We start from the raw sequence: 121,896 nt of genomic DNA, 5'->3' as shown, positions 1-121,896 counted from the left end.
CACACCAAAGCTTACTACTCTGGCTCTCCTTGCTCTTCGTATTCACAAAAGTATGTCAGCAGCTGCTTGGTGCTGCAGTCTGCTTCTCTAAACCACAAGCTGTGGGGCTGGAAAGCCTGGGTAGAGTCCCAGGCAGGAGCTGTCCTGCTAGAACATTTGCTAGTGGCATGGCCAGTCACAACTTTCCCTAGGAAGACACTTCCATAGGCTAAGCCACATTGCCAGGAAAACGTAGCTGGTAATCAGGGAGATTTGCAAGGATACTCCAGAGCTGGCTGGCACGGGGCTGCAGCGAGGTCCTTTGAGGGATATTATGCAAAAGGTCCAGAATAAAACAGGACTGGACTCACAGAAGGAAAGGAAACCACAGTGTGGATGCGTATCAGATGCTACTATCCAACGCGCTGGTTCAACCAAAGCAAAGCCACTAACGTTGAAGGCCCCTTAGAGCCAGAAAATGGGAAACTGGCTTGGTCTTCTCAGGTACAGAGTGGACCGAATTGGGAAGGGTGGGTGGTTTCTTCTTGTTACTTCAGGAAACGCTCTAGGAGGGGCAGGACGTGAGCCTGCTTCCTTATAGGTCCAGTCCTGGCCCCCTGAAAAGACATTCACTGCTCTTTGGGGGAGGGGGGAATATGGCCTATATCTGGCGGGAGGCAAAGGAACTGGACTGGGTTCATCAGCCAGCAGGCCTTGTGGTAAGCAGCAGATACTTTGGCCTTTGGGGCACCTTTGGTCCTTGTTTGGAATGGGTTCAGTCTCTCTTAGCCGACGTGCTTCCCCTCTTAGCTGTGTATGATGCTGGAAGGGGGTGAGAGAGCACCCTCCCCACCACCTGGGCCAGCTACTCACCCACCCCATGGGCACCAGTGACTGAGATTATCTCAAGGGGTTTCATGGCAAAGCCAGACACACAGTGTTTGAGCTGGCTCTCACCCTGGCTATGCTCCTGACTAGTATTTACCAGGCTTCCTGTTAGCCCACAAAGCCCAGCTGCCCCAGCCTTTATAGCAACTCTGGGCCCCGAGACCATCCCAACTGCCCTTCTTCCTCTTCCAGCCCAACGCTTAGTTAACACTATGACGTGGAACAGCTTCAACAGGGCAGAGAGTGGGTGCCAGAGCCTCAAGGCCTGGCTTCCCCCGGGGTTAGGCTCAGCCCCTGGAGAGTGGGAGAGCCAAGTTTGAGGCTGACTCAGATTTGATGGCAGCCGTTGCTGGAGCGGCCCAGCCTCTGGGCTGTGTTGGCGGGGTGGTGCTGCCTGCTGTGGAAAGTCTCGTTTGTGCCAGGAAGCAAAGCCCTGCAGGCACACGCCCCCACGTGAGGGTACTGCCTAGCGCAGGCCGTCCAGACAATAGCTAGATAGGGGCTTAAACCTGACACTCCTACAGCCCAGCTGAGGGCCACTACTAGTGGGCGAGAAAGTCACTGCTTGGGCTGGGTCTCTGGCCCAGCTACAGCGTCAAGGGGGGAGATTGGGGGGCAATTCCCTCTGGCCCAGAGGTTAAGGCCCAAGCTGGGGTGTGGGAGAGCCTGGTTCCAGTGCCCTATGCCCTTGTCAGGGCCACAAAGGTGGGGCTCTGGCTGCATTAGCTACTGGTGGAGTTCCCCGCTGGCAGAGTTTATAACCACAACATTTCGCTGAGGCCACGGTATTTTGGGCGGAAACTCACAGCCTCACCATGCCTGGCACGTCCCCTAACCACTGGGCTAGTGAGGGACTGACACACAGCTCCCTTCTTTCCCTGTGTAGCCCAGTACCTACTGAATTAATTGTAACCCTAAAGTGGAACAACTTCACCCGGGGAGATTGAGACCTTTCTGCTGTGAGTTCCCCTGTAGCCCTGTGGTTATGCTCTGCGGCTGGGGTGTAGGCAATCCAGGTTTGAGGCTTAATTCTGATTCAGAGGGGGTCTGGTTTTACTTAAATATTAATTGGCCCACATCCCAGGGACTGACCCCCATCCCAGGAAGACAATGGCTCCTGCAAAGGAGATGGGATTTAAACAAGGACTGCCCTCCTACCTCAGTCACCTGGGAGGGAGGAAATCCCTGTCCAAACCCCTTCTTAGGGGGCACAGGGGAGACTGGCACTAGGCTCACTCACAACACAGGCAAGTACACTAACCACTGGACTACAGAGCGATCTTAACCCTTGGGTGGGCCCAACCAATACTTAATGGAAGCAGCCAAGCTTCCACAGGCAAGAACAAGGATAAGAGCACTTAATCGACTCTTCCTCTCAGCAAGCAGAGGCAGGAATTAAATCAGCATGTCCAACATCTCAGGGGCTGGCCCAGACCACCTAGCTGTAGACAGCTTCTGACGCTGCTGGGGCCCAAGTAACAGTTAATTAAAGTGGAACAGCCTCAACAGGAAGGCTGGAGCGAGCACTCTGGTCACACAGCAGCTCCAGCACCGCATTCGAGCCGCTCACTGAGTAACTCGGGAGCACTGGGTCACAGGCGGCCACACTGGCAGAAACAGCGGGAGGGATTTGCACCTGCCTCACTAACACCCCAGCTCCACCCTCTCGCCTTGAGTTCTGAAGACCTTGTGCCTTAAACCCTCCCCTGGGACGCATCTGGCTCTGTACACTTTTAGGTTGTGCATCTTCAGAAGATGTACAGTAGTGCAAGGCATGATGGGACATGTATGCAAATCACCCCAGAGCTGCTTTCATTTAAGATGTCATTTAAGCACCAAAGATGGCTTTAATCAGCCATTTTGGCAAATCAACCTTGGGTTGGGTGGGCCCCTCTCAAGTCCAGCTGCTACTGTAAGCCTGCCTTGCAATGGTCATTTGCATAAACATCCCATGATGCCGTTTTTCAAAACCAAGACTCTTTTGTGCTCTGTCCTGCACTGAGATTGAACGTTCAGTTATCAAAGACATGCACCCGCCGTGTAACAGCTCCCCTTCTCTGGCAATCACATGGGGGGGGCTGCAAGGTTCAATACCCTACCTAGGTGCCACGGGTGGCAATAGCCCAGGGTCTGTATGCCCAGCAATGCACCTGTCGCACCAGAAAAAACGAAATCTTAAGATGTTCGATGGAGCCTTGGATGTTCCAGTCCCAACGCGACTGCCCTCTCACTTCTCTGGGTGGCTGATGGGAGTCAAAGCAGTCGCCGAGCTGCTCATCACAGTTCTTCTCCACCGACCTGCCTAGTCCAGCTGTATGTATCCCCAAAGCAAGCACAGTGTATCTGGTCAACTCAGATGTTCAGGCTCAGTTGTCACCTTCGCACAATGTTTGAAGGTCCCAGTGTAAAACCGAAGAGAAAGGAAGACGATGCCCTGCCACGGCCTGGCACCTCTGGGACCCACGGCAGAAGCTGGCTTTACGCTTTCAAAGAACAGCACGTAGAAACGATGAGACATGCAGCGGAAGGAAGCGACTTTGCAGAATGAAAAGAACCATCCCTGTCTTTAACCATTTCCCCTGACAGTGCTCAGGACTGTCTGGAAACCCTTCCACAGCAACCAAAGGGTATTGCAGCTTAAAAGAAAACGGAAGCAAAAACCAAAGGTTACATAACTGAGGTATCGATAGCTCTGGGTCGCTTAGAATGTCCGTAGGTTATGCTGGGCTATGGAGCTTCCTATTTGTTCTTCCCAAGCGATGCGTCCACCTCTTCTTCCGGCTTCAGGGAGTGCCACTGGGCGATGGGCCGCCGGGGGTTAGCCAGCATGTCGGACCAGTGCCGCAGCTCCGTGCCACTGGCGTTGGAGCCAACAAATACTTTGCCGATGGCTTCGTTCTTCCCCAGTTTGTCGTAATCCAGGACGGTGATCACCACCTGCACTTTCTGGGGCACACAGAAACGCTGTGTTATTACCAGCATCACAGCTGCAAAATGGCCCGATGCCACTGAGAACCGAGTGGGAATCTATTGGAGCCAAGATTCCCCTGCAGCTGGGAGATGGGTACTAACATGTCCAATAATGCCTGATGGATCTGAGTACCTGTTCCCATGGGAATCATGTTCCCAACTCCCCCAGGCAGCTAGGCAAAGCTCACCCTGTATCTTCAGACAGCTCTCCCTTCTCATTTTAGGGGCAATGGATATTAAAGGGGCAGGTCTGTCCTGAAAAGGGGCTATGTAATACTGGTGGAACACCTGCTCCCCATGTCCGAGTTTAGCTTCTGAAGCAAGTTGGTCCTTTTCCTCTAGCTAGGCAGAGCCAATGCAGCTAAGGGCTTATTCCCCACCCGAATGCTGCACCATTTTAATTCCACTGGTCCAGTTAAAGTGGTACAAACTCCCTAGCATGGATGCAGTGATACGAGTATAAAGCATCGCTAAACCTGTTGCTGCGTGAAGGCACCTTCATGCCGGAATAACTGCACCCCTACTAGGCCTTGTGCTGGGATAACTATTTCAGTAGAAAAAAAATGCCCCCCCCCAGCAGCGTTATACCAGGCGTCAAGCTGGTGGAGAGCAGGCCTGAGTCCCATTGGTTACATTCTGCACACCATTAAAGGTAACATGGCTGCAGCAGGGAAGGGTGTCACCAAGGTCAGAGTATGATGGGGCCAGGGCTATGCAGGGGTCACTAGTGAAGAGCCTGGTGCCATGATGGGGTTCACCAAGGCCAGAGGGCGAAGGGGCCAGAACCGCATGGGGGCTGCCGAGGGCAGTGGATGAAAACACTGGGGCCATGTGGGGGTCACTGAGGGCAGTGGGGATGGGGGGGTCATTCATGAGCCTTTCATTACAGGCGATGAAGCAAGAGGCGAAAAGGACTCAGCCTGACTTGCTTAGGGCCCTAAATATGCATTTAGGTGCTTAGCTTTAGGTCCCTCCTTTGAGACATTTGGCCTCAGATCCCCGGCTCGGGGGTTTGCAAGGCTGGCAGGCCAGGGGAAAACCCAAGTTTCTGCTTGGAACCTGGCAGGTTGGCCCTGGAGCAGCTGAGAGACCATAGCACAGGGTCACTCCTCTAGCCCTGCTTTGACCGGCACCCGTGTCTTTGTCTCACTAGCTCTGCCCCTCCGCCCGCTGGCTGCCGTTAGCATTGGTTATTGCTGAAGTTGGGGCTGGACCTTACTGGTGGGAGTGACCCTCGCTGCAGGGGGCTAAGGATGAGTGGTTGTAATTTGCAACAAGGCGGTTCATTTGCAGAGATATGGAGCAGCCACAGCTTCGGCCGAGGCCAATGGGAGCCTCAGGCCCCCTGTGACTCTGACATTCAGGCCCCTGTGATATTGGTAGCATTTGCCCAGCGTAAACTCTGGCTTTCTGTACTGCCTCTTGCGTTCTAAGCAGCCACCCTCATTACACAGCAGGGACATGTCAGTCTGGAGGAGCTCAGCTCCTGCTCAGCACTAGCGTGCATGAAACACCGGCCCAATGCCGGCTCCCATCTCTCCATATCCTCCGCTGCTCAGGGGGTGGGTGTGTCTAGATCATCTGAAGGCCTGGGTGGTCACCTTATATGGGTGAATGTCATGGGGGAAGGGTCTGATCCCTCCAATCAGAGGCTCCCAACTCAGTCATGTGAGCTGTCACTCACTCATCTCTATGCCCCACCCCAAACCTCCCAAGACGAGAGTCTCGGCATGGGAACCTGTATCTGCTCAAAGGGGATCTCGAAGCTGAAGGACTCATTGAAGTAGGGGTTCAGGGTCTTCTTCTTCACAGTGGTCTTCTTCTTCTTCAGCCTCTTGCCATTCTGCATTAGGTGGATCTTCACATATGGATCTGCAGGGAGAACCCAAAGCAGGAAAGGTCAGAGCCAGCCCTCCTTGTGGGCATGTAGGCGCGGAGGGACCGTAGAGGACAGGGTAGCCAGGCTGGGTTTATCTGTGACTGGGGGGTATGAGCAGGCAGAATGCATCATGCAATGTAGTGGCCTGCTGTCAAATCAAGAGTGGGCAGGAACAATAAGCAGACGCCATTTATCTGTCTACTGCTAAGTACCTACATGGTGGGAAGATACCTGCGAGCACAGGGCTCTTCAATCTAGCAGACAGCTCGGGTCCAGACAGGAAGACAGGCAGCCGTGATGGAAGCTGTACGTCACCGCTGCTCCTGTATGACCATCTGGGCTTGATTCCTGTGTCTCAGGGACTCCTTGACCCCAGAGCGAGCCATGTCCACATTCCTTTGCACTGGGGTCAGTGCGTACACAGGCAATGGGGAGCCCAGCCCCACAGAAAGTCAAAGGGCACACTGGAAGCAAGACCCGCTCCCTGCCTTGGGGCTGGGGGGCAGCCACCCGCAGAGGTGATGGCCTCAGGACAACAAGATGAAAGCCACTGGAGCACTGTTTTGCAGAAGGAGCTCTCGGACCCTCTGTTCCTAAAGCTCATGCTTCAAGCCAGTTGCCTGCAGGCATCAATGTATGAGGGGGAGTGGTCTCCATCCTTTGAAGCAGCAAGGATGGCCATGGCTGGAGACGGGACATTGGGTGGGGTGAGCCAGGGCTCTCAGCTGGCATCGATCATTCTCTCTCTCAGATGCTTGACTGCACCGCATGGGTCACTTGCCAGGATTATCTGGGTCTCCCTCAAATAATCAGTTCCCTGCCATTGCAGGGGCCTCGCGCACTGGTGCACGTCAGTCCCCCCTGTTCTCTGTTGGTGGCACACAACAGTCCAGTCCCCTCTCGGCTGGAAGACTCGGAGCTAATTTAGGTTGTTTGGTTTAGGGTGCGGGTGCTGGGTGGCTCAGACTAGATGATCTGTGTGGTCCCTTCTGGCCTTAAGCTCTATGACTCCATAACCCCACCAGACACAGCACTCAGGATCCGGGTTTCTGATTTAAAGGTGCTGAGCCCTGGGCAGGAATTCTGCCTGGGGAGTGTTAGTCAGCAGCGGGATTGGGCTGGCTCAGGAGCGCCATCAGGTGCTGGAAGGTGGCTCTGCTCTTACCTGAGAGACCCCCCACGTCCATCTTTTTCAGGTTCTTGGCTTCCAGGATACAAACGGTGAGTTTCCCGGCGGTGGGCACGTACCGTAGCGAGATGCAGATATCTCCCAGCTTCTCTGGCTGTGGAGCAAGGGGAAAAGCAGAGGTCAGTGCCTTTCCATGCCCTGGTATCCTGGGATACTTGCACTGAGAATCAATCCTTCAGGAAACCACGGGAGGAGACCCAAGAACCCCTTCACCCATCGAGCTAACCCCTGCATCAGACACGGTGCTGCATCGCTGGTGCAGGCTGGCAGGAGGTCTGCAGTAGTGCCAGTCCCCAGCTGGTGGCAGAAGCCAGACCAGCTCTAGCAGTTTTTACCAGATTTAAGACAGGGCTTCTGCACAAGAAAGACACCTTGCAGTGGGCAGCGGGACCTGAGTTAAGTGCAGGTCTCAGGGCACAGCCAAAGCCCGTGTTAAATCGGAGTGTCTCCCCATAACAGAGCTCCCCAGCTCCACATGGACTGACACACAGTGTCGTATTTACCAGCTCTACTGTCAGACCACTGTACCAACAGTGCTGAGTTCGGCCTCGCAAACCTTCCTGTGAGGTGCGTACTATCATTAATCCCACTGTGCAACTGGGGAAACCAAGGCACAGAGGGGCAGTGACACGGCAAAGTCAGACCTAAAACCCCATTCTGCTGACTGCCAGCCACATGACCCCACCACTTCTTTCTTAATCAATGGAGCCTCCCATTTCCTGGGAGCTCCATAAGCACTATATTGACTTAGCAAGGCTAAGTGACTTCCCAAGGTCACACACCATGGCGATGGAGGACCTGGAATTGAACCCAGGAGTCCTAACATGTAGTCCCCTTCTCTAGCTGCGAGACCCTACTCCTTTGCCAGAGCTGGGAATAGACCCCAGAACTCTTTGTCCCTTGCTCCCGCCACTAAGCCACTCTCCTGCAGGTTATCAATCTCTCATTGCAGGATGGATCCTCTTTCTCCCCCTCTCACCAATACTCAACTGCAAAGACAACACTTATAAGGAGCCCCCCTCCTGGGGTGACCTTGAAAGCACAGCAGCTGCCTGATGATCCCAATTCCTGACCCTTTGAGCACATTTTCTGAAGCCACCTCCTGCTGGCCAGATGCCCCCGCTCCTTGAACTCCCATCTCACCTCCTCTTTCTCACCGCCCTGCAGGTCTCTCCACTCCTCAATGGGTTGGCCCAGGTCCACTGTGTTCATGGGCACCTTGACCTCCCCAATGATGTCGTGCTTGGAGAAGCGATCAAAGTCGTAGATGGCCATCACCAAGGTTTTCCCACCCAGCTCTTGGTAGGGAACCTGTTATGAAGAAGGACCCTTGCAAACCATTGCCATAGCGACATGGGGTCTGGCTGACGAAGGATCCGACAAATGATCATGCACCGCAGTGACTAGGCTGGGACCCCTTCACTGGTTCTTGCAGTGAGTGGCCAGAATTGCTGTGTCAGTTCAAAAGCACTGCTCAGCCACACAGCTGCACGTCGTGCGGGCCATGGGTCTGGGCAACTGCCTTGGTTCTCGTTCAACATGCTGGCAAATTATTTACTAGGGGCAGCCCCTCCACCAGGGGAGGTGCAGATCCTCCTGCAGTTCCTGACTGGGGCATGGTGGGGACAGGGACAGAAGGCTGGGACACATCCCTGGCTGGAAGACAGACAGGAGTTCTGCCCTTCCGACAGTATTAGACTGACTTAACGGCAAGGCTAAGGGGCTCCTCATGGTCACACACCATGGCAATGGCAGACCCAGGAATAGAACCCAGGACAAGTGTCCCCTGCAGGACAGAGTGGGGTCTAGCAATTGGGGCTGGGGACCACTGTGCTGAGTGAACTAGGAAGGGTCTCACCTTGAAGACGAAAGTCTCATTGAAGGCCGGGTTGAGGGTCTTCTTCTGCACTTTGGTCTCGTATTTCTTCTTCTTGTCCGGAAGCAGGAAGACTTTGACATACGGGTCCGAGGTGCCACCCATATCCAGTGCCGGGAGCTCGGCCGCTTGGAGAATGCCCACCGTCAGCTGGAGGGAGAAGAGGGATGTTTCCTCAGTGAGATGGCTCAGCAAGACGCCGCTCCCACTCCCCACTGCATGGAAAAGATCCCCAGTGGATCTTCCAGCTCCACGTTCCCTCTGCCCCTGGCCAGTCAGGGACGCGCTTGGTCACCCTCCCCGACACCCTGCTGCAGCTGCGGCCAGGAGATCGCTTGCTGAGCTGTGTCATTCCACAGACGGTGCTCTCTCTGTGCTGATAGTGGGCCTGCCAGGTCTGGGCTCAGGGCCCTGTGGAGAGGCACGTTCCATCCATCTTCCCCTTCCTCACATCCCAGGGTGCTTGGGAAGTGCTAGAGGGGACCCCTTCAAAGGGCATGTGGGACAGTCATGGTGGGGATAAATTCCCTCCCCACATCTCTGCCCTTTTCAGGCACCTGTGCCACTCAGAGGCTGGCATTCCCCCACACTCTTCGGCTGGAGTTTCCAAGGCTGAGTCCTTCACTTGACCCTCTCCTCACAACCCTCCCGCACTGCCCTGGCCTCCTTCCCCAACCTCCCCATGTCCCAGCCCCTTTCCTGCCTATGTCACCTGGTTAGCCTGGAAATCATAGTCCAGCGAGAACTGCAGCTTGCCCAGGTTCTCTGGCTCCTTCTCCTCCTCCTCGCCTTCTCCCTCCGTCAGGCCCATCTCCGCGTCGTCATCGTCCTGTTTGTTCTGCAGAGGACACAGAGCCTGCCTGCTCAGCTACGAGGCTTCAGACACGGCCGGCCGATCACACACACACAGCTCTTCCCCGGCTCGGTGCCTCGGGGATTCCCAGCCTTAGAATTCATGCACGAGTGTCACCGACTGAGAGGAGGCAGGAGGCTGAACTGGGGTTCCGTTCAGCAGACTCCCCAGAGACACGACTGCCCTCTACTGGAGGGACAGCAAGACCCTGCTCTAATGGGTAACCAGAGCCTGAACAAAAGTGAGCTTTGGGAGCAGAAGGACCTGAGATCTAGCTGCCCTGATGGCTGTGCAGCCCTGGCAGCATAGCAACGGCTGGGAAGTAATGGATCTGTTACAGATAACAGCACTGACTGGGAAGCAGGCCTGGGAGAAGCCACTGCAAAGCAGGAGGCCCCCGGGTGGTCAGCACTGGCCAGACATAAAGGGGAGGGAGAGGTTACTTACTTCCTACCATAACTGGAGTTCTTTGAGATGTCTTGTCCCGGGGGGTGCTCCATGGGAGGATGTGCGTGCACTCAGGCACTCCTGACCAAAGATCTTTTCATTCGCAGTGTCTGCGGGTCTGCGCCTACGCCATACACCTCCTCATGCTCAGTATGAGGGCGTATAGGGAGGAGTGGACCCTCGCCACACCAGTTCCTTCACAACCTCACAGGACCCGGAAGCAGAGGGAAAGGAGGGCAGTTGGTGGAGCAACCACAGGGACAAAACATTCTGAAGAACTCCAGTTACTGTCCGAGGAAAGTAACCTCCCCTTCTTCTTGGAGTTATTGTCCCCATGGGTGCTCCATGAAAGGAGACTCCAGAGCAGTACCTCAGTGAGGAGGCTGGTGCTGAGGAGGCGGATTCAGTGCAGAGTTTAAAACAGCTTCACCAATGTCTGGAGGCACATACCAAGGCATAGCGGTGGGAGAACCAGTCCTTGAGGAGACCTTTCTCAGGGGGGCTGTGGGCATGGATTGAGCCCTAGTGGAATGAGCACTGACTTTAGGAGGGGATGCCCTCATAGCATGCCAGAATACACCCCAAAACCCAGTTAGATAGTCTCTGGGTAGAAACTGAGGGACCTCTCATCCTCTCGGCGAAGAAGATGAAGAGCTTGGGGGAAACCCTGAAAGGTACAATCCTGTGTAGGTAGAAGGCCAGAGCTCTTCTTATGTCCAGAGTATGGAGACTGGCCTCTTGTCTTGAAGACTGAGGCCTAGGATAAAAGATCAGTAGTTGAATGTCCTGACCAATATGGAACGCCGATGAAACTTTAGAGAGGAAACCAGGATGGGGACACAGGGTAACTCTCAGGACAGAACACTGAGTATGGTGGCCCCTAATTCACCTACCCTCCTGGCCGTGAGGAATGGTCTTGAAGAGCAGATAGAGGAACGGACGGGTTCCCACTAAATTGAAGTCCCAGGGTGGAGCATCCTCCTGCACTGAAGGAAACAAATTAAGGAGGCCCTTAGAAGTGTTGCAGTTGTAGGATGTGTGAAGATCAAGAATCCTTCAACTGACTTGTGAAATGCTGTGAGAGCAGCTAGGTGAACTTTCACCGAACTCAGGGAGAGGCCCAGCAATTTCAGGTTTAACAGGCAGTGAAGTGAAGACTTGGCAGGGGACATGGAGCAACGAGAGCACCAAATCCAGAAACGCTTCCACTTCTGCACGGAAGTCTTTATTGTGGTGGGCTTCCTGCTATTCACCAGAACTGTCTGGACTGCAGGAGGATACTCCTTCTCTAAGCCCAGAAGCCATCGAGGAGCCAGGCCTTGAGGTGTAGTGATGAGAGGTTGGGGTGGGTTGTACAGCCCAACTCCTGTGTCAGGATGTCCATCAACAGAGGGAGGTGAAGAGGCAGACACAGCGAAAGACGAGTCAGGGTCAGGAACCATAGTTGTCTTGGCCATGCCTGGGCTCTGAGACTAATCACTGCTCTTGTTTCAACTTTTTCAGAACTCTGCAGCAGGAGAATGGGGGGATAGGTGTATAGCAGACATCGAAGCTAAGGGGCACAGAGAGCATCTACCTTCTTGAGTAGAAATATCAGCACTTCGTGCTGAAAGGCATCATAAAACAGTCTACCTGCGGAAGACCCCAGGTAAGGCAGATCTTACAAAAGACTGAATCATTCAGTTCCCTCTCATGGTCTTGATGGAAGAATCTGCTCAATGAATGTACAATGATGTTCTGCAGTGCTGGCAGACAAACTGCTGAAATATCTATTTGAAGGGCTCCGCACCAGTTCCACAGCTTTACCAAGTCTTTGCTTAAGGATTGGAATTTGCTCCTCATTGGTGGTTTATGTCTGCTCAGTTGCCTAATATCACTCTGAGCAAATGGCATAATGGACTGCTTGGAGTGTGAAGATGTCGCTGTGAAGTAACAACTCCCGAGGAGAACCACCTGCCTTGAGCTGTATTATCCTAGAGATGAGTGCCTCAGCCCAGGAGTGGGGTGTCCATGGTAATGACGTGAGCAGAAGGTGGGCGTGAGAAGGGGGTTCCCACACAGTCTTTGAGGATTTTTCCACCAAGCGAGGGACTCGAGTCCCATCAGAGGCACTGATAACCTTCTGGACACATTGTGTGTGTTGGGAGGATAGGCTGTCTTGAGCCCGGCTTGAAGGGACCAGAAGCGGTGTCTTGCATGGGAGTTACAAAAGTACAGGCTGCCACGTGTCCGGCAGTTGAAGGCAAGCCCTCACTGCAGTTTGTGAGCTCTGTTGCAGCCTGGAGATTTGGCTGGACATCGTGGCAAACCTGTCTGCACGTAGATACGATCTGGCTGCCACAGAGTCTAGGGCGGCGCTGATAAAGCCTATGTGTTACACAAGTATCCAAGGCGATTGATCTATACGGGGTGAAGGCCCAGGGAGTGGGAATGGGCTAGGGCCTGCTTGGTAGCGGACTGCACCTTGTGCAAAGAACGACCCTTGAGGAGCCAGTCCCCAATGGGGGGGATGATTTCCCCCAGCTGCCAAAGGTGGTCGGCTACGATGGAGAGGACCTTCTTAAAGTTCTCAGGGCAATTGACACGGTACCGGTGGTGTTTGGTGCCCACTACAAATCTGAGGAAGTGCCAGTGCTCTGAGTGTATGGTGACGTCGACGACGAACCAGCCCCCGGGATCTAATGATGGAATAACTCCTGCAAGGGTGAGTGTCCTGAATGCTGCACATGAATACGGAGTATTTAGAATCCAGAGGTCCAGAATCAGTCCCCACCCTACTTTTCTCTTGGGACCAGGAATAGAATCCCGTTCTGACAAAGTCCAAGGGAACAGGTTCTAATCACCCCCAGTTGCAGGATGGATTTCACCTCCTGCTTTAGGAGCCCCTCATGAGAAGCATCCCTGAATTGGCAGGGGGAGGAGGAGCGGAGGGGGACATGGAGCTGAAATGGATGGAGTAGCCCATCAAAATCACCTCCAGTACCCATTTGTCTGAGGTGACGTGCTCCCAGAAAGGGAGAAAATGGGCAAACTGTCCCCATAGGGTGGGTGGATGGAGGGTTGATGCAGCTGAAGATCCGATCGGGAGAGCTTTTGGTCCTTGACTAACGGGTCAAAATGGTTGTTTGGATGAGGTAGCCAACTGAGAGGTGATGGTGGAAGATGGGCCTTTCTTATGCAGTCTGGGCCTCTTTCTAGGCAGCTCAACGAATCTTTGGGGGCCTGAGAGTACACAGGACATGAACATTGCGTTGTCTGAGGTTTGCTGTATCTTCTCTTTGTAGATGGTGCATGTGTGCCAAGAGATCACAATGCTGCCTTAAGTCTATGGCATCAATAAAAAGTTTAGGTCCTTTGAAGGGCTGGTTTTCGTGTTTTGTACCTCCCTGGTCAGGCTGGAGGACTGGAGCCAGGAGGCACAGGGCATGACTACAGCAGTAGCCATAGAGCACCAGGCTGTATGTGCCACATTAAGGGAAGCCTGCAGCAACATCTTTGTGATTGTCTGACCCTCTGTAATAAGAGCTGGAAACGGCTCTCTCTCGTCCTGAGGCGACAAATCAGTCCAATGGGAACATTTAGAACAATTTGTAAAGTCATCTTTCACCATCAGGGCTTGATAGTTGGTGACTCTGAATTGAAGGGAGGCCTTTGAGTAGCTGATACAACCTAGAAGGTCCAGACATTTAAGCTCCTTATCAGTTGGTGTTGATGTGAAGCAACACTGACTACTTCTCTCATCGGCAGTGTTGACGACCAGAGAGTTAGGGGTGGGATAGGAGAACAGGTGCTCCAAACCTTTGGCCCTCTTGGAGATGGGTGGGATGGCAGCTGGAGTCTGCCACACTGCACAAGCTGGTGACAGTAGGGCCTGGTTGACAGGTTAGGTCACCCTGCCCTAAAGGGAGGCATGCAGATGTTCACCGCCGAGTGCGGCTGATCCTGGACTTCCTCCAGATGAATCTGTAAAGCCTCCTCTACGTGCTTCAGAGGGTCCTCAAAGGCCTTGAATCATTCATGTAGGATGGTGGAGGGGGCATAGCTGCCTCATCTGGGGAGGAAGAGGATGGTGGTGTCTCCTCCTCTGTTTTCAATGGTGGGTCTTCTTGAGGAGGGTCCTGAGGATATTGTTGGCCAAGAATCTTGGTGGATCCTCTTGTGCGAAGACACCCAGTAGACTTGGTCCCCACGAGGGGCCCAATGGTTCAAAAAAGCCCTCTTGGGAGGGGCATAAGGAAAAGGAATAGGGCCCCAGAACTGTTCCTGCCAGTGCTGATGGGTCATGCATTGGCTGGTTCCTGGCATCTCATCCTCAGGGAATGTCAAGGGAGGGAGGGTGAAATGGGTAGGTGGGGGAGCCTTGAATGGATACCTCTGAATCAAAGAAAGTGTCCTCTCCCAAGTTCGGTGGTGGAGCTAGTGGAGCTAGTACCAGGCTTGGATTGGTACTGGGGGCCAAACCGGCAATTGTGATGGTACCAGTGGGTGAGCATTTATATGATGCTGTGGCAGATGTGTTGGTCCCAGCTGGCATGCAGGTGCGGGTGGGGAAGTCCTCCCAGTATCCTCAGCACAGGGGACTTGTTTCCTCCAAGACCTGAAGGTCCTTGTGAACGAGGAACCGGGAAAGCACCAGTGAGCCTGGGGATGACTCCTCTGGGTGAAACACCTCTAGTGGTACTGGAGACAGTGGACCCACTTGCTCTGGAGAGGCCCGGCTGAAGGTAGATGGTATTAGGTGATATGGTTTCTTCAAAGAGTCCTTCCGCTTCAAGGAGTCCTTCTGTTTGGAAGAGTCCATTTCTGGTACCAACGGGTCTATCGTTTGCTGCTTGGTGGTGGGCTTTTCAGTGTGCGGCTTCGCAGAAGAAGCCTTCCTTGGAGGCGTCAGTGCCTTGGTACCGTGATTGATAGGAGCTTCAACAGGAGATGTGGTCTCCTTGCTCCCAGGTTAAAGCAGGTAAAAATGTATGTACAGGTGAGTCACAGTCTATAATGTCAAAAGGCAGCAGAGATGTAGTGTTCTGCCAGTTTCCCAAAAGTCTTTCAGGGCTACCTAGGATAACTCTGGGGATCTCCACCTCCTTCTTCAGTTTTCTGCTCTGTTAGAATCAAAACAGCCAAGAGATGAAGAATTTTTCCTTGTACCCATATTTATTGCTTCTTCTCACAGAAGCCAAGCTGCCCGTAACAGCTCCCACGCACGTCCCTTCTTCACTGAGGTGGCGGGGAAGGAATGCACTTAACAAAGGCTTTGATTTTTGATCTCACACACAGTGCCCATTTGCTTTCCATGCACGGGAATTAGCACTCTCCAGTTCAAGTTTTTCATTTGCATTACACAAGGCTTCCTTCTTGTTTGATGGGTTACTTAGTTACAGGGATACATACAACGCAGACATTTGCCATCACATTATACCAGGGCACAGATAAGTGACAACAATGCATGCAACATCCCACCAGTTTTCCATGAAGTTTAAACACATTCTTATACATTTTAACATCTACTTTGAACAATACTAACAGACATGTGAGCTGTGAGTTTGTCAGTTCTTAGCTGATGCCTAGGCCTTGGCCAGAGCTGGCACTTGGCTTACCAGCGTCACACCCATCATGGGGCTGACAAGACTTGAATTCTAGGGTCTTGGGCATAAGCCACCAGGAAAGCCACTGGTTGAGAGGGCCTGAGGCGCGAAAAGGGGAGAAGGGGGAACCCCCTCTCCCTAAGCTAAGAAATCATGCTAAGAAAATGAAAAACAACACAAGTAAAGCAGCAAGGTAGCAGACACTACAGAATTCTGTCTCGAGCCACGGGTGGTGGAGAAGGAGCTGGAGGGGCACGGGACCACTCCTCCTAGACGCCCTTGTACTGGAGCACAAGAAGGCGTACGGCATAGGCACAGACCCGCAGACACTGCTAACAAAAATACCTCCAGTTGAGCGCACCCGCGCATCCTCAGGCAGAGAGGCTAACGGGACAAGATCTTCAAGAACAGAGGGAGCGGCCCTGGGCGGATGGAGGGCATGACCTCCCTGCAGACGGGCCAGGAAGGGGAATGGAGATAGGCCCTTGAGGTAAAGGACTAGAGTAAGAGCCCCAAGCCTTTCCAGCATGGAAGGCTACAGACACCCGCCTACCTGCAGGGGAACGTAGGGCCAACATTGTGTAGAGGAGCAGGAAATTAAACCCCAGGCTGGTGCCCAAACCGCTGGCCCATCCCTCCTGTTATAAATTATCTGCTACATATTAATCTATTCAGGAGGTGTCTAGGAGCGATGTGGCAATGATCTGTTAGACGTGAATAAGGGATGGGATCAGAGCCATAGCTCAGCTGGGGAGTTCCCCTCTGACCTCCCAGATCTTAGCCTCAGACACAACTTGTAGCCTGTGTTTTGCAAAATGGGGCTTTGTATCATTTTCCTGTTTAGCAGTGGATGTATTGGAGCCCCAACTGCCCACTCTCCCTGGAGAACTCTTCAACATGCATTGGGCCTGCCGGGCATAAGCTTTGGAGCTAATTGGTGCATTGGACAAATCCCCATATCCCCCGCCCCTTTGCATGGCTGACAGAGAAGCAACATTCACTTTGCCACCTACCATGAGTTGCCATCCAGGTTAGTCAGAGAACATGGAGACAGAACAACACAGAAGAAGGACAACGAGAGCACAGAGAAGGAAGAGAAGGACATTATAGAGACAACCACCACCACAGATAATCAACAACACCCAATGCGCGTGAGAAACAACAGACTCCACCCTCTTAAAGGCACACCGTACCCAAGCTGAGTGTGCACGCTGGAGTGGGCTCTACTTTCAAGCAGTGAATTTGGAAAGTTTTGTCAGCACCAACATTGATTTTGTACATAATCAGCCAATCTCTAAAAGGGGGGTGCCCATTTATGCACTTTGCCCTCATTACATATATCTGAAACAAGCCAATTTCAACTTTCCCTTTAATGGAAAAGTGCCCAGCAAAGCCACTGTAGTTGCTACCAGTCCAGTGTTTCTCTGGAAACCAAATGCACAGGAAGCACAGAGAGAGAGAGAGAGAGAGAGAACATGATTTTCCTCACAAAGATAACACATTTACCGGGACAGCACAATACCCTGCTATATAACCCTGGACGGAGGGGGGTGGAGAAAGGAAACTGACATGAAAAGGACGAGAAAATGAAGTCACTGTGACATCCTGGCTAAGTGTGCATGCTTGTGTCTCCCCTGGCTGACGGATACAAGCCCAGCTACTAGTGCTGTCCCCAGCAGAGATTCTCCTTTAGCTCAGGTGGCCGAGATCTGTCTTTTCAGAGCAGCCCGGCCTGCTTTCTGCTCCATGGAGTGCATAATGACGATGAGCAGCTGTTTATTCAGCCCTTTTGGATTCCCCATCCCAGCTGTGGGCCATCCTGAGGAGCTGTGCTCTGGCTGAGATCAGGCCCGTGCCATCATGGCTGCTGAGTGCCTGGCAATAGCTTTTTCCCCTGTTCCTTCGTATATGCATCAGCCTGTCGCTGTCGCTGCAAGCCCTGGGTTTGCACTGACTCTCAGCCTTTGCCTCATACCAAGCAGCCTCCTGCCTGGTGCTAGGACCGTCGCTCCAGGCACTGCACCTCCCTTTAGTGCTCTGGAGCTAGGCTGTGTCACTAAGGCTCCGGCCTGCCGTGGGGTGATGGGAAGCCGCGTCAGCCAAGGGGTAACTCCAGGAGAAACAATCCCTTTCAGAACTCTAAGCAGGCCCATTGCACCCACTCACCCCTGGGATGCAACATGTGTTACCCTCAGCTCCCCTCTGCATCCTATGGGGGCAGCACAGATTCCTAGGGGTACTAGCAGATGATGCACAAGGGGCACAAATTGGCATGGTGGGGCAGGCATCTTGCTCCATTCCCTACTGCACACCTGCCAGGCTGGCCCTACAAGTGTCTTCCTAGATACATGGGGGGTGGTGATCACCTCCTAGGTTTCATCCTCTGCTTGTCTAGGTAGCAGGGACAGTGACGTGGGTTGGGGGATGCCACTGGTAACAGGGCAGGTAAATGCACAGAGCTTGAAGAAGCAGTTCACTGAGGCATTCAGTCAGCAATGATCAAGTCCTGATAAGACTCGCCAACCCCAGAGGAGTGAGCCCTGGGCTGCACCTCACTAAAATGCCTCCTGCAAATGCAAAGATGCCAGCAGTATGGGCTATAAAATGCTCAGGTCCCAGCCCGCTGCCCTGCATGTCGGGCTGGGCACCTCCAAAGGACCTGGTTGGAAGGGGGGTGGGGATTTGGAGCCTCTCCCGTGACCCAGGCTCCACATGGCTGACCTGCTGGATTGCTACAAGGATCCGCTGCCACAGTGGATTGATTAAAACAAAAACAACGAGGAGTCCAGTGGCACCTTGAAGACTAACAGATCTGTTAGTCTTTAAGGTACCACTGGACTCCTCGTTGGTTTTGTGGATACAGACTAACACGGCTACCCCTCTGATACTTGGTGGACTGATTGCCACCAGCAAGGCCAACGGCATAGCTCCAAGCTGCAGATGCCAGCTGAAAGGGGAATGACTGATTGACTGGAAAGCTCTAGCCCAGGTCTGAGAGGCATGTGGTGCAGACCAATCTGTAAATAGGGTTTGCCATAAAACAGGCCTTTGGGATCCCATCTGCCCTCCAGTTTCTCTACAGCCTCCAACTTCCCATCTGAATAGGGTCAGCCAGTCCTGTTGGGGCCTGATTCACATCAGCTGGCAGAACTCAGGCTGTGGGCCCTGCTGCTGCGGGCAACTCCTGCTGCGCTGGGGCTTCGCTGCTGGCTGGCACTGCTGAGGAGGGGGCAGGGAGGAAGGCAAGGCCAGGGCATGCCAGTCTGGGACCATGGGGCTCCCATGGAACTTGCTTCACCATTTCCCTAAGTGAAAAGGAAAAGGACACATGGGCTGGTGGGGGGTGATTCCACCCTGGAAGAATCATAGAATATCAGGATTGGAAGGGACCTCAGGAGGTCATCTAGTCCAACCCCCTGCTCAAAGCAGGACCAATCCCCAATTTTTGCCCCAGATCCCTAAATGGCCCCCTCAAGGGTTGAACTCACAAACCTGGGTTTAACAGGCCAATGCTCAAACCACTGAGCTATCCCTCCCCCCCAAGAAACTCATGGGTTCTCATGAAAACTCACTGGGCACTTTATTTTCATAAGGGAAAGTACACAAAATGGGGGTGGGGTGGAGGGATGATTCTGCAGCAGCTGTAGTCAGCAGATGATCCACCAGCACCTGCGGGCGTTGTTTATGGGGTGCCACAGACCAAGTGAGCATCTGGTGTTCCTCTTATTCTAGCCACAAATGTTCTCCCGGAAGGGCCGATGAAGCGGTTTGGAGACAAGATATGACCCTGTTCTTCAACTTTTGCCAGCTCCTAGAACCAAACTTTACCCATATCTGTTGGAAGCCTGTTGGAGTCTATGTTCCCCCTGGAACTTTTGAGTCTCATGCACCTCACTCTGCTCTTCTGGTTAGCAGCTAAGACCATTATCTGAAGCACTAAAATGCCTCAAGAAATGCTGCTCTCCCTGGCTTTCCAGCCCAAATCTCATGAGACACCCTGTTTTTGTGATATTCCCAGTCATGCTTTATATACTTGAGTGGTCTGCAGTTTGATCATGTTGCTGGGTGATCACTGATCCTGAACTTTGACTCTTAAGGAGGCTCCTCATCCCAGCATCTCCCCTGAAGGGGCTGATCCTTAAAATGTGAGAATAACTAAAAGCAAAGACGAAATGGGAGGAAATAGGGGGGAAAGAAATACTTAAATGGCCTGAAACTTATGAATGGTGATTCTGATAATGCAATCTGCTGCTTTATACCAGTCAGATTCTCCGATGTCTTTAAGCTTTAGAAGCAGTCAGCGATCCTGTGGGGAACGTGAGACAGTTGTTGTGGCAAATAATAAAGAACAGGAGAAGCATTTCCATTCCTTGACAACAGAGACGCAAACTCTGCTGAGATCAAGAGCTTATTTATATGAAGAGCAAAGAGCCCTGTGTAACTTCCTGATTCATGTGGCTATCTCCCGTGTGTTCTCTAGGTTTGGGGGAAACAGTGCTATTGACAGGGGTGGGTCTAAATTAAAACGTGTGATTCAAGACATGACTATAAAGAAGACTGCACAAATGTAAAATGGTAGGTCATGTAAAGCACGCCATCTGCTGGCATGTTTCATGGCTAGCTTTGTTCATGAGTTGGTAGGTTCAATAAAGTTGTTGTTCTGCAGCACATGACTCCCTCTGTCTGAAACCCTGCGTGTATGGGGAAGGTCAAAAAAACCTGGATCCAAATTCTGCACCCGAGGCCCATTTCTAATTAGGAAAGCAACCCAACCCCCCCTCCCTACCGCCATCCGTACTGCAGAGGGGAAGACCCTATGCCTCTCCCATCCAGTGTCTACAACTAACTCCTCCCGCTGGATAAACCCTTCCCAAGTGCCTTATGGGAACGTAACCCACCCTAGGACAGCTGGGGAGCATTGTCTCCCTCTGGTGATACCAATCTGCTACGGCATCAGTTTGATGCCATTACTGCTTTCGCCCTAGCTCATGCTCGTAGCGGCAGAGGTCCCTGGAGTTCAAATCCTGCTCTAGGTGAAAGCTGAGAAGGTTACCTTCACTCCCTGTATCTGAGGAACTGCACACTTCTGCTGCTGCTTTAGGAATAAATGACTGTGTTTGTTGTTTCCTTGGTCAAAATGACAAGCAGGCGCTTTCTAACACTCTGCTCAAGGGACCCGACTGAGCCTTTACCAAGGGGCGTTTTACCTGGTTCCCCGATTTCATGTCTTTCATGTTCATGGCGTTCTTCATCCCTTTGCCCTTCTCCTTCTTGTTCTTCTTCTTCTTGCAGCAGCATTTCTTGCAGATGCAGAAGCAGCAGGTGAGGAGGAGCAGGCCGCCTACCACAGCGATGGCAATCAGGGCCCAGGGAGGCACTGTGCACAAAACAACGCCAGCCACACGATCACCCTTGTGCCACAGCCACACCCCCAGCAGCCAGCACCCGCCCGGCGCAAGGCCTCAGAAATGCCCCTGGGTTATACAGGGCGTTTGTCACTGCAGGGCCTGAGCACGCTCATTGACAGGGACACACACAACTACCGTGCTCTGCAGGCCAAGGCAAGTTGGGAACTCTGCCATTCGCCCGGTGATGTGAAATTACCCTGCAACAGCCCCTCCCCTGGCCGTTAAATGGCATTTATTCTGGAACTGAGCACTCTGACTCCCCACTACCCCAGTCCCTCTAAGGTAACTTCCCTTCCTCCCACCTGCCCCCTAGGGTTACCACCTTTGAAATGCAAAAAACCCAGCACCCCCCTCACAAGGCAAGCCTGCTGCAAGCCCAGCTCCCAACCACAAGGCAACTCTGCAGCTCTCCCCCATTTCAATAGCCCCTTACAGTATCTAGAGAGAGAACAGCTACAGATAGGACTGATAACATCACTTTCTTACTTACACTGTGGGAGTGGGAACACGGCAACATCTTTAGCTGGACACCGAAACTTTTAACATTAGATATCCCAGTGCATTGTGATAATCATGCAAACCTTTCAACCCATGTAAAAAAACATGGCAGACTACATTATTTTTCAGGCAACTAGCAAAGCCACAAAAAAACTGGCCAGGCTGGTCCGCTACCAGCCACATGGTAACCCTTCCGCCCTGCCCCGCCCCAGACACCACATGTAAACACCCCCCACCATCAGTCACTCCATGAGAACTCCCCACTTAACTCCCCCACCCCCCGAGTCACTCCATGGTAACTCCCCCCAGTCACTCCATGGTAACTCCAAACTGACCTCCCCAAGTCACTCCATGGTAAGTCCCCACCGACTCCCCCACCCCCCGCAGTCACTCCATGGTAACTCCCACTGACTCCCCCACCCGTCACTCTATGGTAACTTCCCCCCACAATCACTCCATGGTAACTCCCCACTGACTCCCCCCACCCCCCCAGTCACTCCATGGTAACTCCCCACTGACTCCCCCACCCGTCACTCCATGGTAACTCCCCCCCGCAGTCACTCCATGGTAACTCCCCACTGACTCCCCCACCCGTCACTCCATGGTAACTCCCCCCCCGCAGTCACTCCATGGTAACTTCCCACTGATTCCCCCCGCCAGTCACTCCATGGTAACTCCCCACTGATTGCCCCCCCATCACTCCATGGTAACTCCCCCCCACAGTCACTCCATGTAACTCCCCACCTACTGCCTCCCCCTGTCACTCCATGGTAACTCCCCACTGACACCCCACACACAGTCACTCCACGGTAACTCCCCATGGACCCCCCCCGCCCCGAGTCACTCCAAGGTAACTCCCCGCCAGTCACTCCATGGTAACTCCCCACTGACTGCCCCCCGCATCACTCCATGGTAACTCCCCCCCACAGTTACTCCATGTAACTCCCCAATGACTCCCCCTCCTCAGTCACTCCATGATAACTCCCCACTGGCTCCCCCCCATCACTCCATGGTAACTCCCCACTGACTCTCCCCACGCCCCGCAGTCACTCCGTGATAACTCCTCACTGACTCCCCCCCATCACTCCATGGTAACGTCTCACTGACTGCCCCCTGCATCACTCCATGGTAACTCCCCCCCACAGTTACTCCATGTAACTCCCCAATGACTCCCCCTCCTCAGTCACTCCATGATAACTCCCCACTGGCTCCCACCCGTCACTCCATGGTAACTCCCCATTGACTCTCCCCACGCCCCGCAGTCACTCCATGATAACTCCCCACTGACTCCCCCCCGTCACTCCATGGTAACTCCCCACTGACTCTCCCCACGCCCCGCAGTCACTCCATGATAACTCCCCACTGACTCCCCCGCGTCATTCCATGGTAACTCCCCACTGACTCCCCCCCGTCACTCCATGGTAACTCCCCATTGACTCTCCCCACGCCCCACAGTCACTCCATGATAACTCCCCACTGACTCCCCCCCGTCACTCCATGGTAACTCCCCACTGACTCTCCCCACGCCCCGCAGTCACTCCATGATAACTCCCCACTGACTCCCCCGCGTCATTCCATGGTAACTCCCCACTGACTCCCCCCCGTCCCTCCATGGTAACTCCCCATTGACTCTCCCCACGCCCCGCAGTCACTCCATGATAACTCCCCACTGACTCCCCCCCCCGTCACTCCATGGTAACTCCCCACTGACTCTCCCCACGCCCCGCAGTCACTCCATGGTAACTCCCCACTGACTCCCCCTCCCCAATCCCTCCATGGTAACTCCCCACGGGCTCCCCCCTAGGGATTCAGTGACCAGTAACTGATGCCGAGGTCCCGTCCATCTCGCCCGTGTCTGCGAGGGCTGCCCGGCCGTGCTCTCGCTACACTGGGCTGAGCAGATGCAGTGGCCCATCCCCTCCGAGCTCTGTCTGGGCTGTCCAGAAAGGGATGCTGGAGGCGGGGCCGGTCGCCAGCTACTCACGGGGAATCTTGTTCAGTTCGTTCATGAACTTGGCCTTCAGCTTGGCAAATATGTCCTCCTTGCTGTCACTCAGGCTCGTGGTGTTGGTCACGTTCTCCATGGAGCCCACAGGCATCGCGGTGCTGACCGGCTGCGGAGCCACCACGGCCTCTGGGTTTTTCTTGGAGCCAGTCCCCATCATGGTTAGTTAGGGGCTTCCTGAAAGACACAGTAATGTCGCCAATGACACGCTAGGCCCAGCCGGTGTTCCACTCTCCAGAGTCACCCGGGCAGTGTTTCCAGAGGTGATGCCTGTACCCAGTGCTTCATAAGCCTGAAATCTCTGGGGCTGTCTTTGGAATGCTTCAATAAAGGCCAGTTTGTTTCTCCCCGACTGGAGGGACACAGGGTCTAACAGAGCGAGGGGTGGCATGGGAGTCAGGACGCCCGGGCGCTCTTCCCCCCTTCCTGTGAACGCTCCGAACAGCCAGTGTGGGGTGGCTGCTGTGATTCCACAGGGACATGTGACCAGGTCACCTGGTGCTGGACCCCATCTTGGGATGTCAGTATTTTTCCAAGCTTTGAAACAAAGGGTTCCCGCCATATGCAAAAGCTATACAAGGCAGGAGAGTGACATCATCACGGTCCTTCACTGACTCCCCACCCAAGAAGACTGCCGGAAACACCTGAGGAACAAAGACTGAACTAGGGGACGTGCTGGACCCAGGCTGAAGGGATATGTAGCCTGTGAATGGAACACCTGGGGATTGCAAGCTGTAAGACAGTGCAGCTGGCCCCTTAAGAATCTGCAGCCTGCTTGTATCATCTCTTAGGGTGAGAATCTGCTATTCATATCCAATCTCTCTAGTATATTAAGCTTAGCTTCAGTGTTTTGTTTATTTGCTAGGTAATCTGCTTTGATCTGTTTGCTATGCCTTATAATCACTTAAAATCTATCTTCTGTAGTTAATAAACTTGTTTTCGCTTTATCTAAAACCAGTGTGTGTGAATCATAACTCAGTGGCAAAAGGCTGTCGCATATGCCTCTCCACATTGCAGCGCAAGAGGGTATAATTCTGGGTTTACACTCCAGAGGGGAATGTGTGCCTTAGGAACCGGGAGGTGCCCTAGCTGAAGCCTTAACATTCAGGGGGCTGGTTAGTGAGCCTGTCTGCATATAACTGCAGCTGGGTGCGTCCCTACCTGTATGTATGCTGGTGAAAATGCAGGCTAAAGAGGACTTTACAGCTTGTCACTGCAGTACAGTGTAAAAGGGAGCCCAAGCTGGTGGGTCAGGGAGGCTCAGTAGTACCCCAGTTCCAGGTGGCACTCTAGGTGGAACCCGTCACACCCATATCCCAGTTCCCTGCTCTAACCACTCCCTTAAGTAGACAGACGCCTCAGGAGAGGTGCCATTAAGCTGCTGGACTGTACATGACAGGGCACTCTCCTGCTTTTCATCATCCCACGCAGGAGCCGGTTGTCAGTGCGGGGGTGGCACTGTATGGAAGGACTCAGTAAGCCGCTGTGGGGCTGTCACTGCTAATGGATGAGAGGTGGCCCTGACGACCCTGGGAAAAGGATAGGATTGTTCTCAGAGGCAGTTCAGCAGAGGAAGACCTAGGGACCATGGCATCATCTCTGGCTGTCAGGGCACTGACAGCTGCCAATCAGTGTGATAAGTAAAGCAGGAGAGAGAGGACCCAGAAGGTCAGCAGAGATACAAACCCTACGGAGAATGGAAACCATTGGCCACAGCAAACTCTTCCTGAGCAGGGTCAGCAGGAGCCTCTGCAGAGATCCAGCCTCCAAACTGCTCAGTCTCCCGGGGCTCCTTTGCAAACAGCCTCCTGAGCTCTGCTACGCTCCTGCATCTCTGGCCATCACACCATGGATTCCCCCAGCCCCTTCCCCTGAGCCTCCTATGGTGTCAGGTCCTCACCCTTGAAGCAGCTTCAAGGAAGCAGCAAGGGTCAGTTGTTTAAACAGGGCACTGCGAGTCTGGGTTTCTAAGATACATACCCAGCTTGATTATCATACACATTGTAAGGAGAGTGATCGCTTTAGATAAGCTATTACCAGCAGGAGAGTGGGGTGGGGGGGAGAGAAAACCTTTTGTAGTGATAAACACCCATTTTTTTCATGCTTTGTGTGTATAAAAAGATCTTCTATACTTTCCACAGTATGCATCCAATGAAGTGAGCTGTAGCTCACGAAAGCTTATGCTCAAATAAATTGGTTAGTTTCTAAGGTGCCACAAGTACTCCTTTTCAGCTTGCTACAGACTCCCCACGTGACCTTGAATAAGTCACTTAACCTATCAGTGCCTCAGTTTCCCCATCGGTACAATGGGAGCAATAACTCAAAGAGCAGAGAAATCTGTGGAGTAAGCAGGTTATGGTGTGTTATTGCACATGACTGTTAAATATAAATGAAACTAACAAATCTGCATTGAAAGCCGAGACTGGAATTAATTGCTGGGTGTTTGTATGTTACAGACGGTAAACTCCCTGGGCCAGCACAGGTGAGAGTGCTTTGAAGGAACTGTGCTCAGAGGAGGGAATCTTTCTTAATGTAGATGAGGCCTGAGGAGGAAGGAACCAAGCTTGACTCTCAGATCCCAGGCTGAGTCTGCAGGGCTGACAGCCAGAGAAACCCTTTCATGCGAGTGTCCTTGATTTGGATGCACTAAACAAGGAGCCCCAAGATGTCAATTCTACATTAATATGATCACTGATTATCAGTAGGGCCCTATCAAATTCACAGCCTTGAAAAACGCGTCCCGGACTGTGAAACCTGGTCCTTTGTGTGCTTTTACCCTATACTATATAGATTTCACAGGAGAGACCAGCATTTCTCAAATTGGGGGTCCTGACCCAAAAGAGAATTACAGGGGGAGGGGCACGGGGGGTGTTACAAGCTTATGTTGGGGGGTTACAGTATGGCCACCCTTACTTCTGAGCTGCCTGCAGAGCTGGGCGGCCGAAGAGCGGCGGCTGCTGGCCGGGCACCCAGCTTTGAAGGCAGCCCCCTGCCAGCAGCGGTGCAGACGTACGGGTGGCCATGCCGTACCGTGCCATGCCATCCTTACAGCTGTGTTGCTGCCGGCGGTGGCTCTGCCTTCAAAGGCTGGATCCCGGCCAGCAGCCACCGCTCTCCAGCTGCCCAGCTCTGAAGGCAGCACCACCGCCACGAGCAGCAGCACAGAAGTAAGGGTAGCAGTCCCACAACCCCCGCTACAATAACCCTGCGATTCCCCCCCCCCCCCCGCCCACACACACACACACAAACTCCTATTTGGACCCCTGCAATTACAACACTGTGAAATTTCAGGTTTAAATAGCTGAAATCATGAAATTTATAATTCTTAAAATCCCATGGCCGTGAAATTGATCAAAATGTACCATGAATTTGGTAGGGCCCTAATGATCAGTATTACTGTAGCATCTAGGGCCCGAGTCATGGGCCAGGCCCCCATCACGCTGCATGCTGTATAAACACAGAACAAAAAGACAGATTACAAGATCTTTGGGGCACGGGCTAACAGCCACTTTTCAGACTAGAGCCACATCTCCAGGCACCTTGGGGAGACAACTAATACTTCATGGTAGAGGCCCAATCTTCAGAGGACTCAGCTCCCAGAATTGGCACCAGAAGAGCTTGGCACGTTGGGTGCCGAGCTCTTGTAAAAATCCAGCCCCAACTGTGGGTACTGGGTGCTTGCCAGTCTGGCCTTGAACTCTCCTGGGCTTGCAATGAGAGATGGTGCCCAGCTGCCCTTCGAGTTTGCAGCTTTTTTTCCCCACTGCTCTTTTTAAAAGACATACCCACCCGGCCCAGCCAAGGGTTACACCACCAGCGGTTATGTCTGGTCTATATCTGATTGTTCTGGCCTGGGGAAAGTACCAGCTAGTTCTGCCAAAGGAGGAGAACCTTGTCTCACTCCCCTTACAAAGAGGCAGAGAACAGACAGGAGGTAGGAGCACCCATGGGCTCAGAGGGGCTGAAGCCAGGAACCAGGCCAAAGAAAATCCAATGGGTGCTGCTGGGGACACGGAAGGTGAACGATCTAAAAGTACAAGGCACCATCACAGGGTCAGAGCTCACATGCTGGCCTCATCAGCGAATGGCCAATCATCCCATCTGGTACCAATGTCAGAGTGGAGGACAGGTGGGGGTCTGCAAAGCTGAATGCTGGCCCCAGCCTGATTCCTGGACAAGGTTCTTTCAGCATGGCATGTGCTGCCATAAGCCAGTCTAGACCCTCAGGCTGTGTCTACACTGCATTGTAAACTTGGATCTGTGGGACCTGGGCTCGTGGACTCAGAGTTTCCAAGCCCACATTTGATCGTCCACACTGCCCTGTAAACTTGGGCTTACAATTGCTGGAGCCAGGATCTCCCACCCATGCTAACACGTCCATGCTGCACTGCGCAGACGTTCTGACGCGAGTCTGTGGCTTGAGCTGCATCCGCACTGCAAAATGCCAGGGCTTGGACCCGAGTCACAATGGGACTCGGGCTGACCCACCCCCTTGGCAGGGTCCAAAGCCCAGATCCTGAATGCTTGCTGACCCGAATCAGACTGATTTGTGTGTGGACAGAAAGGGGATGTGGGGTCAAACCTGAGTCACATTCTGGGTTTACTGTGCAGTGCAGACATACCCCCAGTGAAATGAGCGCTCCCGCTGCTGTGCGTCAAGCCCCAGCACATGTACCACCTGGGACTATGCCTCTGAAACGCAGCCTGGCAGCACAGTGGCAGATAAGTCAGCACATGGTGGGAGGGAGCTGAGTCTGACCACAGAGCTACCATGGTGTCATAAATATAAAGGGAAGGGTAATCACCTTTCTGTATACAGTGCTATAAAATCCCTCCTGGCCGCAGGCAAAACCCTTTCACCTGCAAAGGGTTAAGAAGATCAGATAACCTCGCTGGCACCTGACCAAAATGACCAATGAGGGGACAAGACACTTTCAAATCTGGAGGCGGGGGGGAGGGAACAAAGGGTTTGTCTGTCTGTGTGATGCTTTTGCTGGGAACCTTTCAGGAATGCAGCCTTACTACTCCTGTTAAGTTAGTAAGTAATCTATCTAGACAGGCGTTAGATTTCCTTTTGTTTAATGGCTGGTAAAATAAGCTGTGCTGGATGGAATGTATATTCCTGTTTTTGTGTCTTTTTGTAACTTACGGTTTTGCCGAGAGGGATTCTCTATGTTTTGAATCTGATTACCCTGTAAGGTATTTACCATCCTGATTTTACAGAGGTGATTCTTTTACCTTTTCTTTAATTAAAATTCTTCTTTTAAGAACCTGATTGATTTTTCATTGTTCTTAAGATCCAAGGGTTTGGGTCTGTGTTCACCTGTACAAATTGGTGAGGATTCTTAACAAGCCTTCCCCACGAAAGGGGGTGTAGGGCTTGAGGGTATATTTTGAGGGAAGATGTCTCCAAGTGGGCTTTTTCCCTGTTCTTTGTTTAAAATGCTCAATAGTGGCAGCATACGGTTCAAGGACAAGGCAAAGTTTGTACCTTGGGGAAGTTTTTAACCTAAGCTGGTAAGAATAAGCTTAGGGGGTCTTTCATGCAGGACCCCACATCTGTACCCTAGAGTTCAGAGTGGGGAAGGAACCTTGACACGTGGTGACAGAGGGAGCTCAGTGCAGGGCTGTGAGACCAAAGGTGGAAGGAGGCTCGCAGTTTGACAGGAGGGGAGGTGGAATGGTGTATGTGTGTAGCACCCAGCATAGGGGCACCCTGACCTTGGGTGGGGCCCCAGGTGCTACCTACTTATACATAATAATAGTGGGGTGCCCCATCAGAGCACAAGCTGCTCTCAGCAGGCTGAGCCAGGAGAGGAGAGAAGGGCATGACGCTCTAATCCAGATTTGAACTCCCCACTATGCTGTTCTGCACTGCCGGGGGTGGGGTGTCTCACCAGGCTCCTCTAAGCTCCAGAGAGGGAGCTGTGAATTTTCTCCCAGTCCCTCCCCACTATCTAGGTCCTGGATCTAATCCTTTAACTGGGTCTGGCCAGCCACAAAAGGCCCTGCTTGTGGGAGCCCATGATGAGAAGAAGCAGAAGAGAACTCTGCTAACAACCACATGCAGCCGCACAGAGGCCCAGAGCACAGTGGGGTGGCGCTGGGGCTGGAAACCACCCGGCGATTCCCAGCCACCCGAGAACGGAGCTCTGTGCATGGACCAGGCACTGCCGTCTCCCAGCCGAAGCTCAAGGCCCAGAGCTCAGTCCAAGCAGCCAAGCAGATCCAGTAGGAGGCCGGAAGTGAGATTCGATGGAAGTTCTGCTTTCAATATTGATTACGATGAAGGAGAAGCAGACAGACAGCGGGGGGAGGTTCTCAGACAGACAGGCCGGGCCCTGGCGGCCAGACTGGAAAGGAAGCTAGAGTCATGCTAGGAATATTTCATGTGAGTGAGTAAAGAACAAAAAAAGTCCAACCCAACCCCCTCCCCTATTGGCCCTGCCTGCAGAGCAGAACGGCCGGGCCATGACCGGCGAGGGAAGCTGGACTGGCAGGTAGAGAGACTTCGCCCCTGCCACTTCAGAGCCGCTCCAAGGGCTCCTGCGGAAAGAAATGATTCAATGACACCTGCTCTATGCTGCTGTAACCCCCACAACTCCAAGGGGAGCATGCTCAGCACCTCGGAGAATCAGGCCCCCTTAGCTAGGTCCCTAACTAGGCAGGTCGGTGCCTCGCTCTGGACCCCCAAGTTTGGAAATTTGCACCTAAATGTTTTCCCAAGGTCACCCAGCAAGTCAGTGGTAGAGTGGGCTGGTGTTCTCTCTCTCTCACACACAAACACACACACACCCCAAAGTGCAAATGCACACACGCACACACACAGAGCAGAGTGCAAATGCACACACACACACACACAGTGGAGTGCAAATGCATACACATGTACACACAAACACACACGCAGACTGGGACATGCAAACCCAGCACATCCGAGGCATTTCAACCCGCACACTGCACTCCTTTATGGAAAAGACCTCAGCCCCAGGTGTGTCTGTCGGTCCATCCAGCCAATCTAGTCCGTTTATCTCCTGCGGAGAGCGCTGTGGGTGGAAGGGCTGGAGACAACTGTTACTAAGAAACCCATCGCTCCGGATTCTGTGCTGTACCGCGCACTGCAGTGGGCGGGTGAACATGCTTTCGGTGGCGCCCGGGGAGTCTGTGCTCTTAACAATTTCTTCTGAGTTACAGCACAATGCAGCAGCTTCTGCTGGAGCTCCTGAAGGACACAGTTCTCATGTCCCCAGCCTTTAAACTCTTTGCTCCAGGAGCCTGGGAGACGGAGGAGCCTGACAATTCAATTCCGGCCGTAACGCGTCATCTATGGTGTATGTGTGTAGCACCCAGCATAGGGGCACCCGGACCTTGGGTGGGGCCCCAGGTGCTACCGACTTATACATAATAATAGTGAGGTGCCCCATCAGAGCTCAGATGTGGCGCGCGAATCATTCATGCGCCCAGAGCTCAGGAAAGCAGGGCTCACCCAACGTCTCAGTGCTTTAGGCTGGCCCTTTGAGTGCTTGTTTCTGCTGGGCGCAGATCGGGGGGGTGCAGCCTGTGACACCCAAGGACACATGGGCATGTCACCAGCACCCCCCCGAGGCTGCTGCTGGTATGATGCTGTGCTTGGCCCTGGGGTTATAGTCTGGGCATTCCTGGCTTGAAAGTGCAATGACCCCACTGCCAGAATGACTGCCCTGCCAGCGTGAAGCACTAGCCAAGCTGAAGGACACGAGACTAGGCCAGGAGCTGAGGAGACCTCCAGGAAACTGGCCCTGATGCTAGATCTGCCCTGTTGCCCTACTACACCCATGCCCTAGGGCTGTGGGAAAGCCAACCATCCAATTCTGTTGCCCACCCATGGGCTCAGTCCAGCAGTCAGGACAATACCCCACACCCAAGAGTGTAGTCAGGTCTATGTGTCTGCCACAGTGTGTTCCCAGGGCAAGATCTCCAGGGATGTCACCTCCTTCATCAACCCCGTTCTCAGCACTCACTGTTAACCACCCTGCTGCCTTAATGATCATGCTGATCCAAATCCTGGCCACCTTTACTCAGGTTCTGAATTCACTTCCACTTTGAAATTAGAGACAGGGCTGAATCAAAACCCTGGCTCCAGCCCACTCGCCCTGCAAACTTGAGGGAGATTGGAAATCCCGAGCCAGATCTCTATTCAAAGTCAGTGTCTGGTCCTTCTCTCCAGAATGGATCACACCAAAGCCTCAGATCCAAACACGCCTGAGTGTTGGGAGGTTTCAAATCTGGAACCAAATCCGAAATCAGTGGCACACGCCTCTCTCTGAAATGCAAGGCTCTTTCAGCAGCCGTGACAACACAGAGATGTGAAATAAGTTCCTGGAGGGTCTTTATATTCACAGAAAGCTCTGTTAATGTGCCAAGAAAAAGCCTGCTCCCCAGTACTGGGGACATGAGGGTCCCCTCCAGGAACACCCAGCTCAGATGGCCTTAAACACAACACAACATGCATTAGTGACAGAGAAAGGAAGCAGTCCTCTGCTTATCCCCAGAACAGATTGCATCAATGCAGACCTCTCCATGGTGCCTGGCCTATGCAATGCAGCAGGGAACCTGTAGGGCAAGCTCGGCCTCCATGGACCAAATGGTCTTTCCCCTCTCCCGGAGCAACTTATGATGTGATATGGACACACGTCCCGCATTGGGCTGAGATTTATTATTAATTATTATTTGTATTACTGTCGTGCCTCAGAGCCAGAGACACAGGCCAGGAACCCATTGTGCCAGGAGCTGTACAAACCCAGAACAAAAAAGACAGTCTGTGACCACAGGGGCTTACAGCCTAAGACAAGAAACAACAGATGGTGCGAACAGACCCAGAGGGGAGCACAGGTAGACAATATTGGTGAGCATGACGGGCAGTGGTCTCAGCATTTTTGTAGGCATCCTGGCAAAGGATGGGATTTGAAGGACAATGGCATGGCTTTGCGGGTGTTCCAGGGAAGTGCCTTCTGAGCATGCGGGGCGGCCTGGGAGACAGCATGGAGCCGTCTGAAAATTAAACAAGTGGGCGATGGAGGGTGGTACCATGGGCCAGTTGAAGGTGAGCTCTGACAGCTCAGCAGCAAATGAGACGCCCACCAACTCTTCGCACCTGGGGCCATTTAACCACCAAACAGATGGTGACAACTGTCAGTCACCACCAACCTTGTCTGGATTTGAGCCAGCAAGTCAGAGGTTAAAGGCTTGGAGAGCCCACCAGCTGGCCAGTGCCCTCTACATATTCATGACTTCATATCAATGCTTCCTGCCCATAAATTCTCCCTCTCAACAATAAGAAAGGCAGCGAGGCTCATTTGGCTCTTTCAGGACTAACTGGCAGCCTGGAGGCTGCTATGTAAGTGCCTCCATAGACCAAGAATAACAGATTCTCCCCCCATCCCCCAACACACCCACCCTGTCCCCATAATAATTTCCTGTTTGAGAACTGGAGCGAAGGGGGAAATGACAGAGAGAATCCTGCACAAACCAATCTGGTTGTGGGGCGGCTAATGACTCGATACGTCTTTGCTGTTTCCTTTCTATTATAACCAAAAGCGCTCAAGTAAATGGCACGTCTCCATCAATCAGGAGCCGGGGCTAGTCAACAACTATGCTGCAGTTGAGATGACAGCACGTTACGGCCATAAAAGAAAAATATAAGGGGGCGGGAGGGGAGGAAAGGTGAGCCTCTATCAATCAAGGCCCAATCTGTTGGTGGAAAAACAATACACGCCAGCAGATGCTCATCAGTCACTAACAGGCTCCGTTTGGGGGAAATCAATGACACCAGGCAACTTACTATTTTTAGTGCCATTTACCATTTTGCTGTTTAGGCAAAACGAAGTGGAGGGGTGGGGAGGCTGCGCTGAGCGGAATCTAATGGGATCCCAAAAAACAAACGCCCCATATGTTGTCTGTTCTATTGGTTTAGTCGAGAGGGCGAGAGATTGCCATTTATCAGCTTAAGATGTTCCATTAAATGACCCAAATTTTTCTTTTAATTTTTCATTAAATGACCTTCACATTTTTCTAATGTCCTTTGGAACAACAGGCTGGACCCGGCAGTCCTTTCACTCAGGTGAGTAGTCCGTACCCCCCAGTAACAGTCCGTACCCCCCAGGAACAGTCCCACAGGTGACAAGGAATAATAAGGGCCATTGCTGCCTGCAGATCACAACGGACATTACTCTGGAGGGTGAAAATTCCTACGCCTGTTTTGCACAGGGTTAAAGCTCATTAGAATTAAAGCTAGAGTTACGCCTCCCTCCCACATCCATATTGATGCACCCGAAGGAGGAGCCTGGTTTTCAAAGGCTTTGGAAGTTCTGCAAATCAGGGCACTTATGTATCTAGCCGACGTACCCATACAGATCTATACGGTCTATCTAAGGTTACGTCTACGCTGGAAAGGCAAGCACGCGGCAGGAAATCTCAGAGCCTGGGTCAACTGACTTGGACTCATGGGGCTTGGGCTGGGGGCTAAAAATAGCCATGTGGATGTTCAGGCCAGGGACTCAGAGCCCACGCTCCAGCCTGAGCATCCACACAGCTATTTTTAGCCCGTAGCGTGAGCCCCACGAGCCTGGGGCAGTTGACCCAGACTTTGAGACTCCCTGCTGCAGCTTTGGTTTTTTTTTTTTTTTGCAGTGCAGACGTACCTACAAAGCCTCACCACCTTTAATGTGTTTGTCCTCACAACAGGCCTGTGCTATTAGTCCCATTTCACAGATGAGGAACTGTGGCTAAAGGTCACACAGGAAGTCTTTAGCAGAGCAAGAATCTGAACCCATCTGTCCTTGTCCTAAACCCTAGGCTCACACCCTAACCACTAAGCTCCCCTTCCTCATTAGACATCTACATTTGAAAGCTTCGACCATAGTGGATTACCCAAGATCATACTGTGATGGGTTGGACCCCCTGGGAAGTCACCTGAGGTGCTGAGATACCACTGAGTCTACCTGTTCGGCCAGCATGGGCCCCCTTTAACCTGTCTTACTGAGCCAGGCTCTGAAAACCGCCTCGAACACACACACAGGTAGGGCCACACCCAGCTGCAGATCAACTCTGGGAAGACTCAGCTTAAGGGACTTGCTCCAGCACTCAGATGTCCACCTCCCTTGGAGTGCAGACCCAAAGGTATATTATATTCGCCTCTTCCCCCAGTGTGGAAGAGGGTATGAACAATTTCTCGCCCTCCCCCAGTTAGAAATCACAGAAACTGGGTTGTATTATAAACCAGTGTGACAGACCCAGACCAGGGGGATACAGGAGTCTAGTAGAAGGCAAATATACTGGCCACTGGATGAAGAGTTTTCTGTTCCCTGAGTGACCAAAGCAGGGGCTGCCCTAGAACAATCAGGAACCTGCCAGAACCAATTAAGACAGGCAAGCTAATCAAGACACCTGGAGCCAATTAAGAACTTTCTAGATTCAATTATGGCAGGTAGGCTAATCAGGACACCTGGTTTAAAAAGGACCTCCCATCAGTTAATAGGAGGGCGTGCCAGGAGTGGGCAGAGAGAAGGTGTGCTGCTGGAGGGGTGAAGAGTTCAAGCATGATCAGGCTTCAGGAGGAAGTTCCTGTAGCGAGGATACAGAAGGTGTTGGGGGGAAGGCCATGGGGAAGTAGCCCAGGGAGTTGTAGCTGTCACACAGCTGATACAGGGAACATTGTGGACAGCTGCAGTCCACAGGGCCCTGGGCTGGAACCCGGTGAACTCCCCCATCCCCTGATCGGACACAGGAGGAGTTGACCTGGTCTGTGAGAAATACCAGAAGGGAAGGTCTAAATTGGAAAAGGATCTGCCCTGTCCCTGACCCACTAGGTGGGACACAGAGACTGCGGGGATTGTTCTCCATTTCCCCCATGCTGGCCAGTGATGAGGTTAGCTGAGTGGACGGCAGGTTTGAGCCACTAGCAAGAATGGCCAAACGGAGCGCTGTCGTGAATCTCTGAGGTGAGCAAATCCGCCAATAAGGGCAGGACCCACCAAGGCAGAGGAGGAGCTTTGTCACACCAGAAATAAATGTATTAACTATAACAGGTGTATTTTAAGTAGTTAAGGAGGTAGCAGACAGAACAAGGTAGATTACTAAGAAAATAAAACAGAGCACGCAAACGAAGCTTAACACACTAAAGATAGTGGTTACATGTGAGTTCTCACCCTAAATGTGGTTCTAATAATCTTCACAGGCAAGACACCCTTCCAGCCTGAGCCCAGTTCTTTCCCCCTGATCAGTCTTGGGGCTTGTCTACACTGGCACGTTACAGCACTGCACCTTTCTTCCTCAGGGGTGTGAAAAAACACACCCCTGAGCGCTGCAAGTTGCAGCGCTGTAACATGCCAGTGTAGACGGTGCACCAGCGCTGGGAGCTACGCCCCTCGTGGAGGTGGTTTTTTAGAGCCGGGGTAGCGCTTTAACGTTGCCAGTGTAGACAAGCCCTTAGTTGTTTCCAGCAGTCCTCTTGGGTGGGGCAGCAAGGGAGAACTGATGACCTCAGATTACCTCACTCCCCACCCTTAAATAGGATTTACATAAGGCGGGAGTCCTTTGTTTCCTAGTTTGAGCACCCTTCCCTTACAGTGGAAAGTTACAAGAAGTCCCAGGTAATGTTTTAGTATCAGGTGACAAGACCACCGGACTCTGCAGGGCCCCTGTAGCCATTCTTCACATGGTCACAGGAAGACTAAGCTATTTAATGTCCATTGTCCTTGTTGATGGGCCATGAGCCCGCTCTGGCTTTTCCATGGTTGTACCTGAAGTGTTGGCAGTGGGCGTCACCCCAAGTAGCAAAGTTGAAATACAGATACATAGTCAATATTCCTAGCTTCAGATACAGAAATGATACAGGCATACAGACTGTATAATCGCATTCAGTAAATCACACCCTTTCCAATGATATCTCACATGAGCCATCTGGCATAAAGTACATCTCCGTTATGTCATATTTATATCATAAGCGTATTTTCATAAAGAATACGGGATGACACGTCACACAGACCAGAGCTGGAAAGAGAACCAATGGCTTCTGAGTGCCAGTCCGCTCTCCTGGACCATGCTGCCTGCTTGCCATGGGGGCTGCTCCTTGTAATGATGGGTCCTGGCTACCACAGTACAGTAATCTGAGAACCCCCACAAAGCTACAGGTGAGTCTAGTACAGGAGTGCTGGAGCTCTGCTAATCAGAGAACTACCCTGTCTGCATGCAGCTGCATTTACTTCCCAAGAAACTGCACTCATGGGAGCACGAGTCTGTGACATCAGACCCCAGAACTGAAAATAGTGATTAGCACCCAGGCACCAGGAAAGGCTGGCAGACTTTTAAGAAGTAATTGATCCTGGGACTTTTAAGAATGAAATCTGGTTTAAAGGTCACAGAATAAAAACATCCCAGTGCCTGAAATGTCTGGACTCAGTAACATATGCAGCAGTGGTGTGTGTTTCTCTACACACACGTGTGGGTTTCTTTACAGTACAGAAGCTTGTGACTAATTTGAAGCACACTTTTTTCAGCTGGATGCAAACCTGAGGCCCTGACATTTGTGGGCAAGAAAGTTTCCCTGGCATTTGCTGCAACAGTTGGAGTGTTGTGTTCCGGTCGGATGCTGATATTAGTGAGATTGAGGGAGGCAGAATTGTAGTTTAGAATAGATAGTTGGTATTCTTTTTCATTTCTTACGCCAAATGGTTGTGCACCATGTACGCTGTTAATCAGCTGCCAGCTTCCAGCCCAGTAGGGTCTGCATTTCAGTGGTGGGCCATTGATTCCTGTGCATAGTTTGTATGTTGATTTGGATCCTTTGGGATGAATGTGGATATTATTAGCAGTAAGTACCTGTAATGAACGAGAGGTTATGAAGGAATCAACTTGCCTTGCTCGTTTTCCTGCTATGTCCCAAGTCCATTCCTCGACCCTTTCTGATTTTAGCTTAGCTTCTTGTACACAAGCCACCCACATGCTGACATCAATACGCTTTACAATATCTGCATTGATCTAATCTCTCAAATGTTGCCCATATGCTCAGGGTTCACCTGATCGCCATATTTGGGGTCGGGAAGGAATTTTCCTCCAGGGCAGATTGGAAGAGGTCCTGGGGGGTTTTCGCCCTCCTCTGTAGCATGGGTCACTTGCTGGAGGATTCTCTGCACCGTGAAGTCTTTACACCATGATTTGAGGACTTCAATAGCTCAGACACAGGTGAGAGGTTCATCGGAGGAGTGGGTGGGTGAGATTCTGTGGCCTGCGTTGTGCAGGAGGTCAGACTAGATGACCATAATGGTCCCTTCTGACCTTGGTATCTATGAATTACATGTAGCCACCTGGGTCGTCCTACAGCTCATTCCCCCCGCACCCCATTTATTCTACCTAGAAATGAGCCGATTCCTGAAAGGACTCTTCAACAATCAGAGGGGAGAAAAGAAATTTTGCTCAAAATGGCACCAATGTAGGGCACTGGAGAGGAACTTGCAGAGTCAGTTACAAGCTTGCGAGGACAGATAAGAGCAGCCAAGCCAAGCTGTGCCAGCGGGTTAAGGAGAAAGAGAAGGGCTTTTAGAGATACACGGGGGGGAATAAAGAGAAAAGCAGCAGCATTAATAAGCGAGGAAGAAGATGAAACTGACGATTTAAAAACTGCTGAGCTACTGAACTGGCTTTTTCCAAATCGGTCTCCGCTGAGAAAAGAATAAAAGTTTGGATGAGTAGGAAATAATGAAGATCTTGTGTAGATCTACGGGTTTGTCTACACTAGAAAGTGCCATTGCTTTAACTATACCGGGATAATTAAACAGCAAAATACTAGGCATTGGACTGGTATATCAGTAAACAATTGCTAAAACTTCTGCACCCCCACCCCCTCTCATACCAGTAAAACTTTTCTAGTGTAGAGCAAGGCTAACTGCGGATACCTGGAGTAAATTAATGTACACATATCAGCATCCAGATTATCTTGTTTGAATGGAATTAGCTCATGGTCATGGATTTAAGGAATTATTGACTATATTTTTCCTAATGTCACAGAGAATTAAATATGGAAGTCCTGAAAATGTGTCACCGGTTTTCAAAAAAGCAAAGCAGGTCGATCCTGACAATTCCTGCTTGCTATAATTAGTTTCACTGCCAGATAAAAGTAATGCAGCAAATTACTGAGAGAATGATCAGAACCCTCAAGAGGACTTCAGAAGCCGGAGCAATAAACGGTACAGATTTATAAACAAACCAACCATGCCGGACGTGCTTGATTCCTTTGTAAGCAAATTACAGATTCAGAGGATGAGCGGCATGCAGTTGATGGGCTTTAGTAAAGCATTTGACACAGTGCCTTGCAAAACCATACTTGAAAATGTAATGCGTGCAGCTTTGGAAATGAGCATTTGCACAGCTGACAGAACTGACCTGGAAAGTAATGTCTTTGGGAAGATGCAATGCAAATTCTGATTGCTTTTCTCCGCCAAAACGGTCGCGAATGTTCATGAACTTTTTATACCTGTACATGAATAGAGCACAGAAGCCTCTCTCAGTTTCTGTTCTCCACACACAAATCCTTCCCTATCTTATTATTTATTATTTCTACTACAGTAATGCTCAGAGACCCCAACTGGGATCGGTGCCCAACTGCACTAGGCACTGCACATTCACACAGAGACAGTCCCTACTCTGGACAGTTTAGGGTAGGCTGAAAGAAGACAGTCTTATTTTCCAAAGGTGGCCAACTTGAAGTTTCTGAAACTGACTAGTTAAAATACTGTTTGCAGTGTTGTTACAGCTCTGCTGATCCCAGGATATGAGAGAGTCTAGGTGGGTAAGATAATATCTGTTATTGGACCAACCTCTGTTGGTGAAAGAGAGAAGCTTTCAAGCTACACCAAGCTCTTCTTCAGGTCTGGGAAGGGTACTCAGAGTTTCACAGCTAAATAAAGGTGGAACAGATTATTATGAAGCATAAGAAGTTAATACACGTTGCAAGAGACCATTCTTGCAAGACACACATTGCAAGAAGTTGGCAGTTATCTCCTCTGCAGCCGTAGGACACAGGAGAGATAGTGCATTACAGATAGCAATTAAAATACTTCAACTTCCAGAGCCCTAACTTTAAAAAAAATCCTTTAAAAAACAAAATTATGGCTGAGGTTTTCAGCACTGCCCAATGGATTTGTTTCATGTAAAATTAAATCCCCTAGATGGTTTTGCAAATCCCTCTCTATAAGGACGTGCCCTTCCTCTCCAATATTGATGTTTAGAAGGGTCTATCACCACTAAACATTCCTGTCTTCTCTCTGGCCGCTGAAACCCACTCTCCTGCCCCTTCAGTTTAAGGGTGTGTCTATATTACAAGCCTATAGCAACGCTATATCTACAGAGACGGAAAGGGCTTTTCCTTTGCTGTGGGGAACCCACCCCCTCAAGAGCCGGCAGCTAGATTGACAGAAGAATTCTTCCATCAGCCTAGTAGTGTCTACACAGGGGCTTAGGTCGTCTTAACTACGGCTCTCGGGAGTGAATTTTTAACACTCCTGAGCAATGTAGCTATGTTTTAGGCATGGGCCAGACCTAAGTTTCAGCTCAGCTGTTACTTTTACTGAGGTTTGAGGCTGATCTACACTAGAAAGTTAGGTCGAACTCACTACATTGCTCAGGGCTGGTCTACACTACGGCGGGGCGGGGGAGAAATCGATCTAAGTTACGCAACTTCAGCTATGTTATTCACGTAGCTGTAGTTGGCGTACTTAGACTTACTTATCGCGGTGTCTTCACTGCGGTGTGTCAATGGGAGAGTGTAGATTCCCCTTGCACTTCTTGTTGAGGCAGAGTACTGGAATCAACGCTAGAGCGACTGGTGGTCGATTTATCATGTCTATACTAGACTAGACACGATAAATCAACCCCTGCTGGATTGATCGCTGCCCGTTGATCCGGCCGGTAATCTAGACAAGCCCTCAGAGATGTAAAAATTCACACTCCTGAGAGGTAGTTAAGCCAGCCAAAGTCCCAGTGTAGACAGCACTAGGTCAAGGGAAGAATGTTTCCCTCAACCTAGCTACCGCCTCTCAGGGAAGTGGATTTACTACAATGACAGAAGAACCCCTCCTGTCGCTAGTAGCTTTTCTGGTGTACACACAGCCTTGGTTTACACTTAAAACGTAAGCTGGCTAAGCTCTGTTGGTCAAAGGTGTGAAAAAAGGTGTGACCTGAAACAGTTATGCTGGCAAAACCCCAGTGAAGACGTATGTCAGCACAGAAAAAAGTAATTCACTCCCCGATGATCTTCCTACACCGGCAGAGCTCCTTCTGTGAGCATACACTAGGTCTACACTAGGGAGTCATCCAACATAGTTATGGTGACATAGGTTCTGTACTGTAGACATAGATTGCAACACAGCCCCCTTGCAGAGCCCCTCACAAGGATGCGCCTCCATCACCAGAGAGTGAAACGGACTCTAAAGAAAGCGCTGTCAAATGCACAAGAAAAGCAATCTGAAAAACGAATGCTCTTCTCCTGATCTCCTTCCATTTTAGTCAGCTCTGGAGTCACTTCTAACTACGGCAGGTACAATCGTTTCAAATGGAAATGCAATCTCCCCGTAAATTAAATTATAGTTCTCTTTGAAGAGGGACACTATAAGCTCTAATATCATCCCTTTGTCCCAATAAGATTCTTGTTCACCTGTGTGGAAACAAACCAAGTCTCATGGCTTGTCTACACTATAGACGCTACAGTGGCACAATTACAGTGTGGGGGTTTCAATCGCTGTAATTAAGTCACACCCTGATAGGTTGCAGGTAGGTTAACAGAAGAATTCTTCCATCGACCTAACAGTGCCGACACCAGGGCTTAGGTTGGCTTAACTACAGCACTCAGGGGTGTGAATTTTTCATATCCCTGAGCAACATGACTAAGTCAACCTAAAGTTTAGTTGTAGACCGGGCCTCAGGTAAGAGACACAGATACATGGTGGTTTCAATTGGCTGTACTTTGTTTCTTAATTAAATAGCTGAAAAATATGCTTTTTGCCCATCTGCTGCGGAAATTTTAGAAACAACATAATTAACGTAATGAAGCATGAACACGAGCCCTTCTTGGTGTCCTGCCAAAGCTGGTATCTTATCTGTTACAGAATTGGATGATCACCCTTAAATATATGTTTCGGAGAGACTCTCATTTCTGCATAAGGCTGCAGCCATCTAAATTAATACAACTGTTTTTGACCACCTCCCAACTCAGCCAAAACTAAACCAATCTGCCTGAAATCATTCACAGACATGGTGTTACTCGTGGGTAGAAATTTTCTGGAAAGTTTGAGAAAAAGAGGACAAGAGGCTGGGGAGATACCAGGATTCAAACAAATGAGGTGGTTAGTGTTGATTTTCAGTAAGCCTCGCTGAGCACAGGGGAAGATCCAGGAGACTGGAAGAAAGCTAATGTGCCAATATTTAGAAAAGGTGAACAGGATGATCTGGGTAATTATAGGCATGTCAGACCGACATCAATCCCGGGTAAGGTAACAGAACGGCTGATACGAGACTTGATTAATAAAGAATTAAAGGAGGGTAATGTAATTAATGCCAGTCAACATGGGTTTGTGGAAAATAGATCCTGTCAAACTAACTTGATAGCTTTTTCTGATGAGATTACAAGTCTGGGTGATAAAGGTGATAGCGTTGGTGTAATATATTTAGAATTCTGTATGGCCTTTGACTTTGTTCTGCATGACATTTTGATTAAAAAACTAGAATGATATAAAATTAATGGCAAACATTAAATGGATTAAAAACTGGCTAACTTCCAGGTCTCAAAATGCTAGTGTCATTATTGAGGATATGCACTTCTAGTGGGGTCCCACAGGGACTGGTTCTTGCCCTCACGTTATTTAACATTTTATCTATGCCGATAAAGTTTGCAAAAGACACAAAGAATGAAGAGAACAGGTCACTGATCCAGGATCATTTGTTAAACTGGGTGCAAGTGGACAATATGCATTTTAATATAGCCAAATGTAAATATATACATCCAGGAACAAAGAATGTAGGCTATACTTATAGGATGGGGGTCTCCATGCTGGGAAGCAGTGACTCTGAAAAAGACTTGGGGTCATGGTGGATAATCAGCTGAACATGAGCTGCCATGTAATGTTGCAGGCTAATGTGAACCTTTGATGTATAAACAGGGGAACCCCAAGTAGAAGTAGGGAGGTTATATTACCTCTGTATTTAGCACTGGTGTGACCACCACTGGAATACTGTGTCCAGTTCTGGTGTCCGTAGTTCCAGAAGGATGTTGTTAAACCGGAGTCAGAGAGGGTTCAGAGAAGAGCTGCGAGAAGGATTAAAGGATTGGAAAACATGCCTTGTAGTGAGAGAAGCACGGAGCTCAATCTATCTATCTTAACAAAGAGAAACTTAAGGGGTGACTTGATTACCATCTATGAGTGCCTACTTGGGGAACAAATATTTGATAATGGGCTCTTCAATCTAGCAGAGGAAGGTCTAACACAATCCAATGGCTGGAAGTTGAAGCTAGACAAATTCAGACTGGAAATAAGGCATAACATTTTAACAGTGAGAGTAATTAACCATTGCCACAACTTACCAAGGGTTGTGGTGGAGTCACCATTGCTGGTCATTTTTAAAACAAGACGCAATGTTTTTCTAAAAGATCTGCTCAAGTTCTAACAGAAGTTAATTCAGGGAAGTCCTATGGTATGCAGGGGGGTCAAGACTGGATGATCACAGTGGTCCCTTCTGGCCTTAGAATCTATGCGTCTATTTAAAAAAGGTCTTGAAAATTCTTCTAACTTTTTGTTTCTTCGTACCATAACACCTTACTACTCGGCCTAGGGATGCCACATTTGGCATGTTCTTTCAGCCTTGGAGACAATACTGGTGATTTTGACTCATCTCACGGGTTAATCTTGCAGTTATTAACACCAACACTGCTTGCCCATCCTCTCTCAGGGCCCATGACACAGGGTTTCAGGCTGGTGTCGGAATATGTAATTTACAGTGGGCACTGGTGACACACCGAATTGCACTTCCAAAGCAAACGTGCTGCCTAGAACGTATTTATTAGTGAGGTTCAATGATCAAGTGCTTTTCTCAGCTCATCCCTCGAGAAAACAGACAGGAAAATACAAATAGGCAAAGTAGGAAGCCTATTGCCCATTGATTTCCATGCCAGTAACAGGAATGCTTTTCAGCAAACTGTTTTTTGTTACAAGAGTGCTCTATTGTGTATATAGGTAAACAGTTCATAGACAAGGAGCCAGTAGATGGCACTCCAGAAGATAAAGCATAGTTCCTGGGTTTTGGAGGGCCTCATAAAACTTTTGGTGAGCTACCAATGGCTTCCTCTGTGCAGCTTCCGACATCAGCTCCTCACAGTTTTGTGGAGGCACTGAGGTCTGAGCTTGGGAAGCTGAAAAGGGCTTGGGAATTGCTTGTGTGTGCTCTGCTCAAGATGGAGCCCTGCATATTGGGGGCTAGCCTGTGATGGGTAACCCCTCTTCTCTGAACAGCTGGGAGCACAGCAATGGGGACTTGCAATCTCCTCTTTGCCCCATTTTGTTTGTTTAATCATTCGAATTGCGTTCCCGCTGGACCAATATATAGATAGTCTCTAATTGAGGTGAGTGTATCAGTCTCTATTTCCAGAAGACAGACCACTCCACGCCCTCCGCTCCACCTCCCATCAACAAGACCGACCCAGTTCTTGACCCACATCAACAGAAAGCCGTATTCAACACATGTGTCCTAGGGGTGGACAGGTCCTGATGGATGGCAAAGGGGAACAGATCTTAGAGCTGAGGGCCCTCCGCTGAGTATGGAATGCAACTGCCCAGGCATCCAGCCCTGGGGAAGAGATTGTTCTGAGCAACCCCTCCTGGTAGGATAAGAGGGTCCCACTTGGGGCTGTAAGAATATGCACCACCTTGAATTGCAAGCAGAGGGGAAAGCGGAGCCAGTGCATGGGGGTTATGCTCTCTCACCAATCTAACACACCTGAAAGGTAGGCAGCCTGTTGTGCCCCTTTGTGGAAGCTCAAAGCACAGCCCATTGCAGTAGATGGTGGTGACGTCTACACCAGACAGGAATGCTTGCAGCCCCTGGGCTGATGAAACTCAGTGGTGCCGCATGGGGCTCCGTTGGCCAATCAGCTACATTTTGACTTTCCCAGCCACTTAATCCCTCTTAATAAAAGTCACCTGCTGCCCCCCAGTCTCATCTCCTCCAGAGGCAAGAAGGAGCACGGTGCCCTCTGTGAAGAAGCTAGCAGTAATTTGGGCTCAGCTTGTGCGTAATCGATGCCGCAGACACATCTCAAAGGGCCTCTGGATAGTGGCTGAAAGCAGCAGGAGAATGCCAATTAATGGTGTGTGCAGTGGGTTGCACAGAGACACTTGATGAGGTTGCAGATACTGTAACTATTTTAAAAACTGTCTCAGAAGATTCTTCTCTGGGGCCTTTTTTATTTCTGCTGCTGCTGCATTTATTCTGCAGAAGTTCCAATCAATACACCAGCATGGGACACAAGCTGAAATCAAATAATAGGGAAGAAAGGGAAAGCGAAGAGGGGTTTTATCATTCAGGGTTTCAGGCCAAGCTAATTCTCCACTGTGAAAGGAGCTCTTCCAAACCGTGCAATATCAACATACCGCTGCACAAGAGTAGAGCAGATTAGAAAAGAACTAAATGAGTCAGTGCTGAGAATAGAGGGGGGAAAAAATCTCCATTTCAGAGACCCGACAGAGAATTCTCGGTCAGAGGTCTCGGTTTTGCATCTACTTCTGAGTTCAAACAGGGCGCTAGGGTGTTGTTAGGGAATTTCTGCTGAAGGAAGCATGCTGGACTGACGGCCTCGCTGCCTGAACGGGCCTGATCCTGCCGTCCTCACATGACTGATCCTGGCTGCTGCAAGTGGTTCCTCTGCCTGCCCATGTGCAGAGACAAGACACGTGAGTACAGGGCTGTAGGGTCATGTCTAATTGCAGCACATCCTCTGCTGCAGGGGGGGGGCTTCCCTCGGCTACCCCGTCCGGGCCTGAGGCCAGGCAGAGATGGGGAGGCCAGACTCACTCCTTGACTTCCATTATAAGCCCCTGCTTTGAATAACTCATCACGTTCCCAGGTTCTTCCAAGCTTGCAGACCCTGTGGGCAGGTCTGCACTTACAATCCGGCATTGGCACAGCTGTGCCGCTTTAGCACTTACACGCAGACGCGCCGATGTCGCCGGCAGCGAGCTCTCCTGGCGGGGCCGCTGATCTGCCTCTCGCCGCTACGTCAACAGAAGCAGCCCGGCCGCTGACATAGCGCTGTCTGCACCAGGAGTCCGGTCTGCGGCGCTCAGGGGTGTGGATTTTCTACGCTCCTGAGCAATGTAGTTAGTCCGACATCGTCCGGAGCAGGGCTCAGGACGGGGCTAGGGGGCACCTGAAGTGAGCCTATCGTGAGTCTTCTGGGAGCTCTGTGTTTGGACTGAAATTGGCACAGCAAGTGACTCTGCCTGGGGAAGGGGGCACAGCAGAGGAATATGCGTGGAAAATGCAACTGCAGTGTAGACGGACCCTGAGACGCTTTGGAATTAAACCGAAAGAGCTGGCTGGTCCCTAAGCCCAATGCCCTCTCGAGTGGTGAGGCATTTCAGCACCAGCATGCAATATCCCTTCAGTATTGCCCTTGACTAAGCCCAGCTCCCCTAGGGCAGTGACTGGCCGTCTGGGCTGCTTCATGGCCTACCGCTGCTCTTCCTGCACGTCATTCTGAGAAACGCGTGGCAAGCAAGTCATCTGCTTGCGGCTGGGCCCAGTCCTGAGCACCTCTCCCCACACCCTCCCAAGACTTTCAAGGGCGCTCAGCCCTGTGCAGGAGGAGTTCACAAGATCAGGCCCATAGCTCACTGCTGCTCTTAGCCTCGTTTCTCATCACTCCACAGCTGGGTTATTTTGTGCTTGGATATTTTTGCCCAGAATGCACGTAGATATGTCTCTGGGGAGCTGCAAAGCTTTGTCTAGCTGCTAACTACCAAACGCTGCTGGCCAATGGGCTCTGTACCACTGCAGCAAAAAATCTTCCTCCCTCAATAAAAGAGTTAATAAATAAATGCATAAAAACAGGCAAGGCTAAACGGCCAAACTCTCCCACCTCTGCTCATCCCCATAAAGCAACGCACAAGTCATTGGGCAAAAACGTAGCGTGGAAGGAATGATTCAAAGGGAGCGGATCGACAGAAGAGTGCCATCTCCCTGCGGCCCTCTGGGCCTTCTCTGAGAGCGACAACACCAGGCAGCTCCCCAGCTTGCCTCTGGGATTGATTATTGCTACAGCACTGGCAGGTTCAGCTTTATCCGCACAGAAAAAAGATACGGCCTGCTCCATAACACTGGGTGTCCGCTGCTGTAACTCATACGGTCTAGGCACATTTCTCTGCACTGGTGAGTTCTGGGGCCACTAAAAGAGAAGCATGTTTCTGGCTAAGTGGCGGCATGACTGTCTGGTTAATGATGCATTTTAAGCACTGGAGTGTGTTTGGGATCCATGCCGGTTGGGCACAGGGTATCAAGATCGCTTTGTAAAAGGGGTTGCTGATAAAATCCAAAGCTGCATCAGGTAGGTGCGGATTCCTTGAACCACCTGGGAAGATGGATTTCTGGGCAAGTGTCATAGAAACAGGAAGTGACACTAACTAGAAATCAAAAGTGAAAGGAGACGCAGGCAAACACTGAACTATCAAGAGTCTATTACACATTCAGGACATATTTGAAGGGAGGTCTCTTCAGCTGTGTCTGGGGGTATGGCATCTGCAGTCTGCATTTTGCACGTACAACCACCAGTATTGCCAAGCGTTCCACAGTCATGTGTCAGGATCCCAAAATCATGAGGTTTGCTTAAAAATTGTGAGATTTTAAAAATCAGAAATGTTAAGTTTCTCTTTTTTTATTAAAACACAAATCTCAGAGGTGTAATTAGAGAGGCCCAATAGAAATGTGGTCCTTAAGATGTCTCACATATTATTATTTGTATGGCTGTAGTGCCTAGGACCAGGTGCCTTCGCAAGCTAGATGAGCTTTCCTGTTGTCTTGTATTTGCTCCATGCCATTCACAAGCATCGGCATCTTTCACAACATTGAAACTAACTAAACCATATTGAAACTTTGCACTAGAACCTTAGAGGACAAGTTACAGTCCAAAGTCTACCCCTGCATTGTGACCCCCGGCTTTAGGAGTCACCTGTAAATCTCTTCCTTAAAATCTGATGTAGAGACCCAGCAAGACTTTAAGCCACTCTGGGTCTGTCTACACTGCAATTAGACACCAGTGGCTAGTCCATGCCAGCAGGCTCAGGTTTGGGCCAAGGGGCTGTTTAATTAAGGTGCAGACACACTCTTAGTGTACATCTACACTGGAATTAAAAACCCACAGCATGGCTATGGCTTGCCTGGGTCAGGTGACTTGGGCTTGCAAAGCTAAAAATTGCTATACAGACATTCAGGCTCAGGCTGGAGCCTGGGCTCTGGGACCCCCCCACAGCTCCAGCCTGCGCTCTGGGAACATCTAAAGCCTCTTCCAACAAGTCTGGAATTTGAGTACAGAGCATTTGTATGGAGTGAGCGAAGGGTAACTAGACAAGGAATGCACCTAGGCGCAAGGTCTGGCAATGGTTAAAGCTGCAATTTCATTGCTACCAGCTCGTGTGATTTTATTGCCAGTTCTGTGATTGGCAGGAGGGGTATTTTAAAGCCCCAACCCCTGGAGTCAGAGGATTATGGGAGGAGCTCATCTTTCATTTAAAAAATAAAATAATAATTTCCTAGCCTGCCTGGTTATGAAAAAATCTGGAAAACGTGACCCCTAAAAGCTCTGATCCCAGTAGACAAGAAAAGACAAACCCCAAATGTATTGTTTCAGAGTAACAGCCGTGTTAGTCTGTATTCGCAAAAAGAAAAGGAGTCCTTGTGGCACCTTAGAGACTAACCAATTTATTTGAGCATGAGCTTTCGTGAGCTACAGCTCACTTCATCAGATGCATCTTCATCTGATGATGTGAGCTGTAGCTCACGAAAGCTCATGCTCAAATAAATTGGTTAGTCTCTAAGGTGCCACAAGGACTCCTTTTCTTTTTCCCAAATGTATTATATTTTAAATCTCATAATACTTTTAATTAATCTGTAGTGATTTTGGGGGGCATGACATGATTTGTGACCACTTGTGATTGCTAAACTGCAGTTTGCCCAGGACATGGGGCTAATAAGCTATTACAGAAAATGCTCTTTCTTAGTTCCCAATTCCCCCAGAGCAAGGCAATTCCTGCCTCGTGCCAGGGGTGCAAGAGGCATAACAAAAAGATAAAGCCCACATCAGACATGCGGGAGCTAATCCTGTGCAAAAGTCCCACCAGCATTTGCCTCAAAAACCAGAGGAGTGTGACGCCCCAGTACTCCTGGACTGAATTCAGATTGTGAGGGGCAGAGATGTGGTAGATTCTTGGCAGAGCAGTTTCACGCTCCTTGGGTGCATAGAATCATAGAATCATAGAATATCAGGGTTGGAAGGGACCCCTGAAGGTCATCTAGTCCAACCCCCTGCTCGAAGCAGGACCAATTCCCAGTTAAATCATCCCAGCCAGGGCTTTGTCAAGCCTGACCTTAAAAACTTCCAAGGAAGGAGATTCCACCACCTCCCTAGGCAACGCATTCCAGTGTTTCACCACCCTCTTAGTGAAAAAGTTTTTCCTAATATCCAATCTAAACCTCCCCCACTGCAACTTGAGACCATTACTCCTCGTTCTGTCATCTGCTACCATTGAGAACAGTCTAGAGCCATCCTCTTTGGAACCCCCTTTCAGGTAGTTGAAAGCAGCTATCAAATCCCCCCTAATTCTTCTCTTCTGCAGGCTAAACAATCCCAGCTCCCTCAGCCTCTCCTCATAAGTCATGTGTTCTAGACCCCTAATCATTTTTGTTGCCCTTCGCTGGACTCTCTCCAATTTATCCACATCCTTCTTGTAGTGTGGGGCCCAAAACTGGACACAGTACTCCAGATGAGGCCTCACCAATGTCGAATAGAGGGGGACGATCACGTCCCTCGATCTGCTCGCTATGCCCCTACTTATACATCCCAAAATGCCATTGGCCTTCTTGGCAACAAGGGCACACTGCTGACTCATATCCAGCTTCTCGTCCACTGTCACCCCTAGGTCCTTTTCCGCAGAACTGCTGCCTAGCCATTCGGTCCCTAGTCTGTAGCGGTGCATTGGATTCTTCCGTCCTAAGTGCAGGACCCTGCACTTATCCTTATTGAACCTCATCAGATTTCTTTTGGCCCAATCCTCCAATTTGTCTAGGTCCTTCTGTATCCTATCCCTCCCCTCCAGCGTATCTACCACTCCTCCCAGTTTAGTATCGTCCGCAAATTTGCTGAGAGTGCAATCCACACCATCCTCCAGATCATTTATGAAGATATTGAACAAAACCGGCCCCAGGACCGACCCCTGGGGCACTCCACTTGACACCGGCTGCCAACTAGACATGGAGCCATTGATCACTACCCTTTTCACCTTTTTACCCATGATTTCACTGAAACAAGAGAGAAGGCGGCTCATCATGCACAGAGGACTTTTGCGTGTCCCCTTCTTGGCCACGCCATCCATCCTTATTCCTTATCCTGAGAACCTCTGCCAGCTTTATGTCCTCGGGAACCGGCTCAGTGCAAAGAGAGTTATAAAATCCTCTTTGAGGCCCAAAGAGACTGAGACCTAGGCTACACTTAGAAATTTTGCTGCTTTAACCAGGGCACTGTAGTTAAAGTGGGATGACTCCTCTTAGTGCGGATGCAGCTATACTTGCATAAAGAAGTGTCCGTACTGGTACAAAGCACCTCCTGCTAGTATCACTGTATCCATGCTAGGGCTTGTACTGTCATAACTCCGTCAGAAAAAAAAATCAGACCTCTAACCAAAAGAGTGATCCTGGTACAGCTTTTTAAGGGCAGACCAGGCCTAAGTGACCTTCTCAAGGTCACACAGAGAGGCTGGTGCACAGCAGCGTTGAACACAGCAGCACCAGAGTCTCAGGCTAGCCGTCTTTCCTGCTGCTGGGAGCGGTTAGGCCACTGCCAAATGCTTTTGCAACTCCCGCTCCCAGACGTTCTTACAGACCCTAGAGCCTCTCCAGCCCTGAGAAGCACGGCTCTCTGGCAGGGAAGGAGATGCCTGAGGTACGATGGCATCGCTGCCTTGGTGCTTCACAGCTGAATGACACACTTGTGCAGACCCCACGCAGCCACAGGACAAGACCGTGCCTGCGGAGAAGCCCTGGGGGCTCTCAGGGGACAGGGGAGTCTCTGGTGTCAACTTCTGCCTCCCAGACCATTGGGAACTGGGTTCCTCAGGCCGTGCCCCGATGGCCACCCTCGTGATGGGTCCAAGTGTCGCCCACCACTGGCAGGCCAAGGACTGCATCCACTCAGCCCCCCGTCGCCTGCACAGCCAGTCCTGCCAGAGCCGTGGGGGAGCCTGTCCTGCTGGAACCGCTGGCTACATTGGAGCGGCAACCACCTTCAAGGCTGGTGGCCAGCACTGAATTCACTAGAGAACGTGATATGGAAATGGGCCTGGCTGAGGAGACCCGCTGGCCCTCTGGGACCCTGGATCCTCGGGCTAGCAGGGGCCAGCCCAGCCTTTTCTGAGTCAGCCATGGCTCTAGACTGTTGCTGACGTGTCTCATAGACTTGAAGGCCACAAGGGACCATCAGGATCATCTAGTCTGATCTCCTGCACATCGCAGGCCACAGAACCTCACCTACCCGCTTCTGTAATAGACCCCCTAGCCTCTGGCTGAGTAAGTGAAGTCCTCAAATCATGATTTAAAGACTACGTTACAGAGAATCCACCATTGACACTAGTTTAAACCTGCAAACGACCCGTGCTGCAGAAGAAAGAGAACACCCCCCACCCCGCCCAGGGTCTCTCTAACCTTGCCTTGAGCTCCCCTGGTGATTCATCCTTCTGGTGACTCACCCTTCCTTCACTGGAGCACAGAGACTTCCCTTAGCACGAACTCCGCCACGGCCAGAGGCTTTCATGTTACCACCTCACTGCTCTGCTGATACCTGCCTGGCATGGTGTCTTGGAGTGACAGCATCCCATTGCAGGTTTGGAGTTATGATCCATCCCTCCAAATGCCCCCTACCCCTGGCTGGGACCCCCCACCCTAGCTCTCCCCTCCTCAGCCAGCTGCCAGACTTTCTTCCTTGAAATCTATGCCACTTTCATCCTCTCAAAGCAGTATGATCTCAAGAACAGCGCCAGCCTAGTCCGCATTGCCAGCAGGGGAAGCCCACCCCCCACTTCTCCCATTCCCAGCCCCGTGCCTAACCACTAGACAACACTGCCTCTGATGGAACTTTGATTGCACTCAACACTCTCAATGCTGTGTGCTCTTCCATTGTTTGGGAACCCAAGTTGGGGCCCAAACTTTCAGAGGTGCTGAGCACCTACAGCTCCCACTGACATCCACTGTAGTCATGGGCGCTCAGCACTTCCGCAGATCAGGGCCCCCGGGGTTTGAAGTCGGACACCCAGAAACCGCCTGCCAAAATCAAACGCCGGTTTGCAAACAGAAACAAATCATGTTCCCGATTCCTCACAGCCTTAGGTCTAACCCCCTAGCCGTTGGGTCAAAGCCTGCAGAGAGGATTGAAAGCATCTTCATGGTGAATGTGTCTCAGAGAGACCCCACCCTCAGCTCGCGAGGGGCGGAGCTGGGGGGGCTCCCAGTGCTTGGTCACCGCTCCTCCAGGAAGAGGCGCTGGGACAGCGTAAGTGCTGGTGTGAGACACAAGATCTTAGTCCCAGCTTGCCAAGCTGCATTAACTTCTCCACCGAGCCCCGCTGAGATCCAGAGGGCAGCAGAACCCCAGAGCACCGGGGAGGTGCACAGCCTCCAGTGATGGGGAATCCCTGGGGATCTATCAAGTTTGCGGGGCTGGACTCTCCACCCCTCCCTGTCCTGGCCACACTCCAAACCTGACTGAGATCCCATCCCTGGTGAGAGGGGACATTGAGGTCCTGCATGGCTGTGGCCACGATCTCGCCCAACAGGCCCCTAGTCTGGCTGTTAACAGGCAGCCCTCCTGGCCCCATGGTCTGGGACAGCACCCAGCAGTGTGGTTCGGCATGCATCACAATGTTCTTTGAAGCTTGTCATGAGAATCAAAGCTCTTTGATTGCACCAGGGCCTCCGGGACCAACGTAGCAGAGGCGGGTGCAGGGTGGCCTGCCAAACCCCAGCATGAAGCGGCAGGTAGCTCATAAACCCAGGTGAGGATCCCTCTCTTCCTTCTCCCTTCGTGTCCTTGACTCTGCTCTCCTCCTGCAGTCCGGCACTGAAAGAGACACGGTCCCACCCCTCCAAGCTGGTAACAGTCTCTCTGCGGGAGAGGAGCCAGGAATGCTGCTCTGCCCTGGAAGGAAAAAGGGGCCTTGGGGGAAGGCACTTCCATCTTCTCGGCTGCTTTGTTCCACCATCACGTCGTAAGCTCCAGCCCCCTGAGCTCCCCATCCCAAAGGGGGAGTGGGCCTGTTGCTACTTGACTTAAGGGGATGCAAATGAGTGCCCCCTTTCAGGACAGATCCATGGCCCTTCATTCGCCACCATTCCCACTATCATTAGCCAGGAGCCGCGTGCTCTGGGAGGCACAGGGGCTGTAGTGGTGGTTGGTGCAAGGACTGGAGCTGCCGGATCCTTCCACTCTCCCCACTGGGGGGTCAGGGTCGGAGGAGCAGTCCAGTTTGGCCCTCAGCTCCATGCGATTTATCCTGCTGTTTAATTGTCTTCCCCAGCTGGTCCTGGGTTCAGTCCCCTCCCCTGCAGCGCCACATAAAGTGATGCATGTTACTGATCGGGTGGACAGGTCTCTGTGTTAGCACCCTGCACCGCAGCTCCCTCGTGCAGCATCTAGTGAAGAGCGTGCGAAACGTGCCAGGCTTTAAATCAGGAGCGGGTGTCTTTTTGTAACAGCTACGCTCCAGCTCAGCCAGGAGTGACGGCTGGATGCTGGAGTCTGGATAAAGCTCTTGGGGCCCACGGAGCAGGTCGGGACAGTCCCTTCTGGCCTTAAAAGCTATGAATCGGGAAGTGCTTTGCGAGGCCGTGAATGGGGCTGCAGCTTCCTTGATGATTTGTTCTGTTCGCTCCCTCTGGGGCACCTGGCATCGGCCACTGTCGGAACACAGGACACTGGGCTAGACGGACCTTTGGTCTGACCCAGCAGGGCCGTTCTTATGTTCCTCCTCTGTCCATGCCGAGTCGCAACAAGAGTCTGTGCTTTGCTCAGAGACAGACGTTTTCCAGGACAGATGGTGTCCGCAAAGGCTCAGAACGGGTCCAGAGGGGATCCAAACCCTGGCCTCCATTAACTGGCCTCGCTCTCAGGGCCCAGCCTGTGGAGCCGAATGTCCAGGGCTGGTTTGAACTTTGCCAATTAGGCTTTTTTTTTTTTTAAAGGATTTTATTTGATATCTTCTCCCCCCCCCCACACAAAAAGAATCCAATGTCCCCACCACCCGAAACAACCCCAGACATTGGTTCTCACTCTGTCAGCTGGTCCCACTGCCTCAGCGTCCCCATCCCTGTTCCCGGAGCGGGGCTGAGTTCCCATTGCAGGAACCAGGAGCGGAGATTCCCAGATGTTTAGCACAAAAGCCGCAGGAAGAGACAAACAGGCCCCAGCTTCCCAGAGCACGCTGCAAACGGAGTTCGAAAGAAAAGAGCCAACAGCCTGTGTCAATGACGCAGGAGGGGTCTGTGAATCAATGAGTTTCTCCTCCGGTCCCAGACACTTCCACTGGTTCCTCATGCAGTCCAGGACCCAGTTAAAATAAATCATCCTCCAGGTCTGCAAAGCCTTGTTCCAGGTGACTCCATGGACCCTCTGTGCCACCATCCCTTGTCATTCCTTCGTCCTTTCTGGCTGCAAAAGGTGCAAGAGTCTTCTCCTCTGCAACTGACTCTGCTTCACCCACCCTTTCAATCCCTCATTTCAAGTCTCCTCTGAAAAGGCACCTTTCCTCTGCTGCCTCTGGATCCTGCTCTCCCCCTGCTCTTATTACTTGACTCTGGGAAGCATTTGGCGAGACAGTTTGTAGGAAAAAGGTCCCACAGACAGAGGTCACAGAGCTAGATTCAGGGTAGTTGCACTGTACTAGACTGGGAGAGGGGGGAAGAGAGGGTCTGCTGGCCTTTGGGTGTACAAAGTGCAAGACAAGCTGTTGCAACGGAGCATGGTCACAGAACTGAGGCCTGCATGCACTTCAGAGTAAAAAATCACTCTGTTCACTTCAAAATTCCCCCTGAGACCAAATGCATATGTAGATAAGTGCATTCCAGCAGCACCCTGAGGTGCTGCATAAACACAAAGGAAGACGTGGCCCCTGCCCTGAAAAGATTAAATGGAAACAAGAATAATTAGAACCCTTTAAAAAACTGAAGGAAAGGCAGAGAATAGAAAGAGAAATGTGGAAAACAACTAGCGGTGACTGATTTTATAGAAAGCTTGCTTTAAATATCACTCCAGGTTGAATCTATAGCTGTGGGCAGAGCACTGGACTGGAACCCAGGAGACCCACATTCTATGCCTGGCTCTTTCACTGACTGGCTGGGCAAGTCACTTCCCTGCTTCATGCCTCTGTTTCCCCATCTTACAATGAGGATAATGACACCGACCCACTTTTGAGTTCCATGGAAAAGTAACTCCAATTTCAAACCCTGCATTTCCCAGCACTGCCCCCTGGGGATGCTGGCAGTCCCCCTCCTTTGCTGGCTGAAGGCCGGCAAGGCGGCCCACGAGCTGTGTGCACAGGGCGAGCGGAGAGTTAATACTGCGGCGGAGCCGGAGAGGAAAGACGCACAAGAAAAGTGCTGAGTCACTAAGCCAGCTCTCACGGCAGCACTTCCATCCTGCCAGGTTCCTGGAGCAGCCCTCGAGCAAGAGCGGCTGAGCCAGTCCTCTCTGACTCGGGTCGCCAGAGCCAGTGCCATTCCCATGACGGAGCGGACGCAGGAGCAGCGGGAGAGATGCCGGCAGATGCAGCAATCCCCACCCGCTCGGCGGGACTCCTGGCTAGGTTGCCCAGGTGGAAATCGCCAGCAGTCAGCGGTGCCTGGGAGGTTACAGCTGGCCCAAGAACCATCGTGGGCCCATGCTCAGGAAGGAAACTGCCGTCCTGATCGAGCTGACTGAAGCCGCTTCCAAAATCTCAACAGACATTTTTCATTGAAAGAAAAAGATGCAAGTTCCCAACTCCTCCTTTGCCTCAGTAATAATTCCTTCCACTTTCCACCCAGGAATCTCGCCAAAGATGATTTTTTTAAGGTTCACATTCTGGCCCATTTCCCTGTTGGGGAAACTGAGGTATAAGACTTGCCAAAGGCAGGAACAGAACTCAAGTCTCCTGTCTCTCCTTAGCATGCATTAGCCATACACACCCTTCTTGCTGTGAGTGGAGAATGTGCCCTTCCTCCCCAGCTCATCCTGACAGCATGTTTCTTTCTTTGCTCAGTAGAACAGCCTGTGCCATCAAAGCTGGGAGTCCAAATACATCCTAACAGAAGTCAAGTCTCTAATGGCTGAGTCTGTGGTTCATGCATGTCAGTGAGTGGGCTGGCTGGGTGGGTTATTAAGCTGCCACATCTGTACATAACTGTTCTGGTTTTGTTATCCTGCAATATGATATGCTGGGATCAATAATCTAGGGGCTAGGTTGTGGTTATTCCTCATGTCACAGTGGATTTAGAGGGGACGTAAATAAGAGTGGCCAAGTATGTAAAATAACAAATGGTCTAACAAAGCTAAATGGAGGGGCTTCTATTTACCCTTATAAGACAACAGCCATGAGACCGCCAATGAAACTGAAAGGCAATTTATATACAACCGATAAAAGGAAATATTTTCATGTACAGCATATCAGCCTGCGGGACTCATTGCCACAATATACCAGTGATGGCAGAAGAGGATGAGTATGGGTAAAGAGAATATAGAACACCCCCAATGACATAAGAAAGGGTCTAGCAATGTTTTTATAAGGGAGTAGAAGCCAATCACTGACAGATGGGGTTAGGAAGAAACTTTCCCCATGGGCATATTATTCCATAACTGTCCACAAAGGGTTTCTGTAGCAACTGGTCCTGGCCATGTGAGAGCCAGGATACTGGGCTAGATGGGTCCCTGCCATCCCGGGTGTGATTCAGGCTGGTAAATCCTGGGTCTCCCCCAAATGGGAACATGATAAGATTCCTGTTAGACCTGGACTTGCAAACTCACCATGCTCGAGGGAGCCTGGGATGAGGTGACAGGAGTCTGACTGACCCTAGGAGGCTCTAACTGGGCATGGCAAAACAGAATGGAGGGACAACCCCAGATCTGTATTTGGGGATGCAGATGTCTTTGCTAGGGGGGCCCCAGCCCACTGTACTGGGGGAAAGTTTCAGTGCATTCTCTCACCTGGCCTCCATGGAGTTAACAAGTGCCCATTTCCCCAGTTCCCCACCCCACAGTCCAGGGCCTATTGGTTGGAGCAGGGGACCCACAGGTTTCCAGTTCAGAACTCTTCATAGGAATTCAGAGTGAAGACACCCCTTAGGCCCTATCTAGAGCATCCTCCCCCTGCGCAGAGCTCTGTGCAGGGTCGTCCCGGACACTTGATCCCTCATGGCTTGTCTGGTCCCAAGTAATGGGGCTCCCAGCCCTCCCTTAGGGAGACTCTCCCACACTCCCGCAGAGCTCCATGCTATAATCCATTTAGGAGCCAATTCCTCCTCTCACTGACAGCTGTACAACCCCAGTGACTTCCAAAGGGTGCACAGGCAGAGCGGAGCCAGGTTTAGCCAAGATACGTCCTTTCCCTAACTCTCACCCAGGGCCTATGAGATCTGTAGTGCGATTGGCTCTTCTGCTAGAACGTCCCAGTGACTTTCTCTACCTCCAGGTCTCTCTTACCATTCTTATCCCAGTAGTATCTCACTGAGATCAGAGCCCCATTGTGCCAGGCACAGACACAGACAGTCCCTCACCCCAACGAACATACAGACAAGAGAAGAGGAGGCACTAGTATCACCCCCTTTGATAGTGGGGAAATGGAGGCACAGAATAAGTGTGTCGCCAAGATCACACAGTGAGCCCGGAATTGAACCAAGGAACTCATGAGCCCCAGGTCAGAGTCTTAACCATAAGGCCAAGACTTCCTCACATCTCCTAGGACTTCCAAAACCTCACACCTAGGACAGCAGTCCTGCAATCTCCCCCTTAGCATATGGTTGGGAGCTGGATGCTAAAGGTCAGTGCCAAGGGCTCCTGTCTCCAAAGGGTTCATAGAATCATAGACTATTAGGGTTGGAAGGGACCTCAAAAGGTTATCTAGTCCAACCCCCTGCTCAAAGCAGGGCCAATCCCCAATTTTTGCCCCAGATCCCAAATGGCCCCCTCAAGGATTGAACTCTCAACCCTGGGTTTAGCAGGCTAATGCTCAAACCACTGAGCTATCCCTCCCCCTGAAGGCAGGGGGATGGAATTGAGGGGGGACACTATTCTGAGCTGCACTGTCTCTCTCTTTGTTCCCAGCTGTAGCAAATTGGCTGATGTTTGTTTATTTGGTCACTTTGGAGCCATCAAAAGGAGCTAACTGGCTTGCCAGCCATGAAAGGGATAATTCATTGCGCTGGGCGGGCATATTAGCATTTACAGTAAGGGGATAAAATTGCACATGGCAATGAGCGTTCATCATCCGTCTGGCCCAGTTGTCAGCACGCACGATCGGAGTGGAGAACTAAGCTGTGTGTCAAGTCAGCAGCTCCACCGCAGGAAGATCAATGGAGTCCTCCCTGGCACTGCTTCCCCGGGCACGCTGGAGGGGGAGAGAGAATGCCATTTCCCGCAGTGTTATGCTTGAGCAAGGTAATTACTTCTCAGCTTTAGAAACGCTGCCAAGGATTCATTCGTCTCCTCTGGAGACGAGCTGGGATTTCAAGGGAAGGAGAGACTGGATGGAGCTCGGGGGTCAGGCAGTTCAGGGGGTGATGAAGGTGTGACGTTGCATTCTAGATGATTTTATGAATATATGCTAATGAGTATGAATATAATAAAAAGAAAAGGAATACTTGTGGCACCTTAGAGACTAACCAATTTATTTGAGCATGAGCTTTCGTGAGCTACAGCTCACTTCTGTAGCTCACGAAAGCTCATGCTCAAATAAATTGGTTAGTCTCTAAGGTGCCACAAGTATTCCTTTTCTTTTTGCGAATACAGACTAACACGGCTGTTACTCTGAAACCTATGAATATAATGTAACTGGAATATGCTTCATGCAAACGGGCTCCTGTAAGGTATCATTACAAAGCTTATAATCTACTGAGTGTGGTCATCCTATTTGTATAAATGTATCACTCTTGTATCTGAAACTAGAAATATAAAATATAACTCTGAGGGCCTATTGTAATTATGCAAAGTGTGGGCCATTAATGGTGGCTGGGAATCTTGATGGCTCCCATCAGCCAGGACAATTGACTGTGGATGGCTCTGTTTGCAGGCAGGCCTTCCTGTGAGCCAGGCTGAGAGGAATGAAGGCTTGGGGTCTCACAGGACATGTGACCATGTCACCTGGTACTGGAATACATCTTAAACCTGGTTTCAGAGTAACAGCCGTGTTAGTCTGTATTCGCAAAAAGAAAAGGAGTACTTGTGGCACCTTAGAGACTAACCAATTTATTTGACCATGAGCTTTCGTGAGCTATAGCTCACTTCATCGGATGCATACCGTGGAAACTGCAGCAGACTTAAACCTGGTGTTTTTCCATTGAGAAGCAGGGGTGGGGACCCAGAGAGACAAAAGATTCCCGCCTTGTACCAAAGCCATACAAGGGGGTGGAACAGAACAAAGGAGGCTGCAGTTATGAGAAATCCCTTCGCTACCACCTCAGCTGGAACAAGGGCTGTACCAAGGGAAAGGACTGTGCCCAGACTAGGAAGGTGTCCAGTCTGTGAAAGAAACTTATTGAAACATCTCTGAGGGTGAGATTTTATCTGTATTCAGTTTTATTACTGTATTAGGCTTAGACTTGAGTGTTTTATTTTATTTTAATTCACTTTGTTCTGTCTGTTACTACTTGGAACCACTTAAATCCTCCTTTCTGTATTTAATAAAATCACTTTTTACTTATTATTTAACCCAGAGTATGTATTAGTACCTGGGGAGGGGAGGGAGGGCAAACAGCTGTGCGTATCTCTCTATCAGTGTTATAGAGGGTGAACAATTTATGAGTTTACCCTTTATAAGCTTTATACGGGGTAAAACGGATTTATTTGGGGTTTGGACCCCATTGGGAGTTGGGCATCTGAGTGTTAAAGACATGAACCCTTCTTAAGCTGCTTTCAATTAAGCCTGCAGTTTGTGGGATGTGGTTCAGACTGGGGTCTGTGTTTGTGGCCGGCAAGTGTGTCTGGCACAGCCAGGCAGGGTTCTGGAGTCCCAAGCTGACAGGGAAAGCAGGGGCAGAAGTATTCTTGCACATCAGTTGGCAGCCCCAACAGGGTTTCTGTGATCCAACCCGTCATAGAAGGGTCCACAGAATGGTGGGTGTTGCGGTTGATGGTTTATTGTTCAAGGCAGGGACATAACAACCCCAGCAAGGAACGAAAAGCACAAGTCAGTACCCACTTGAGCTAAAGAAGGGGCTCCCAAGGGGTAGGCCGACGCTGCAGTCGAGAGGTGGGATTGCAGCACAGGTCGAGATCCCTAGGTAACTTTAACCATGCTAGCTCCGGTCCCGGAGCAGCATAGGAGTAGCTGCCATCACCCCTCCAAATGCAGTGCAGACATACCCTTAGGCACGCAGAAGCGGCAGGGTCAGCCACACACTAAAGAGCCGCAGGAGCACACGGACGCATAACCCCTGTGCTACCCAGACATCACCTCACTAACTGCCTTAGACACATGCTATACCCGGAGAGACCTTTGGTCCCAAGAGTACATACTCCCCTAGCACTAGCTGCAGTAGAAGCAATGCGCCGAGCCTCTGGGAGCCAGCCGCAAAACCTGGAGGCTCCATTTTAGAACCCATAAGGAGCTGAGACAGCATGGTGATGAGCTTGAGATAGAGGGGTGGAGCCCTCGGGAGACAGAGGACTATAGCACAATGTGCTCATCATGGTAGCCATTCCATCACAAACACCCCTATATCAATAGCTGGAATACACAGTTGTCTCTATGGGCACCTTGACTTACTTCTCTGCAGCAGTTATAACAGGCAGTGGCAAACCAGATCAGACTAGGGGCCCATCGAGCCTGATATCTTGGCTGTGAGAGTGCCCAGCACCAACTGCTTTAGAGGAAGGTGCAAGACCCCCCCCTGGCCCAGGGGACAAGGATGGAGAAACCAGCCCAGGGCAGGACTTACTTCCTGACTGTCAGAGTTTGGCTCGTGCCCTGACACAGGAGAGTTTATACCTTTCATACATTTTATCCTTTCCATTCTTACCTCCTTGGATGTTCCCATTATCCATACAAAGATCTACTTTTCCCCAAATATTTCTAAGCTCTTAACTCCAATATCTTGTACCAATGAGTTCCACAAGCTAATTATGTGAGGTGCAATTCAGTTAGACCTTAAGTGTTTATTTTCAAACCTAGAATATTAAAATCATAGAAATTTAGGGCTAGAAGGTACCATGAGAGGTCATCTAGACCATTCCCCACCCTCACACTGAAGTAGTACCAAGTAAGCCTAGACCATTCCTGACAGGTGTTTAGCCAACCTGTTCTTAAAAACCTCTAGTGAGCAGGGGTTCCACAACCTTCCTCAGAAGCCTGTTGCAGAGCTTAACTATCCTTAGAGTTAGAAAGTTTTTCCTAATATCTTACCTCAATCTCCCTTGCTGCAGATTAAGCCCATTATTTCGTGTCCTACCTTCTTCAGTGGACATGGAGAACAATTGATCTCCATCCTCTTTATAACAGCCCTTAACATATTGGAAGACTTACCAGGTTCCCCCTCAGTCATCTTTCATCAGTACTAAAGTTCCCAGGTTTTTTTAACCTTTCATCATAGATCATGTGTTTTGGCAGGCCCTGATGACTTGAATATATCTAAAGTTATCTAGATATTCTTAAACTTGTTCTTTCTCTATTCTGGCTTCTGTTTCCTCCCCTTTGTTGTTAATATTGTGTTGAGTATCAGGTCCCATTCACCTATAAAATGAAGACTGCAGCAAAATATGCATGAAATACCTCCACCTTCTTCGTGACATCCATTATTAGCTCTCCTTCCCTGCTATGTAGTGAGCTACGCTGCTCTTTGTCTTTCGATCTTAATGTATTTACAGAACCTCTTCTGACTGCATTTTACGTCCCTTGCTAGGTGTAATTTGTGCCTTGGCCTTTCTGATTTTGTCCTCCCCTGTTTATGCTATTCTTCTGTATTCATTAGGGCTGTCGATTAATCACAGTTAACTCATGTGATTAACTCAAAAAAATTAATTGCGATTAAAAAAAATAATCGTGATTAATCATACTGTTAAACAATAGAATACCAATTGAAATTAAATATTTTTGCACGTTTTTCTACATTTTCAAATATATTGATTTCTATTACAACACAAAATACGAAGTGTGCAGTGCTCACTTTATATTATTTTTATTACAAATATTTGCACTGTAAACACGATAAAAAGCTAGTATTTTTCAATTCATCTCATACAAGGACTGTAGAGCAATCTCTTTATTGTGAAAGTGTAACTTAAAAATTTAGATTTTTTTTTGGTTACATAACGGCCCTCAAAAATAAAACAATGTAAAACTTTAGAGCTTACAAGTCCACTCAGTCCTACTTCTTGTTCAGCCACTCGCTAAGACAAATAAGGTTATTTACATTTACTGGAGATAATGCTGCCCTCTTCTTATTTACAATGTCACCAGAAAGTGAGAATAGGCTTTCTCATGGCTCTTTTGTAGCCAGTGTTGCAGGGTATTTACATGCCAGATATGCTAAACATTCGTATGCCCCTTCATGCTTCGGCCACCATTCCAGAGGCCATGCTTCCATGCTGATGATGCTCATTAAAAAAATAATGCGTTCATTAAATTTGTGACTGAACTCCTTGGGGGAGAATAGTAGGTCTCCTGCTCTGTTTTACCTGCATTCTGCCAGATAGCTCATGTTCTAGCAGTCTCGGATGATGACCCAGCACATGTTCATTTTAAGAACACTTTCACTGCAGATTTGACAAAACGCAAAGAAGGTACCAATGTGAGATTTCTAAAAATAGCTACATCACTTGACCCAAGGTTTAAGAATCTGAAGTGCCTTCCAAAACCTGAGAGGGACGAGGTGTGGAGCATGATTACAGAAGTCTTAAAAGAGCAACACTCCAATGCGGAAACTACAGAACCAGAACCACCAAAAAAGAAAATCAACCTTCTGCTGGTGGCATCTGACCAGATGACGAAAATGAACATGTGTCGGTCCGCTCTGCTTTGGATCGTTATCGAGCAGAACCCGCCATCAGCATGGAAGCACGTCCTCTGGAATGGTGGTTGAAGCATGAAGGGACATATGAATATAAATATCTTGCGGCGCCGGCTATGACAATGCCATGTGAACGCCTGTTCTCACTTTCAGGTGACACTGTAAACAAGAAGCGGGCAGCATTATTTCCCGTAAATGTACACAAACTTGTTTGTCTGAGCAATTGGCTGAACAAGAAGTAGGACTGAGTGGACTTGTAGGCTCTAAAGTTTTACTTTATTTTATTTTTGAATGCAGGTTTTTTTGTACATAATTCTACATTTGTAAGTTCAACTTTCATGATAAAGCAATTGCACTACAGTACTTGTATGAGGTGAACTGAAAAATACGATTTATTTTGTTTATGACAGTACAAATATTTGTAATCAAAAATAAATACAAAGTGAGCACCATACTCTTTGTAGTCTGTGTTGTAATTGAAATCAATATTTGAAAAATGTAGAAAACATCCAAAAATATTTAAATACATGGTATTCTTATTGTTTAACAGCGCAATTAATCGTGTGATTAATCGTGATTCATTTTTTTAATTGCTTGACAACCCTAGTATTCATCCTTAGTAATCGGTCCATGTTTCCACTTTTTGTAGGATTTTGGAGACCTCCTGATGCTGTCATAGTGGCTCTTACTATGCTTCCTAGCTTTCCTACATGTCAGGATAGTTTGCTGTTGTGCCTTTAACACTGACCGGGAGTAACCAGGCATCACATGGACCAGGGAAGCCTGTTGCCCCACTTGCCCAAGTCCTGTAATCACATTGCATCTTTTGGTAACGATGAGCGATGTTCAAAAGGATCACATTAAGGTTCGGTTTCAATGAACCCCTGCAGACACTCCTTAAAGGGCTGGAATAGCCAGGGGCTGCAGGTCAGGACTGTGGGGCACCAGCGGAGCTACGTGTAGGGAACCCAGCCCCAGAATAGCAGGGGGATGGTGAGTCAGGCTTGAAGGGCATTGGCAAAGCTGAGTGCAAGGACCCCAGGGCTGGGATAGCAGTGGGGAGCAAGGGCCATTGGAGAGTTGTCTGAGGGAAGATTTCACAGCACCGGCTGCACAATCCCTCACCCATGCTACCATGTGCGGACTGTCACTTTCATTAACTCTAAATATGCTCCTTTAATTAAAGGGTGAGCCAGTGGAATTCTTGTGGAATTACATATTGTCTCCCAGCGAAGAGCAGTTGAGCTCATCCCGACTCGGGCCATTACACTGCATACCGCAGGAATTCACCTTACTCACATCCCGTAGCCTTGCCAGGCACTCATTCCACCTCTCTAGATAAAAGGGTCATTGTCAAACGGCCAACATCAGGCAGAGTCAAGATGGGCCGGAACCAACACCTGGATCACTATCAGAGAAAGCTTTGACCTAGATCTGACTTTGTGGCTCAGACCCAGCTCTCATGGAAATAAACAGGCAAAAAAAAAAAACAATCACTGGTAACACTCTAATGCTCTGCCCGGAAGCACAAGCACGTGTGCTGTGAGAGCAGCTGTCAGCCTGGGATAAATATCCTGCATAAATACTCCCAGACATTGAAGCAAGTTGGGTGATTTTCCTGCCTCTGATAGGGACTCCCCACTCTTGCTGCTGCTAAATCGACTCCTAGACAACTTATCCCAAGGACCATAAACCCACAGCTGAAATGCAAGTGTTTCCAAGAGAAGGAAGTCTCCCCAGGGATAGTCACTGAGCTACATTCCCAGTATACCCAATCCCATTTTCAGGAGTGGGTGTGAACATTACTCGTAAATACTTGTTGGTGTGTTCACTCTTCGGTCACAGAGAGGAGGAGACACTATTCAGCTCCTATCATCAATCAGTGCGAAAGCACTGTACAAAGGGTGTGTGTATTCATATCATTAGCCCCCATCATTCTTCCCCAAGGGAAGAAACTGAAGAACAAAGAGAAAAAAGGATTTGTCCAAGGTCCGCCCCAGAGCGGTGACTATAGCATTGGTCTCCTGGCTTCCACTCCACAAACCTGCCCTCTGGCTACAATCCCACCCTTTTTGAGCCTGCTGTCCACCAACATTAAAGCAAGCGAGTCCTTTTTCAAACATCAGAGTTACCCATGAAAAATGTTCACATCTGAGGTGTTTGCAGGCTCCTCCAGGCACAGGACAGGAACACCACCATGTGACTTGGCCAACTGATTACACCTAATCAATCCAGCTGGTCCATAGATTGGCGACTGGTCCGCAGATTTAAAAACCATCATGGAAGAGAAAAACCAATGACTGTGAATCGAGGAAACTGCATCGGCTCAGAGTGATTCTGTGAGCAAGGAAAAGGGGCTGACTTGGCCCCACTGGTTACCCCTCACACACTATTTGCTGAACTTCAGGAGGCTGCTGTACATGGGGGCAAAGGCAGATCTTTGTAGAAATATTGACAGTGCATCGCCAGAGATAACCTCAATCAACCCAAGATTTGTAGGGCTCATAGACTGGGGACTGTTTGTTGTGACTGATACGGCAAATTCCAGTAATACATTTGGGAGATCTTACTGTATTAAGTTTATGTATCATTGTGGGTCAGGGCTTGTATGTAATTCCATGAGGGAGGGTGACCAACGCCCACCAGGAACTAAGAACTTTATGAGGTGTTGAGGCAAATTCACTCAGATTGCAACAACTCCAGAGGGGTATAACCACTTGGGGAGGCTGCATATACTTGTTCCACCTGGATTCTCCAGAGTCCACCAGGCAAAAAAAGGACTTTTGGATAAATGTCTAACTTAGTGCCTGCTTTCTGATCCAGCAAACAGACAGGACCTTCTGTCCAAGGGGGGCCCCACAGGATCGATGAGTGACGTCGGGTTAGCTTTTAGCAAGTGCATAGGAACATGTTTTTAATGCATTTTCTCTGTAACGCTTTCACCTTAACAATAAATGTGCTTGCTTACAAAGAGCTGCGGGGTAACTTATAACTGCAGGCCATTATGCTATTTACAGCCTCTGGGGAGAAAGCAAAATACAGACCCTGGCCTGCTTAGGCCACCTGACTTGTTGGGCATAACACAGTGTAGGCAGGGAACTGTAGGGCCTGGAAAAACCCAGTCGGGAGGGAGAGAGACACAGGCCTCTACACCAAGAGAAGTGATGGCTAAGGAGCCAGGAGCATGAGAGTGGGTGCCCTGGCTGGACTATGGGGGAGAAATACAAGTGCAGTTGCCCTGAACCGTGACACCCACAATGAACTCCTTGGGTAAAACTTCCTTAGTAACATACAGGCTTGTGCCTGTGTGTGTTATTGGTCAGACTGATCTGTGCTGGAAGATTACGTGGAGAATGAACACTATGGCTCAGCAAATACAAGTGTGCAGTACTGAGCTACCCTCTGGTCCAGAGGAGGTCCAATCCCCCACGCAGCCTTTTTAAGGAACATTTTGTTAAGGCAAAGTTACAATAAAACGTTAACTTACTACATCACATGTCACTTCTTCGGGATCAGGTTAATATTAAAAGAACCTGGCAGTTTCTCAGGTCACACTAAGGGGCCAAATTCCATTGACAGCAGTGGAATTATTATTACGCCATGAGTTGGATTCAGCTCAAGATGTTCTCAGAGACCAGAATAAAGTTGACAGGACTTACCACAGCTACTCGGGTTTACCAGTTGTTCGGTACTGTGGGAATCTTGTGACGGGTGAGAGAGACAGGAGACCTAAACAGAGCAAAGCAACAAGAAATAAGATGGGCCTAGCCATGGGCTTTCTCACTGCCTTGTGGAACTGCTCGAGTCCATACACAGTGCCAGGCAAAACATTTTCAGGCAAAAAAATTTATTGGAGACAAATGCAGATTCGATGACACCAAGATGTTTTGTGAACTCATGTTGGCTTTGACTAACTGTTCAGTTCAAAAACTATTCCCCCAAAGTCAAAACATTTAATTTGTTTAGTTCAAAATGACTTTTCATCTCAAAGTTTCCTTTAACTTTACTTTAAAAAATCCAATCAAATGGTCAAAACTGAAACAAACGTCACGTAGACGGGCCCTTAGAAAGAACACTGCACTTTCAAAACATGCCGTAATGAAACCCTGGACGTGTCAGGAACTGATGAAGCCCTTACACAGGGAAATGGGACAGATTCATTCTGGAGCAAGAAAATGAGAAAGTGGTGAAAATAATAATAATAATAATAATAGAAAAAGCCATGAGGAATCAGCTAACTGGACTAATCCTCCAGAATAGTGAAATGGGAAAGAACGTGAAATCATTACAGCCAGACTTAGCTCAAATGTACACCAGGCAGAAACTGGTAGTTTAGAGGGGGAAGGATTTCCAGGTAAGTTCTCTGGGGCCTGGTCTACACTAGCGGAGGGCGGGGGACGATCGATCTAAGATACGCAACTTCAGCTACGAGAATAGCGTAGCTGAAATCGACGTATCTTAGATCGACTTAGAATCACTTACTTCGCGTCCTCGCAGCGCGGGATCGATGGCCGCCGCTTCCTGGTCAACTCCACTTCCGCCTCTCACCCTGGTGGAGTTCCGGAGTCGACGGCAGAGCGATCCGGGATCAATTTATCGTGTCTACACTAGACACAATAAACCGATCCCCTATAGATTGATCACTACCCACCGATGCGGCGGGTAGTGTAGACGTGGTCTGGGGCAGGGGCCAACTTTTAGTTGCACCTGTACAGCTCCTGGCACAACCGGGAGCTGGTCCATGACTGGGATTCGTGGGCACTACAGTAATAACACAGCTGTTGTGTGGTTTCAAACCGCATGAAAAGAGGAACATGGGTTAGAACGATTTTGATTTGCAGCCCATCTAGAGTCATGAAATAGGAGGGTTTAAAAGGTATTTGATAAAGGCAAGTCTACAACAACAGGGCACCGATTTAACTGGGTGTTATTTATAAGTGGATTCTCTCTCACTGGCAATTTTTAATTCAAGATGGGATGTTTTTCTAAAAGATCTGCTCTAATTCAAACAGGAATTATTTGGGGGAAGTTCTCTGGCCTGTGCTATGCAGGAGGTCAGACTAGATGATCACAGTATCCCCTCTGACCTTGGAATCTATGGATTTTAATCCGGTTTAGTCAAACCAGGGCGAAAGGCCAGGTGGATGCCCTCATTTTGGTTTAAACCATGCTTGTTTCAGTTCAGGGGGTTGAACTAACCCAAACTCAGCTGCTCTTCAACTGAAGTCAGAGCATCCACACAGGAGTCTGCACCGTTTGACTAAACTGGTTTCACTAAACCAGTGCACATTTGCGTGTAGACAAGGCCCAATGCATTTTAACTCACTTGAGTCTAAACAGGGCTTTGCACTTAGTGTAGACAGGGTGAGTTGTGTTTAGAGAGATGTTAGCTGGTCCTGGTTGGTGTTGCGGTTACAGAGCTAGCTACATCTCTGATCTCTCTCTGTATGCAACCCTCCCCTCTTCCCTGGCCTCCAGGCATTAAGCCTCTTTCTTTCACCTCGCTGGGGTGGGATCCCACAACTCTGTTGGTCCTGGACACGGCCTCTGGCTACAGCCCCTGGGAACTGGCCGTGATCTCTCAGCAGATCGAACCAGGCTCAGTGCCTGCACGACTTCCCCGTGCCGGCTGGGATGATGGTTGAAGTGCTGACTGCATAGCTTTCTTAAACCAAAGGAGGCTCAATCTTTGCAGCACAGCACAAATGAGGATTTTAACATAACAACAGGCCTATGAGCGTGGCTGTCTAACCTAATCCTCAGCATCCCCCTGACAGCTTAGGCAGGCCCATCTACTTCCGACCCATCCTGTAGGGCCTGGGTCTGAGTCAAGGGGCTGTTAACTCCCCTACACAGTCACCCTAACTGTTTCAGTCCTTTGGACCCCTCTATTCCCAGCCTGGGCAAAACAGCTGTGTAACTCGGGCTGGGGCCCGCAATCAGCATCTTCACAGCTTACTGGCTGTGGCCCTGTCTCCTATCCACCTGCCCTGTTTACCCCAAGGTCTTCTATCCCAATCCATTGTGCTACCTTCCTGCTATTCACCGAACCCCCCAGGGGCAGACAGTAAACCTCTCCCACGTCACGGTCACGTACAGCATCCAGAAATTAACACGGATCAGAATTCCTAGCCCCACATCACCACAGCCAGCTCGCCCCCAGCCCCACCCGCCCCGGACTATCCATGAGCCACTAACCCATTTTTAGACACGACCTGTTCTCCTAAACTCACTGGACCCTTTGTGGGAGTCTGGTTACAAAACTGCAGTGAGAATGCATTTGCCAACACAGCCACATCCCGCCGGGGTGGCTAGGCAGGGGCCCTGCCCCTCTCTAGGCCAGAAGGCCCATCCCCCATTTCCTAGCCCTTCCTAGCCCTTCTAAAAGTCTCTCTGCACCTCTGCACAGGAGACCTGCTCTGCCAGGCTCATTCCCCTGGAGTGGTGCTCCATGCGCCCTCCATCCAATCCCTCCTCAGGCCTCATTCTTGTGGGGGGCCCAAGCAGCGTCAACCTCCCCTCCCCCATGCCAGCTCCCCAGCAGCCTCAACCTCCCCTACCACAGCCCCCAACAGCAGTGACAACCTCCCCTCGCCCACCCCAGCCCCTCAACTGCATCAACCTCCCCTCCAACCCCGAGCAGCACCAACCCCAACCTCCACCCTGAGAAGTGCCGACCACTGGATTTATCCTCCTTCAGACTAGGGCCGGCCCTAGACCAAATGGCATCCACCCTCCATTTGTTAAACTTTTGAGTACCTTATTTTTATTGCATTTGTAGCCCATTTCATGACTTCGATGCACAGTTTGATTTGCATACATGATTTATCCCTGTCATTAAAAGACAATAAATTTGCACGCTAGGATCTGTAAATCTGTATTTATTCATGCCATATATAAGCAAATTAAAAAAAAACCTATTTCCCCTAAGCTTATAGAAACTTTTTAATGTTAAGAATAAGCATCTTTTATTTTCTACGGGGGGAAATATTAGGGAGAGCAAATGATTAGGGAGAGCAAAAGTCTATGTTTCGCAGTCTTAGAAAGTCATCCAACTTTACGCATTAAGCCTGGTAAAAGAAGTAACGGTGTTTCTTTTATATCGTTGCGTAGACAGGGGTTTGATAGATATCTCTGGTGTAGGGTGACCAGAGAGCAAGTGTGAAAAATCGGGACGGGAGTGGGGGGTAATAGGTACCTATGATAAGAAAAAGCTCCAAATATTGGGACTGTCCCAATAAAATTGGGACATCTGGTCACCCTACTCTGGTGTATCATTAAATATGTCCTTTATTAGTCGCTACTCACACTCTTCAAGTCTTAAAACACAAATACACTTTCACAATTACACAACAAAACAAGGTTCACAATATCTCAACTGGGCTCTCACGTCTCTTCGTTCTTACGTCTCACTGGCTGACTGGCAACGCCCCTTACCTACCCGCGAGGGCCTCGCTGACAACGTTCTAGGAGGTTCAAGGAAAATGTAGTTCTCGAAGTCTGGGAGGTTCCACGAGATTCTAAATTCTAGGAGGTTCGTGACAAATTACTTCACCTACGGAACACCCAAAACATGTCACCTCAAACTTTTTCTTTTCCCCTTTGTCGCGAACAACAAAACCAGCCCTCCAAGCCCAGTGCCCCACAAACCCGGCACCCCAGGCGTTGTCTGTCCCTAAATCTGGCCCTGCTTCAGACTATTAGAATATCTTAATTTACCACAAATGTGAACTCACACTCACACCTCTCTGTAAGTCTCCAGGCTTAGCTATTGCACTACAGAATACAGCATAGTAACCAGATTCATGCAAGCGCTTTGCTATTGGTCGTCTCCCAGCCCCATCCCAGCACTTCCCATACAGACTACTGCAGGGGTTCTCAACTTTTTTCTTCCGAGCCCCCCACCCAACCCACAACAGGCTATAAAAACTCCACGGCCCAAGAGGGCCACAACAACTGTTTTCTGCATATAAAAGCCAGGGACAGCATTAAGGGGTAGCAAGCAGGGCAATTGCCAGGAACCCCTCACCACAGGGGCCCCCCGTGAAGCTAAGTTGCTCAGGCTTCTGCTTCAGCCCTGGGTGGTGGGGCTCAGAGCCCTGGGCTTCAGCCCTGCACAGCAGGGCTTAGGCTTTTGACCTGGGCCCCAGTGAGTCTAACACTGAGGCCTTAGCGGAATACAGCATAATACAGCAGAATACAGCATAGTAACCAGATTCATGCAAACGCTTTGCTATTGGTCGTCTCCCAGCCCCATCCCAGCACTTCCCATACAGACTACTGCAGGGGTTCTCAACTTTTTTCTTCCGAGCCTGAAACTTGCTCACCCCTGGTTGAGAACCATTCAGTTAAAGGACAATTGATTAACAGCTGTGAAATAATCCTGCATTTCATTTTTGGTGCCTCTGCCTCCAGGGTTCTGAGGCCCAGATCCTGAAAGGTATTGAGGCTCCTAACTCCCATGGGAGCTAAAATACCTTTCAGGGTCTGGGTGGGAGTGAGCTCCAAATGCAGGTGGAATCACAAATCGTTTTCACTTGCCCTAATCAATTCGAGACTGGGGCAGTAAAACACCAGCACTGCCCTGCACCGTCCCGCTTTTCACCCATACATGCAATGAGCCAGAGAGCCCCACAACAAACATCATGGGCTGGGTCCCCAGCTGGTATAAGTCGGCATCGCTCCAATGGATCAGCACTGACCCCTCACCATGGTGACAGGGGACCATAGTAATAGGATGAAATTTAATAGTGAAAAGTGCAAGGTCATGCATTTAGGGATTAATAACAAGAATTTCTGTTATAAACTGGGGACGCATTACTTGGAAGTAACAGAGGAGGAGAAGGACCTCAGCGTATTGGTTGATCACAGGATGACTATGAGACACCAATGTGATATGGCCGTGAAAAAAGCTAATGCGGTCTTGGGATGCATCAGGCGAGGTATTTCCAGTAGAGAAAAGGAGGTTTTAGTACCGTTATGCAAGGCACTGCTGAGACCTCACCTGGAATATTGTGTGCAGTTCTGGCCTCCCACGTTTAAGAAGGATGAATTCAAACTGGAACAGGTGCAGAGAAGGGCTACTAGGATGATCCGAGGAATGGAAAACCTGTCTTATGAAAGGAGACTCAAGGAGCTTGGCTTGTTTAGCCTAACCAAAAGAAGGCTGAGGGGAGATACGATTGCTCTCTATAAATATATCAGAGGGATAAATACCAGGGAGGAATTATTTAAACTCAGTACCAATGTGGACACAAGAACAAATGGATATAAACTGGCCATCAGGAAGTTTAGACTTGAAATTTGACGAAGGTTTCTAATCACTGGAGGAGTGAAGTTCTGGAACAGCCATCCAAGAGAAGCAGTGGGGGCAAAAGACATATCTGGCTTCAAGACAAAGCTTGATGAGTTTATGAAGGAGAGGATATGATTGGATAGCCTAATTTTGGCAATTAATTGATCTTCTACTACTAGTGGTAGATATGCCCAATGGCCTGTGATGGGATGTTAGATGGGGTGGGATCTGAGTTACTACAGAGACTTCTTTTCTGGGTGTCTGGCTGGTGAGTCTTGCCCACATGCTCAGGGTTTAGCTGATTGCCATATTTGGGGTCGGGAAGGAACTTCCCCCCAGGGCAGACTGGCAGAGGCCCTGGGGGGTTTTCGCCTTCCTCTGCAGTGTGGGGCACGGGTTACTTGCTGGAGGATTCTCTGAACCTTGAAGTCTTTAAACCACAATTTGAGGACTTCAATAGCTCAGACATAAGTTAGGGGTTTGTTACAGGAGTTGGTGGGTGGGATACCGTGGCCTGCATTGTGCAGGAGGTCAGACTAAACGATCATAATGGTCCCTTCTGACCTTAAAGTCTATGATTATCCCTAGCTTTCAGTGCCACTGGAGGCAAAGCAGAGTATTCTCTAGTGAAGTGAGTAGCAGAAGAATTTAACCCAGCGCTGCCCCTCGGCATGGTAAGATGTCACGGGCCTTAGACACCTTTGGCAATCTGGCGATTCATCTCTCAGGATATGGCAACAGCTAGAAGCGAGCCTTCCAGCCCAGGGAGACAGATGCACTTGTGTGTTAAAAATAGCAGCGTGGCTGTGGGGGGGTTGGGTGCTCAAGCCCACCAGCCCCTGGGTCTGATCTCACGTGGCTAGCTTGAATCTCCACTGGAGCTAAAACACCTGCAGAGCTGCTTGTAGCATGCTAGCCCTACCCAGGCTGGGCGGCTCACGTCCAGGTGCAGGACAGACAAACCCGCTGGGCCTCAATTCCCATCTGTGCTACTTCATGGGGCGTTATGAGCACTAATGCTTTAGAAACCGTGAAGCGCTCAGATAGGACAGTAACGGAGGCTAGAAAAGAAAAAAACATTAAATCTCCTTATTAAAACAACCTCTTTGAATGAACAAATGTGACTGTAAACATTGTGATGTTCCTGAAAGTTTGTTTTTTGACAAATACAATGAACATTTTTGGTTGGTTTACTGGGTTTCAGTTTAGTTTTTCTGGGTTTTCTTTGTTGTTTGTGTTTCTTTTGTTGCCAGTTTTGATGGTCTTAGCCACAGAGGGTTTTCAGAATGGGACGTTTACAAAGGCAAACCCTTACAATGATAAAACTTGAAATTTACATGTTCAAAAGTTCCAATTTTCAGAAAAAGTCAATACATTTCCCCAGAAATTTTTTTAAAATCCCTCCATGTTATAACCTAGCAGAATAAAAATGTACTTAACACTTCCATGAAACTTAAAAAATTTTGAGCAGCTCTTCTTTGCACTAATCCTCATTCTAAACTTTTCTTCCCCCAGTAAAAGAAATAGGTCTTCATTACCTCGGGCTACCCTCCTCACAGCGTGAGTCATGTCAATACCCTCTCTCTACTCTTTTCCCAACATCCCACTTTGGAATAACAGCCTTCCGTGCTGAAACTGGGACTAACCAACTAATACCGGGCAACTCCAAATATTTACTGCATGGCAAATCGGATTCCAGAAAATCAAATTCTGACCTGCCCCAAGTTAAGACAAATATCAGCTCCTTGATTCGTACCCCTTCATGCCAACAGTCAACTCCTCAGTCACACATCAGCTCGTCATCTTTTGGGGGCACAACTGACAGTGCTGGAATTCCAGCTTGATCCAAAGCCCAGAGAAACCAACGGAATCACTCCCCTTGGCGGGCTCCGGGGCAGACCTTAGCAGAGCTATTTAAGCCACCCCGCGGAGCTCAGCACAGCTATTTTATATTATAGTAACATCAGGAGGCCCCGGCACACCGGGTGCTGTGCAGACAGTGAGACACAGTTGCTACCCCCAAAGCATTTACAAACTAAATAGTCAACCGGGGAAACAAAGGCACAGAAATCTGTCCAAGATCAGTGGCAAAGGTGGGATTAGAAGCTAATTTTTGTGACTCCCAGTCAGCGCCCTACCCACTAGACCACCAGGGCGCTGCTGAGGATACGGATCAAAGGGAAGTATTTATACTGAATCTGGATTTGCCGTGACAGTTTGGGCTGGGATTCCAGCCAGTTAGCTGTTTCCCCAAAGATCACCACAAGCCCCTAAAAATAACTCGGCCGCTACCTCCATGGAGGCATTGGGTTCCAGGTCTCCAGTTCCTGAACTCTGAATCCCGCGACTCCCTGGAAAAGCTTTTCTGAAGCGCCTTCCATCACGATGCTCAGAACAAACAGCGCGCTGGCTCCTTGGCAACTGTCCCAGTGAGAACACACCCAGCTGCTGCCCTCTTACCCTCCCCACAGCTCACCTGGAGCCTGCCTGGAAGGGCATGACCCTGCCAACACCGGGGCAGAGCACTGGGCAAAGTCAAGAGCACAGGGCCAGATAAGGAGTACGGGGGCCTCTGATCCTGCATGGACAGGATGCTGCTGCCATGTCACTCCTCGCTATCTGACTTCCACCCTGTAACAGACCCGGTGGCAGTCTGTTCACGGCTCAGCCTCCTACTGGATACCCCTGCACGAGCTGGGTTCTCTCCTCTTCAAAGGGGCTCTTGGATGCATTCAACAGCCCTGCCCTGTTCTGATTTAATGCTGAGTGGGGGGAATAGCACATGATGGATACAGGCGCAATACCATTAAACCCCGTAGAGGGCCCCGTCAGACAGAATGAGATGGCTCATAAAGGCTGCATGGAAAACGGGCTCATCAAAGTTACAGGCAATTGATGACTAAATCCTCCCTGCTCTCAAAAGCCATTTCTCCGCTTGGTCCTCCTGCTGTAGCGTATTCGAGGAGGCTAAAAGGCTGCCTGCCTGACAAATTCGCTCTCCTCCCTTGACATCCCCCCAGCTATTGTACTGTGGGTCCCCCACGCCCCGCTCAGCAGCTTCCCTCTACTCAGGGCTTTGAAATTGATTGAAAAGTTAAGGATCTTGAAGGAAGCAGAAGGCGGAGACGTGTCATCGGGAACAATACTTCAAATATATTCGGGAACGCGCAGCAAATTGTCTGAGGCATAAATCAGGTCAGCTGCCTCCTCTGAGTCACTGCGGGGTATTTAATGCAAAGGACTCGGAGTCCATTATAAAACATCCCAGGCCTGCTCAAGCACAAGAGCTCGATTCTAATTTAATTTAATTTTATCCCCGCATTCATTTTGACTCGCCATGGCTGACAGCACCTCACAGAGGCTGGAAATGCAACGGGCCAGGTCCTCAGCTGGCGTAAATCCTGCTACACTGGAAGGCGTAGCCCATTTCTACTGACTGTGGCCGCAGCCTCGGGGGCTTGAAGTGGCATTTAGGGCTCGAGCCACAGCAGAGCTGAGGGGTGGGGACGCCGAGCAGCACCACGCCTAACGTTTCGAAAGCCACTGGGAGACACAAAGCCCAAGTTTGGCGCTTAGGCTCCCTATACAACGAACGGGGACAGTAAGGGTACGTCTCCACAGCCTGCAGAAGCCTGGGTCGACAGACCTGTGCCAGCACCCTTACAGCGGGGCACACAGCACGTGGAAGTTGCAGCTTGGACTGGGACGCGGGATCTGAAGCCCCAGGCCCTCAGCTTCATTGTAAATCCCAATTCAAATCCCTTCTCCCCCTCAGGTGGTGATGGGACTTAGTTGGGAGGGTCTCACGCATCCTATGGCGCGAACGGATGTGAGGTCCTCCTCCTCTACTCCCCCCGCCCAGCCAGGGGCTGTTCTGCATAAGCCCCCCGTACAGGGGCCCAGTCCGGTCAGCGAGTTCTGAGCTCACTTACCAGGCGAGGAAGGCCCATCTTCCCGTTTCGTGCGTTGCTCTGGCGTCTGGATGCCGAGAGGGAGGGAGCGGCACGTGTGCGCAGAGGCAGAAATACAGGCACTGAGCAAACTTGTACGGCAAAAACGTCAGCGCTGGGCAAGTTTAGGTGCTACAGGGTTTGGAGGCAGCTGAGCAGGGTTTTGTGAAGCTGATTCTGCGAGTTAGGCACCTAAAGTGACAATCAGTCAAAGTCTTTTTGGGAATCTAGCCCCTAAATCCACAAGGAAGCACCTAAATAAGTAGCCTCCCTGCCTGAGATGCTAACAAACCAACGGGAGCTGCAGGGGATCAGCACCTCTTTGGGTTAGGGCAGAGGTGGGCAAACTATGGCCCTCGGGCCGCATCCGGTGCACGGGACTGTCCTGCCCAGCCCCTGAGCTCCTGGCCAGGGAGGCTCGCCCCCAGCCCCTCCCCCGCTGTTCCCCCTCCCACACAGATACGCCGCTGCGTGGGCAGCGGGGCTGCGAGCTCCTGCCACTCTGAGCGGCATGGTAAGGGGGCGGCGGTCGGGGGGTTGGGCAGGAGGTCCCGAGGGGCAGTCAGGGGACAGGGAGCAGTTGGATGGGGCAGAGGTTCTGGGGCGCCTAGGGGTCGGGGAATGGGGGGGGCGGTTGGATAGGGTGTGGGAGTCCTGGGGGGGCCTGTGAGGGGGCGGGGGTGTGGATAGGTCGGGGCAGTCAGGGGACAGGGAGGGTTGGATAGGGGGTGGGATCCCAGGAGGGGGCAATCAGGGGACAAGGAGCAGGGAGGGTTGGCTGGGTCGAGGGTTCAGAGGGGTACAGTCAGGGGGCGGGAAGTGGGAGGGGGAGAATAGGGGTCAGGGGCCAGGCTGTTTGGGGGGCACAGCCTTCCCTACCCATCCCTCCATACAGTTTCGCACCCCAATGTGGCCCTTGGGCCAAAAAGTTTGCCCACCCCTGGGTTAGGGGGTGACTTTAGGCCCAGCCCTAGGATGCCAGCGCTACCATCTCAGGAGTAGCTCTGGGACCCCTTCTTGCTCTGGGGGTAGTAACTTACTCCTGGCCTACACCTGTAGCCAATTACTACCTGCCCCAGGCTCGCTCAGCTGCTCTTGCTAATGAGCAGGGGTAGGAATTGAGCCCTGGCTCTGCCCATTTGCTACCCCTCCCCCTGCTCCAGGTAGGGAGCAGGTGAGCAAGCAGCCCCACAGATCTGGACCCAGGTCCAGGCAGTCTGTGTAGGGGGGTTCCTAGTCCCTTTTGTAACCCCAAAGCCTTGCGCACAATCTAGCCTTTATTTAGGCATCCGCATTGGAACAGGCCCTTACGTGCTATTTGGTTGAAAACCTGCATCAAACCACTATGTCCAAACAAGCGTGTACAAACTGTGGGCCAGATCCTCAGCTGGTGTAGCTCAGCATAGCTCCAGTGAATCTACGATTTACATCTCGATCTGACCAGAACTGTGCTCAATAGCCAGAGTTAGAGAGACAGAAACAAAGCAGGAACCGTCCAGTTAGCTAACCATTCCTCCCTGCCATGCTGAAAACATCCCAAATTACCAGCCGATAAGCAGCTTTAAAATCCAGTTTACTTTTCTTCAGACACATTCAATCATGATTAATAATATTACAGCAACATCTAGAGACTGAGGCCCCATTGTGTTGGCGGGACATAGACGCATAGTAAGAGCCAGACCCTGCCTGGAAAAGCTTGAGCCGATCCTGACTTCCATGGAAGCCAGATCCTGCATACCTTTAAGGATCTGGGCCTTATAGTCCAAGCAGAGAAGCCAGACAACTGGTGGGAGGGGAAACTGAGGCACAGAGAGGCAACATGGTCACCCAGCAGGTCAGTCGTGGAGCTGGGAATAGAGTCCAGGTCTCGTCTGTTCCCCTCTTCACACTTGGGAAGAACACTCCCTATGTTTAGTAAACGATCATTCTCATGCTCTGCCCCTCCAGAAAGCTCTCCTTGGCCAGCCCATGGAGTTGAAGGCCGAGTCTCTCCCTTCACACATCCTCCTGTTTGTAGATTTGATAGGGATTCAGTATGCTGTAGGTTTATCTGGTGCATTTCACTTTTGGGATCTCAGGCAACACCCCTGGTTTTGGCTGCACAGCCCAGCTGGAAAGGCTCGCTCATCAGGACCAAAAGAAAAGGTCATTAATTACATGAGGCCAGATCCTCAGCTGGTGTCACAGGTCACTGAGGACAAAGAAGTTGTGCTGATTAACAGCAGCAGAGGGGCTGGTCTTGCTGGTTTCTGCTAAGTGAAACTGTGTTTGCCAGATGGAAAGAACAGAGATCGACATTTTGAAATGTGGGGGCCAAAGTAGCTCGGCAGAGCCGATTCACAGCTGGACTTCTGTAACCATGGTCAAGCGGGTCAAAATTGGGAGCTAAATGTGACAGTGCGCCTTTAAAATCCCCCAGCCTGTTGAATGACATTAGTTTGATGCTGATTAAATTGCTGGATAGCCCCATCTCTGTCTGTCCCGGGTTGGCTACCACCGGCCACGGTGGGCTGGGACTAGAGATGAGTGAAAAGTACAGAGCAGCTTCAGCGATGTGGCAGGGGCAGAGTCTGCAGAAGTTGGGATCTGCATTAGGATGCAATGCGTGCTGTGTGCACAGATGGCAGGGATGCGCTGCACTTTCCAGAGGTCTTTGCCTGCGCACTGCCTGCCACCACGTGAGACCCTCCCGACGCTGACTGCCCCATCCCAGCGGCTGGTGGAGAGGTAGCAGCTAGGAAGCTGACCTGGATGATAGCAGAGTGTCTAGCTGCATGGGGATGGGACCCGTGCTACTTTCCCTCTCCCTGAATGGAATGCCCCTTATGTGACCTGAGCTATGAGGGGGAGCAAGGACAGAGTACAGGGAAACTCGCTGTAGCTGATCACAAAGGAGAGACTCCAACCTGAGGAGCCCAAACCCCATTGACTGGGAGGGAAGAGCCATCCTAGCCGAGTTGGGGTGGGTGAGAGAGAGGTTGAGAACATCCCCTAATACCGAGACAGAAATCTCACCTGCACAGCAGTGGTTATTAGACCCTACTGCACCGCAGCTCCACATAGCCTCCTTGCCTCCAAACAGCCCCAGCTGGATCTGCATTCCTTCATGTTAAGATTGCTCTATACAGATCCCAAATCCTTGGTGGAATTGTTCCATCTGAGTTCAGCAACAGCACTTACTAAAGAAATCACACACAGCCTTGCATCCTATGGGGATCTCAAAGCACTTTGCAAACACCCATTAATTCTCTCAACACCCTGCAAGAAACTGACTGAGAAACAAACAGAGGCCTCGGGAAGAGAAGTGACTTGCCCGACATCACATGTCAAGTCAGTGACAGAGTAGAACCCAGGAGTCCTGGCTCCTAGTCTTTTGACCTAACCACTAGAAGATACTGCCTCACAGAGCTGGGACTAGAACCCAGGAGTCCTGGGGTTCCTAATCCTTTGCTCTAACCACCAGCAACACTGCGAACTGTTTAGCTGAGCAAGTATGTAACTGACAGAGAAATGAATTCCAGTGTCCCTGTCCGAATCCAGCTCTGGCTACTAGTGTCCAGTGCCCAAAAGTACCTTGTGCTAGGAACAGAGGGAAGCAGACGCAGGGGCTGACAAACCGGTGCTGTGCCCACCGCTGAGCAGACAGTCAAGCTGGATCTTAGGTTCATGGCTGTCACGTTTTGGGCAGCTCTGCATGTGATCTTGCACTTAATGAGCTAATTTGCATCTTTGTGAATGAAATTCACATGACCATACACCCTGCCCCAAACACTAGGGGGGCAAAGCGTGGAGATGCACAAAACTCGGCGGCTGTGAGTGCCGGAGTGTTCCTGGGGCCTGTCAGACTGGGGGTGCCGTAGACCCTTATCTTGTGTCCCCACCATCTCCATTGCTGCAGCCTTCCTCTCCTGGCTGCTCCTTGGATCCAGCAGGAGGGGCAGCGAGGACGGCACCAGGCTGCCTGCTCCGAGCAGCCATCGCAAGCCACGGTGACAGCCCAGCAGGATGCGTAACATTTCAGCTGAACTGCAGAAAGGCTTGTCCCATGTCCACCAGCCCCGGTTAAGAGTCGGGGTTAAGCTTCTTTGTCACGCTCCTTTCAGCTGTGAAAGAATTCATTTCCTCCAGCCGGATGGGTGCAGGGCAAGAGCCCAGGGTATGAAGCAACGCTGCTCTGAGAGCCGGTTCCAGCTGTGTTGAGCTTAGCTTCATTCAAGGGAGAGAACAGACCAAAGGTGTTCGGCCCACCGCGTGGCTGGGGCTAATGTAGCCTCCCTGTTCACAGCACAACTAATGCCTGACACTGGCCCAGAGAAGCCCTGGCTGGGATGCGCCCACCCTTCTTTGCTCTTTGCTAGCTTCTCCCACGCAAAGGTCTCAAAGCAATTTGCAAGCATGAATTAATCCAAGCTCACGCACCCCTCACCCAACCCAGGAGGGAGGTATCATTGTAACAGTGGGGAAACTGAGGCACAGAGAGGCGAAATAACTTGCCCAAGGTCACACCGCAAGTCAGCAACAGAGCCATACCTCCTTGTTGTTCTGTCCTGTGCATTAGCCAAAAGACCATCCTTCTCCACCCAGTGAAGGACCAGATGCTGGGGCCACTCTCCACAAGTCATGCTGGGCAGAAGCCTGTGTAATGGGGACCCTGGAAAGGGTTTTAACCCCTCCATAAAAGAGCTTGAGACTCTGCAGAGAATTAGTGGGTCTAGCTCCACCCCTCCACTCCTCCCGCAGCAGCTGCTGCCGAATGGGCAGGTTCGGCTCCCTTTCCCTGCTGCTGGCAGAGACTTTCAGGGAGTGTCACGAGTAGGGTCTGGCTGAGAACAAACTAAAGGCAGCAGCCAGAGGGCTCTCAGGAAAGGCTTTGGATTGGTGAGATGGGCACTGGCAAGCCCCCTGGGCACATTGGTTTCCCTGCATTCATGCCCAGCATCTGTTTGCGTCCCGCAGATATTCTAGGAAATGGGTTTCCTGGTAACGGAATTAATGGAAACGGCTTATTTGGAGTGAAATTCGACCCATGCCAAGGACCAGCACCTGGCCTATGCTTAAGTGCTTCTGTGCCCTCCTTGGTTCCCCATGCTCAGCTCTGCCAATGCTAACCTGCAGCCCTCCCTCCCCACCTCCCCAAGCAGCACAGCTTGCTGCTCACATCAGGCCATGCAGCAAGTTTGGGATATGGATGCAAAATTGCAGGTGCTGAGCATTTTTGAGAAGCTGGCCAAGAGGGGGCTGATTCTCAGGTGCTGAGCCCCCAGCCCTACCATGGGAGTCAAAAGCAGTTGCTGGCACTCAGCACCACTTCAAACCAGGCCAGCGTTGCCCGAGGACTTGGGAGCCACCCTCCAACTTATGTTGCCACAACAGCAGACCAAATGAGCACCCCTGCTCTGGGCCCCAACTTCCCAGGCCTTGGTCATTAGGAACACTTATTTCACCAAAGTTTCCAGGCTTGTAAAGCTTCATTTGACAGACCCTTGGCCGTATTTCTACATCGCACCCCTCCTGCCCCAAGAGTGACTTCAACTGGCCAGTGTTTCTGGCTACTGCGAGCAGAGGGGTAGGTCTCGTGCCTACCCCTGTAGGGCCCCTGCAGGAGAACTCAAGCTGTTAAATGTGATGCACAGAGGTGAGAGAGAATTTCGCAGGTGCATCTGTGAAGGCGCTTGTCTGGCTCCCGTTATCACAGTATCTGAGCATCTCACAGTCGTTACCATATTTAGCCTCAACTCTCTCCCCCACACCGTGAGGCAGGGCAGTGCTATTGTCCCTGTTGTACAGGAGAGAAACTCAGGCCCAGAAAGACTAAGGCCCAGATCCTAAACGGTATTTAGGTGCCTAACTCCCGTAGACCCGTCTCAGAGGAGCTCCCTTGGGCGTCTCTTCAGATACATACCCTTGATGGGGAAGAAGCCCGGTGCAGTGCTTATGGCAGTAGTGGGGGAGACCCAGGTTTAGTTCCCAGCTTTGCACTGTTCTTCCCCCTCTGGTGCGTGCATTTAAAGAGACACCAAAGGGAACTCATGCAGGGTTCTTGCAGGCGTCACTGCGTGGGGCTGTGGGAGTGAGGCCCGGACGTGGGGGCAGCTGCTTTCTTGCTCCACATGCCAGCCTGGGACAGAAGGAACGTGTTTTCCATCCCAGACAGCCTTGCTTTGGAAGTGAGGGCAGGGCTCCCCTCCCTCTCCCACAGGGGCTGACTCTTGTACTTCTGCCCTTTGATGACACTTGTCTGATCAAACTGAACTGAAGCCCCTTTGGGCTGCAATGAAACACACAACCCCATGCGCCCAGTGAGTGATGATCTCCCCGGGACTTGGAGAGAAGCTTTCATCACACTGAACCAGCACAGACAAACACCTGGCTGGCCTGATATATTTTCACGGCCGTCCCCAAAGGCATTTTCAGATCGGACAGAATCTCAGCTTTCATCGAAATGTAAGTATTAGCTCTCACGGGTGCAAAAAAGCGCTTTGATGTGACCTGAACGTAGCAGGCCGTGGCATCGGCTTGCGTTGATGACCGAGGTGTGAAAACTCTCCTGACCTCCAACCCTTTAATCTTACTGGGTGTGGACTCTGACGTCTACAGTTTTCAGTTGTCAAAGACCATTTCTCAGCAAAAACTTGTGGCTTTCAGTGAAAATTTTCCGTTTTCAACAACCGATTCTTTTTAACCAAAAATCAAATGAGAAAAAAAAAATCATTCATTTCAGTTCTACTGAAAATTACTATAAAAAACGTTGTTTTTTCCATGAAAAACTTGAAAAGTTTCAACAAAAAACCTGGTTACCTGCTGTGACGAAGTGGGACTGTTCTTAATGTTTCCTCTGAATATTGTGGGGGTGCCTCAGTTTCCCCTAGGCAGTTCTTAAGTATCTAGGTGGTGGGGTAAGGGTGTATGATCATTGCAGAGCCCTAGAGGGCAGGTGTATGCAGGGGTCTGGACACAGAGAATGGCCGACACCCTGTTTCCTGGCAACTGATGGCCTGGACCCTTCCCCCTTGCAAGGTGAGAGCTAAAGGATTGGAGAACAAAGGGATCAGGTGACCTCTGGCTCTGGAAAGGGACAAAGCCCAGAGGAGGAAGGGCTGGAGGGAGTTTCAGTTTGGGGCTGGCTGGGGACATGGAGTGAAGGGCAGACATAGTTGTCTGGCTCACTGCCCCCCAAAATGGATCCGGCTGAGGGGTCCCGTTCTCTGCACCTACAAGCTCTGTTTTAGACCACGTTCCTGTCGTTTAATAAACCTCTGTTTTACTGGCTGGCTGAGAGTCACGTCTGACTGCGGAGTTGGGGGGCAGGACCCTCTGGCTTCCCCAGGACCCCGCCTGGGCGGACTCGCTGTGGGAAGCGCACGGAGGGGCAGAGGATGCTGAATGCTCCGAGGTCAGACCCAGGAAGGTGGAAGCCATGTGAGCTGTGTGTCCCGAAGACAGGCTGCTCACAGGAAGGCGACTGCCCCAGAGTCCTGCCTGGCTTCATGGGGAGCAGTTCCAGAGCATCGCCCGGGGACTCCGTGACACCTGCCTTTCGTAACTGTTGTTCTTCGAGATGGGTTGCTCATGTCCAGGCCAAGCAGGTGTGTGCGTGCCGTGCGCACAGTCGTCGGAAGGTTTTTCCCCTGGCCTCACCCGTCAGGTCGGCTGTGGACCCCCCTTGGAGGTGTATATAGGCCCCTGCCAGCCCACTGCCTCTTCACTTCCTTCTTGGTGGATACTCCGCTAGCGGGGAGGCGGGTGGGTCTTGGAATGGACGTGAGCTACGCATCTCGAAGAACAAGAGTGACGAAAGTCAGGTAACCGTTTTTCCTTCCTCGAGTGATTTCTCACGTCAGTTCCAAGTAGGTGACTCCCAAGCAGCCCCTAGGAGGCGGGGCTGGAGTTCACCAAGTCGCAGACTGCAGGACTGCTCTGCCAAACGCAGCATCATCTCTAGCCTGTACGACACAAAGGAGTGAATAGACAAACGTGCCGCCACCTTGCAGATGTCTTGAATAGGAACTGGCATCAGGAACGCTGTAGACGAAGCTTGTGCTCTTGTGGAGTGAGCCATTAATGCTGGGGCCGGTATCTTTGCTAGGTTGTAGCATGCCCTGATACAAGCCGTGATCCATTAAGAGAGCCTTTGGGACGACACCAGGAGCCCCTTTCATCCTCTCAACAATCACAATGAAGAGCTGTGTGGATTTCTGAAACAGCTTTGTCCACTCAGTGTAAAAGTCTAATGCTCATCTGACATCCAAGGAATGGAGCTTAGGGAAGAACACTAGAAGAAAAATGGCCTGATTCACGTGAAATGCCAAACTACCTTGGGGAGGAAAGCTGGGTTTGGCCGCAACTGCACCTTGTCTTTATAAAACACAGTATAAGGGGGCTCGGATATCAAGGCCTTGAGCTCAGACATCCTCGCTGATGTTATAGCCACTAGGATGCCACCTTCCAAGAAAGGCAAAGTAGACAGCATGTTGCTAGAGGCTCGAAGGGAGGGCCCATCAGCCTCGAGAGCAGCAGGTTGAGATCCCATGGGGGAATCGGCTGCCTTACTTGCAGGTACAGTCTATGTAGCCCTTTGAGGAGGCAGCCAACCATGGGGTTAGCGAATGCTGACTGTCCAGCTGAGCCGGGATGGAAAGCTGAAATAGTGCATCTTTATCGATGGTACCGCCACGCCGTGCTGTTTTAGGTGAAGTAAATAGTCCAGGATGAAGGGAATTGATGACCGCAATGGAAGAGTGCCCTTCTGCACAGACCAAATAAAAATCCTCTTCCACTTAGCCAGATAAGTGGCTCAAGTGGATGGCTTTCTGCTGCTGAGAACCTCCCCATCCGAGTCAGTGCATGCGGGCTCCAGCAGGTTTAGCCATGGAGTTTCCATACTATGAGGTGGAGAGACTCTAGACTGGGATGCTGGAGGCGGCCGTGGTCCTGTGTCATGAAGTCCGGGACCATGGGCTGAGCTGTCCACCGAGAGGTCCAGCAGCGTGGTGAACCAGTGCTGACGTGGCCACGCTGGTGATATCCAGATTATTGATGCTTCCTCTCATTGGACCTTGAGGAGGACCTTGTGGAGGAGCGGGAAAGGCAGGAATGTGGACAGCAGGTGCCTCTTCCAAGGAAGGAGAAAGGCGTCCGCGAGCGAGTCCGGGCTGTGATTCAGGAAGGAGCGGAACGGCTGACACGTCCTGTTCCGCCGTGCCATGAACAGGTCTATCTGGGAGATCCCCACCTTTGGAAAATGTCGATGGTGACATCCAGGCGGAGAGACCCCTCATGGTTGTGAAAGGAGCTGCTGAGGTGACTGGCCAGTTCGTTCGGCAAGCCCAGAAGGTTCAATGCCTCCAAGTGTATCGAGTGGGCGATGCAGAAGCCTCACAGCTTCAGGGCTTCCTGACACAGGGAGAGGAGCGAGCACCACCCTATCTGTGCATATAGAACATCGCTGTGGTATTGTCTGTTGATACCGATTCACATCTGCCCCATGGATGGGTTTGGAACATCTGGCAAGCCAGGCAAACCGCATACAACTCCCTGACGTTGATGCGCAGCGAAAGTTCTGCCTGGGACCAAAGACTTTGAGTCCTGAGTGTGCCTAGGTGCGCCCCTCTTCCCATTGCTGAAGCATCTGTGACTAGGGACAGCGATGGCTGAGGTCTGGAGAAGAGTATTCCTGCACAGACTGCTTGCAGGTCGAGCCACCACCAGAGGGACTCAAGGACTGGAGGAGTGAGTGTGACCAATCTGTCTAGGTGGTCTCGTTTCAGCCTCTATACCCAGGCTAGCCAAGCCTGACGGGGACGGAGCCGCAGCCTGGCGTGCTGTACCACATACATGCAAGCAGCCATATGTCCGACCAGTTTCAGGCAATTCTGCACCACAGTGGTGGGAAATCTTCTGAGATCCTCTATGATGGCGCCCATGGCGGGGAAGCAAGATTCCGGGAGGAATGCTCTGGCCCGACTGGAGTCCAGGAGGGCACCAATGAACTCTATCCTTTGAGTGGGGGTTATGGTCGACTTCACCATGTTCAGAATGAGGCCAAGCCCACGGAAGGTTGTCCGCACCAGGCTCACATGGTTCTCCACTTGGGCCTGGGAGTGGCCCTTGGTTAGTCAGTCATCTAGGTATGGGAATACTTGCACATGCTGCTTCCACAGGAAGGCTGCCACGACCGCCATGCACTTGGTGAACACCTGAGGGGCCGTTGAGAGGCCGAAGGGAAGGGCCGTGAACTGATATTGGGTGTTGCTGACCACGAAACGGAGAAACCGTCTGTGGGATGGAATTATGGACACATGAAAGTACACGTCCTTCAAGTCGAGGGCCGTGTACAGGCCCCCAGATCCAGGGAGGGAACCATGGAAACCAGGGAGACCATGCGGAACTTTAACTTCTTCATGAATCTGTTTAGGTTTCGCAGGTCTAAAATAGCCCCGAGCCTACCCTTGGCCTTGGGGACGAGGAAATACTGGGAGTAGAACCCCCTGCCCCGAACTCCAGAGAAATCTCCTCTACTGCCCGAGTTGTCAGAGTGTTTGCACCTCCCTGCACTAGAAGTTGCTCATGAGAAGGGTCCCTGAATAGGGATGGGGAGGGTGGGAGGGAAGACAGGAGGGAACAGAATTGCAGAGCATATCCCAGTTCTACCATTCTCAAGACCCATCAGTCTGAGCTGATTTGAGCCCAGGCATGGTAGAAATGGGATAGATGATTCACAAAGGGAGGGGAAGGATCCAGGATTTGGACTGGTGCATCGCCTCCAGGCGCACCTGCAAAAGTTTGGCTTAGAGACTGAGGGTTGCTTTACTGCGCCCTGACCCTGACTAGAGGAGGACTGAGAGGGCCACCTCCTGTTACTCCTGCTCCGCTTCCTGTTATAGTCCTGCCTGGGAGGAGCTGAGTAGAAGCGAGGGGCGGGTTGTGGCTTGAAGGGCTTTCTCTGGGGGGCTGGCGTATGAAGCCCCAGGGACTTAAGGTTTGCCCGCGAGTCCTTCAGGCTGTGGAACTCAGTGTCTGAGTGCTCTGAAAAGAGTCCTGACCAGTCAAAAGGCAAGTCCTGGATGGTGTTTTGGACTTCTGTCGTCCGAGTCGCTGAGTCCGCCGAGTCCCACCTCCAGGACAGCCACAAATTCAGAGCAGGAGTCCGCTGGTAGCAGTTCCTGGAACTTGGACAATGTGTTCCAGGAATTGTAGCTATTGTGGTTCAGGACTACTGGCTGGTCGCCTATGTGAAGCTGGAGCCCCCCGGTAGAACACACCTTCCTACCCAAGAAATCCAGCTTCTTTACTCTTGGACTTAGGGGTCGGCCCTGGCTGTCCCTGTCTTTCTTTCTGGTTGGCCAGAATACCTGGGTGAGGGTGAGTAAACATGTGCTCATACCCTTTGGATGGCACAAATTATTTCCTCTCTACCCCTTTTGCCGTGGGGGGAAGAGAGGTGGGTGTTTGCCACAGCACCTTAGTAGTGTGCCAGATAGTTTTAATGAGGGGCAAAGCCATCCTCGCAGGGCCCTCAGGGACCAGAATGTCCACCATAGGGTCCGTCTCCTCCGAGACCTCCTCCGCCTGCATGTTTAGGTTTTGAGCCACCCTCCTGAGCAGCTCCTGGTGTGCCTTGATGTGCATGGCAGGCAGTGTGGTGGAAGTGCCCGCCACTGCTTCATCTGTGGAGGATGCCCGTAGGGGCAATGGGTCTTTCTGCCCCCTGGTTCGCAGCAATCCTCCTGCGTCAAGACACGTTGTGTGGTGCTGGGGACGGTGCTGGTTCCCGGGCTCGCACCTGTCTTGGTACCGGTTCCGGTGCCGGGTCCCGCATCGGCCTCGGTGCCGACCTCCGTGCCCATCTCCTGCCCTCACACAGGTTCCTGGCTACCGAAGTCGATGATGGAGGGACCCAAGCCTCCGAAGCCACCAACAGGGATCTGGACCCCGGCCCTTGGGCTGGGTGGTAGGCCCATGGTGTCCAGTAGGACCATTGAACCGGCACCTGCCACTGCAGAGGCCAGGACATCACGGGTAGCAGCTGCCCTTCTTCTTGTCTCGAGCGATGCCTGGAGCGATGCCAGCTCCGCCCAGAGGTGTACTGCTCCGCCTCCAAGTCCACTGAATATGCCGACTTTGGCGGCCAGGGCAGAGCAGACCGAGACAGTGCTGGGGAGTGGCGCTGAGGTGAGGGCGAGCGGTGCCGCCTCATTGCTGACTTGCCTCTCGAGGGCACGGTGCTTCTCTGCAGGTCCAATGTCCGCGCAGGGGACTGCGCCGTCGTTGCGATAAGGTCCCTAGCCACCTCAAAGGTGTCCAGCGTAGAAGGAAGGTCTATGCCCTCCTCCCGACACTCCCGCACCGGGGAATCCACGAGAACCGGGCGTGCTGGATCTCCCCATGAGGCCGGAGTCAACGGTGCCGGCAAAGTTGGAGCGGGAGCAGTGTTTCCCGATGTGGGACACAGCCCGCCTGTGCCTGCTCAATTCACTACTTAGTGGGAGAGCGCACTCAGTCTGTCCTCTTCTTCTTGTGCGGCACCGGCAAATGGGAGCGGTGCCAGGCACTCGCACCGGAAGGAGTCTTCAGCACTGGGGAATAGCGGTGCCGAGGCTCCTCAGAGCCCGAGTCCTTTCTCGGTGCCACGGCCTCCCTTACCGAGGCCGGCGTGCTCCACACCAAAGTCCTGGGCTTGGGGGCGGAAGCCACCTGGCCTGGCTGAGGACAAAGAACTGATTCCATAAGGAGCAGTTTCAGCCTAAAGTCCCTCTCTGCTTTGGTCCTTGGTTTGAAGCCTCTGCACATTTGCACTTATCTGTGTGACGTGCCTGTCCCAAGCACTTCAGACAGGAGTCGTGTGGGTCTCCCTTTGGCATGGGCTTCAGACAGGACCCACACGGTTTGAACCCCTGAGACCCAGGCATGCCCCAGTCCCCGGGGGAGGGGAAACGTGATGGGTGGGTGGGGGACCCCAACTGAAACTTATCTAAACTAACTACACTATTTACACTAACTGTAAGATTTTAACTATTTACAGATAACACTGGAAGAAAGTCCACTAGGGGATCGTTTGCTTTTCGCAAGAGAGAAGCTCCAACGACCGTCACTGGCGGTAAGAAGGAACTGAAGAGACAGCGGGTTGGCGGGGACCTACGTACACCACCATGAAGGCGCGACTCTAGGGGGCTCCACGGCCGACCCTATGGGTACCGCTAGGGGGAAAACCTTCTGGTGACTGTGAACACGGCACGCACGCTCCTACTTGGAATCGACATGAGCAATCACTCGAAGAAGAATGAAAATTGTCTGCCAAAAAGCTCTTCTCATTGAAAACAATGCTTGGACCAAAACCCCCTCACCCAGTTCTAATGGTGATACTTTAAATGTCGTCATTCATATTAAGTTGCTGCCCATGAGTGGGAGGTGCCGCAGGGCAGGGAATTCAGAAGACGGGACATAACGCAGGAGACGAGGTGGAGGACAGAGAAAGAAGAGAAACAAAGAGCAAGGACAGTGCTAGTGACAAGACTTTTCCCCCACTGAGTGACGACGAATGTGAGTAACAAATAGTTATGAGAATGAAGGACGTGGTCCTGCCCCATTGAATCAATGGGGATTTTGCCATTGATTTGAATGGGAATGGGGTGAGACCCTAAAGATTTAGTTACTACATAGAGGCCAGATTCCCACTTTGATCTTTAGGGCAACATTCCGCTGATGTCAGTGGACGTTCTGACCTGAACTCAGGTGAGCATTCGGTCCTACCTGCACCAGCTGCCCCACGGGGTAGATTGATTAATGCCAGCCAATCCTTCCCAATGATTTGACAGGCTTTCCCCTAAACTCACAACTCGTCCCAACGCCTTGTCTCGCGAAGCTGGCTTGGAAATCTTGGGAGACCAGGCTAGAATCTCCTGAGATTTGTGCAATATTCTGCTTCTGAGCTCCCTTTTCGTTGTGGGTCAGGCTATGCGCTCTTGGCTGAAACGACAACAGTGCAAAGACATGCAACAAAGATGAGAAATAACCACCTGGGAGGGAGAAATTAACCCAAGAAACTCCAGAATGTTTGGCTCTGGTTTGAGGTTTGACCTGAGGTTTGAAGTCTGGGATGCAGGGGAGGAGTTCTCAAGAGGCAGTTGGGTCTAGTGGTTTAAACAACAGACCTGAGAATTCTTCTCCTGAGTGTCATGGTGTAACCTGACGACCAGTCACTTCTCTCTGTGCCTCAGTTTCCTGCACAGCAAAACAGAGAGAGTGATACTTACCTACCTCCCGGGGCGGGGGGCTGTGAGGGTAAGTGAAGGTTTATCAAGCACTTTCATGAACAGATTAAGAGCTACAGAAGTGCTAAGTTCTGGCTCAGACTGCAGCTGGAAGCACATGTAAGAGATCAGAATCTCTTTCTGGGTCACTGTCATATTGCCGTTATACCTCCATTGCAAAGCGATCTTAGCTCAAAGATTTCCCTGTGGTTCCTGACTCTCGGGCTTGACCTGCGTGGGGTGGCGCCTGCCCTTTGCTAGGTCTGCTCAGTCCCTGGCGAGCCCCCTCTGCAGCGTCCTGGATGAAGCAGTCGTGATGGCTATTTAGCTCTAAGCAGGGTGTGAGTGTTTGGCTTGCTCTAAATTCACTCCAGCTGAGGATTTCTCAGTGTAATCCAGATACTGTATACCGCCTGCACTTCTCGCTCATGTTATTAAGTACTGCAAAGTACCAGGTGGGCAGTGATGAAGTGGGACTGTTCTTAATGTTTCCTCTGAATAGTGTGGGGGTGCCTCAGTTTCCCCTAGGCAGTTCTTAAGTATCTAGGTGGTGGGGTAAGGGTGTATGATCCTTGCAGAGCCCTAGAGGGCAGGTGTGTGCAGGGGTCTGGACGCAGAGAATGGCCGACACCCTGTTTCCTGGCAACTGATGGCCTGGGCCCTTCCCCCCTGCAAGGTGAGAGCTAAAGGGTTGGAGAACAAAGGAATGACGTGATCTCCTGGCCCCCGAAAGGAACAAAGCCCAGAGGAGGAGGGGCTGGAGGGAGTTTCAGTTTGGGGCTGGCTGGGACATGGAGTGAAGTGCAGACGTGGTTGTCTGGCTCACTGCCCCCCAAAATGGACCGAGCTGAGGGGTCCTGTTCTCTGCACCTACAAGCTCTGTGTTAGACCATGTTCCTGTTGTCTAATAAACCTCTGTTTTACTGGCTGCCTGAGAGTCACGTCTGACTGCGAAGTTGGGGGGCAGGACCCTCTGGCTTCCCCAGGACCCCGCCTGAGCGGACTCGCTGGTGGAAGTGTATGGAGGGGCAGAGGATGCTGAGGTCAGACCCAGGAAGGTGGAAGCTGTGTGAGCTGTGTGTCCTGAAGACAGTCTGCTCACAGAAAGGAGACTGCCCCAGAGTCCTGACTGGCTTCATGGGGAGCAGTTCCAGAGCATCACCCGGGGACTCCGTGACATGGGCTAAGAGACAAACTTGGGTTCTGATCCAGATCTGGGTCTATATATTCAGATGGTGGGGGGAGACCATTCTGTTGTGTCCATTACAAAAGCAGGAGTCAGCAGTAAAATTCCAATCCACCTCCAGGTTCCAAAGCCACCCGTCCCTCCTCCACGCTCAGAGTCTGGGGGTGTTTATATCCAGCTCATCTCTTCTGGTGACCTCAGGAGATCCTTCAGCTGCATGGCCCCCATGAAACAGAATCTGACGTGGTCGCTGGGGTGCAGACCGGCCCAGCAGAGGCTGACTTCTAATGACCAGCTGCGCGTCCCCCCAGGAGGGCAGCCGCAATAGGCTGTAAACACCGGAACAGCCACTGTTTTGCAGAGACAGCCAGAGAAAAAAGAGTTGACCACTAGTCAAGCTTCCAACTGACCCTTTACTGCAGCTGCAGGTCAGCATGTCTGGCTTTAAAATCACTTGAGAGACTTAGTACAGGATTTGAACCCACAGCCCCAGCACACTCCCACTGACTGCCCTCTTATTGTGTGCTAGAACCCACCCATCTAAGTACATGCCGCCTGCCACATGTATTTGCCACCCTCCTGGTGCATGACTGAGCCTGCTCCACATTAACCTTCTCTCCCCACTCTGTGTGCTGCCCACCCAATATGCTAATAAGCCTCCTCCCCTGCAGACCTGAGCCCGTCCTGCCCTGAGTCCCTTTCCGTGCTGTATCAGAACCCAATCCCAGCAAAAACGACTGCACACTCACGCCTCTCCTTCCAGTGTGTCTGAGGGCAGTCCTGATTGCACTTCCCAGTCCTCTCTGTGGATCCCAAACCCCACTGCAGCCTGGGTTATCTATCAGCAGATCTGCTGGAAAATTAGAATTCCCATCCCGTGGACAATTCTGACATTTCAGCAAACTATCAACATTTTTGGTGATATGATGAAATGAAACATTTTGACCTTTCTGATCAAAAGGAAACGTTTCAACATTCCCAGAATGAAATATTTGGCTTCAGGTTAGTTTGACATTCATCTGGGTCATGATCCCCTCTCCAAGCGACTGCATTACCCTATCAAATTCACAGTCCACTGTGGTCAATTTCATGGTCATAGGATTTTAAAAATCGTAAATTTCACGATTTCAGATATTTAAATCTGAAATTTCAGGGTGTTGTTACTGTAGGCGTCCTGACCCAGCTCTGAAGGCAGCAGTGCACAAGTAAGGGTGGAACGGCATGGTATTGCCACTCCTACTTCTGCGCTGCTGTTGGCAGGGTGCTGCCTTCAGAGCTGGGTGCCTGGCCAGCACCCGCCACTCTCTGGCCTCCCAGCTCTGAAGGCAGTGCAGAAGTAAGGATGGCAATATTGTGACCCTCCCTACAATAACCCTTGCGACAACATCCCCCCCCACCCCGCCACCCCGACCCTCTTTTGAATTAGGACCCCTAATTTGAGAAACACTGGTCTCCCCTGTGAAAGCTGTATAGTACAAGAGAAAAGTAAATGGAAGACCAGTTTCACAGAGAAGATCAGATTTCACAGTCCATGACATGTTTTTCATGGCCGTGAATTTGGTAAGGCCCTACTCATGGGAGTTGTAGTTTGCATGCCTCAAGCTCCCATTCTCCTCTATGGGCAGGAATCCCTGTTCGAACTACATCTTCCATGATGCACCGCGCGGTTCAACTAAAGGCAAGATTGTGATGCATCATGGGAGTTGTAGTCTAGCTAGATAGCCTGACCCATAAAGGAGAATGGAGACAAGAGGCACTCAAACTGCAGTTCTCAGAAAGTATCATGGCAGCTCAGGCAAACACAGGTTAACATCAAACTGACCTGAAATTAAATGTTTCGATTCAGTTCGACAAACCAAAGTCTTTCAACCAGGTTGACCGGACCTGAAACAAAATATTTTGTTCAGATTTTCCCAACAGACAACTGAATAATTTTGTCAAAATTGAAATTTGCCAGCAGAAAATTTTGACTTTGTGGAAACTGTATTTTCTGTTGAAAAAACATTTTAATGTGAAATTCCCACCCAATGTTTAGCCAGATGCCTGAACCTCTGCCTTTCCAACTGACAAAAAGTGACCAATGACACTTGCCCCAAACATACCTGATAACCCAGCATGCTTTGCTGGCTCCAGCCCTGACACAGGACCTCAAAGACACCTCACCCCCCAAACTCACCTCTCAGACTGCACCCCACTCACCTCACTTTGCCTGTGTCCCACTGCTGACGTTCTAAAAGGACTTCCCCCCGCCCTCTGCCCCCAGTTTCAGTGGAATACTGGATTCTTCTTCACTTCCTGTCTCAAACTGTAGAGGAGTGTGCTGTTGAAAAGGAGCTGTGTCCCACCTCAGAGGTGGCCGCATGTCAGTAGTAAGTGAGGTGATCCATTTGTCAGTAGAGGATGCTCAAAGTATGTAGGGAGAGCACTGCATACCTCGTTTTGAATCATGTGATCCTGCTGTATACTGGAATAGGGTACAAACTGGCTGTGAGTATCAGACACCAGGGTCTGGTGAACCATGCTGGGATCTTCCAGGGGGAAGATGCCAGAGCGATATACGTTTAAATGATTGCTGTAATTAATAATAATATAATTAAATCTTAGGTCTTATATAACACTTTTCATCAGTAGATTTCAAAGTGCTTTACAAAGGAGGTCAGTATCATTATCCGCATTTTACATCTGGGGAAACTGAGGCATGGGGCGGTGACGTGACTTGCTCAAGGTCCCCCAGCAGGTCGGGGGCAGAGCTGGGAATAGCTATGACTCCTGAGTCCCCGTCCAGTCCTCTATCCACCAGGTCATAAGTATAACCAATGTTTCCTTGGTGCTCACGATGTCTCCCTCCCTAGTGGTGGCCGGGCCAGATGAGGGTTGAGGAGTCTGCTACAGCTTTCAAGCTGCGAGGCCTCTTTTAGCTCAGGTGGTGGAGGCTCCTGGTTACACAGTCCGCGGTCCCAGGTTCGACTCTGCTACTAATGCCCCAACAAAGGGCATCGTGTTACGTGGGAGCCGAGAGAGGGGCTGGATCTCACCGACCCCAGCATAAATCCAGAGGTGACTGCACTGAAGCCAGGGCAGTTTTTCTGGATTTACACCAGGGTGAAGGAGATCAGAATCTGGTCCAAGGAGGGGATGGGCAGGTGGAGGTAAGGAGGCTAAAATGGAACATGGGACAATGCAAGAGGCAGTGACTGAAGGGCACTGAGTACATGGAGACCCCACTGCACCCTCCATCAGGTCACAACCCTACAGTGAACTCCACTCGACCTCCCTCTTCCCTGCCACCCTCTCTCTGGCCCTAGCTGCCACCCATCAGCATGAACTAACTGTGAGGCTGCTGGGTCCTTCTGGGCTGGGACTGTCTGTGCTCTAGGGGGGACTGCACACTGGAGGGATCCAACAGCTTTGCAGGCAGATGTGCCGGAGCCCAGCAGGAGAGCTCTGGGACGCTGGGCACAGCCAGGCACGCTGCTCGCCCCTCCAGCAGGAAAGGAGGGAGCTGCTTTCCCCCTTAGAGATTCCTGTTGCCTGGTCGGGGGCTGTGGGGCTGCAGCAGGAGTAACAGGCTGTGGGTGGGGGTATCATAGTGGGGGGAGTCCAGGGGTTTCAAAGGAGGAATGGGGGCTGATGGGAAGATAGGTGGAGAGGAGCCCAAAAGTGTGGGAGGGTCAGATAAACTGAAGACAAGCCTCACTGCAGGAGTGTGGCCTGGTGGTTAAATCAGGGGAAGGCACTATTCCTGTCTCGGATACTGAGTTGCTCTGAGATGTTGGGCAAAGCCCTTCGGTGCCTCAGTTTCCCCATCTGTAACATGGGGGGGGAAAGAATCTCTGGGGACCTGAAAGACTGGATTTGTTAAAACTTGTAAAGAAAGGATGGCCCAGTAGCTACGTCCCTAGCCTGGGACCCAGCAGATCTCAATTCTCTACTCTGCAACAGACTCACTGTGTGACCTTGGTCAAGTTTCTTGAGGGTATGTCTATGCTGCAAAACAAACAAACAAACAAAAAAACCCCAAAACCCATGGCAATGAGTCCCAGGGCCAGGTCTACAGACTGGGGCTCATGCCATGGCACTAAAAATAGCAGCAGAGACATTCCCGCTGGGACTGGAACCCAGCTCTGAGACTCGCTGCCATGCGTGTTTTCTTGCAGCGCAGATGTACCCTTAGTCTCGTTGGGTCTCAGCCCCCCCTCACGTATAAAATGGTGCCCAGGGCACTGCCTGGCTTCCCAGGAAAAATGCACTCGCGATCGCCAGGTGCTCCCATGGCTGCAGCGATGGGGGCCAGGGATGGGCCAGGGAGAGGCAGAAAGATGCAGGGGGATGTGGTTTTTGTTTCAGTTCAAAGGATACTCAGCAGCAGCCTGTCAACGGCTTCTGGCGGAGAGGGGGCTCTCCCTCCAAAGCTCCTCCCCTGCCACCTTATGGGGTCACCCCCAAGGGAAACGTCCAGGGTCCCTTATCCCCAGCCCCGCTGCTCCACCCTGCCTCTGACTGCAGCAGTCAGGACAACGCGCTTGTCAGGAGCAAAGTGCTGAGAGGGCCCCTCCGACAGGGGCAGATGGGGGCAGAAAGACCCTGGCTCCCAGCCTGCCCTTTCCCAGGGGCTCGTCCCTTGGCTGGGGATGGGGCTCACCCCAGGGGCTGGTGCAGGACCAGGGGTGGTTCCAACTTCAGCTGAATTGGTGGGGGGGGGGGGAGAGGAGGGGGAACAGGGGCAGAACCGCAGTGAGCATTAGGAGCCAGGTTACCCTGGTGTAAATCCGGACTGATGCCACTGGCTCCCTCCAGCCCCTCGCCCCTGCCGCTGGGCTGGGGGCTCCGGCGCGAAAGCTGCGCCGGGCAGCCCCGTGGACAAGGCAGAGCTGCCCCGCGGCCGGGCACCCCCTGTCCCGTCCCAGGAGACCACCCCCGGGGCCGGGAGCCCCGCAGCGCCTGGGGCTCCCCGTGCCCGCAAACTTCCACTGCAGCCCGTGGGCCACTGCCCCGGGGGCCAGGAGCGCCCCCGCCCCCCCCAGCCGGCTGCACTTCCCCGGGGGATCCCCCCTCCCCGGACAGCGGGCGAGCGCCGCGCTCTCCTGCTCGGGGGGCTCCGGCTTACCGGGCAGGTGCCGCGGCCGCGGCTCTCCGGAGCACTGCAGGACTTGGGCTCGGGCGCCCGGCCCGCCGGTGCATCGCCCCCAGCCCCCGCCCCGCCGCGCCGCCTCCCCGCTCTGCGGTAGCGCGAACACCGCTCGCTCGCCATTGGGATGCCTCTCACATCCCGCTGCACCGGCTCCCCGCCTGCGCCCTGCCCCCGGGGCGAAACTCTGCCCGGGCCGGGGGTGGGAAGAGCCCCGGAACTTTCTGCAGCCTGCCGGAAGGGGAGCCAAGCTGGGCCCCTCCAGCCTCCCTGTGAGAGGGACAAACGCTGCAGGGGCAGCCCGCCACCCTTGCCCCCTGCAAGTGCATTGCACGGGCCGGACTGGGGGGGGGAGCTGGGGGCTGGGGGGGTCACGGCTTGTGGGCATGGCTTGTGTCTCTGGGCATGGCAGCGCGGGTGGCCCTGCAGACATGCACAGTCGTGCGGGGTGCGTGTCAGTGTTCACACGTGTGCATGGCTGTTGGGGGGGGGGGGTTATGACGCCCCCGTGTGTACTTGTGTGCATGCTTCTGGCGGCGTGCGCCTGCCCAGGGGTGCATAGGGGAGCAGGTCAGCCGGTGTGCCTGGGCCCTGTACCTGGCAATAGGTGGGTCTTGCTGCAGAGACAAACTTGCATTTTCCTATATTTCTAAGGCTACTAAATATACTCTGGGTTTAATTCCCTGCTGAGGCCCCTGCAATTACACCAGCAGTTACTCGGGCCCTGGAGTTCTTCCTCTGGATTTTTTTTTTCCATTAGGTTGTTTTAGGAAGGAACCCGATTCCCCTCTGCCTGAGGCTTTTGCATAGACACACAGTCTTAGCCCCGGCTTTGTTCTCAGGGGGATGAGAAGGGGAGAGCAGGGCTGTACAATGGGGGGGGGGGGAGTGAAAGTAGGGCAGGGGGTAATAAAGCTCTTTAGAGAAGATTCAGGGTGGAGGGAATTCAGTGAGTCCTAAATTGCAAGGCCCAAAGCAATCACTCTGCTCAGCTACTCTCACCCTTACATAACACAGGCTGGAGAACTGCACCAGGGATTCCTGCAGCCAGTGCTTAGAGTGGTCTGAGAAAGCCTGGGGGGGAGGAGAGGACTTTCCTCACCTGGGAGCAGCAGCTTTGGTAAAACATCGCTTAAAGTGCACCCTGGCTTAAAATGTTTTTATTTTTTTTGGCTGGGAGGGGCCCCCCACCCCCCAAGCATGGCCTCCATCAAGCCCATCGCTGGTGGCTGAGCTACAGCACGGTTTTTATTTCATTCTTTTAAAAACAGAGACACCCTCGGCTGATTTGCAGATGCTAAGCACTGCAGTACGCACCCTGGGCCTAGGGACATGGTTTCACAGGTTAAATCCCCTCCCTCTTAAACATCTGCACCTTATTTCTAGCCTCAGGGTTTCTAGCTTCAGCTTCCAGGCACTGGGTCTTGCTCTTACTGCTAGACTTTTTGGGTTTTTTTTAAAAACACATCCAGCCTTGGGTGCAATCAAGTGCATTTGAAAGGCAAAGTGAACAAATCACTCTTCAGAAAGGTCGCCCTGAGCAGGGACAAGAGGGGGCGGGGGGCTGAGAGCTCTAGTTGGGGGTGTGGGATGAAAGGTTTGGGGTGCAGGCTGCCCCGGGGCTGCAGTGGGGAGAAAGGACTTCCCCCAGCCCTCTCTCGCCACTGCAGCCAGGGGCGAGGTGCCTCTCCCCACTTGCATGGCCCTTGAGAGCCTGCTCCTCAGCTAAAAGAAAAGGAGGACTTGTGGCACCTTAGAGACTAACCAATTTATTTGAGCATGAGCTTTCGTGAGCCACAGCTCACTTCATCAGATGAGCTGTGGCTCATGAAAGCTCATGCTCAAATAAATTGGTTAGTCTCTAAGGTGCCACAAGTCCTCCTTTTCTTTTTGCGAATACAGACTAACACGGCTGTTACTCTGAAACCTGCTCCTCAGCTGCGCAGCTTAGAGAGGATTTGGCCAGCACTGGAGGGTGGATTAGGGGAAAGGGGGAAATAAACCTTCCTTGCCCCTCACCCTTTGCCTGTTCCATCTAAAGACAGGGGGAGAGCTAGGGATGCAATGAGAAGCAAGAGAGCCGGAAAGAGTTTAAATGAAAAGCATTTCCCCATCTTTTGGTTTGCCCGCTAAGCGGGGGCAGAGACTGGATGCCTCTCCCAGTGTGTCACTTTATGGCTCCTACTGGGACAGGAGAATGCTGGGGCCGGGAGCTCAGGGTGAGCACAGTGCTGGGAGTCACGACCAGCCTTTAGAAGACGGGACAGTCTGTTCCAATCCTCCTCCCTGTCAAGGCAGCCGTGTTAGATTGATTTCTGGAAATAATTTATAATGCAATAAGAAAGAAACCCCATAGCTAATGTGTTAAGGAAGCTGAAGGAGGCCATAAAGCTGCCTTGGTGCAGCTAGACGGCTACAGCAGCATGGGCAGCTGCAAATTGCCATTGATTTTGATCCTACATCAACTCATTGATTCTATCCAGGGCCTGTCATGCTAGCCCAGGCAGAGTCAGGGATTCCTTCATCAAGCCTTTGCATTTAGATCTCTTGAGCCCAAGCCAGAAAGCTGATGGGGAGCAATTTAAGTCCTCGGTCAGCTGGAGGTCATTTCCTTTCGAATCAGTGGGCTGCTTAACTGCTCGTTGCCTCAGTATCCCCATCTGTGAAAGAGGATCTTATGATCTGGGTTATGATTTAGATTGTGGTGATGACTAGAGGCAAAATACTAGTTAGACCACCTCTTCCACAGCCTGGCCTAAGAAGGGGTGAATTGCCCCTGCTAGCCCTTTGCTTACTCTACTAAGCTGGCTGGCTTTCAGGGACTCACCCACGCCCTGTTCTTCCAGGGGGAGAATACCATTTCACAAGACCATGTTGTATTTTGGACCACACACAGCTTTTGACGTTGTCCCAGTGGTGGTGGAGAAAATCCACTTCAATTTTTCATCAGACAGTGGGAAAGTTCTCACACATAAAATTACTGCTGCTTCGCAAACTCAATCACGGGCAAACATCGGCGGGAAAGATGCCTGGAGCAGATTGCTCGAACAGCTCTGTTGGTGAGGCATCGCTGGTGGACATTCGGGATGGGTTCTGAGGTCTTTGTCTTACCCCTTCTAACACAGTGTGGCTCTTAGCCCCCTCTAGTGACAGGACCATGCAAAGTAGTGTATGAATCCACTAGCAAATATCTGGAGAGTTTAGCTCAAGCAGGAGATACTTTTAGAGCGAGAGGCGATGGGTTCAGCCCCTGCAGAAGACGGTCCATTGAACATCTTGTTATGCTTGGAAGGAAGAGATTTCTACTATCATGACAGTCCAGCCATGCTACGTAGCCTGTGTTTTCTAGTTCTCTTCTCCTCCTTCTCCAACCCCAGTGCCTTCAGGTACCCACTCCAGCATCCCACTAAATAGCACTGATGAACAGCATGGGGGCAGGATGGTTTCAGCAGGTCAGTGGCAGGTTTGTTTTGCTTGTGCGCATCACTCTTTATCCTTCCAGGAGCCGTAAAAGATGGGGTAGGGTTGAGTAGGTAAGTCAGGCACTTGTATTCCCCCTTTCCAAGGAAATGTCCAGTAAAAAATAAAAGGGAAACTGATCCAAGGGAACCCAGTTTTGCACAACACAATTAACGGGTGGAACTTCACACCACAAGTATCAGTGAAGCCAAGAACTCAGTAATATGAAGAGCGAGAAAAAAAAGACAGATACTCACATGAGTAATGAGAAGATCCACAGTTACAGTAGAAAGAGAAATAATACAAGGGATTAAACTGCAACTTCAAGGCACTGCCTGACAGAGGTTAAGAAGAAGCTTCATTGAGACTGCAGGGGGAAACACAGATGTGTCCTGACCCAACACAGCCCAGGGCTTTGTGGTTCTTCCCAGTCTGCCTCAGAAGGTTTTTATTACTGAGCATATTTTGGATGCATTCTCCTTGCAAGTGTTTATTCTAGGCACACTGCTTACCACACTTGCCTCTGTGGGAGCTGACCAGGGCACTGCAATTTTGGATGCAGTTTTGAAGTTACCGGGAAGGAAGATGGGCTCCTATACCTATTAGAATTGTTCATGGTAAATTACGTCACTTTTACATCTCTGCAACGCGCCCTGAAGCTCTAACCTAACTCCAGCACATCAGAAGCACCAGCGCAGCTCCATGGGCAAGAAAACATTCACCATCCGGTGCCCACGTTCTTCTGAAGAAGTCAGAGTCCTTCCAAACCAGATCTCTGTTTTAAAGCGGGTCCTTCACTTTAATGTGCTCTCTCTACCCGGTTTGCTCCAGTGCCCAACGCCAATGATTTCCCCTGTTCCTTTGGGCACCACTGCAGAGATGCAGGATGGAATCAGATGTATCCCCAGTCACACCTTAGCTTTTAGCGCCTACCACCTTGTACAGAGATCTTGTCAGCTCTTCCAAGCCGAGCAGGCTAGGGCTGGGTGTGGACTTGGATGGGAGATCTCCCTAAAGAGCAAAGGTGACAGCATTGCTTCAGTAGGGGGCACTCAGTCAGTACTGAATCAATGCACAGATTGTGAAACCAAAGTCCCAGCTGCTGTGTTTGCTACAAGCCCATAGTGATGAGGGAGGGCATTAGCCCTGATCTCCTGACCAAATGAATTGCAACCTGTGTCCTTAAATTCCTCCTGGAGCACCACTTCTTCCCCCCCCCCTGCCCCCCACCTTCCTGTCCTAAAAACCCATGCTATCATTTACATACGCACTCTCTGCTTTGCAGGGGTCAACACTGTGAGGTGTTCAACCTGAGACATGCGGGGGCAGCTATTCCGACGTGCTCAGCACCCAGCAGCTCCAGCTGAGACAGGGCGCCTTTGTTCCCCAACTGTGCCACAGGGATAATCATTCTTCCTTTCTCTGATCTATTTAGCCTGTGAGCTCTTTGGAGCTGGGATGAGTCTGACTCTGGGTCTGTGCAGTGCCCAGCCCAGATTAGCTGGGTCCAACACCCTAATGCACCTAACACGGACTTTCTGGGAACTGAGGATCACAGGACACTGATCTTGGGAAGGATCCACTCCAGCCTCTTGCTGCATTTTGGGGTCTCCAATGAACCTAGATTCCATAGAAGGGCATGCGATCCAAACCAGACCTAACGCATGGCAAGTCCCATGTTACCGCTCTGCAAAAGCATCAAAAAACAAAACGAAACGAAAAAAAACACCCTTAACTGGCCTCAGTGTCACAGGAAACTGGGGTCAAAACCCCTGAGCCCACCTGGCCTGGCCTCAGGTGGAAACCCCGGTGAAAATGAGAGCCATGAAGCTTGTCCTGATATTCTGCACAGCTCTTTCTATTGCCAGACACTGAGGCACAGTGCTCTGCTCCAATTACCAGGCCACACTTCCTTCCCAGACCTGGCCACCTAGTCCCCTGCTCACACACCCCTCTGACAGCCAGAAATAGGACCCAGGGTCTCCAACCCCCACTCTCCCAGGCCTGCTCTATTCATTAGAGCTCACAGAGGCAGTGTGCGTGCACATTGCTGCACCTATTGGAAACCAGCTGCTGCATGGTAATTGATTTCCCAAGGCAGGTGCTGATGAATGCCAACATGGCAAGGGGCTGCAGCCCGGTGGGGAGATGGGAGAGCTGTGAGCAAGGATCCTCCCAGGGGCAGCCTCCTGATTCATCGCACAGCTGATTGCTTGGAGACGAGGACACGCAAAGTAGCTCCAGTCCAGCCGTGCCAGGCTCAGGAAATGGCTAACTTCCTAATAAGAAAATACCCAAAGCGTCTCTCATTTTCCCCACTGAGCTGGGGAAGGAAATTGATTGCAGGCTATTTTTGACTCTGATTACAACAGGGCAGCCCAGATCCAGCACTTGAGAGGAGTCACTCAGGGATGGCTCCCTTCCCTTTCTTCTGCTGATTATTAAATAATTCCAGTCAGTGTTGGCACTTTTGGATTCTGGAGCTTGGAGCTTATGCTGGGACAGCAGGGGATCCCTCACTCACAAAAGGGGTTTAAAGAATAACTCCTCCCAGGGCAGATTATTGCTGGGTCCTCATCAGGAGAGTTTTTTTGCGTATTCCTCCAAGGCAACTAGTGCTGGTCACTATCAGAGCCGTGATACTGGGCTAGATGGCCTGCAGTCTGATTACCTGGGTTGTGCTGTAGATATTTCGAGGTACATCATTCAGCGTGGTTTGCAGCGGATTCATAGAATCACGGAATATCAGAAGGGACCTCAGGAGGTCATCTAGTCCAACCCCCTGCTCAAAACAGGACCAATCCCCAACTAAATCATCCCAGCCAAGGCTGTGTCAAGCCTGACCTTAAAACCTTCAAAGGAAGGAGATTCCACCACCTCCCTAGGTAACGCATTCCAGTGCTTCACCACCCTCCTAGTGAAAAAGTGTTTCCTAATATCCAACCTAAACCTCCCCCACTGCAACTTGAGACCATTGCTCCTCATTCTGTCATCTGCCACCACTGAGAACAGTCTAGAGCCATCCTCTTTGGAACCCCCTTTCAGGTAGCTGAAAGCAGCTAACAAATCCCCCCTCATTCTTCTCTTACGCAGACTAAACAATCCCAGTTCCCTCAGCCTCTCCTCGTAAGTCATGTGTTCCAGTCCCCTCACCATTTTTGTTGCCCTCCGCTGGACATTTTCCAATTTTTCCACATCCTTCTTGTAGTGTGGGGCCCAAAACTGGACACAGTACTCCAAATGAGGCCTCACCAATGTTGAATAGAGGGGAACGATCATGTCCCTCGATCTGCTGGCAATGCCCCTACTTATATAGCCCAAAATGCCATTGGCCTTCTTGGCAACAAGGGCACACTGTTGACTCATATCCAGCTTCTCGTCCACTGTAACCCCTAGGTCCTTCTCTGCAGAACTGCTGCTGAGCCATTCGGTCCCTAGTCTGTAGCGGTTCATGGGATTCTTCCGTCCTAAGTGCAGGACTCTGCCCTTGTCCTTGTTGAACCTCATCAGATTTCTTTTGGCGCAATCCTCTAATTTGTCTAGGGCCCTCTGTATCCTGTCCCTACCCTCCAGCGTATCTACCTTTCCTCCCAGTTTAGCGTCATCTGCAAACTTGCTGAGGGTGCAATCCACACCATCCTCCAGATCATTAATGATTAATTAATTCGCCATAGCATGTTTAGAATATGCTCTCTCCTTTCACAGCTTTGTCCTGACCTCAGTAAGCCATGTTGTAGAGAGACATTTGGGACGCGATTGGGGACAAAGATTGCCGCCCCCTCCCCCCCCCCCCACACACAGCTCCAGAGGACTTCAGAGCCAAACGACACTAACTTCTGCTTCTGGCCCAAAGATCAGAGACTGTGCAGGCAGCCTTGCAGGGAACAGTAACTGGACTCTTTCCGAAACCCAGCACACGGATAGAGTTTGAGCTGAAGGCTCCATCTAAGCCAAGCTTGACTACACATCCCTTGAGCACACATTTGCACGCGTGCACACACCCCCTCTACGTGCACACCCATGCAGGGAGGCAAATGCATCAGATACAGATAGCACACTTGCCCTCACTCTGAGCCCGTTCAGGTGGTGTGGATTGGGAAGTTTACAGCCAGGGTGCCTGGACTCAGGCCCTGCTAAGGGGAGACCTTCCCACCCACCAGGGACAGGAGCGTGCCACCAGCATCCCCTCTGCCTGAGGGTGTGAGGAGCCACTCAAGGGGAGGGGAGATCCTGTGGTACCTCTGAAGCCACCCTGCCAGCTTTAATTTCCACTGGCAGCGTGCCCCAGGTGCCCCAGAGGGAGAGGCCAGTGAAGGCTGGGAAATGCTCAGCCTCTCCCATGTGTGAGCAGCATCTCACACCTCATTCTGGTCTCGTGGTGACAGAGCCCCATTTGCGGGCAGGGTTTGAAGAGGACTATTGCTTTTCCTCTCCCCCACCCCCCTTTTCCTTGCTCCTGTGCTCACCAAGAGTGGGGCAGGGGATGCCTACCATTGTCCGTGGCGCTCGGCACAGCGGCCAGCACTCATGTACAGCAGCCCGAGGGCCGCTTGCTCTTTCCTGTCCACAAACCCTCTGCCTTGGAGCATGCACCCAGCTGGGCGCGAGGCAGCAGCATTGAGTTGCTTGCTCACTGACATGGGCACAGCTGTGGTCCAAACAGCCTCGTTTATACCACCCCCCAGCCAGGCCAGGCCTCACTCTGCTGCGCTCTGGGAGCTTCTCAAACACAGGACACACTCAGCGAGCCCCAAGAGAAGGCTGCCAAGCTATTTAAAGGGATACCGCCCAATTCCTTGCAAGTAGCCTCAACCCTTCCTCTTTTTCCACTACTCCCCTTTTACACCAATCCCTGCTCTCATCTGCCAGTTCATTGACCCGGCCCTGCCTTCCCTCAGCATCTCTTGCCTGGCTGCTTGGTGGGAACATTGCCAAGCAGATTCCTGGGACACTGGCTGTTGCTAGATGATGACATAAGAACGGCCACACTGGGTCAGACCAATGGTCCATTTAGTCCAGTATTCTGTCTCTCACAGTGGCCAGTGCCAGGTGCTTCAGAGGGAATGAACAGAACAGGGAAATTAATGGAGGGATCTATCCCCTGTCACCCAGTCCCAACTTCTGGCAGTCAGAGATTTAGGGACACTGAGAGCATGGGGTTGTGTCCCTGACCATCTTGGCTAATAGTCATCAATGGACCTATCCTCTATGAACTTAGCTAATTCTTTTTTTAAACACAAAAGGTTTTTTTTTTTTATACTTTTGGTCTTCAGGATATTTCACAGCAATGAGTTCCACAGGTTGCCTGTGTGTTGTGTGAAGTACTTCCTTTTGTTTGCTTCAAACCTGCTGCCAATTAATCTAATCAGGTGACCCCTGGTTCTTGTATTATGTGAAGGGGTTAACAACACTTCCCTAATTCACTGTCTCCACACCAGTCAGGATTTTATAGACCTCTGTCATATCCACCAATATTGTCTCTTTTCTAAGCTGAGCAGTCCCAGTCTGTCTAATCTTTCCTCCTGCGGAAGCCGTTCCATACTCCTAATCATTTTTGTTGCCCTTCTCTGCACCTTTTCTAATTAATTCCAATATATCTTTTTTGAGATAGGGTGACCAGAACTGCACACAGTATTTGAGGTGTGGGTGTACCATGGATTTATACAGAGGCATTATATGTTCTGCTTTATCATCTAACCCTTTCCTAATGTGCGGTTTGCACTTTCTGACTGTCACTGCACATTGAGCGGATGTTTTCAGAGGACTAGCCGCAATGACTCCAAGATCTCAGTCTTGAGCGGTAACAGCTAATTGTGAGGTGGATTCTGCAGAAAAGGACCTAGGGGTTACAGTGGACGAGAAGCTGGATAGGAGTCAACAGTGGGCCCTTGTTGCCAAGAAGGCCAATGGTATTTTGGGATGTATAAGTAGGGGCATTGCCAGCAGATCGAGGGACGTGATTGTTCCCCTCTATTCGACATTGGTGAGGCCTCATCTGGAGTACTGTGTCCAGTTTTGGGCCCCACACTACAAGAAGGATGTGGAAAAATTGAAAAGAGTCCAGCGGAGGGCAACAAAAATGATTAGGGGACTGGAACACATGACTTATGAGGAGAGGCTGAGGGAACTGGGGATGTTTAGTCTTCAGAAGAGAAGAATGTGGGGGGATTTGATAGCTGCTTTCAACTACCTGAAAGGGGGTTCCAAAGAGGATGGCTCTAGACTGTTCTCAGTGGTAGCTGATGACAGAACAAGGAGTAATGGTCTCAAGTTGCAGTGGGGGAGATTTAGGTTGGATATTAGGAAAAACTTTTTCACTAGGAGGGTGGTGAAACACTGGAATGCGTTACCTAGGGAGGTGGTGGAATCTCCTTCCTTTGAGGTTTTTAAGGTCAGGCTTGACAAAGCCCTGGCTAGGATGATTTAGTTGGGGATTGGTCCTGCTTTGAGCAGGGGGTTGGACTAGATGACCTCCTGAGGTCCCTTCCAACCCTGATAGTCTATGATTCTATGGTTCTATGCTACAATCACCACGTGAGGGTTTGCCCAGGAGGGCAGGTCCTTGCGGCGGTGCTACCTCTATAATGGAAATAAATCTTTAGAAAGCCTGGACAGAAACATGGGGTCCCTCGAACAGCTGCAACAAAACGTGGGTCTACAGTAATAGCCTTTCCTCTCCTCTAGCATATTTCACCCACGGAGCTCTCAAATTGCTTCATGCACATTAATGAACTGAGCCTCACAGCCCCCCTCTGAGCAAGGGAAGCATTAATAGCCCTAATTAGTGCCATTTATAACTGCATGGGATTACTGCCATCTGCCACTAGGACTTTCCGGACGCGGGCACAGTCAGCAGTCTCGGCACAATGGCTGTGGGGTTGGAGCCCGGGAGCGCTGTATCTGAAACACACTGCTAGTGCGTGAGCTGAGTCCAGTCTGCTAGATTGGAGGCAGGAGCCGTCTCATTAAAGGTCTATACGGGGTCTAACCACCCATGGGAGACAGAGCTGCCCAGAGTTAGTGCAAGTGACACCGGGAGATTGGCTAGCTGGGCACACGCTGCAGGAGAAGATGCGAAAAATGCCTGCAAAATACCCACTCGCCTTCAGCCTTTATGTGGATGCTTCCCAATTAACTGTTTCTGGAGCTACCCTGCTGAGGTGCTGCTAGCAGCCAACCACACCTAGCGGAGTTCCTTAAAAGGTAACCTGTAATGGGGGGAAAGTGGGCTTTTTAGCATCTTTCTGAAGGAGACCAGGAAGGTTTCTGGTTTCCGGGTACCTTCCTGACCTTTATCTTTAGAAACTCAGCTCTCGAGAGTTGTGCTTTCCCTGGAAGACGCTGGGCAGATGGACACCTAGCGTGAGTTCTGCCAAAGGGATACCAAATCACGTGAGCCCTGATTAATTGAGAGGGGAAGGGATTTTTATTCACACTGTTTAATGCTGGTTGGTTGCGTCTGTGTCCCTATTTAACTCAAATGCTCCCCAAAACACTAGTAAGAACAGAGGTCAGTGTTAAAGAGTTGATGTCCTTGCTCCTTCGAGTAAGGACTACAAAAGTGCCTGACCCCTATCTGAGAACTCAAGGGGAAAACGCTCCCCTTTTTCTTAAGCCTTGCAGGTCCTCTCATCCCAAAGAGCCAATGCCAGTTCCCCTCACCCTTTGTAGATCAGTAAGACAACAACTGTGATTAAGAGAGGGGAGATGACTAATACTGTTATTACTGTAGGGTGAGCACATATGCCAGTGATGGGTAGGTTAGAATATGAAGCCAGACAGATGTGTAAACACCTACGACAGCCAGCTGCATGCTCAGAGGTGGCTGCATTCTAGTGGTAGGTAAGTGAGCCCTATTTACTTTGTTTACATGCACGTCCACCCATCCACCCCTTCTGTATGAAACAAGCAGCACTTATGGTCTGTAAAGCCCATAGCTTTTTACAAAGGGGAGGTATATCCCATTTTACACATGGGGAAACTGAGGTAAAGAGGCTTATTCAGGATCGCACAGGGAGTCTATGGCAGAGTTGAGAATAGAAACCAGAGCTGACTCTTAGGCCAGTGAATAGGAAACTGGCTTACGCTGCCCCAGATAGTAATGATGCCATAGCAACGGACTATGTCCAAAATCCACCCTGGGGGCTGGAGCCTGATCCCATTCAAGTCAATGGGGGCGGGCGGGGAGGAAAAGCTTGTTCACGGGGGTGAGCCTGCCTTGTCTATTTAGACTGTCAGCTCTTTGGGGAAGGGACTGTCTCTTACTACGTGCATGTACAGCACCTAGCACAACAGGGCCTCAGAGCAGTGCCAGTAATAATATTGGCTTGCCTGGCTGTCCTCTGGGCAAACGGGTCTCCCGGGGTACCCGGCATTTCAAAAGCCACATAGCGCTGCTGCGAGAGTGCACCACGCTGGCTCGTTCACTCTCTCGCCTCTGGCTGCCTCGCCCGTGCCAAGCAGCAGAGCATGGAATATTAATATATGGGCCTGTGCGACTCCCTTGCAGTGCTGGGAGGGAGTTTACAGGGGAAATTAGAGTGACATTGTTGCAAGTAATTGAGTGCCTTTCCTCAGCTCGTCTTCAGGCCTCGCTGCATTAGCTATTTCTTAAATGGATGAGCTAATTAACTTAACTGATTGCTCCCACGGACTAATATTTTTGCTGTCACGTACCCAGCAACCATGTTCTCTTTTTCCAACCACCTGCATGTTTGTTTCTCATGGACTTTAACGTCAGAAGGGACCATCACAATCATGTAGTCTGACCTCCTGCAGAAGGCCACAGAACCTCCCCCACCCACTCCTGTAATAGACCCCTAACCTCTGGCTGAGTTACTAAACTCCTCAAATCATGATTTAAAGACTTCAAGTTACAGGGACTCCGTCATTGACACTAGTTTAAACCTGCAAGTGACCCGTAACCCATGCTGCAGAGGAAGGGTTTCTGCCAATCTGACGCAGGGAAAAATTCCTTCCTGACCTCAAATGTGGCGATCGGTTGGACCCTGAGCATGCTGTTGTAGCCAGTCTCATCACACCATCTCCTTCATAAGCTTATCAAGCTCAGTCTTGAAGCCAGTCAGGTTTTTTGCCCCCACTGCTCCAGAACTTCACTCCTCTGATGGTTAGAAACCTTCACCTAATTTCAAGCCTAAACTTACTGATGTCCAGTTTATATCCATTTGTTCTTGTGTCCACATCTGCACTTACCAGGGAGGGAGAGGAGTTATTTAAGTTATTTATCTCTCTGACATATTTATAGACAGCAATCATATCTCCCCTCAGCCTTCTGTAGGTTAGGCTAAACGAGCCAAGCTCTTTGAGTCTCATCTCAGAAGGTAGGTTTTCCATTCCTTGGATCATCCTAGTAGCCCTTCTCTGCATCTGTTCTGGTTTGAATTTACCTTTCTTAAACATGGGAGACCAGAACTGCACACAGTATTCCAGAGAAGGTCTCACCAGTGCCTTGTATAATGGTACGAACACTTCCCTGTCTCTACTGGGAATACCTCACCTGATGCATCCTAGGACTGCATTAGCCTTTTTCACAGCCACATCACATCGGTGGCTCCGTAATCGTCTGATCAACCAAGACACCCAGATCTTTCTCCTCCTTTGTCACTTCCAACTGATAAATCCTCAGCTCATAGCAAAAATTCTTGTTAGTCTCTACATGCATGACCTTGCACTATTAAATTTCATCCCATTTGTATTACTCTAGTTCACAATGTCCACTAGATCTTTTGTACGATATTCTGGTCCTCCTCTGTATTGGCAATACCTCCCAACTTTGTCTCATATGCAGATTTTATTAGCACACGCCCATCTTTTGTGCCATGGTCCATAATAAAAATGTTCAATAAGATCACTCCTAAGACCGAGGAACTCCACTAGTAACCTCCCTCCAGGCTGGCAGTTCATCTTTCAGTATGACCTATTGTAGTCTCCTCTTTAACCAATTCTTTATCCACCTTTCAATTCTCCTATTAATCCCCATTTTTTCCAATGTAATGAATAATTTCCCATGTGGAACGATATCAGATGCCTTCCTGAAATCCAGGTAGATTAGATCCACTGCATTTCCTTTGTCTAAAAAATAATCAGTTATCTTCTCAAAGAAGGAGATCAGGTTGGTCTGGCACAATCCACCTTTTGTAAAACTTCTGTAGGAGAGCTGTCACCTCATGCGTTCGCTCCACCTGAGCTTAGCCGTGGTGTCTACCAGGCAGGCATCTTGGGTACAATGATCTAACGCAACCTTCCCAACCAGGCTCCCCAAATCACCATGCCTCCTTATTTGCAAAGACGGGTCCCATTAGGAGCTGGAGATGCTTGATGCCTAGGGACCTTGCCTTGTCATCCCATATTAGCGGCTTCAGTGCCAGGCATCTATAAAACAGAAGGGGGCAGCTCCATTGAATGCCATATTGACACAAAGATCAAATTCAGGCCTCTTGAACCTCTGGGGGTTTTGTTTCCCCGCCCAGGGCTTCTTCCTGGGAGTCAAGGGAGAAGAAGAGGGGCTACAAGCCGCCCCTTGGCTGGCATGAGGCTATGCTAGCTTTGTTACTTGGAGCTTCCCGACCATCAGAGTCTCACGGCAGGTTCCAGTTTAGTGGGAGGAATCTGCGGAACTGGTGGCAGCTGGGGGCTCGTGGACATAGCTAGGGAACATGCATGCCCCAGTCGCTGCTTCCCAGAGGCCACATGTTCCCCCTCCAGCAAGGATCCAGGCAGGCAGCCACCCTTAGATGTCACAACATGTGTCCTCATGCGGAGGAGGCTTCCCACAGCCACAGCGCTGTTTGTAAGGGCCAAGTCACAGCTACTGTAGCCTCTGACCCCTCGGCTTGGCCCACAAGAATGTCACTGCGACACACCCAGCTGGTGCTGCTTTGCTCCGTCAGAACCCAGAGCTCGCTCCGCAGGGCGACGGCCCGCAGGACAGCGCAGGAACACTGGGTGGGGACGCACGTGGACCGGCTCTGCCGTAAGCTGCACATTCAGGTCGCGTAGTGTACGCTGCGGCCAGGGAGTGCCCGTGACGAGGGGTACGTCTACACTGCAATCACGGGGCGCGACGGCACGGAGTTGGCTTTGTTCTAGCTCGCTCGGATCCTGCAGCAGTGATGCTGTAGCAGCCCTGGCTGTACATGTCTCCCCAGAACCCTGTCAGCTACTGGGGTGGCTAGTCCAGGCTGAAACCTGTGTGTCTGCAGCTTCACTGCCACCAGGACGAGTGAGCTCAGTCAAAGCTAGCCAGGGTAGGTCAACACGAGCCGCCATCACACCTGTGGCTGCAGAGTAGGCATAGCCCACAGGTAGAGAAGTCTCAGGGGCTTTGCAGAGCCCTGTAACTTGCATTTTGGCTGAGAACAGTCAGAAGAACGGCGTTCCATTGACCCATGAATGCTACAGGACGCCCACGGCTCTCCTGGTGTAAATTGGGAATGACTCCCCTGCCCGAGAGTCACGGGTGTCATCTAACAGGTGCGAGCAAGAGGAGAATGTCCCCCACAGGACTGTGTCCAGCCACATGGCAGGGAATTAACTTCTGAAGATCCTCATCGGTGCATAGCAATGACATCTTGGGGGCAGAGGGGAGATTAGCTATCTCCAAAGGGTAGCTACAAGTGGGGGACAGGAAGTGGGCTACAGTGATTCAAGGGGTTGTTCCTAGGAGACAGGAGAAGAGTCTGAAGAAGGGAAAAAATGACACTGAGAACCAAGACAGACTTCCCAGCAGTGAGAGGTACTACAGCATGGAAGAGTCCCCGGGCCAGAGCTTGTGTCATTTCAAGATAGACTGGGCAAGGCCCTGGAGACCACGTACTTGGTCTGTTCCAGCATCCAGCTAGGGGATGTCCTAGAAGAGCCGGGGAGAAGGAAGGATGGACTTAGGACCAAGGTACTGGTCTGGAACTCAGACGATGCAGGTTTGACTCCCAGCTCAGCCAGCAAGACCCTTGGGGAAAGCCACTTCATTGGGCTTTGGGTCCAACCTTCATGTCTCTGGGCCTCAGCTCTTCACCTCTAGAGCAGGGATAACAGCACTTGCCTCCCCAACACCTCTGCAAGGTAGGGTATGCACATTAAGGATTGTGCAGAGATACTGCAGTGATGAGGGTCCCTGGATATCTTATAATAGGGCTATTCGGTCCCCTTGCACCACCCAATTCTACTTTGCCCTTCTATCGTGCTTTCCATTCAAGGATCTCAAAGCACTTGGCTAAAAATGGACATCCTCCCTATCACCCTGTGAGGGAGAGGGCAGCGTTCTTAGAATCAAATCTCCTGCAGAACACAAGCCAGAGGAGAAGATCAGACAGGAGGCCTGAGTCAGGACGAGACCCCACAGTGGCTGGCTTGGGCTGAAACGAGACCATCCTCCCTAGCCTTCTTGCACGCACACACACACAAGAATTATTAAGGTAGAGAGCACAGAGTCCCTAGCACAGCTTGCCCCCCAACCCTCACACACCCTTTGCCAGCGTGGAGCATGAAAACACTTCGCCCCATGCCTTGTGGGCTGCATCAGACTCCGACTTGAAGGCCAGAAGGGATCATCATGCTCATCTAATCTGACCTCCTGTATATCGCAGGCCACTGAACCTCACCCACCCGCTCCTGCGATAGACCCCGAACCTCTGGCTGAATCACTGAAGTCCTCAAATCATGGTTTAAAGACTACAAGACTTCCTGTGCAAATGCATCTCAGGGCACATCCCAGCTAGCACATGCTTCTCCCCAAGGTGGGGATTCATTCCAATGGGTTATTGCAAACTGGGCGCTGTAATCTCTGGTAGGCCAGCTCTTCACAGAGCAGATGAAGGTCGCTTTGGGCAGCAGCATCTAGCTTTGCAGGTCCACATCTGACCTGCAGACTGCACTTTGGCCATCCCCTGCTCTGGGAGGTTTTGGACTAAATATGCCCTTGACCCATTTCAAGGGATGACAGCTTCCAAAGCCAAGCTCCTGGGGTACTAAGGTGCCAGCAACCGAGGAATTATTCTAATGATGCTCAAATGTTCCCAAGCAGGGAATAGACACGGTACCAGGTGACTTAAGTGGCCAGTCAGTACAAAGCACCATAACTAAACTTTGCAGGAGTGAGCACTGCATAGAGAACCGGAGAGTAAATGAAATTCCCCTAGGTTTTCACTTGGATCAGTTCAAGTAGCAAATCCATGCTGGGTAAACCTGCCCTGTTCCTCGCTGACAAGACACGCCCAGGAGAAGGGGGGCTTTGTCAGATTCAGTATTACTGTGCGGGGCGCTGCACGGTCACAGGCCCTGCCTTGGAAAGTTCACAATCTAAATAGACAAGGGCAGGAGGGGAAAGAGACAGAAAGGTGAAGGGACTTGCCTAACGTCACACACCAAGTCAGTTGCATATACAGGAATTGGGACCCTGCTGAATTACGCACTGGGCTATAACAAATGGCCTGCTTTGGCTCCAAAGGGTGGGTGTACAGCAATATCCCCTCCTCTTAGCTCAAATTAACCAAGGTTTACACAGTCAGAACATTTGCTCACTGGGTTCCACCCGATCCATCAGTCAGATCTGCCTCGTCACAATCAAGCCCTGTAGGGCTTCAAAGGAAACAGAAGCTATTTTTTAATTAAATCCAAGTTTAGTTTAGTTTTTTAACTAGCAACAGCACTCCCTGGAGGCTTTAGGGAAACATGCGTTCACTTTTGAACCATGTTTTAATGAGGACTTGGTACTGAAAGGAGATTCTGGGAGGGCAGGTGTGATCTCTTCTTGGTGCAATAACGGAGAAACGGCAGGATTTCCCCACACGCTCCACCCTTTCTAGACAAGGTCAGCGTGACAGAAGGGCTGACACTTAGAAGCAGACAGAAGAATAACAAGGGCATATGGACTCACCGGGTGTTTCTGGGACCAATTCACATCTGCAGCTGTAAATAAGAATTTTAAAAAATGGATTCCAAATTTCTGAATAGCTCCAAGGGCAACAGATCAAAACAGAGTAGGCAGCATGGTCATAAAAGTACATGGTGCACCCAGAGCCAGACTGATCACAGCTCTGTTAGGGATCAGGGCACACCACAGCATGTGTGTAGCGGGGAGTACTGCCAGTTATTTCTCTGGGATTGGCAGCTTTCACACCTGCATGGGGTTTGCTTTCCACAAGTATTCTAGCACCAGAAGCACTCGTAGAAAGACAAGGTGTTGAGGGTCAGATTTTAAAGGTTTTTAGACACCTAGCTCCCACGGGAGTTAGGCACCTAAATATCTTTTAATGATCTGGGTCTAGATGATTTTGCAAGCCTTGCTCACGTCGATGAGCCCTTGCTCACATATGTCCTGTGCACCCAGCTATTAGCAAAGGGTTGCACGATCCAGCCCTCTGTAAATATTGCAGGGGGCATATAGATTTCCATGTTTTGAATAGTGAGTTTGACTCCCATTGACTCCAGGTGGCACTGATAGAATTTGAAAGACACTTTTTTTCTAGCAGGCAAGCAGCGCATGGTGTTTACATCACAAATGATCCAGTATTATGCCTTCCGTTTCTTTTAGGGGAGCTGTCCCCAGCAGCAGGAGGGTTTGCTCTGTGCTAGGATTTAACTGTAGCCAATTGCCAGGGCAGAGCTGCTGCCTGGGACCTGGATATTGGTGTTTGGCAGCAATTTCTGAAAGATGGGCTCGCTGGCATGCTGTTGGCGACCACCTCTGTCCCATCACCACCAACTGCCCAAAGGACACACCCAGATTTGGGGTCACCAGTTTCACTTCTGCTGGGAAGTAGCGAGGTTGGGGCCCAGCAGATCAGTCACTGCTCGTAGATGGGGAGATCGGTACCAATCGGTACCACCTGGCACGCGGGTAGATGAGCACTCGTCACCAGGGCTAAGTGCTGAGCAGCACAAGATTTGAACTGCCGGACACAGCTGGCAACACAGGCCCGGAGCCCGGTGGTTGCACCTAGTCAATGTCCATTCTTCATGCAGATTGAGTGCCCGGAACCCTTGTATTCGCTGCAGTTACAGGGAGAGAGCAGGCGGGGACTGGGCCGGGTCACTACCATTTGGGATCCAAGCACAGCGCACCGTGACACGGTCGTCCCACCCCCACACTTACAAGTGGCAGCGCCCCCCTTTCCTCCCAGAGAGCCAGATGCAGTGAGTGGGGTCCCCTTCTCCCATCTAGGAAGCAGAAGAGGTCTGGAGCATCTACGCCTTAATCCAGCCCTGACTGGGGCAGTGGTTCCAGATCCCAGGGGCTGTGTCCAGCCCTGGCATTGGGGACACCGAGTGCCCCTTCATAGCTGTCAGACACCGCTGCTCCACAGCTTAGCCTCCGCCCAGCTGCTCCTTGGCCCAGGAGTGAGACGGCGGGGAGTGGCTGAGCATAAGGCAGGCTGGCAGGGAGCTGGGACTGCAGCAGTGTCTCCGATCTGCAGGTTAGGAGGAGGCAGCATTGCCAAGGGGCTGGAAGGCAGGGATGGGGGCTGGTGGCAGGTGTTCTGCCAGCAGCATGTCCTTCTCTCATGATCAGGCAGGCGACTAACTAGTCCAGAACCATAGCTTGAGCCTGGGAAGCTGAATGGATGGCCCTGTAGACACTGCTGCCCTCCCTGCCCAGGTCCCACAGCAGGACAGCCCAGCAAACTGCACCCCTGCAAAGGCTCAGTCCAGAGGGGGAGCGGGAGAGAGCCAGGAACCTCAGGGCACAAGGTCCTAGAGGTCTGAGCTAGCAGGGGCCTGCTAGATCACCCATTCCACTGTGGGGCCAGACCTTCAGCTGGTGCAAATGCCAGGCATTCTAGTTAAGTCAATGGGACTTCACTGATTTACACCAGCCAAAAGTCTGGCTCCTGCTGTGTCTATCACCCTGGTATCCTGGCACACTGCTCCCCACAGCACATTGTACATGGCTTGGGTTTAGCTGTCCCAAGAGGTGGTCTCTTACTCCCCCCAGTCTGACTGATCAGCCAGGAAGCCTTTCCTGAGACCCTTGGATTTCAGCCCATTACTCTTCGTTTTATCCCCTGAATCACATTGAAGAGCCTCTCTCCTTCCCAGCTGACTGCCCCTTCCCCAGACACAGGTGCCCCAGGAATGATTTCCCATCCCCTCCCCGGGAAAATTTTCCGATGAAAGCAGAAATGCTTGTTGTCAAAACCCCGAAAGCCCCCGAGCCAAACTGGTTTGGGACTGAAAATGCTTTCAGCAAAGTGCAGGAAGTTTTCAAACATTTTTCATAATGTTTCTGTTTAGCTGGGGAAAAAAAATCAATTTTCTGTTGAAAACTCCCCTCCGCCCCCCCAAGCAACATTTTGGTGGGGAATTTTCAGCACGCTCTGCTTCCAAGGACTTGCAGACTTATATTCTCCAATAGCCCCTGCTTAGCTGAGCTCCACCACGTTACTCTTCTAACCTCTCCCCGGGACTCCATCCCACCGGCCCTGGCTCATTTTGCTATTACTTCCCCAGAACCTCTGTTAGAAGTGGAATTTTCAAACACCTCCCTGTTATTCCAGCCCTGAGCTTCCCTCGCACAGGCCTGCCACCGATGTCCCTGTCACTCAGCTCTTGCAGGCTATTATCCAGCGGAATCGCACTTGTGCAGGATGGTACGACAGCTTTATGGTCTCTCCCTCTTAGATGATCATTTCTAAAAGATTTACCTTTGTCCCTGTTTCACCCAGCCCTGCAGAACAGGGGCACCTGTTACAACAGTGAAACACCAGCTGCAGGGGAAGGAACCCTTCTCTGTGTCCATGAAGTTAGCGATAGTGGCTATGGTTCTCCCACTCCCCCACTTCCTCACCCTAGAGAGACTGTCTCCAGAGGGCAGCTCGGTCTCCAAGGCCTGGTGAGGCTTTAGCCTGAGTCTCTACCCAGGTTTCAGGCAACCTGCCCACTAGTGGAAGGATGGGCCAGTGGTTACGGGACTAACCTAGGGATTAGGAGACCTGGGTTCAGTTCCCTGACCAACCACACACTCTCTGAGTGATGCGTGGGCAAGTCATTTAGCCTCTCCATGCCTCAGGTCCCATCTGTACAATGGGGCTAATAGCACTGCCCTGCCACACACGGCAGGTACGTTAGAGATCGTCGAGTGCTTTGAGATCTCCTGATGAAAAGCACTCAGAGCTAGGGGCTGGTATGATGGGAGTAGCACCTACAGCCCTCAGCCAAGATAGACACTGTACAAACAAGAGACAGCCCCTACCTCAAATTGCTCACAACCTAAATAGACAATAATTGGGGTGAGAGGTGAACTGAGGAAGTGGGAGGTGACACACCCAAGGTCACAGGCAGAATCAGGAACAGAACCCAGGTGTCCTGAGCCACAGCCCACTGCTATATCCACTACGCCACACTCCCATCCCGCTGTGCCCCCCCCCCCCCCAAATCCCTGGGAATTCCATCGCAGGCAGCTGCTGGAGATGGCATCTCCAGCTGGCTGGGTTTTCCAGATGTGCTTATTCAGCAAAGCAGCCCCTGCTGCAGCCCTGCCTCTGACGAATGAGCGCTCAGCGCAGGGAGTGGGTGGAGGTGCTCCCAGCTAGTCTGGCCTGTCGCCCAGCTTGGGGCTTTATTCATTATTTATTCCAATGTATAAAACTCCATCCATCCACCACGTTTCCATCCATCCATCACCCGGGCATCAGAGAGAGAAACAAACATTCAAGCACTCGCTCAGCCAAGGCTCCGGGCACAGGGATAAATCAATGTCCCTTCTTTAAGGATACACGCGATCCCAAGCCAACCAGTATCAATGAAAGCGCCCCCTGCCCCATCCCTGATCCCCCCACACTCCACCAGGACACATATACGGCCTTTGCCATGCACCCACACTGTCCACAGATCCCAGCTCTCTGCCTCAGCAGAGGTGGAGAAAGCAGATCTAGAGTGGAGGGCCCATGCCTGCTGCCTGCCCCCACACCCCCTGGTCTCCAGTATTCTTTGCGGAGACATTGGTCCATAAGGAAGCTGTGTACTATGGGGTTGCTGAGCATCTAGGTCAAAAATAAGTCCTTGAGTGGTCTCTGGAGACATCCGTTCTAGGTATTTATCTTCCCCCTGCATTACTGCAGTATCTGAGCAGCTCACCAGCCTTACCCTCACCCCTACCACGGGGCGGGGCACTGATAGTGTCCCCAGCATGCACATGGGCTAAGCAACCAGCACAAGGTTACACATGGAGTACATGGCACAGCAGGACGTGAACCCGGGTCTCCTGGGCCTCAGCCTAGTGTCCTGATCATCCTTCCTCTGTCCCCCCAAAACCGCTCCATCATCCACCCCCTTCTCCGGACACACCGGAGCTAACAGCTGGGAACCACCAGCTGGGAGACAGGCTGCATGGGAAGCACAAGTCCAAGGGCAGGGAGAGGTAGCAGTGAGGACATGGTACTCGCACCAGGCAAGAGTCCTGACGTGCTGTCCCTAGCCCAGTCCTTCCTCATTCCACACCCCAAGGCAGCTACATCCTGGGTGTCCTTCGCTGCACACAGGGAGAGAGCAGAGCGACTCCGGGCCCTCTGCTACACCTCTAGGGCAAACACAACCCATGTGTTTTAACCTTCCCCACCCAACATCGCTATGCTGCCATATGCAGAGATGGGCATCAGCCTCAAAGGCACTCGGGGGGAACCCTTTTAATGTAGCTAGATCCACCGTCCTCCATCGGCCAATGGGAGTGCGTGTGGATGAGGTGACGCGGCTGACTTGCTGTTTAACTGGTTGAGGCTAGAGGAGATAAAGTGAATTTCCCCAATTATTCAACTAGTTTGAGGGGGGTGGGATTGGAACCCAGTTGCCAGTCTAGCGCCCTGTCATCAAAAGCAGCGTTTCCCACAACAGGATGACAGTACAGCAAAGAGCTTCTAACGCCTCTGGGCTCTTCATCTTGCTCAGGGTACAGGTCCCTTCCCCCGCCCCCCCCCCCAAACATGTGGGTGACAGAAGTCTGTGTAGACAGCTGTCCTGTTTTCATGTCTCAGATCCAGCAGGGGCCCAGCCCAACCAGCGGTCAGAAGCTGGAGGTCGGGGAAAGGCCCTGCAGCCCTAGAGATTGTGAGCTTTGATCAGCAGGCTCCTCACTAGCTCTGCCCCCACGCTCGGCTTTATTGGCACTGTTCAAACTACCCTGAATAATGGAAGCGTTTCGGGTGGCTGGAGGTAATTTATGTGCTAATCACCAGGAGGAGCCGGATCTCGCTGCAGGCTGAGATTGCTGCGGGTTTGGGGAAACAACTGAACCAGATGCTGCAGCCTATGCCCCCAGGGTCTCCATGGAGTTGGCAGTGGCTCAGAAAACACCTCCCAGTCCAGCCTGAATGCACAACAACCCCCTTCCCCAAAGCAAAATGCCACCCCCACCCCCCTATGACTTGGCATCCCCTCTTAGCCACAGAGGCTGGGTAGCCGGAGTCTCCTCCATTTCATTCCATCTCCTACTCAGCTTCTGCCCACCCTCGGGGGCTGGACCCAGGGGCCCTGTGGCCCAGCATGGAGCACAGCATGAGCTGCCTGAACCCAGAGGAGCACAGTTGTGGGCTTTCCCAGATCAAAATTCAGTCTTTAGTAGCTGGGGCTTGATCTATTCTTTGCTTTGAATATTAAGACCAAGGCCTTAAGCCAGGGGAGGGCAAACCTTTTGGCCCAAGGGCCACATCTGGATGAGGAAATGGCATGCAGGGCCATGAATGTAGGGCTGGGGCAGGGGGTTGGTGTGCAGGAGGGAGTGCAGTGTGTGAGAGGGGAGAGCAGGAAGGGGCTCAAAGCAAGGGGTTGGGGTGCAGGAGGGGTGCGGCAGGGGGCTCAGGGCAGGGGGTTGGGGCACAGGAGGGGTGCGGGCTCCGGCCCATCGCCACTTACCTCGAGCGGCTCCAGGGTGGCAGCAGGGCTAAGGCAGGCTCCCTGCCTGCCCTGGCCCTGCGCAGCTCCCAGAAGTGGCCAGCATGTCCGGGAGTGGCTCCTGGGGGTGGGGTGGGGCAGGAGGCTCCGCCACACACTGCCCTTGCCGCGGGTACCACCCCCAAAGCTCCCATTGACTGCGGTTCCCCATTCCTGGCCAATGGGAGCTGTGAAGGGGCAGGGCCTGCAGGTGCACAGAGCCCTCTGCCCCCCCTTCCCCTTCTCTAGGAGTCGCAGGGCCGTGGTGCCAGCTGCTTCCAGGAGCGGCGCGGGGTCAGGGCAGGCAGGGAGCCTGTCTTAGTCCTGCTTTGTCATGGGGCTAGCAATCCTGCAGACCAGATTGAAAGCTGGATCCAACCTGCAGGCCGTAGTTTGCCCTCCCCTGCCTTAAGCTGCCACCTGAAACCGCCAGGGAGTGGGTGGAATTTGTTTTCCAGCAGGGGTGCCATGGCAGATCCTGATCATTTTTGATTGTCAGTGGTAAGATCCGTCCCTTGCCAGTATTCCTGTGGCTCATCTTTATCAGGCAGCATCAGAAGCTAACTCAATGGTGCAAATGAAGCCTCCTGCACCCTTCGGCTTGGAAGGGAACCAGGCAGGGCTTCCCAGCATCCCTGGGAGCAAGAGGTATTGCAGAGAAATCCTCCCCACTGCTCCCTGGGGCAGGCCCAGAGGAGCTACAATGCCTGCCCGGAGGAGCCAGGGAATTCAGAGCACTGGGCTCCACACAAGAGCGTCGCATGGGAAACACAAATGATCTTTCAAAAGAACGGTGCAGCAGGGTGAAAGCACTGACTGGGACGTTACTGATCCATGGATCGAAGCGAAGTCCTGTGATCCTGAACTGCACATGCTATCAAGTCTGGCAAGCGCTGGCGGAGCCTAAGATGACCCATCACCCGCATTTTGTCTTTCTTTGCAACCCACCCAGAGCCCAAATTCATAGGCCAGCATCCTCCTCACCTCACCAAGGTGCACTGATCACACACAGCGGCACCCTCCACCCCAGCACCCACCCTAATCCCAGACTGCTACAGCAGGGAGGCCCTGGGGCCAGAGGCTCCTCAAGACAATCTGCCATCTTACATGAGACCCCTCTGCACTGCCTCCCCCTGTCCTTGTAGGCCTAGGCCAGCAGATTTGAATGAAAGGTGTTGCAGCCTGGTGCATGGGGGCGTAATGCCACGCAGGTTTGACCTTGCTGACCTTTGTGGAGGGGCAGCCAGACCAGATCTGCCACCCTAGGCAGCAGCTTAATTTGCCTATAGCTAGAGTAACCCCTGCCCAGGACCGGGGATGTTTGAGAGAGAATAAGCCTGTCCTGTGCTCACCCCCTCAGCAGTGGTTCTTGTCCCACAGGGCTGGGCCCAGCTCCCCACTCCGGGTACTGCAAGCTGGCGTGTGGGGGCTGCACCGCTACTCAGGTTGGTCCCAGCCACCCCTCTGCAGAGACAGAGACCACTGTGAGGGGCATGCCAGGCAGGCTTACTGTCCAACCCTTCTCTCCCCCGACCGCCACAGGGCCTCTCCTCCACACCTGGCTTGCAGCTCAGTTATTCTGGGACATGGATTTGACTTTGCAGAGAACCACAAATCTTTGCTGGGCTAATGAGAAGAGCTGCCCA

General features: G+C 51.3%; 1 protein-coding gene across 1 annotated transcript; it reads right to left on the bottom strand.

The window, feature by feature from the left end:
• Positions 1 to 3,606: 3,606 nt before the first annotated feature.
• Positions 3,607 to 66,827, bottom strand: SYT2 (synaptotagmin 2). The gene is made up of 9 exons (XM_077839261.1): positions 66,762 to 66,827; positions 23,557 to 23,754; positions 20,874 to 21,043; positions 9,494 to 9,619; positions 8,764 to 8,931; positions 8,049 to 8,216; positions 6,882 to 6,999; positions 5,576 to 5,709; positions 3,607 to 3,813 (listed from the first exon to the last, which is right to left on the bottom strand). The coding sequence occupies exons 2-9, from the start codon at positions 23,735 to 23,737 to the stop codon at positions 3,607 to 3,609; spliced, it is 1,272 nt and encodes a 423-aa protein (XP_077695387.1). The 5' UTR covers positions 23,738 to 23,754; positions 66,762 to 66,827.
• Positions 66,828 to 121,896: the final 55,069 nt, after the last annotated feature.

This window comes from Eretmochelys imbricata, chromosome 21, assembly GCF_965152235.1.
Source record: "Eretmochelys imbricata isolate rEreImb1 chromosome 21, rEreImb1.hap1, whole genome shotgun sequence".
In the NCBI taxonomy this organism is placed as follows: Eukaryota; Metazoa; Chordata; order Testudines; family Cheloniidae; genus Eretmochelys; species Eretmochelys imbricata.
Note: the sequence above shows the minus strand (reverse complement) of the source record. Positions and strands in the feature narration are given on the sequence as shown.

Bases quoted from the DNA above. Each gene is read 5' to 3' on its own strand.
- SYT2 (XM_077839261.1), bottom strand. From the start codon at position 23,737: ATGATGGGGACTGGCTCCAAGAAAAACCCAGAGGCCGTGGTGGCTCCG. The intron at 8,932-9,493 runs GTGACATAGGCA...TTCTCCCTCCAG, and splicing joins ATGATTTCCAGGCTAACCAG to CTGACGGTGGGCATTCTCCA. The intron at 5,710-6,881 runs GTAAGAGCAGAG...TTCTCCCTGCAG, and splicing joins GGACGTGGGGGGTCTCTCAG to ATCCATATGTGAAGATCCAC.